A 144,179-nucleotide genomic window follows, 5' to 3' on the forward strand; every position below is an offset into this window, starting at 1 on the left:
TGTCAGAGATGATAAGTATTGTCACTTAAGAAAGCAGTACCTATGGGTCTTGATTTCTCAGAGACAAGAGGACAATGTGATTAATGCTTGGAGTCATAAAAGGAAAAGAATATTAACTAGGGGTTAAGGGATTTGAGGATCTGGGGTGAAGATAGTATTAAATTATTATACAAACTTGGTCAGACACATATCTTAGATCATTCATTTTCAAAATAGACCTACATTGTTCAAATCTTTTGAAATTTATTAGAAAAAGTACCTTCTGTTACAATAGGATAACTCAACATGAATTTGCTTTCTTAATTTGCCACTAAATATTGCAACTACATAAAGCACAAATGAAGCACTTTTATGAGCCTATCATTTTAAGAGGCCATCACGCCAATTCTCCTAATAATCCAAGTTTCCCCTTCAGAAAGATCAATATCTAATATCAATACCAATGACATCATTAGATTTTTCTTCCTTAGTTTTTCAAAATTTTTAGTAATATTATAACTGAACATAGCAACATATTCATAGCATGAAACTGTTGAGATGTTCAAACTTAATGATTTAGTGATCAGCTCAGTATTAGAAACTGCCAATCTTTTTAGGGGTGTTAGAACATCCAAAAGTCAATGAAAAATAATTTTAGGTCAATAAGAGTGAAACAAACACCATTACCTTATGCCTTCAAATGAAGACCAATAGCATATAAAGTTTGATGGTTCAATACGTCAATCACTAAAATGTGAACAGAAGTTCAAAAAAGCTACAAATTATGAATGTACTGAACTGTTATCACACATCCTTTCCTGGAGTGGATACTTTAAAAGAGATCCTAACTTAGTCAACTTCATCTACTAATGTACATGCAGGTATATTTATCCTGTTGACTGCTTCAATCATGTCTCCCTCTTTTTTTTGAAAATAGGTCTCATCTCTCTTCCCCCCTGCAATCCCCCTTTCCCTATATGTCATGAGACTTTCAGGCAACAAGATTACAGAGTTAATTTTACATGTTTCCTCTTCCTTTTGCCTTGATAACAACTTTAGACTTAACTTGAATTTCTCCTTCCCACTTCAAATATTGTCACCTGACAATAGTCACTGTCTTATGGTTGATACAAAGTGGTTTTTCTGAATTTTAACTTTGTCTTAGGGCACTTCAGGTGGAGTGGGTAATGGATCTTCTAAGAGGGCTTACAGAATTTGATAAAACAAATGTCAATCCTGGGCTGTGGACTGAGGGTGGGTTGGGATTGGTCATAAGTGTCAGAAGTCAGATTCAAGATTCATTTCCTAAGACATAGTATAAATATATATGTGTGTGTGTGTGTGTGTGTTTGAAAGAGAAAGAGATATATGATATAAAAAGAAAACTGTCAACATTGGTGTTAAATATAAATACCAGAAAATAAAAGAAGATAAAAATTGTAACATCTTGGGTGGATTATATGCAAGTATAAATTGCTATCATTTGCATGAGCTGCTTTGATACATAACCATAATGTAGCACAATTAAGAATGTTAGATTTATATTTTCACAAATTTAATTTAATTACAAAACAATCTATTCATATTTTATAGACTTCATCTTTTGTTACTTATATGATGACTTAATCACAAATGTGAGATGCTGCCCCTAAGCAATGTGATAAATATAAAGTATACAATTTTACAATCACCTTAGGACTCTTCAACCTTAGGATCTTAGAACAAGTGAACTTGATACCTAAGTTTTACCCTGGGCTTCTCTGGGCATGCTGACATGGAGCTTCTGTACCTGATTTAAAAGGAATGGGGGGGGTAGCTTCCTTTGATTGACTTCTTGGTCTTTAAAACTGGCAAGACTAAGCAATTCACTAGATTTTTCCCCTCTGACTTTTTTCTTAACACCCTCTTTCAGTAGCTCTCCTTATCTGCTATACTCAGCTCTTAATCTGATTCTTCTAGGGTGGATGCCATGAACTGAACTGGTGGAGATATTGTTACTGTTCTGTTTTTTGTCTTCATGTTCAAGTGCTGGGGATGATCCCCTCCAGAATGGGATTCTGAGGCATGGTGACCTTGGAGCCAGAACTACAAGCAGGATGGTGCAACCAACCAGGCTGACATAAATCCCTGAAAAGTCAGTGTGCCTGGTATTCAAGCTTCAAGTTTTGGGCTTGAAATTGGGAACATCCTCTAAGGAATGTAGTTAAGCTGTGAATCTAATCTCCTTTTCCCCAGAGATTAAGATGACATGGCAGATTGAGGGGTGGGAAATTATACCTTCCTTGTGGTGGAAGCAGAGTAAAAGGATATATACATGGTTTTTAATGTATTAAGGGCCAGGGTTGTCAATGTTACATGAGTAGTACTAATGTACTCTCCTGAAAATCATCTTTCTATCTACTAGTATACTTATACTATATATATATATATATATATATATATATATATATATACACACACACACACATATATATTTACTAATAATATTTACTGATAATATATATATTTACTAATGGTGAGTTATCTTAATATAGTGTATACAGAACCAACCACGACTTTAGAGTCAAGTGAGTTCAAATCTGTCCCATACTGACTGTGGGAGAATCATTTTACTAAATGTCTAAGGAGTGCTTTAGCACTGAAAAACAATTACTGATCAATTTTGGTAGAGAGAATTTCCTTTCAGGGTATTGAGTATACTAGAAAAATTACAGTCCAGTGTACTCTGCAATGCATATATGAACTTTCAAAAGTTTATTAATGCTAATAATTTTCAAATAGTCAAATAGAGGTAATTTCAAAGAAGGCATAAATGTTTTTTTTTTTTGTTAAAGGATCAAACTGTTCAAACAGATTTATAAAAGTTTTAAAAACATATTATAAGGGAGGCAGACAGCTAGTGCAAGATTGGAATTTAGTTTGGTTGTCAAAGCCAGAGATACAAACAGAAATACAGATTTTGAAAAATATGCTGCTGTGTGTTTTGGTTAAGCCAGTAGCATGTATTTATTGATCTGTTTGTTTAAATTAAAGACCCTCTTCTCTATTATCTGAGTACTTTTTTTCCTTTTGATAATCTTGCCCACTGCTGTGACTTCTATGATCCCATGTACAATGTCATATCAGAACTCATTCTGGTGACTGCAAAATTTCTTTATTCCTTTTTGATCTCTCCTCCAACCTCTATCCAATACTCTGTTTATATCAATCTGCTCATTGCTCCTCCCTGAATAACACACATTTTCAGAAATATAGTAGTGTGGTACATAAGGAAGAATTTGGCATATCCCTTTCCTTTCCTTCAGGGATCAACTCAGATGTCATTTCTGTTGTTTCTTCCTTGAGCCTCCCTAACTGATCTTTCCCTCATCATAGTTTTATGCCTAGTTCTCTGTTTTGTATTATTGTATTGTATTTTATGTTTTAATATGCAAATGTCTATGATCTCTTTGATGTTGACATTCCTTCCTATGATACAGAATTAAGCCCATTCATTGCCTCCCCAACTTGTATGATTTTTGCCCTTGTCCCAGTAGGTACACTACAAATGGTCCAGCTAATGTGAGGGGATTTCTTATTTCTCTTTTGGCATTGTAAGTATAGAGTGGATATGATGTCAAATCCTATTTCTGGACTGGTTTGCCCCATCAACTTACATTGACAGGTTTGAGTAGTTCTCTACGGGGGCTACTCTCTGGCTACAACTCGTTCAGAGGATCTAAAAATTAATCTTGGTGTGGGGAGAGATATTTGCCTATAATTCACCACTGTCGCTTCTAAACCTCAACCATTGTTTTTCTTTTAAAGAAATAAACCAAGTTAATACCACTAATTCTTGAATATGGCTTTCTTTTAAACAAATCAACCAAGGTGATTCCATTAATTCTAAAACAAGAAATATTCACCAACAAAAGACAATAATAATAATCATAGAGAATCTATGGGGATGAGTGAGCACAAACTTATAGAAACATAGCAGTGAGGTACATGAACAGGAAAGTTCAGGCCCAGGTCAATTCCTAACCCTGGAGTTCAGGCCTTGGTATCTGTAATCTCTTTTGGGAACTGTATCACCTATGAAGTAGGATGATTCCTCTTCTAGGTTTCTCTAGTCTCCTGCTGGATAAAGCTGTTTCTCTATGACTCTTGAGCTATTGAAGTAATGTTAAAGTCTTTTTAGCAAAGGGCAGCATGAAATCTATAGTTTTCTGTTATACTCTTTCTTTCAGTGTTATACTCTCAGTGAAAAGCAATTCCCTTGAGCTTGAGATCTGGCTTCCTCCTCTTATGCTCAGAAGACAACAAATGCAATTTTTTGAGAAGTTTCCTCCTCTCACAGTCTGTAAATAGTTCTAGAGAACAAAACAGTTTCCCCCAGGCAGCTCTTCAGACAGAAAACAATTTTACTTTCTCCATTAAGTCCTCATCTTCAGAGCTTTCCTCCAATCAGATCAGCTCTTCATTTCACTTGCAAAGCCCATATCTTTCTACTCATCTGGTCTCAGATTAAAGTAGCTGATATTATTTTCTTCCCTCTTCACCCTGCTTTTCAGTTTCATTGGTTTCTGTATCCTAAATGCAATTTGTCACTCAGTCTACTCTGATAGTCAATAACTGTCAGGCCTTAATTATTACCTTTTCATTTGTAGGGACCCACTTCTAACTTATTTTGAGAAGCAATAAATCCACAGATCTGTCAGATATGATATCAATAGTCTCCAAGCAGTTTTTTGATTCAGAATTTCTTTCCAAGTTAAAGAAAATCACAACACTATTATATGTAAAGTAGTTACTTGGAAACAATGCAAGGAAGCCATCTTATATCATTATTTTTGCTTCTCAAGAGTTGCTTTTGTCTCAGGTCTTCGCAGAATAAAGTAAAATCAGGGACACAATTTAGACAATGACTATAATACTGTAAAGGAAAACAATTGTGAAAAATCTAAGAACTATAATTAATGCTATGACCAATGACTACAAAAGTCTGCATGTTCTTCACTTGTTGGGAAAAACTGAATATTGGTGTTTAACTTATGGAAAGTCATGGGCAAAAGGCAAACACTGAGATGACTTGGATGGATTGCCATTTGCGTCATTGAACATAACTTCTGAGTCAATGAGATTAGAAATTCATTTAAGAATAAAATAACCTAATAAGTCAATTTTGGTTCAAGATTATCCATTCAATTGCCAGAACTTTTGTCATCTTCAATAATATTTATATCCTTTTTGTACATTTATTAGTGTCATAGTAGCTTTACAGGCACACACAGTCATACATGTTCATGTGAATGGTAGTTCACTTTTTTAAGGACTCAAGTGTGATATGGCAAAACACCAAAAATCAATCTATTAAAAAATAGAAAGGAAGAGCAATTAGCAAATTTATGGAGTTTTTGTTTATATTTGTAGTTTCATTATTAATTATATAAGGCAGACCAAGATTAGAGAATTTAACAAAATGATAATTTTTCCTGTTAAATTGATGAAAGGAAATATAAGCACTATAAGAAAGATAGAAGCAAATAATTCATTTTGGAAATGAAAGTACAAAAAATAACATGATTTTGCTAATCTCTTTTCTTTTATCTTTGACTTAAAATTGATTTTGTTATTATTATAACTCTCTATAAATAGACACATACCACATATCACACACACACACACACACACACACACACACACACAAAGTAAAATAAAGTAATGATCCATTTCTTTGGCAATAAGAATTAGTAGTCCAATATACAGTACCAGAGATAAAAGTGATATTTTCTAGTTTTATTAATTACATATGCAATTTAAGGTTCCAGACTACTCTTTCATTTATGCTTCTTGGGGGTAGATAAGGAGCAAGAAAAAAAGAGAAAAAGGAATCTATAAATATTTACTAGTGATTGAAAGGATTCTTTTAGAAGAAATGCAATCTTTCCCAACTTGTAGGCTGCATAATTTTTTCTTTTATCATTTAAATAAGCAGGTTAAACTTCATGGTTTGACAGATTACTTGGTTACGCCCAAGTGACTTCAAGGACATAAAGTTTCCCTAGTCAAAATGATAACTCTTCCATACATACTAGGATGCCTGAATTTGTAAAACTGTGATGTTATTTCTTTGGATAAAGAAATCTGATAATGACATTCCATACAAGTGAACTTTTAATTGAAACATTTATCTAAATATTGAAATTATAGATGGAAATGTTTCTAAATGTCTTTGTATTGAATATATAGAACATAACAATTCTTGGTCATTCATGGTCAGTCTTAAAAGAATTTAAGTATTTATTATTGCTAGGCACTTGAATACATAGGTAATGTGTACAAGATAATTTTGTATTGAAATTGGTAGGACTATTTATTCTCATATTAAATAACTCCAAATTACTGTGATTGGGGTTCTTTTGTCTAGTTTTATAACTTTCTTCTAGCTATCAGATTGAAATCAATGCTTCTCAGAGTTTTCAGTAGAACTGATAGCTATCGGTTGCCATCAATTCCATTACTTGATTTGCTGCTTCAGTTCTGCTTTACTGGGGAATCAGATAAACTTGCTTAATAGAACTGTATGTAAAATAGAATAAATCAATTGGAGTGAGTCCTTCTAGTCATCTCCTATAGAGTAAATTGAATGAAATTGAATATAAATATATAGTGAAAGCTATGTTTTCTGCTCAGTTATTAACTCTTTTCTAGAGTTCAATTTGCCAGGGCTCTGGGTTATATAATTCTGGAATATGTTAAACCTTATTATTTGTGTTTGAGTTTATGGTATTTCATGAAGAGAGCAAGTTTAGTTGGTTCAGGGTGATAAAACTAGGGACCCCTAATGGAGATTGAAGCTGTCCCCAGAAGGGGAAAAAAGACTGCATAAGTCATGATTTAACTTTGCCTAATTCACAATTTTGAGTAGTGGCAGTCTTTATCCTAAGCTTTTTATGGGAGAAGTTTGTAAAATAATCTTTAGTACTTTGGAGAATCTTATTAAACAAATATGTCAATGTGAATGTATTGTGTTGTGAGTCTAAAGATTTTTTTGAGTCCTAGGACCTGGGTTCAAATTCTACCTTTGAGGTTTCCTACTTATGTGAGTTGGGATGCATGTCTTCTTTTTCTACTTTAATTTCTACATCTGTATGATGATGGAATTGGATTAAAAGACCTTTGAGTTCCCTAGTCTCATATATATATATATATATATATATATATATATATATATACACACACACATAGATGTAGATGTAGATGTAGATATAGATAGATAGATATAGATATAGATATAGATATATAGATATAGATAGTGAAACATTCAAAGATTTTCTTCCTTTCTCTGTCCTATTAGAAGATAACCTGAAATGCTAAGACTCCCAGAAAAAAGAAATATAAGATACCTTCTTGAACAGGAGATCTTCCCTGGATGCTGCCTTTTAAAAATTATTTATTTCATTTTTTAATTTATGAAATAAAGCAAATATTTCCATAAGTTAGTAGGATTAAAAATGATTGCACATGTAACTGCAAATCTAGTATGTATTTTAAATATAAAATAAAGGCATTATATAACTTATTTTCTCTTTTTTTCTTATTCTTCCATTCAAGAGATGGCTAACTGTTAGACACAAATATGCATACATAAGTAAATCATTCTATACATACTTTAATTTTTCAGTTCTTTTTCTGCAGGAAAGATAGCATCTTCCTGCATAAGAAATCTATTTGTTACATATTGTTTTGATTGATTTTGTCAACACTCTTCTTTTGGACTAATAGGGTCTTTCTAGAATTAATTATACAACTTTTTAGCTATCATATGTAAGATTATAGTGTTCAAGAGGTATCCTGGTAGAAATGTCTATAACAAAATGAAAAAAAATTAAGCAATCTTTAGCTAGCAAGCTTGCATATTCATTTAGGGAGCAGTGGTGGGATTCAGTCAGTTTATCCCAGTTTGGCAGAACCAATACTTAATTTTATGTTGAATTCGGCAAACCAGTTGTTAAAATGGCACATGTAATCTGGGTTCTCTCTAAGGTGGGCACCTGGGCAGCCACCCAATATGGAAATTACAAATTTACATACTTACTCTTTTTGAACATTCATCTGTGTAACAGCATTTTTTAAGCACCTGAAGTAATATTCATTCCATCCAAAGGTGAAAAAAATAGACAAAACTATGCTTGTAATATTTATTTATTCACTTCTCAAAACTCATTATACCTTTGATGAAATACTACATTTTACTTCCCTAATTTTTGTTACTTCAGTAAACAAACATATAACATAAAGAAAAAAGTGCCAAATAACCAGGGGGGATGACATGCTGTCATATGTTTTAATTTGTGTTATGCCCCAAATTCCCCTGAGATATTATGTGTGCTCTAGTGTTCCCTGAACAGTGAAAATAGGAAGCTGGGACCCAATGAAACATTAGTAATGCAGATTTCAAGGGTTATCTCTTATCATCCATTTCCAAAGTGGAAGAAGAAAAGAGTTAGAATACATAAAATAAATTTTAGTTCTGTATATTTTCCAACATTACCTGGTCATGTGGCTGATTTCACTCCATAAGTATACATTTGCTTACTGTGAATAAAATAATATAATCTAGTTTTGTGTACCTGTTTTATTGTTCTTATTTGAGTATTAAATGCAAGAAAATTAAACAACTCTTGATATATTTTTTATATGTAAAATAGTCATTAGGACAGAGAATTGATTGTTAATTTATTTGAATTCCATCTCTGCTAGGTAAATTATGAAATCTGTCTTTAGTCTGTGCCTGTTTTCAGGTCTTTAGGTAATTGCTAAATAGAATACAGTACCTGCTGTTAGAACTAATAATGTTAAAAGACTTTGTTCTCCAAAGAACACATTTCACTTGCTGAATTAATGTTGATGGCAATTGAATTTTTAAATAGAATTACAGAAACCGGCTTTTTAAATGGAATCAGAGTTAAGCAGCAATAGAGAGTTAAGTTGAGTCAGTTCTTTTGCCTGGGGTTGAAAAAATATACCAAATGCTTAGAACAATAAAACATATGAAGCTTAGACTTCAAATAAGTAAAATGACATTTAAAAATATACACGTCAATATTAAGTAGGATTATTTTTTTCAAATCACAAGAGCTACCATTTCAGCTATTACCTTCTTGTCTTGCTTTCTCATCTTGCTTCCCCACTGAAACACATACTATCAGTTTTAAGTTCTGTTCAAATACTAGTCCTCTTAATTCAGGATTTCAGGATGAAATGAAACATAGCACATGCAAACCAATGAACACTTAAAGTAGCCTACTTTACTACAACATAGCAATGACAAACTTAAACATTTAGCATCTCTAGACTTTTATTGCCCTTCACCCCAACTAGAAGTGTATCTGGTCAATAGAACATCAGGGTATATAACCTTGACTTGTGTTTATGAGGTAGAGGCATAGATATTGATCTTTTGCTTAGAAGAATAGCTCCTATGAAATGACTCCAATTAGGGAACAAAACTCTCTAACAATGGGCTGGGACTTGAGTTCCCAGTACTCATTCTCTTGGATGGTTCCCATTGTGAATTCATATTGTTAAAAAAAGGTACACCTAACACTCTATACTCAAATAAGATCAAAATGGATATAGGATTTAGACATAAAAAACAATATTATAAGCAAACTAGGAGATCAAGGAATAGTTTACTTGTCAGATCTATGGAAAGGGAAGCAGTTTATCACCAAGGAAGAGATGGAGAACATCATTAAAAACAAAGTAGATGATTTCAATGACATTAAATTAAAAAGCTTTTGCACAGACAAAACCACTGTAACCAAGATCAAAATAAATGTAGTACACTGGGAAACAATTTTTACAACTAGTATTTCTGACAAAGGATTCATTTCTAAAATATACAGAGAACTGAGTCAAATTTTCAAAAAAAACCAAGCCATTCCCCAATTGACAAATGGTCAAAGGATATGCAAAGGCAATATACAGATGAGGAAATAAAAAATGATCAGTCATATGAAAAATTGCTCTAAATCATTACTTATCAGGGAAATGCAAATTAAAGCATCTCTGAGGTACCACTTCACACCTCAGACTGGCCAATATGACCAGAAGGGAAAATGATCAATTTTGGAAGGAATGTGGGAAATCTGGTACACTAATACATTGTTGGTGGAGCTGTGACCTCATCCAACCTTTCTGGAGAGCAATTTGGACCAAAGGGCAACAAAAATGTGCATACACTTTGATCCAGCAATACCACTACTGGGTCTACACCCTGAAGAGATGATGAAAATGGATAAAACATTACTTATGCAAAAATATTCATAGCAGCCCTATTTGTGGTAGCAAAGAATTAGAAATTGAGTGAATGTCCATCAGTTAGGGAATGGCTTAATAAACTGTGGTATATGTATGTGATGAAACATTATTGTTCTGTTAGAAACCAGGAGGGACAGGAATTCAGGGAAGCCTGGAAGGTTTTGCATGAACTGATGCTTAGTGAGATGAGCAGAACCATAAATACTCCTACCAGCAACATGGGGGTGATGATCAACCTTAATGGACTTTCTCATTCCATCAGTACAACAATCAGGCACAATTTTAGGGTATCTGCGATGGAGAATACCATCTATATCCAGAGAAAGAATTGTGGAGTTTGAACAAAGACCAAAGACTATTACCTTTAATATAAAAAAAAAACCTGTTATGTAATTTTTCTCTCTCTTATACTTTATGTTTCTTCCTTCAGGATATGATTTCTCTCTCATCACATTCAACTTAGATCAATGTATATCATGGAAACAATGCAACGACTAATAGACTGCCTTCTGTGGGGGGTCGGTGGGGAAAAATTGTAAAATTCAAAATAAATAATTTTTTTTAAAAAAAGGTCCACCTAGCAACATAATGACAAAGTTGATGCTTAAAGAATATTAAGTATGACTAATGTGTTCTTTAACAGACTAAATTTTAAGAAAATATAAACAGAAGTAGGTCTGGGGCAGAATAGGTTAGTGGGCCCGTTCAAGTGTCTTGCTCCTGGGCAAGTAAGTAGGGGAGAGGAAACACAATCACACCCACTCTTAGTTTATCCATTCAGATGGAGATTATCTCTCATGGTTTTACAGAAAGGAACTACAGACATTGGCTGCTATTCCAATCTTTTGCTGCTGCACTGGGTTGATTGTTACCTCTCCCCTTTTCTTCAAGGGTCCTCTAAACTCTTGCTGTCACTATGGATGGGAAAACCCCCAAAAACCTCTGTCGCTCTCTTCCCTCCCTTCTGAGGGTTCATCTCTCATTAGTTTCTTCTCTTCTCAGACTGAAAACTCTAAATTCCAAAGAGTTTTGTTGCCAGCCAGTTCTTTGTCAGATTTTGTATTAAGCATTTGGTGGCTCATGGTCCAAGGCATCCTCCAATTCTGAGGGACAGATTATACATAGCTTGGATATTTTATGCCCTCTAAGATGACCAGGAAACTGTGTTAGTGATGCTGCAATCAATTAGGCTCTTGTGAAGAGTTTTCTTCTTTCAGGTAAAACCTCCCTCTATTATGTGTAGGAGGAAAGAAGTCACATCAGTGTAACACTGGTCCTATCACACCTTTCATGCTATTATAGTGTCCATTCATTTCAGCACTTCCCTCCTACTCAATTCTTCTATAACCTGCACCAGATGGGCAGACTGAATCCAAGTGTGGAAAAGATAAAACAATTTTCACTCCTCACCAATGATTTATTCTTCTTTCAATAGAAAAAGAAAATATGTCATTTATCATTACTTAATAGACTTTATTTTCTAAGTCCAGCCCAACAGAGGCAAATTATTTTCTTTTAGACACCTGCCTGAAGATTCAGGAAGCTGCTATCAGGTGAATGGTCTTAACTATTAATGAATACATTAACAAAGGGAGAGAAACAAGGGCACCTGATTGAGTCATGGGTGATTCTTTAATTTAAAAAAAAATTCCTTAAACAATAGTATAAACATCAAATTATACCATTGTAGTTGCTAAATATAAATGAGGAGGTATATGGAGGAAGAACTTAAATAATAGTATAAACATCAAATTATACCACTGTAGTTATTAAATATAAATGAGGAGGTATGTGGAGGAAGAACTTTGTTTCTTGTAATTAGGAGTTTCTTTGGTCATATTCTTTTACACTACTGTTTTTCAGTCAATTTACTATATTCTGTGTGCAGCAAAGCATTTTGACTTCATAAGTGACTTGAAAAAAAAAACAGAAGCTCTGTTCTCCCCCTTCCCCAACATCTTCAAGTTCAACTGGATCAGAAGTTTTTAAATGAAGTTATATAGTAATTTCCTCAATGGCTACTTGAATAAGGCAGACTTCCCCTGTAGTCTTCTCCCAAATGCTCCATATGGTTTGTCAATCAGTTTTCCTCTAAACGTTTTCATTTGGCTTATCATCTATTGTAGGCAAATAACCATGATGGACATATTTGAAAAAAAATTGTATGTTTAAAGCCAAATTTTAAGATATATTAACTGGTTTATCTGCTCAGGATATCATCCCTTCTGTTTAATTGTGTTTATTTGGGAAGTAAACCAAAAATATAATTTCATCTATTCCTTTAAAACTAACTTATTTCATGATATTATTATATTTTATTATATATATATGTCTTTTATTTTAAAAAGTGTTTCATAAAACTTTGAAAACATTTTTGATTCAATATTTTTATTTAATTTGAAAGAATTTCATTTGACATTGTTGTCATTGACCATCTAAACTGATATCCTTCCCCAACCTTGATTCTCAATTATTAATCTAATTTTTATTTAACCTCTGGGAATACCATCTACCTTGCATATGTGTTTTACTAGACCTTTTGGCCTCCCCTGTTTAAGGTATTTTGTAGTTCTTCATGTATGTAGAACCAGACCTTAGGAGCTTTCACTCACATGTTTATTGTTCAGAGGCATAGAATTGAACAAAATATCATAGTTAAGACAAATACTAGGAAAAATGTTTCCCATAAAATAAGGGTACATGCTCACAAATACATACTTTATTTACTATCAGTTACTCCACTTGGTTTCAACTTCATAAACATGATGCCCCTGGTCTGTTGCCTTCTGACAGCCTCTCTCTGTCCTTTTAGCCTCCTTTTCTGTATAGCCTTCTGTCATTAGATTGCAAACTTTTTTAGGGCAGGAATTTTCTTATCTTTTTTCCCTTTACTTATTTATTTGTATCTTTAGTGCTTAGTATAGAGCCTGAAGCATAGCAAAATCTTGATAAATGTTTATTGATTACTGGTAACATCAGTGGGAAAAAGCAGGATATGGAGGTGAACCTGATCTATGGGCATGAACATTTCTCTTAACATGGAAATACATTAGCAGTGCCTTTTGAACATTCCCAATTTTCCTAACATGGAGTCCCTTACTACACAGATGGGGGTGATAAGGAGATAGCCTCTTTTGATGGGCTACTGCATTTTTAAAACTGGAGAAACACAACCATTCACTCTCTTTTTTCCAGCATATTCTTTCTGCTGAACTCCTTTCAGCAAATTTTATCTGCTTTATTCAGAGGATGAAGATTGCAGTTCATTCACAGTATGAACATTATGAACTGAACTATTGAGAGGGGAAAGATTTTCATTCTCTTGGCTTGTTCTCTTTTACTCTAGCTCTAAGAAGTGGGAGGGCTGGAAGCATTTATTATGTTATGTCCTCAATTTCAGGTGCTATGAGTTGTGCTGACTTGGGACCACAATTGCAGGTGGAAAAGGCACCCTGAAAAGTTAGGGTTCAAAAGTCAGATTCAAGCTAATGGAGGGTTTTGAACTTGGAAGTGGGACTGTTCTCTCTAGGAATCAATTCAATCCCCTTCTCCTCCCCAGAGAGTAAGGTGTTGGAGCTGATTTGATCTGGGGAGGAGGATTATGTGCTTTCCCAGTTAAGGGAATACATTTGCATATTTGTGATTATATCTTTTAAACTAAATGCTTCTGTGTAAAACTTAATCTGATTGAAATAATGACTAACTTGGAGCTGCTAGGTGGTGCTGTGGATAAAGCACTGGCCTTGGAGTCAGGAGTACCTGGGTTCAAATCAGGTTGCAGACAATAATTATCTAGCTGTGTGGCCTTGGGCAAGCCACTTAACCCCATTTGCCTTGCAAAAACCTAAAAAAAAATAATGGCTAACTGGTACTGGTGTGCAGAGGACCATTCTCTGCAATTGAAGGAATTGCTGAAAAGTTGTTTTTGTCCTTCATTCTTGAAGACCACTATGACATCAGGAAGGTGATGCCATGACTTACAGATAAATTGAATTTAAGTGAGGTAGGGCTGTGCAAAGTCACAAACCTCACTCTCTTCTCAGGAGCCATCTTGAGTCAATGGGAAGATATAGATCAAATGGATTGGAGATGGGTGGAGATATTTGCCAAGAGCCTAGAGACCCCTCCCACATCTCCTAAGGGGAGAATCTTGAAGGAAGAGTGAAATTTAAGATTCCTAGACTTCTAGGCTGCCTGTGTGTTACAGAAGGTACATATAGGGAGAAGCACCCAGATAGGAAGCATATAGGGTACCGGCAAACACATCAAACCAGTGATGTTGCAGAAATGCTGATGCTTTCTAATGATGTTATTATGTTGTTCCTCCTGAGCCTATCTTTAGCTGCTGTTGTGAGGCATACTCTTTCTGGTGGCTATTTTTTTTCTTGCTAGTCTCATGTTACCATTGTTTGACAGAGATGTATTAGTACCATCATCAATACCGTTGCCTGGTATGTCACCATTGGACATAAGTTTGTGAATATTCTTTGGCTTTCAAATTCTAGATTCAATTGGTGTTCTCAGTTGAGATCCTACTTCTCCCCCATAATGAAAGTGTTTTTTTTTTTCCATTTATCTTTTTGCCTAAAGCCCAGAAGTTTTTTGCTCTGTCTCTTTTAGAAAGGCAAAGCTTTCACCCACCTGGCCACTGGATACTGGAAAAAAAAACAATTATTGACTTTTTCTTCCACAAAGACAGTCTCTTTCATATGTATTAGTTGAAGTAGGTGTTTTCCTCTGTAAAAGAATGAATTCCAGGATTCAAACTTTTTGGAACTCTGAACAGTTCCACCTAGCTATTATTTAGGAGTTATACTTAAACCCATTTTTTATCTTAGATTCTTTTTCAACCATAACAGGATCTTTGTCAGATTTCTCCATCTGAATTAACTTCAGGACTTTCTTTTAGCTCCTGCTTATTTCTTCTTGGGGATAATATATACAGAGCCTCAGAAGTGCATGGGTCTTAATTCGTATGGTGATCTGAGGATCCTCTGGGTCCTTCAAAAAAAAGGACCCAAAGCTTACTATCTTCAATTTTCATTCAAAAAAATCTGTCTAGCATAAAGTTCATTATCTTCATTTAGTCTAATTACATTTCTGATTTTAACATGTACAAATGTTTAATCTATGTCAAATGTATTATCTAGAATTGAAGCTAAGCAGATGGAGTATTTGCTTCAATAATTTGATTGGAATACATGCTTGAAGACTACCTGGACTTAGAGCAATATGATTGTCATTGTCTACATGAATCCTATCTATAAGTATGCTGTGAACAGTATTTTTTGGCAATGACTGTACAAAGATAACAAAGTACTGCCATAAAGCTATGAAATCCAAGCATTACAACTGTAATGACATGTTTAATATTGCTCATATGGAATTAATTACTTCTTTCAATACTCTATTTTCATTGGACCAATTAATGGCTATTAATTGTAAAAATTGTAAAAAATTAATTTGCTATCTTGTTTCACTATTATCTTGGTCACTAAGTCTTAGCTGCTAGCTATTTTTTTTATACAGCTACTGAGGGGAACATTAGTAATGATGATGATAGTGATGATGATGAGGATGATGATAGCAAATATTTATATAGCCCTTTTAGACTTGCAAAGTACAGTAGTACAAATAAGTTTTCATTTGATCCTTACAACAACTCTAGAAGCTAGGTGTTATTGTCATCCTCATTTTGTAGAGGAAGAAACTGAGAATCATATGGGTTAAGTGACATACCCAGGGTTGCACTGTCAGGTGGTGCAATAGTTGGAGAGCTGAACTTGAAGCAAAAAGATGAGTTCAAATCTGATCTCAGATACTAACTTTTGTGACTTTGGATTAGTCACTTGAGCTTTGCTTCAACTTCCTCAATCATAAAATGGAAGTAATACTAGATGCCAGGATATTATAAGAATCAAATTAATTTTTGTACAGTTTTCAGCACATAAGTGACATATAAATGCTAGTTATTATTCTGATGATGTAAATATATATATGAGATAGGATTTGAACTCAGCCTTTCTGAGTCCAAGTCCAACACACTACACGAGGTACTGATTGTTCAGGTTGATTCAGGCATTGTTACAGCAAGGTTTCCCAGTACAATCTTGAGTAAAGGAGTATAGTCCTGCTAACAGGGTTAAATCAAATCAGAGTATTGTGTTCCAGTTAGGCTATCACTTTTTTTCAATTTTAATATTTTTATTTATTTCTTTTTTCCAACAATATTCAATGGTAGTTTTCTTTTTTTTGTGAAATTTTGTATTTCTCATTTTCTCCCTCCCACCCTTCTTTTCCCTCTCCCCTTGACAAAAAGCAATCTAATATAGGATCCATATGTGTAATTTTGTTAAACATAGATTCAAATTAATCATGCTGTGAAAGAAGACTCAAATCCAACTGGTAGAAAAAAATTAGAGAGAAAAAATGATATAATACATAAGACAACTTTTAAAAATTGAAGATAGTAAGCTTTGGTCTGCACATAAACTCCACATATCCTCTCTGGATATGGATAGTATTACTCATCACAAGTACTTTAGAATTATCTTTGATTATTGAACTGATGAAATGAATACATCCATCATAGTTGATCATCATCACCCCTTTTTTCAATTAGCATGTGCAATTTTCTGGTTTTACTCATTTCACTCAGCATCAATTCATACAAATTTTTACAGGTTTTGCTGAAGTTCTGTCCCTCAAGATTTTTTATAGAACAATAGTATTCTATTACAGTCATAGGTCAAAATTTGTTCATCTATTCACCAACTGATGGACATCTCCTCAATTTCCAATTCTTTGCCACCACAAAAAGAACTGCTATGAATATGTACACGTGAGTCTTTTATGATTTTTCATAATCTCTTTGGGATACAGACCTAGTAATGGTCTTGTTGGATCAAAGGATATACACCATTTTATGGCCTTTTGGGGGAGTAATTCCAAATAGGGCATCAAATTTTAGGAAGGATGTTGAATAAAGTGGAAGAGGTTCTTTTGAAGGGTAAGGAGGAACTGGAAATCATTCCAGAAAGGATCAGTGGAAGGAATTGCCAATTTGAAGAGATTTCCAGTGGGAAGGGATTTGACTTGTTCTTCCTGGTCCCAGAAAGCACAATGAGGAACAAAAGTTCAAATGTCCAGGGCTTTATGTAATTTAAAAAAAACACCTTTAAACCATGAGAATTGTCTCAAGAGGAATTAGCTGCCTCAGAAAGCATGGGATGGATTGCCTATGAATGGAGGTCTTTAGGTGGTGGTGGCTGGATGATCCCTTGTTGGGGTGTTGCAGAGAAAGTCTCTATGAGGCCCTTCCAGATCTGAACAAATAACAAATCTGTAATTGGAGAGAGCCATAGAAGATTTTCTCCACCAGGGCATTGTTTTCCTATTCTGGTAAACTGCATTTTTAACAATGATTGCTGGAGTCACTCATTGACCTTACTTGCTTAATGCCAAGGAATAACATTGATATCATGAGTTTGTGGATGGATTGGGGGGTGAAAGGAGAAAGTAAGAGATATGGGTTGGGAGTTGGGGAATGTGTGGAATTGACCTAGGTCTTAGAGTAAGCATTTTCTAAGACTAATATAATGTTTAATAATCCAATACCCTCCACTCCCTGTGTTGTTTGCCTACAGGGAGATATAATGGATGATAAAGTAAGGCCTGATGGGAACTTGAACAGGTGTGGACAACAGATAGTAGTCAGGAAGCTTTTATATGGGAAACTCCCCTCAGTGCTGTGGAATATGTCGTTTTGAAACAGATGTTTTGAGCAATTTTGTCCCCCCTAGGGTAAGAAACAATGCCTAAATTAAGAAACTAAAGTGTGTGTGTGTGTGTGTGTGTGTGTGTGTGTGTGTGTGTATGTGTGTGTGTACACAATGTGTGTATAATGTGCATATATATATATATAATATATGGGATATATAGTTACTTCTATACAATTATAGTAATTGATTTATAGCATTTTTCATATAAATATACAAGGATTTTTTAAAGTTGCAAGGAAAACTTTCTTGATATTTACAAGACGTAGACATTAGAATATTAAACCAAATAAAAATGAACCTGCAACTATTCTTATTTTTCTTGTGATTATAAAGTTCATATAGCTTGAGTTTATTAACCCTCTCTGTATATTAAATAATATCTCTGTGTCTTATAGGAAGATCAATCAATGTTAATCTTTTTTGCTTTTTGTTTTGTTTATTTGTTTGGGTTTTTTTAGGAATTGTACTCCTAACAAGAGATTTATTGTGAAATATCTATTGTGTCAAAACAATTCTAAGAATAACTTTTTAAAAAAGTCATATAATCAATAATCAAATCCACTTTCTGGCAAAGGGAATCCAGTTTTTTTTTTGGATAAAAGAGATAGAATTTAGGGCACTTACTTCTCTGGGGATTTGGCCTATTTCAGTTAATGAGAAGTTTTACTTAACTGATGGAGATGTAGAGTTAGTTTCTCCTCTCAACTTGAGTCTATATACTGTATCACCATAGTTCTTCCTCTCAATGCTTAGTGTCTTATGCTCTCATGAGATATTTTGTAGCAAACTGGATAGAAGACCAGATTTGGAGTTAAGAAGACCTGTATTCATTATTCCCTTTCATACCATTTCCATTCTTATTTTATAGTTCTTCACACCCAATATGTCATCTCCTATCTCTGTGACTGTACAAATTTTTACCCATACCTAGGGTGTGCTCTCACCTCATTCCTTTTAAAATCCTTGAATTCCATCATATATATATCTGTAATACCCAAGTACTTATGTTATATGTGTATATGCTCATATATTTGCATGTATCCATGTGTAAACATGTTACCCTCCATATACAAATGTATTAATATATATTATAAATATATATATATATATATATTGGGTATAGTTATATACCATCTATATAAACTATATAAATATAGTTGTTAATATACATATCTAGATATGCTTTTGGGACAGTCTCATATGTATATACATACATATATATGTCTATATGTATGTACAGGTATATATATGTATGTGTGTATGTGCTCTATGTGTATTGTGTAAATATGTACACATGTATATATTAAATAAATATGATGTAATTTGGTAGTGGATATAGTAGATAGCAGATATATATGCATGTGTTATGTGAATACATGTACAGATGCATAATGCAATATAGCAATAGGTGGTGGAGTGAGGACAACTCATCTTCCTGAATTCAAAGCTGGCATCAGATATTTCTGAGCTGTGTGACCTTGGGGAAGTCACTTAGTCCTTTTTACCTCAGTTTCCTTATCTGTAAAATAATCTGGAGAAGAAAATAGCAAATCACTCCAATTTGTTTGCCAAGAAAACCTTAGAGTCACAAAAGAGTTGGACATGGTGAACTAAATTGTTTTATTTTATTTTATTTTTAATGAAACGTCTGTATCTCTTTCTGCTTGTTCTCCTTCCTTTGACCCTACATCCCTTTCCCTTTGGAATTTTATTAGTTCCTTTCTCTTTCCTGTTTTTTTCTAATTGTTTAATTCTTCCTCTCTTTTTCCCCTCTCAGGTAAAAAGATTCTTCCTTTTTCTTCCCCTTCAAATATTCTTGTTCATTAGTTTTTCAATTATATTTTTTTTCTCCCTTTACTAAAAAGGATTTCTCTCCCTTCTCTCCATTATCCAGATTCTCTTTCTACCTACTCTAGAATCTCATTCTCTGGTTCATAGCATCTATGCTTAACTAGTCCCTCTCTATTCTCTTTTACTCTCATTTGAATTCTCCATTACTCAAGGAACCAAAATTTCTGAGATAACTATTCCAGACTCTCCTCTCTAAGCAATTTCTGCTAATCCTTGAAGAATTTGCTCCACGGATCCCACTTATCCAGTGTGCTTTCCTCACTCCAAGATTCCAGCCTCTATAGGTGACAGAGAGGACACTACCCTCAGGCAAGACTAGCTCTATATTAAGGTTTCCTCCTCCATTTTTCCTGATTATTCACAACCATCACTAGTCTATAATCTCCCCAGGTCATTTTCCTTCTCCATTTGACTAAATATTCTCTTCCTGAGTCTGTGCCCCTTTATCTTAATTTTCCCTTTCAAATGAAGGATGAGCAGTTTTTTCAAGAAGAAGAAAAGAAAATGAAGAAATGTTTTTATTACTTATATTTTTAATAAAGCATCTACTATGCTAGGGAAACTGAGTTAAGTGCCTTCCCCAGGGTCACACAGCTAGTGTCTGGGCTGGATTTGAACTCAGGACTTTCCAACTCTAGGTCCAGAGCTCTATCCTCTGTTATCACCAGATAACCAATGTTTTTAAGCACCAGATTCCTACAGATTACACATAAGATGAGATATTCATCTCCCTTCACAGAGTATCTCCTTTCTGCTACAGGAGGATTCATCAGTAAAAACCTTTATTTATCACACAAGATCTTTCTTTTTTTCCCTCTCCCTTCTTTTATCTTTCCTATTAATTCCCCACCCACTCTCCTGTAGACTCTTCTTTTTCTGAGACCAGAGATCACTTCCCCTCACTGCTAGCCATTGTATTTGATACCTGTACATCATACATTCCTCTCTAACCCTCCCATGTTGTAAATATATTATCAGAAAAAACTCAACAATCCTAGTTCACTTGTGAACAGGGTATCTACAGGTTCTGTTTATAACATTCCCTCTGTTCCTCTCTTCACTATTACTTCTATCAGATTTCCACTTTTGTCCCTGTGTCCCTGTGTCCCTGTGTACATGTAAAAAGAAGTCTCTTGCTGTCTACTGTTACTCCTTTGCTGTTCTTGGCTGCTGCAATTGTTCAACTATTCTGAATTTCTGTTTGGGATTTTCTAGAAACAATAATCTCTTCAGGACTGTTTTTCTTTCTAAGAATGCTTTAAAACACCTCTTTATTATTGTATATCTATTTTCATTTATGGTTAAACTCAGATTTTCAGTATAGGTTACCATGGGTTGCATTCTTAATTCTGTTCTCTCTTCAGAACACATTATTCCATTTCCTCCTACATTTTCTGGTGGGTGCAGAATTGTCTTGTAATATTCAAATTTCCTTTCTTAAAAGTATCTGAAAGCCTTTTTTATGATCTCATGAAGGATTTGTTTTGGAATTGAATTATTAAACCTTGATCACTATGTGTCTTGGAATTTGCATGTTTTGATGTGTTTTTTCCCCCCTCTGGAAATAATCTATAGATTCTTGAAATTTGTATTTAATTTTTATGTTCAGAAGTCTGGACAGTTTTTTAAGTTAGTAAGGGATGTTGTTGCTGTTATTATCCTTTAGATAAAATCTGACTGAAATCTACATGTCCTATTCAAATAAGAAATTAAATTATTTTTCTTGGATTTTGCAGCTTTGCAATTTTTCTTATTTTATTATCATTTATTATAAATTTTTTAAGCTTTAATTGAGAGAAAAATCATTGGTTTGGAGAAGATCTTACCTTCAAAAAACTTATCATAAAAAAGCTATTGGGGTAGAATTACTAAAGTGGTACAACTAAAATTTCAGTAAAATGTTGCCCATTAAATAACCACCTTTTTGGTTAAGATTATTTTGTTATAGAATCAGTGATAATTCTTACTTATGAACAATGTACTTAAAAATAGCTTTTATATATAAGTGACCACCCTAGTGGAGGATTCATTTCCTGATCTGGAATGTTTGAACAAACTTCCCTTTCTTTTCTCCCACTGACATTGCTTCTGGTCATTTTCGTTTGTCTTATTTCCTCCTACCCTCAATGCCACAGATTCCCCTGTCAAATCTCTGTGGCCAATAATAACCTGATCCTGCCATTAAAGATGATTCTGTTAGCAGAAAGCAAGGCACTGGTATCACAAAGTGAGGGGGATGGAAACTCCCCTGGTATTTCTGTTATGCTTGAACTCTACTCACCTACTTAAATCACAGAGGCAATTAATATAACTAATATTTAATCCCTTTGATGTGTAAGCTTGTAGCATAAATCTACCAGTATTGTAGAATGAGCAATTATTTGAAATGAGTTTCTGGTCTAGAGAGATGTAGATGGGATGTTAAAGGGATTTCCCAGAGCTTTTCCGTATGTGTCTATAGTGTGACCTGTTGGCACATCTCTTTTTTGGGAAAGTCCATGGACTTTGAGACACTTTAAGATACCATGGAGGTGTCTCAGATATATTCACTTTGGTCAAATTGTATATGTCTGCACTGCACTGATAAAGCAAGTTAGAGTTTGAGTCATGCAGAATCACCTAAGGATTTTTGGCTGAGAGGTGTCCAAATAGTCAAGTAAGTGAGAGTTGCAACCTATGCATCTTTTGGGTCATTTCCTTTGCCTTTAGGAACATTTGTGTTAGAGATCAGAGTCCCTGAACAACTACAAAAAGCCCTGATTGTTTCTCAGGATTCCCAATTTACCCAAAGATCAGAAAACCTCTGCTCTGTAAAAAGAATTAATAGCAAATATCTAATATGTCAATTATCATGGGACTTGTTCCTCTGGGAACCAGGTGAGTATTGAAGACAGGGCCTCCTGAAAAGTATTGACCTTAGCTGTTCACATAGAGGTTCCCCTATTCTGAAAGCAAGGGGAATTAACTGGGAAGTATATGCACATGTTTTGACCCTTCCACAAATCCATTAGTGATTCATAAAAGTAAGATCTATTAGGGCAAGTTCAGGGACACATTTCCATAGTAGGAAGAAGGTGAGGGAGAGACAAGTTTTATGCACACAAAATGTGTTATATTATATTGAACTGAGTAAAATAGAGATTAGACATTTTTAACCTTATCTGAATTTTGTACATTCTTAATTTATTAGAAAACTGTTCCATTAATAAGATTTAACATTTATATAGTGCATTAAGGTTTGCAAACTACTCTACAAATATTATCTCATTATTCATTTAACAAACTCCAAACATTCTAATATGAACTAATAAATTAAATTTTAACAAATTAATATTAAGAACTTATTCATTACTTCCTTAGTATAACCTTATTCTTTGTTTATTAATATTTATGTATTTATTAATTGTAATATTGGGGCAGCTATATGATGCAGGGCAGAGAACCCACCCTGAAGTCAGGAGGACCTGAGTTCAAATCTAGTCTCAGATACTTATTGGGAAATCATTTAATCTAGATTGCTGGTGATTTAGCACAGCAACACCTCATTCAATCCAATTCATGTTCATGTCATGGCATCACTTCCCTGATCTCATGGTTTTCTTTGAAAATGAAGGACAAACATCAATTATTAATATAGTAACAATAATTGTACATTTCTATTTGTTTTCTTCATATTGCATTATTTTATATGTCTTATATTTATTTGTATTCCTCTAACTACATTTATGTAGATGAATCAATAAACATTTATTAGCAGCATTGGGAATTTAAAAAAGGGGTCAAAAATATGAACCTTCTCTCAAAAAGCTCGCAATCTAATGGGGGAGACTATGCAAACAACTACTTACAGAAAAGGTAAATAGTGACTAAATTGAAGCAAACAGGGAAGCACTAATATTAAGGCGACCTGAAAAGACTTCTTACAGAAGGTGAGGCTTGAAGGAAATCACAATTTGTTCAGTATTCCTTTGAAATCACTTTTAGTTTCTGGTATCAATTTCTGCATTAGAACAGCAGACACAGATTTTTAAGCATTATTTTCCTCCAATTTGAAGACTGTGAGGTGACAACTCAAAATTATTTAAAAATATATTTATTTGAGTATTAGTAAAGATGAGAGATATTAAGTATTTATCAAGCACTTAAGTTGTATCAGGCAGCATGCTAAGTACTTTTTTTTTTAAAAAACCTCATTTGATCCTTACAAAAATCCTTGTGAATTAGACGTTATTGTCATGCCTATTTTACAGTTTGTGGAGATAAACAGAGGTTGTCACTTGGCCAGGGTCCTACAGCTAATAAGAGTCAAAGGGGTAATGTGACTGGTCAAAAGGTAAAGTTCAAAGGATGAATTAATCCAGAAGTGAAGTGAGCATGGACTCCCTCCTCAAAGAGTAAACTGAGTAAAGAGAAACATCAATTGGGAGAGTGGGACCTGAGTGGATGAGACCTCCATAGAGTGACACAGAATTTGGCAAGCATATGGAGAAGGTTGAGACTTTCTGATAATTACTTAAAATATTTCCTTCTAAAAGTAATTTATTTGTTTTTGTAAATTATCTGAGTATGAGGACTAACCAGTGGGGTCTCAGTCCCCAAGAACTTATTCCTTTGAAAAAAGGAAAATTGTGCTCTTGTCTGCTGCCAGCCTATATAAACCTATGCCAACTTGATAAACCTGCTTCTAAGAGTATGCAATACAGTGCAGTATAGAGGTCTTACCCTCAATTCTTAGCATGAGCAGGTAATCTGCGACTTTCCTATATACTTACTGAGTAAAAAGACAAACCTACTAATTGGTTGTTGAGATGAAATAGAATGTGAGATGCATTAACAGAGAAGTTGGGTCTTCCTCCATTTGACTTTCTGTCATTGTTTGTTTCTGTTTCTCAGTCTCTCTCTCTCTCTCTCTCTCTCTCTCTCTGTCTGTCTGTCTCTCTAATTCTGTCTGTCTCTTTCTGAGTGTGTGCCTCTCTCAGTCTTTTTGTCTGTCTGTCTGTTTCTCTGCTTTTGTCTCTATAGCTTTCTCATTTTCTCTTTCTGTTCTCTTCTTTCAGAATAGGAAGAACTGTTATAAGCCTCAGGGAAGGGGGAGGGATGGCCAGTGCAGTTACTATTGTTTTTTGACTCAGACTAGCATGTGGCTGTGAAAACATGCCATTTTTGTTTCATTGCCTGTTTTTGATACTCCTCTTCCTTGAATGAGTATCACAATAAAATGAACCAGGCTGTGACCTTGAGAACCATCAGTGGTCTAGAAAATGGGTCCAGGAAAGAGATAATTCCACAAAGCAACCTATTTGACACAGTTCAGAAATAGATGTGCCTAAATGCTGATATTCCAAGTCTTTCAAGCAAGGGAGTGATATTAATAAGGAAAGTTGTTGGTAAGAAGAATGTTTGTAGCCAAATCTCTAAGTGAATCTTATATGTCTATAGTGTGACCTGTTGGGACATCTCTTTTTCGGGAAAGTCCATGGACTTGACCAAGTACTAACATGCATAGGGTGAGCATGCCTTGGTTCATGAAGATATTTTTGTACTTTGGTTATTTTTTTTTTAGCAAATATTGATTTTTTTTTAAGTGTCTGAGACCACTTTTGGACTAGGTCTTCCTGACTCCAGGGCCCATGCTTCTAGCTTCCCCAAGTATTGCTTTTGTAAAACTTAATTGGTATTAATTGTTCAATTGATACAGAAGAAAAATAAATCCATTACATTGATAATGAAGCCCTAATCACTAGTTTCAATAGCATCAGGACAATCTGTACCACTGGACAATCGATTTAGGACATAACACACACACTCTGCATGAAACTATTACTCAGCAATATTAAAAGACTCTACTGCCTCTCAGAAGTAACTCTAGAAACTTCAAAGTAAGTAGTAGCCATCCCTCTAGATACACAACCTGCCAGTCAGTACAAGTTGGGTAAGTCCTAATGATTTATTATAACCTTTAGTCATTTATTTATTGAGGATTGAATTTTGCATATATATATATATATATATATATATATATATATATATATATATATATATATATCAGCTCCTTGTATTTTGGTTTAATATGATAATTTTAACCCAGAGGCTTTACTGAATTTCTTGTTTCCTTTCTTATTTTACTTAGCTAGACACTGTTAGGTGGCACAGTGCACTGAAACCTGAATTCAAATTCAGCTTCAGACAAGACACTTACTAGCTGTGTGTCTTTGGGCAAATCACTTAACTCTGTTAGTCTCATATCCAGGGCCATCTCCAGTTGGCTGTATTCATATCTGGGCCTTGGGTCCAGATGAATCTGGAGGAGAAAGTGAGGCTGGTGACTTAGCACAGCATCCCCTCAACTCAAATCCAGTTCACATGCTTGTCTCCCTGATGAGAAGGAAGGTCATCCATCCGTTATGTTTTTCTAGATTTAAGAAACTCTCTAAAAACATAAATAACAGATGATTTACAGAGCTTTGTGAGTGGAAGGATTTTTTCTCACATTGTGAATTTACTCATTCTAATGAACTTAAAATTAGGAATAAAAATTTTGCTTTATAAAAGTTAAAAATTCACACAATCAAAATTTTCTTTATCACTATAGCTCTTTCAGTTTATTGAATAATTAATGATATTGAGGTGAAAAGTATTTGATTTTTGTTTTATTTATTTTTGGTTTCATGTTCAATTTATTGATTCCTCCTGGAATTTAATTGTGATATATAGTGAGAGGTATGGGCCTATTTTTTTTGCCATATAGATACATAGTACTCTTGTAATATTTATCAAATGAGAAATTCTTTCCTATTTCCTTACATTAACCTTTTAGAGACATTCTGCTTCATTTTGGGGATTTTTATTTTGTTCCATTGACCTTTGTTCTCTCAAGTTTCAATTTTGCTTCTTTTTATAGAAACTGAAAGTTTTGTATTTACTTATAAAAAACTTTTGATGTGTATATATGCCTGTCTATGAACTACAATTACATGCAGTGGTTACCTATTTATTTTGACTAATGCTGAGTATATAGGTATAAGGGAAATTTTTATTACAAAAGGGCCAAAACAATTATAAAATTTCATAGCTATTTAAAAGTAACATTGCACTCATGTTTCTACTCTAATTATCTTTTGTTTTTGTATATGTAAAATAATACTAGCTGTCAGATCCTCCAATTAGTCTTTCTAGCTTACTGAAGCATCTTCCCTTCTGACAGATTTTTCTAAACTTCTGAAACAAAAGATGATGTTTATACTCACAGAAAAACCAATACACATTGACATTCAGTTCAATAGAAAACATATAGTCTGATAGTCAGAAAAAACGTTGTTTTTGTGTGAACAATTGCCTCACAAATCTATGTGGGTGGAGATCATTATTACCCTTCAATTGACATTTTCATATGCAAAAGAAGGGGGAAACTGCATTCATTTATCTTTGAATTTGAACATATATCCATGAACATGACTATGAAACAACATGTTCTTCAGCCTGCATTGATTGGGTACACATATGATGAAATAATATTTAAGCAGTTACTATATTAAAATGTGAAGAATAGTGTTAAAAATTGTGGAGAGTAAAATTTAAATTCTATGGTAAAACAAGCACAAATGAAATAACAAACTTCATCTGAGGAAAAATAAATAACGAAACCAACCTGGGGTTTGGCACTTGGAGTCAGGTTAATTCATTTTGAGGCAAGGTTTGGAAAATCAGTTAGGGTAACTAGATTGTACAGTGGATAGAACACTGGACCCAGAATGAGGAAGACCTGATTTCAAATCTAGTCTCAAACACTAGCTGTATCACTCTGGACAAGTCACTTAATTCTGTTGTTTTATAGTTCTTTCATCTGTAAAATGAACTGGAGAAGGAATTAGCAAACCACTTCAGTATCTTTGCCAAGAATACCTCAAATGTGATTATGAAAAGTTGGACACAACTAAAATAACTGGACAACAATAAATTGGAAAACTAATTCAGAGAAGAAGAGGCACTACAAAACTCAAAGGGTTTATAGTTAATGCTTATAGGCTCACACCAAAGGGTTACTTTTATATTGCATACAAGTCACAAAGTGGTTTTTTCAGTTACTGTGTGTAACACTCCTCAGGAAGGATGAGAGAAGGATGTTCCTTGATAAATATTTAGATTTTTTTTCTATATATAGAACCTAAATCTGCATAACACATATAGATACTTCATTACTTTCCTAAATCTGTACTTTCATTAGCACAGGTCTTCTTTTCAATGTAGTTACCAATTCCTTTTTTGCTTTATATACCCAAATCTACCCCATGGTCCTTTTCTGGTGATAAACTTTTCTACACTTAACTAGGTTCGTTTTAATATGAGAGTTTTGATAGATCTGTAATTCAAGTCTTTCTAGCTTGGTATAACCAAACAAGGCTTCTATGCCATTGCCATGGACTTCAAGAATCCAGGTTTGCCCTTTTGCTGAAATGTACATTGAAGCAAAACTGTAGAGAATAAGAAGTAGAAACATTCATTATATAGATGTATATGTATACACATATACATAAATGCTTGTATATAAATATATATATATATATTCACATGAATATATATATTTCAAGATTATAAATCTTATGTCTTTATATGTATATCTAAATATCTATCTATCTATATATTGCTCTCTCTATATATATATGCAACTATAGACACACACACACAAACTCTAGTGTGAAAGGAACTGGATTCAAAGCTTCTGATGCTTTCTATCAGTATGAATTTGTGCAAGTGACTTGATTCTTTTGAACCACATCTATCAAAATGTGATGCTGGACTAAACAGTCTCTAAAGATCCTTCTTGTTTCTATTCTCTGATCCTAAGATCTATAAAAATATATGCAGACACATATGTATATATTCTATAGTGATAATCAAATTAAATGTTTTCATTAAAAACAACCACAACAACATTGTTTTAGTTAAAAGAAAGTACATTACTCATTATGGGTCTTTAAAATATTTCTCAGAAAATAGAGAACACAAAAAAATAAACACACACTAAGCAAAAAGTCATTTATATAATTGATATAGTAAAACATAATAGCCTTTGATGTTTTTAAAGTGCCTCTAATCTGAAGATTCCATATGGCTTTGCCAACATAATCTAAGATCAGATAATGCAGTAGCTTTTACGTGGACCTGAAAGGCTAAAATATCCAGAGTCAATATCAAAGGATGAAAGGCAATGCTACCTAAACACATGATTGAATAATAGAGAAACCTCTGTAGCAACGAGAATGTAATGTGGTATATAAAAAGAAAACTTTATAAAAGGAATCAGATGTAAACACAACAGTGACTGGTCTAATTAGTCCTCAACTACTGTAATATTGTAGCAAATGAGGAAGTAACAAGCTATTTTCAGTAGGCTGCTGAGAAACTGGGATATCTGAGAACATGGAATGTATCTGAGCAGTTCTTTTGTTCCCCAATGTATAAGGAAAGAATTATTATTCCATCACAAAATATTTCCATAACACATAAACATTATGTAGTGAAGTTAGGAAAATTACCTATGAACCTAGACTTTGAAAGGATTAAAGCCTGGCCCTGAGACATTACTTAGGTACTAGCTCTCACTGGATCTTCCTATCTTATCCACTCTTAGTGGAGTTTAGTATGGGCTTTCAGCAACACTGTGAAGGAGGCTATTGGAGATCTTTCTCCACTTCCCATTTACCATATATATATATCCTATATATTAATAATTGTTGCCATATTACCACCCTCAATAGATTGTGAGCTCTATGAGGACAAAGACTGTATTTTCACTTTTCTTTGTGTATCCAGGGCTTACCAAAGGACCAGATACATAGTAAATATTAATAAATGATTTTTGACTGAGTGACTTTCCCTTTAAACAATCTTCCAATCCTTTTTGGCACCCTTGCCAAGCATATTTATTTCTCATATAAGGAGTCTTCATACTGTTTATACTGTTCTTTGGCCAGCTTGATGGCTGTTGAAACAAATTGTTGTCATCTATCCATTCAAACAGTAGTTCACATGCATGAGGTAGACATCCCTCTAATTCATCAATGGTTTTAAGGCTTGTTGGTGACTCTCAACTGGGTTTACCCCATCTGTTGAAATAGTTTTCCTGGGTTATGGCTACTGTGCATGATAATTTCTTGGAACATGAGAATTGAGTGGCTGGTGGATACCAAAGTTAAGCAATCCTGAAAAGGGATCAGGAAGCCCTAGCAACAGAATTCTTAGTCCTCCTTGACTTTTAACACTGAATAAATATATTGATTTAGATAGTATTGACATTTTTATTATACTCATGTGCAAATAACATTTCTCCAATTGCTTTTATCTGTTATTTCTATAAATAGTGTTTTGTAGTCGTATTCACATTTAGCTCCTATGTATTTCTTGGTAAGTAGGTTCCCATGTTCTATAGCTGGTTGGTGGAGTGGATAGAGTATTAGACCTAGAGTCAGGGAAATCTGAATTGAAATCTGGCCTCAGGTACTTACTAGCTGTGTGATACTGAACGAGTCACTTGACCATGTTTGCCTTGGTCTCCTCTTCTATGGAATGTGCTGGAGAAGGAAAATAGCAAATCACATCAGTATCTTAGCCAAAGTAACCCCAAATGAAACATGACTGAAGTAAGTTTTTTTGTTTTTGTTTTTGTTTCTGTTTCTGGTTTTTTTTTTTTTGGTAAATGGAACTTCTCTATCTCTTTCTGCAGGGTTTTACTGGTAATATATAGAATATTTATTATTTATCTGCATTTTTAAAAATCTCTTGCTGGAATTATTGTTTTAAAGTATTTTTAGAATACAATTATCTAAGTAATAATTTTATTACATGATGCTCTAGGGCTCTCATATCAACTATAAGAATAATCATTTTGTTTTTTCTTTGCCTCTTATTTCTTTAATTTCTTTTTCTTGTATTATTGTTCTAGTTAGAACTTTTAGCACTAAATCAAAATATAGTGCTGATAATGAACATCCTTTTTTTAATGTCTGGTCTCACTGGAAAGGATTTTAATTTGTCCCCAAAATATAATGATTTCTCTTAGTGGGAAATATAAACTATTAATATATTAAGGAAAGGTCCATTTGTTCCTATGTTTTCTATTTTTTTTAAATAACAAATTGTTATAATTTGTCAATAGCTTTGCATCAGCCTCTATTGCTATAATTATGATTTTTGTTGTTATGTTAAAGTGATCACTTATGCTTCTATTTTCTTAATATTGAACCAATTCTGAATTCTTGATATAAATATGACTTGGTTATAGTGCATAATCTTTGTGATATATTACTGTGCCTTCTTTGCTAAAATTTTGTTTGGAATTTTTGCAAAAATAATCATTAGGATTATTCTCTCTGGTTTAACTATGAAGAATGTATTTGCATCATAGGAAGAATTTTATGGGATCCCTTCTTTTCTACTTTTGTAAATATTTTGTAAAATATGAAAATCAATAGTTCTGGAATACTTGCTCATATTTCACTTTCTCTTTGGAAATTCATTTTTGATATAGCTTGCTCAATTTCCTTTTCTGTGGCTGGGTTGTTTAAATGTTTAAAAATCTATTCTGCTAATCTGTGTATTTTATTTCATTTCATTTAAATTGTTTATTTTATTGGTATATTGGTTGAACAATAGTTTCTAATAATATCCTTTATTTCTCCTTCATTTGCTGTGATTTATCTTCTTTCATTTTTGATACTGGTTATTTAGTTTTCCCTTTAAATTCAAATTAATTAATGTTTCATATGTTTAATTGTGTTATTTAAAACAATTTGTTTTATTTATTAACTTTTAATTTCAATTTTATAATTCTTGATTTTCAGTATTTCTATTTCGAAAGTGAATTGGAATTTTAAAAATATGTTTTATGTTCTAGTGAATTTATTGTGGTTGTATATGCAATTCAGTAATCTATCTGTTTTTGGGTTTTTTTTAAGGTTTTTTTTTTTGCAAGGCAAATGGGGTCAAGTGGCTTGCCCAAGGCCACACAGCTAGGTAATTATTAAATGTCTGAGACCGCATTTGAACCCAGGTACTCCTGACTCCAAGGCTGGTGCTTTATCCACTATGATACCTAGCTGCCCCAATCTCTCTGTTTTTTGATATTTGTTGATTAAAGGGATTAGAAATAGAAATATACCCTTAAGGAGTGCTTTGCTTGTATCTCAAAATTTTTTGGTATGTTTTTTAATTATTGTCTTCATATTTAATGAAGTTATCTATTATTCTATGATTTTCCTTTGATTTATCAATTCTTAAGTTTAATGTTATTTAGTTTCTAGTTAACTTTTGTTTCCTCAGTGCCCTTTTATTGAATATAATTTTCATTGTATTATTATCAATAAAGAATATATTTAATAATTACTGCTTTTCTATATTTGTTAAGTTTTTAAGTCAAAATAAGTGGTAATTATCTATAAAGATGTCATAACAGAAATATATATATATAATATATTCTCAATTTCAATTCAGTAATCATTAAAGATCTATCATATTTAAATTTAAATTTTCTAAAATTCTATTGATTCAATTTCTCTTGTTTACTATTAGAATTAGAAATTAATTTATTATCTTTATTTTTCAAAATTTGAGTTTATCTGAAACTTAATCAAATTTACTTGTATTAATCCATTCTATTAATCCACATTACTCTTCCTTTTAATTTTTTGAGTGAGTTCTTTTCATTCATATTTATAGTTATGATCATAATTGTAAATGTTTCTCTATCACATTCTCTTATACATTTTCTTCTTGTTGCTTCCTGAGCCTTCTTCAAAAAGGAGACAAGATTCATGGAACAGCACTGATGTTGTAACCTTGATGTAATTAATTTCTGCTCTCTAGAAGTTTTTTCTATAAGTAGACACATCATATGTTTTTACCATTTCTTTTACTTTTAAACCCCTCTTCATGAGGTCCATTCTGAGTTTAGGATTTGTTTTGCCCATGACTAATCCCTTCTTGAATCTATGGTACTCTTTACTCCTCCCTTTCCTCTTTCCTTGTTCTCTACCTATTTTATCCCCCTCCTCCCATATCTCCTTTTTGAGTTGAATGCATCACTTTACCAAACTCTTTATGTTTAAGTTTTATCCTTACTTGAAAAATTTAGATGAAAGTTAAGTGCTTCCCCTGTCCCTTTTTCATCTTTATCTTTTTACATGAATATTTCAATTATGTGAAATAATGTCTATCATCCTTGCTCCCTATTTCTTCCCTATTACATTCTTTTCTTTTGTCCTTTCTTCTTTTATGATTTTTTTTCTATGAAATACTATGGATTTTTCATTTTGGCATATCTTAAAAGGAAGTGACTGGTAGATTCTTTGTAATTTTATTTTGCCCTTGTATTTGAGCATATGTGGCAGTTTTCTTTCATGATTTCTTAAAATATGACATCTAAGCCTCTTATTTGATTTTGGCTACCAGGTAGCCTAATGTTTCTGGAATCATTTTCTCCTTGTTCTGTTTTCCAGGTCAGTTGTTCATGTTATAAATTACCTTACCTTATAGTGTAGCTTTTCAATCTTTTGATTTTGTTTGAATGTTTCTGACTTCAGAAAATCATTAACTTTTCTTTGATATTCTACTTATCAAGGAATCTATTACTTGAGAAAGGTTTTATACCTCTTTACCAAACTGTTAGTTCTATTTCCAAGTGTTTCTTTTATGGCTCTTGTTTCATTCTGAATTCTCTGCTCTAGTCCTCTCATTTCATCTGCAATAGCATTTTAAAAACTTTTTTTAACTCTTTGATTCTTTTGTTTTAGAAAACCTAATTGATTTTGTGGTCATGCTTTACTTTTCTTTTAAGATAACCTTGGAGGCAATTTAAATGATTTTCTTCTGGGTTTGTATCTTGGTATCTGGTGTTTGGTATCATGATAGTTTGTTATTTTTTTAAATTTATCTATTTTTTAATATTTCATAGATTGGGAATTTGTGTTAATGGTTAGTTTTGTAAACTGCTGGCAGAATTGTGATTTTTATATAGTCCTGGTCTGTCTTATTTGTTGCAATACTACTACTTTCTCTGGATATTAACTGCTGCGTTCTTCTAGGATCTCAGAGACAGTTTGACTTCAGGCATAGCAAATTTTCAGCAGATTCCCATGTGTTCTAATCAAGGACTCAGCCTGAATAGAACTTTCCAGTCTCTAGAAACTAGTTTCCTTCTATGCGATACAGCTATAGACTTACCTCCAAGTAGAGTTCAGTAGATACTTGCTGGTCTTAGCTTGTGTTAGCTATTTAAAAGGTTTTGCAGGTTCACAGAAATAGAATGCCTGCAAATCTCTATCCCTTGCCAAGGGGCAGAATCTCCTTTTTTAAGTCAGAGGGACAGTGTTGCAAGCCTTTGCACCAATAGCTGCCTGTTATTTCTTCTCTTGGTTGGATGGGCAGTACTGAAACTTTGTTCTTGTTCCCACATTGAGTCTATGATCATTTCTTTGATATCAGTTCAATAATGCTGTGGCTTGGCACAAGTCTATAATTTCTTCTTTTGGACAGCAAGATAGCACCCCAGACCCTGTTCTGTACCTAGGTCTGAACCCATGATCCCTTCTCTTGGTTAGAAGAGGCAGTTCTTGTTCTAAGGCCAGGGTTGAGTCTACTAGTCCCTCTCTGGGATCAGAGATAGTATTATAGTTCAATTAGGCCTGGATGGTCTGATTTGATGATGCCTGTGCTACATTCAGCTCTGGTCACTTATATCTTAATAAAATTTGTAATCTTGCACTGGAAGTTTCTCCTTAAATTCTCCACTGTAGTTTCTCCTTAAATTTCCAGATCCCTACTTGATCTGACATTCTTACATCTCTGTTGCAGTACTTGTGGGAGATGGGGAAATTGGACTATACTACTTTCTCTTACTCTACCACCTTGATTGACATATCTTATGTGGCTTTATTTTTAGGGTTACAACTCATATCTTCAAATTACAGAAATGACTTTTGATGTATTTGAATGATTGTGCTGAGTTAGAAATTTCTTTGAGAGTTTATGCTTTTGCATTACTTATTAAATCCCTGTATCTTGATCAAGGATACCTCTTTTTATTGATTGGGTTCAGTTAAGCCAGTGACCTATCAGTCATTTTCTTGGAAGTGATAAGAATATCTTACTGGTAAAGTCTTCCTCAGACTGGTTCCAACAACCATCCTTACTACCTCACAAATATAACAGCTTCATTTCTCAGGATGCCTTATGCTAATAAACTGCAATGATTTATTCAGACCAGCTTTGCTTATTCCATCTCCTTCAGCTGGAATCCAACCACTTAAACCCAAAATATGAATTCTTTGAGAGAGGTAGCACTGGTTAGCTTATGGGGATAATGCTCAGACTCAGAAATACTTGACTCAGGTTTCATCTTTGTCTCAGACTTGCCAGGTAAGATCGAAAAATCACCTAACTTCAGAGTGCCCTGGGCAATTCTTTCAGAATATAAATTGTAGTGATTAATGATCTTTTCATTTCCATGACACAAATTCTTTAAATCCCTCCTCTTTTTGAAATGTTGTTTTATGTATGATCTTCTTTAAATAGAAACTAAGTTCCTTAAAGGCAGGGACTGTCTTTCTCTTTGCCTATTTTTGTATCTCCAACATTTAGCTCAGTGTCTGGCACAAAGCAAACCTTAATAAGTGCTTCTTGACATGACTTCAACAAATTATACTATTAGCTAGCATTTATACAGTGTAAAATATATTGCTAGTTATGTGCACCAACAACAACCCTGCAAGGTAGATGCTATTATTATCTCCACTTCATAGATGAAGGAACTGAGGCAAACAGTGGTTAAGTGACTTGTTCAAAGTCAGAGAGCTACTTGATATGGATATGTGAAGTCAAGTTTGAACTCTGCTTCCTGACTGTAGGCCCAGACCTCTACGGGCTAGGTGTCACTTAGGTGTCTATAGAGAGAGTTACTTGCTAGTCAGTCAGGCAATGAGTAATTGATGCCTTTAATACTAAGCATTTCCAGTGGAATCTCAGGTATGACACAAAAAGAAACAGATTCTTAACTTTCCAAACCAGACTCAAGATTTTCTTGCTCCAGAAGTCATTCTCAGATGAAATCCTACTGATTCTGATTATTCTTCCATTTAGTCTCACTTCATGTACTTACTTTGTAATCTATTAATTTGCATCTAAGGTTCCATTTGGGCCAGTTAATCTGACAAGGAGAACAACTGTTCCATGATCTGACACTTTACTTATAAACACCCTACCACCTGTTTTGTAAATGCTTGTCATTGATGAATAAAGGGATTGCTGAAAGATTGAGTAGGTCTCAAAGTGATCTCATTATTACTATAAAGAATAACTCAACAAGCATGACAACATAGTTTTGTTTATTGCAAAGAATATCCAAACCAAAAGTCAGGAGATTATATTTTTTTGAAACATGGATATTTAACTAGCTAGCAAGTCACTTGAATTCTGTTTGTCCTAGATATTAATTGGAGATGATAATTGTATTTCTCCTTTAAAAGGGTTATTTCGGGGGGCAGCTAGGTGGTGCAGTGGATAGGGCACCAGCCCTGGAGTCAGGAGTACCTGAGTTCAAATTCAGCCTAAGACACTTAATAATTACCTAGCTGTGTGGCCTTGGGTAAGCCATTTAACCCCATTTGCTTTGCAAAATCCTGAAAAAAAGGGTTATTTTGAGGAAAGGCCAGGACATTGTTAATGATAAATCATTGAAGAAATAATTTTTATTGGTGAAGATATTCTATACATATTTTGAGATCATATTACTTAACTTGCATTTGGATGTTGTATATAGCAATACAGTGTTCAATTCTTCCTTTGCAGTTTCTGCTCCTTGTGTTCTTCTTCCAGTATCTTAGTAGCCCCTTCCCCTCTAAGAATAACATCAGATATAATTCTATAGGACCAAGCTAGGAAGCCCCCTGGAAAAGACTATTAGGATAGAAATACTAAATAAATAAAAAAGAAAGGGCCATTGTATGAGATTTAAGGGGATCAGGTGAAGCAGGAAGGTAGATTTTATCTCTTGGAGGAAAAGTAAGATAAAGTCCACAGAGCCAAGGGCCTGTATTGTGGTCTGAGATCTAGATAGCCAATAGAAGGAAGAATTATGATTTAATTGAGCAATAGATTTATTGTTTGGTCTTGTCTGACTCTTCATGACCCCATTTTAGGGTTTTCTTGGCAAAGATACAGGAATAGTTTGCCATTTCCTTTTCCAGCTCATTTTCCAGCTGAAGAACTGAGGCAGACAAGTTTAAATGACTTGTCCAAAGTCTCACAGCTTTGAACACATGAAGATAAGTCTTTCAGATTCCAAACCCAGTGCTCTGCCACCTAACTGCTCCTTAAGTGACAGAAGCAGGAGCTAAAAGAAAGTCTGAATATGCAGGTCTCTAGTCTAAAAAAGAATGGTAACTGGTTTACCTGCATGGAGATCAGGGAAAAAAAAATTCAAGGACATTTATGCCACCAGATTTCCTGGCCGTAACTTTAGACATTTGACTGACACCAGAGGGTAATGGGATTGGGTAAAAGAAGAGGAATGAACTCTTCTCTACCCTCATTTTTTAATATCCATCTTCATAAGCTTCAGGCTCATTAGTATTTGGGGATGAGAGGACCCAATATCATCAGACTTCTCTTTTCCTTCTTTATTAGAAGACTTACTTTTCCCTAATTAGAAATAACTTGGAGTTGGAAAGACTTGGAAGTGCCTTTCCTCTGGTCTATTCTCTTAGAAGGATTATAGAACTAGATGCTATTGACAAAGTGCAAATACCATAGTTACCTTTGGGAAAAAAAACCTTAGGCTCCAAATATATAATTCTTTATATATGATGAATATATAAAATTTAATTCATCATATGTGATAAATTAATTTTTAAATGCATGAATGAACAAATGAATGGATGAAGCAATGTGATAATTACATAAAAAGATTTTGGGAATGTCATGGTAAAACAGTGAGAATACATATGAAAGAATGTTCTATCTTATAAAAAGTTTGAAAAAATCAGAACATCCCAGACAAACCAGGATATCTAATCACCTTTGGCATAAGTAATATATATTATTATTTTTTAACATACAATTAAATCTACAGCACAGTTAGGTGATGCAGTTAGGAAGATTCATCTTACTGAGTTCAAATTTGGCCTTAAACACTTATTACCTGTGGGACTCTGGGCAAGTTATTTAACACAGTTTACTTTAGTTTCCTATCTATAAAATGAGCTGGAGAAGGAAATGGGAAACCACCCCAATGTCTTTGCAAGAAAACCTCAAATGGGGTCATGAAGAGTCAGACATGACTGAAATGACTGAACTACAACAAATTGGAAAAACACTTCTAGGAGAAAGCAAAACTACAAAACCAAAAAGTTTATAGTTCATTTCTGCAGTCTACATACTGGACACAAAATAGTTTGCTCAATCACTGTTCTACCATAAACATGGAGAATCTCTCCATCAAAAAAAAAATCACCCCTCCCTCCCCCCAAACAAATGATAAAAATGAATGAAATTACAGCCAATATGTCAGTTCAGGACTATTACTTGGTAATTGGGTGAAGGGGATCCTCCCTTTGTTGTAGATGATATGTGGGACTTACGATAAGGAATGGTAGTTCTCTGGTACTCCTTAAGTAATTTCCTTTTTCTTTTTTTATCCCTAAATTGTTTTCAAGATGACCGAGCCAGGAATGAAAAGTTCACAAAATGGCTGTCCTTATTTATTGAGTCCTGCCTGTATCCTTTGAATGGTATTCATAAATACTGAATCTATTCCACCAAAGTACAGGAAATATATTGTCAACAACATGCATGACAACTATAGCAATAGAAACTTAGCAAAGGAATTAGCTCCTTTACAATCCCCTTAAAGATTTACACAGGATTTCTTTACATAAACCTTATTCTAAAGAGAATGCAAGTGCTATTATCTTATCTCCATTTTATAGATGAGAAAATTGGATCTCAGAGAGGTTTTCCTCTTTCACAAGGTCATATTGAATCACAGCAGATAAATCCAAGTATTTGATTTAAAGAGATTTAATTGAAATTGCTTTAATTATTAGTAATGTCTTCTTTTTAAAATCCTTTCTTTTAATTTGATACTGATTTTGACTCTTTCTATAACCAGTGTGATGACTGTACATAGACAAATATTTTCTGAAATGACTTCCCCATCAGTAAATACTCCATACTATGCATAATTCTATTTATCATTTCTTCCTCTGGAGGTAGAAAACATTTTCTTTCTTAGGTCCTTTGTAATTGATTTGAATATTTACTCAGAATAGTTCAGTTGTTCATATTTATTCTTCAAGCAATATTGCTATTATTGCATATAATGTTTTCTTAGTTATACTCATTTTACTCTTCTTTGAAAGTTTATATTTGATTTTCTAAAATCAACCTGCTTATCATTTCTGACAGCATAGTAGCATGCATCACAATCATACACATTTAACTCCCTCCATTGATGGCCATCTCCTCTATTTCAGGACTTTGATACCACAAAGAAAGCTGCTATAAATATTTTATTAATAGTAGTAGTAAAAGAGAACCACACCAACCAAATGACTTGCATCAATTGCACAATTATGTTTATTATAGTGAGGAATATGCAATGCAAGGCATCCTTTTCACTTTCCTTTACCAGAATCGTTCCACCCCATGAACTGATTGATAGGAAAAGGACTATTGGAGATGGTCTGGCTTCTGCAGGAGTAACTAGGCCTTGAATTGGTTTTACTTCTTCTCATATTAGCAAGGCATCACCAGGGCCTGGCAAGCACTAGCATGTGATATCTGTTGATAGAAAGAGACAACCCAATATATCCAAACAGACTTTGAAGGGCTCCTTGTGAACAATAGCTGAACACGGATCAGTGAGTTCAGAGAAATAGAGAGCACTTTTCCAAAGAGACAAGCAATGGTTTCTCTTGCTCTCAGTTGATAGAAAGGGAGTCAGTCTGGTGAAGATCCTTGAATCTGGAGTGGTGAGTATGTGCACCTGGAGGCATTCAGTGTGGGAAGGCAATTGATCCCAGAGAAACCAGAACCCTGGGGAGAGTTCTCATTTCTTTGTGAAGGGCAGGACCATCTTGGAAAGCTTGCCCCAAGAGAGGAATCCAGGTCTTGGAAATCATTGTGGTTCCAGAGATATCTATTAAGATCAAGATCTAGAGTGTACAAAGAAAGCAGTATAGGCCTCTGAATGGCAAGCTGATATTGTCTTGAAGTTAAAGATATTGCCAATTGTATCATACTGATGAACAACTGAAAATTCAAAGACAGAAGCTTTGAGAGGAAAGACCTTATTGATGATTAGTCCTACAAAAGACAAATATTTCAGAATATTTTTATTTTCTCTGATTATCTTGGTATGCTGGGTCAAAGAATATATTAGTTTTATAATTCTTTGAGTATAATTCCAGATTACTCTCCAAAATGGTTCACTTACTTCACAGTTCCATGAACTGTGTATTAATGGTCCAATTTTTCCACATTTCCTATAACATCTGTCATTTTCCCTTTTTATCATTTTAGTCAATCTGATAGGTATGATATGCTTTCTCAGTTGTTTTAATTTGCATTTCTCAAATGATAACAGAACATTTTTTCACATGACTATATATGATTTTGATTTCTTCATCCATAAACTGCCTCTTCATATCCTTTGTCAATTTATATACTTACCAATTTGTCAAAAGTTCTCTTTGTATTTAATATATATGAGTCCTTTATCTGAGAAATTATCTATAAAATCGCCCCCCTCCATTTTCTGATTTATTTTTTTAAGACTGTTTGCAAGGCAATGGGGTTAAGTGGCTTGCCCAAGGCCACACAGCTAGGTAATTATTGAGTGTCTGAGGTCGGATTTGAAGTCAGGTACTCCTGATTCTAGGACCAGTGCTCCATCCACTGCACCACCTAGCTGCCCCTTCTGATTTATTTCTAATCTTGGCTACATTTTTTTATTTGTACAAAATCTTTTCAATTTAATATAATAAAATTGTCCACTTACATATCACACATTTCAAATACATAAATCTTTGGTAATCATTGTTGGGAAAACATATAACATCATTTACCAAGATAAGAAAATAATTAACATAATGATCTAGATATAAGGAGAAATATCATAGGTTAATTAGAAGAACATTGTACATATTAACTATATGTTCAATTATTAGCCATGATAATTAAGGACAGGAGAAGAATATATATATTTCTGCTTTTCTGCATTTAACTACAAAATTTTTGTGCTCTAATATACAGTTAATTTTTGTAAAGGCACCATGTATCATAGAGAAGAAGGTATATTCCTTTCTATTTCCATTTGTTTCCGGATAGCCATCTTTTCTAACTTATCTAAGATTATGTCCATCTCTTTGATTTTATTATTATTTGTTTTTTGTTATATTTATCTAGTTCTGAGATGGAAAGATAAAATCCCCCACTATTATAGTTTTGTTATCTATTTCCACCTGTAATACATTTAGCATTTTCTTTAAATATTTGCCATTTGGCAAATATAGGTTGAGTATTGATATTACTTCATTATCTATGGCCAATTTTAACATAATGTCACTTCCCTGATAGATCTCTTTTAATTAAATTAATTTGGGCTTTAACTTTGAGAGCATCATTGCTACCTCGCTTTTTGGGGGACATCACCTGGAATTTTATTCCAGCTCTTTATTTTTATTCTATGTGTATCTCTATCACTTTCAAAAGTTTTTCTTGTAAATGACATTTTGCTGGTTTCTTGTTTTAAATACATTCTGCTATTCATGTCTATTTTGTGAGTGACTCTATCCCATTCACATTCAAAGTTATAACTGCTATTTTTCCTCGCTGCTTATTTTTCTCCCTCTTTCCCCCTTATTCCTCCTCAGATGTCTAATATACTTTTGACTACTGCCTCCCTAATCTAGAGCCATTCCAAACCCCTTCCCTTTTCATATCCCCTTGCCTTCCTATTCCTTAATCTAAATACCCTTTTAAGAATTCCTCTTATCTTCTCCCTTTGCCCTCCGATTCCTCTGAAAGTCAAGAAAATATTTATCCCCCTTTAAATATAGTTGCTATTTCCTCTTTAACTTAGTTGAGAATAAGGTTCTAGCATTACAAGCCTTCCACTTTGTTCTGTCCTCCACTGTAACAATTCTTCCATTCATGCTTCATTTGTGTGACATCATTGCTCCTACCTCTCTCTCACATCTTATCATATTCAACTCAATTCTAAGCCTTCAATATAAGTATGCTCTTTCAAACTATTTTAGCAATGATAACATTCTTAAGAGTTACAGATAATGTTTTCCCATGTAAGAAATAAACAGTTTGATCTTATGAAATTCCTTATAATTAGTCTTAAATTATTACCTTCTTATGTTTCTCCTGATTCTTGTAAATTGGATTTTCTGTTCAGTTCAGGTCTTCTTCTTAAAATATCTGAATCTTTTTTATTCATTAAATATCCATTTTTTTCCTTACAGGATTACAAAGCTTTTCTGGATAAATTATTCTTGGTTTCGAACTCATTTCCTTTGCTCTTCAGAATATCATGTCCACGATCTTTGGTCTTTTTAATGTAAAGGTTGTTAAATCTTGCGTTATCTTCACTAAAGCTCCACAATATTTAAATTATTTCTCTCTAGCTGCTTGTAGTATTTTCTTCTTGTCTTGTGAGTTTTGAAATTTAGCTATAATGTTCCTATGAAGTTTTACCTTGAAATGTCTTTCAGGTGGTATTTGGTGGATTTTTTCAATATCATTTTTGCCCTCTAATTCTAAAACTTCAGGTCAATTTTCTTCGATAATTTCTTAAATTAATATTATTAATACTCTGTTTTTATCGTAGCTTTCAGGTAGCATAACAATTCTTATATTGTCTCTTCTCAATCTGTTTTCTAGATCCTTTCCCAAAATTGTTTTTGTAATAAGATATTTCACATTCTCTCTTATTTTTTCAGTCTTTCTTTTGATTTTGCTTTATTATTTCTAGTTGTCTTATGGAGTCAGAAGCTTACCTTTGTGCAATTCTAATTATTATGGAGTTATTATCTTCTTTAAGTTTTTGGTTCTCTTTTTTCCAATTGGGTTGACTTCCTTTTGTTTTTTCTTTTGTTTTTCTTGCATTACTTTTGTTTTTTCTTAATTTTTCTTGTCTCTTATTATTTATTTTGAATTTTACAATTTTCCCCCAATCTTGCTTCCCTCCCCCACCTCACAGAACTGCCTCTCTTATTATGAAAAAAAAATAAGTTCTTCCAAGAACTCCTTTTAGGTTTATGACCATTTTATATTTTTCTTTGAAGCTTTAGAAGTAGCTATTTTTGACTCCACCATTTTCTTTTAAGCTTGAACTTTGATCTCTATCACCATAGTAACTTTCTATTATCAGATTATTTCTCATTTGCTTACTCTCTCTTTTTTTAATTTTTTGCAAGGCAAATGGGATTAAGTAGCTTGCCCAAGGCCACACAGCTAGGTAATTATTAAGTGTCTGAGACAGGATTTGAACCCAGGTACTCCTGACTCCAAGGCCGGTGCTTTATTCACTATGCCACCTAGCTGCCCTTACTCTTTTTTTTTTAAAGCAACTTATTTCTTGGTTATTAATTTTATGATGCAGTTGAACTTTATGAGATTTGGGGAGTAATGTTTTAGGTTTCAGGTTTTTTGTGCTGTTATTTTCTCAGCTCTATCTGGGAGCATGATCTCAGGTACTTTTCTCTTCCCCTGAACCTTCTCAGGAATTCTAGCAATGCTGTCATTACAAACACTCTTTCTTCTTGTGGTCCCTCCCATGACTGGAAGCTTCAGCTCACCATATTGCCTTTGCCCCAAAATTAGGGACTCCACTTTTGTGCAAATGCCCACAGGCAGCAGGGTCTCTTCTCTCTGCTATCACACTCACCAGAGTGTGCTCACTCCTCCTCACACACAGCTATGCCTGGTCACCATATCTGGGCCCTGCAATCTTCCCCTAATTAGACATATGACTCCTTACTGTTGGTAGGGAGAAAGTTTCTGAAGGTGAGACTGCTTCTATCACAGCTGCCTTCAGGGTTTGTCATTTGTTGATTCAGTGGTTTCTGCCCTGAGGTGTCTGAACTTCAATCATTCCAGTCCATCACCCTGGGACGATCTTTCCTAAAGTCCTCTAAAGGTATTTTAGACTAGAAAATTGATTTACCCTAACTTAAAATTATTTCTGCTTTGACTTGCATGAACTGATGCTGAATGAAGTGAGCAGAACCAGGAGAACACTGTACACATTATTAGCAACTTTGTGAGATTATCAACTATGATGGATTTAACTCTTCTTAGTAGTTCAGTGATTAAGGATAATTCTAAAAGTCTTGTGATGGAAAATGCCATCTACATCCAGAGGAAAAAACCATGGAGTTTGAATGTAGAACAAAGCAAATTATGTTCACTTTTTTTTATAGAAAGGTTTTATTTATTTTGAATTTAATATTCCCCCCCCCAATCTTGCTTCCCTCCCCCCACCCCTATAGAAAGCAGCTTTTTAGTCTTTACATTGTTTACATGGTATGCATTGATCTAAGTTGAATGTGATGAGAGAGAAATCACATCCTTAAGGAAGAAACATAAAATATGAGATATAGAAGAATTACATAATAAGATAACATTTTTTAAAATTAAAGATAATAGTCTTTTGGTCTGAACTGATGCTGAATGAGATGAGCAGAACCAGAAGAATACCCTACCAGCAACATGGGAGTGATGATCAACTTTAATGGACTTGCTCATACCAACAGGGCAACAATCAGGCACCATTTTGGTATATCTGTGATGGAGAATGCCATCTGTATCCTGAGAAAGAATTGTAGAGTTTGAACAAAGACCAAATTATGTTCACTTTAAAAAATTACTTTGTTTTTTCTTTCTTTTTCATGTCTTTTTACCTTTGGTTCTAATTCTTCTTCTACAACATGACTATATGAAAATTTGTTAAACATAATTGTACATGTTAAATGATTTCTGCCAGTCTAAAGCTTACTTTATTTTAAGTTATTTTATATTATTTTAAATTATTTGTGGGAGATATTTGGGAGAGTCAAGTTTTTTGGTCATCTCTCTCAGAATACCCTTCACACTAATTTGGAGGTTTATTGCTATCCTAGAATCCTTCTCTGGTTGCCCCTGGCTCCTTGTCTGTACTCTCACCCAAGAGTGCCTCAAATTAAGGACCACTGCCTTTTCTATGTGTTAGTTAAAATGAGTCAAAAAAAAGATCTATTATTTTGATCATTGAATGAGTGGTCTAGTTCTCCTTTGAAGTCCCCCTGTAAATTCCAGGACTACTGAATGGTCTAGAACAGATTCCTATACAAAATCTAAATGGAAGAATTCCCTAATGATGGCAGGGTTCTCCCTGGGCTCCTATTCACAGATGATATTACTCTAATTGGATAAAGCCCAAGAACACTACAAATTCTCCTCTGTGAAATCTGGTTATTCAAATGAGATTTATTTAAAAATTATCATCCTTAGGGATAAAAAAAAATTATAGCATGTAATTTGATAGACTATCCAATTGACTAAATTTGAATGTAAAACCAATAGACAATGAGTAGGTCATGGAATTGAATAAGAGAAAGATATTAGGGAAATCACATTTGTAAAATTAACCACAATTCTCTCATTGAATTTAAGCCACTCATTCTTATAAAACATTGCACTTAAAAATTATATTTAAGTAATGCTCTCTATATATTGTTAATAGCACTTTTTAAAACAACATTGTAGGTAACCCAAAGGGAACAGTGTGTTTACCAATGATGACTTGCATATGAGAAGTGATATAAAAGATTGGTCAAGGACAGATATCTTTGAAAAATGAGGAAGGCCAGTCATAATGCAGGAATGAGAGATAGTGGTCAGACACCCAGAGTGCTGCATTGTTTTCTACAGAATGTTAAAGGAGCAGAGGAAATTCTCAAGGGTTTTGAGTGGATCATGTAGGGAGACATGCCCCTAGATTACACAGAATCAGAATATATTCAGTCAATGCATTCTAGTTCAGTGAAGACTACGCTGACACCAAATGATTTCAAGAATCTAGTTAAACCCAAGAACTGACAAGACTTGGTAATCAAAGGACTAAAGAGATAATGCAGAGGTAATGATAATATCAAGGGGGGTTGGTTTTTTTTTTTTTTAGACAACCCCTGTTTTACAGTTGAGGAAACTATAGTTTAATGAGATTAACTCAGGTTATACAGTTATATAGTTAATTATCAAAGGTAGGATTCTAATTCAAACTTTCCTGAATCAAGTCTAGCACTCAATCTACTTTTCCATATTATTCTCCAAAAAACCCAAACATTGAAGTAAGATAATTAGAATTGGTGACCTATTGGTTGGTTATTGGTGAGCTCTGAGAGAGTCATTTTGATAAAGTAATTGGGGCAGATTTCAAGGAATTATGAAGAAGGTGAATACAGAAGATTTTTAAAGGTTTAAGATATGATAAATTATGTTGGTACTAGCAGTGACAAATGAGTAGACTGAATGACCTGAGACAAAATTAACATGGTGACCTCCTTCTTGCTCTTCTGTCCCTCCACGAATTTCCTTTTACTTTCAAGGCATTTCTTTAGTCCCTAATCTTGCTTCTGATTCTATACATAGATTCAGTTCTTTTCCCTGCTGTCCCCACTTTATGGAATCTTCCTTTAGCCACCACTTTCTCTTCTAACAATTAAAATTTTCTTGTTTTATCTTTTCCTATGATGCCTTCTCTCTCTTTTTAAATATGACAGATAAATGAATTTCTAATAGCAGGATTTCAAGTGCTGAGGAAGGCCCTGTAGTAAGAACAGTTTTGCTTTAGGAATAACCTTTCTCACAGACATCAAAGTAGTCATCTAAAAAGTTATAACTTCACTTCCTGATGAGATGCATTCTTTCAGCTCCTTGAATATATATCACATTAAAGAGACTATGCAGTCAAATGACTAACTTTACACATTAGAAAAGATGGCTTGTGAGTTCCTTCCAGCTACAGGATACTATGAGTCCATTATTATATCGCTTGATGACCTCTTGGATCCTTTCTGGTTCCAACTGTATCATCTATGATATATGTAAGTGTTGCCTATATATATATATATATATATATATATATATATATATATATATATATGTATATATAAATATATAATGTATATACATACATACATGCATACACCCCTTATTGTCAGTCTTGGTTAGCTGTTTTGCTAGAGCAAAGTATGTTAATATATTTTGCAGTATATACATTTATATATATATATATATGGATATATGGATATATAATATATATAAAATATGTATTATATATACACATATATATGTATATATATATACATACATACATATATATATATATATATATATATATATATATTATATATATATAATAGACTGTCCTTCTAGGGCATTTGGCACTGCCAATTTCCCTAAAAAGACATTAATCCAGTAAGTCTAGTCCAAGAGGTATAATGGAACAAAGTCCCAAAATTCTACCAGTCTCAGAACTGAAAAGGAGTTCAAGAGCCATCTAGAACAATCTATATATTAACAAGAATTCCCTTTATAACAGTCTTAATAAGTAGTCTTCCAGTCTTTGCTTGGAGACCTTTGCTTCTGCACAGCACATTCCTTTTGGAAACAATGCTAATTGTGGGAAAGACTTTGATTTACCCTAACTTAAAATTATTTCTGCTTTGACTTGCATGATCTGATGCTGAATGAAGTGAGCAGAACCAGGAGAACACTGTACACATTATTAGCAACTTTGTGAGATTATCAACTATGATGGATTTAACTCTTCTTAGTAGTTCAGTGATCAAGGATAATTCTAAAAGTCTTGTGATGGAAAATGCCATCTACATCCAGAGAAAAAACCATGGAGTTTGAATGTAGAACAAAGCAAATTATGTTCAATGTATGTTTAATGTTTATGTTTAATGTAAATATGTCTCTCTGCAATTTATATCACTGTAAATTTCTAAGGCAAAGTTATTTCTCTCTCTCACTTCAGTCCCCATGAATTTTTCTATGGAGTTTTCCCCACCTTTACTGCTGGGATTGGCTCATGTGCTAACTTAGGAGAAAGTAGGCAACAGTATGTTCCAAGAAGAGATATGCTATGCTATGCTGTTCAAAGACAGGAAAGAAATTACAATAAGGCTAAATTGTCCCCAATGTATGGCAATACTTGTGATTCTTTTTAGTGTAGGATGCCTAGATTTACTGTAGAGTTTCAGATCAAAATTATTTACAATAAATTTAAAAATTAAACAAATCAAAGCAATTATTATGTACCTGCAATGTGCCAACTAGGGGGTACAGGTGATTGTGCACCAGGCCTAGTGTCATTGAGAATTGAGTTCAAATTTAGTGTGGGCAACTGAAAAAAATTACTTTAATCATGTTTGCCTCAATTTTCTCACCTGTAAAATGAGCTGGATAAGGAAATGGAAAACTATCCCAGTATCTTTTCCAACAAAACCCTAAATGGCATCATGAGAAGTCAAGAGCAACTGAACCATAACAACTACAACAACACAAAAACAATATGCTAGGCACATAAAACTGAGTTGTTCAAGGTGATGATGTAGACATTACATTATTTTTAAGACCAGGAAATGTAATGCCATGTATAAGGAATAATAAGACTAGTTTGGCTGGACTGTACATTGCATGGAAGGAGATTTTTTGCATAAGATTGGAAAGATGTGTTGGGCCTGAGATAGGAAGGAATTTAAATGCCAGTAAAAGTTTATATTTTACCTTAAAAGCAAAAGGAAATTAAGAGATTGACATGGTTAGTCCTGTGCTTTAGGAAAATTCATTTAGAAGTACTTTGATTGATGCTTCATTCTTTTTGACCCTACTTATAAAAATGTCCTTTATATTTTGAATCACCACCTGCTGAGGATATACGAATTTGTAGAAGTTCTGAGTTATGACATTGAGAGATCTTTGCCCTAGCCTCCTGTTTCATTTTAATTCTAAAGTCTAAAATCTGTCTGACATTGACTTGTAACAAGATTCACTAACACTTTATAAAAATTGGCAATGAGACTAACAATATAAAAGATGAAAATTCTCCTTGAATTCAGTAATTTTATCATACTGCAGGTCAAAGCAACAAAAATGCAATTGGGGCAATGCTCTTGTTTTTACAGGTGACAGTACTGAGGCCTATATTGACCCACACAAAACAGTTTCTGGAGCAGTCAGGATTCAAAAACTTGATTCTTTTGCATTGTTTAACTCTACTTTACCTCACCTACAATTGTAAAAGAATTGTCAAGGTGTACACTGCACTTATCTTGCTTTAAGTTTTCTCTTGTATAAAATAGGAGGCTTGGACTATAAAGTGTCTTACATCAGTCAAGGTTAGGTGTAGACTCACCTATGAAGACCAAAGGTAAACCAACCTAACTTTTCTGTCTTCAAGCTTTTTCTTTTATAAAACTGGTAGTCTGATTACAAGGTTTCTTAGTTCTCAGTCAATTCTAAATCTTTGTGCTCAAATCTCTCTGTTATTAGTTACCACCTGGGTTTTCTCCAGGTCTATAGCCTATGCCTATCATAGAGTCTATGTCTGTGTACACCTGCAGGGTCTTACCCTGCATAATTAATTTCTGCCGTAAACTAAACATGGCGCTGTTTCTCCCACAGTTGTTTCTATAGTGGCTCACACACGCCTCAACAAATTGTAAATTAATGTTTTTGTTATAATCAGTGATAATTATGCAACTCACCCACCATCACAATACAATATGGGGATGCAGTGGTAATTATAGGCATACTTTTTCAAGATACCTCAACCTCCCTCGTGCTGCATCCTGAGGTTTTTTATCGGTGTCTTTTATTCTTCATATATTCATTAAGCTTCAGGTTAGCTGGCTTGGGAATGTTCCTCCTTTCAGGGCCCCCAGGGAACATGAAATCATCAACTCAAGAGGGGAGAACGGCTATCATCCCTCACTCTGTTGCTACTTTTAAGTTGTTTTGTTTTCCTTTTCTGAATGTTATTATTTCCCTGAATTGTGACATATAAGCTGTTTATGACAGTCAATTTCTCTGAGCACCTGAAACCTATTATGCAGCATCATTCATACTTGAAAAACAGTGACAGTTGTGAGCAAATTGCATTGGCAGACCCTCAGTGAAGAAAATTACTCAACAGGAGACATACTGAATCAATTAATCAAAGCATAACTCAGCTGTAATTGGGTGATTCTCTGATAGGAGAAAAAAAGCAACCACTTTCACTTCCTGTAATATATTTTTGCTTAGTTCTGTTTAAAACAAGTGACCTTATTTAGGGCATAGTGGGGGTTCACAGGAATTGGAACTTGGCCCACTTATGAGAAACTAAAGTTTTCCAGAGGTAGCTTTCTTCTGTACTTTATTCTGAGACCTCTGCCTTGATGCTTGGGCACTGTGGAGATACTGAATTTTCTGTTTTTTTCCTCTTATGGTATATCTGTAATTGGACAAGCACAGAACACAATATGAAAAATCCCAAGTCAGCTTCTGCTGTGGTTGTGATTTTGGAAAATGAGAAAAACCTTTACAGGCAAGTTACAAAATTTCCCTGAACAGGCAAAAATGTGCCTCAAAAAGAGTAAGAAAAAGCATAGAGAAGCAAAGCAAATTTTCATTGACAAATGGCAGTCTTTTTAGGTTCTTGGATTCTCTGGTGCTCTGTTTTTTTAATATACTTCCTAGACCATATACATTTTCTTATTGTTAGCTTCTCATTCATTGACAATATAATGGAAAGAATATTGTTGTCAAAGGACCTAAGCTCAAATATCACTTCTCATGTTTACTATCTTAGTTTCCTTATCCTTCCTCAGACCTCTTCAGTTTCCTTATGTGTAAGAAGAGGGAGTTTGATAAGTACCTTTAAGTTGAAGATTTATTTATAGTTTTAAAAATAATGCAATATCTATATCATATTGTAGCAAGTCAGAGATGAATAAATGTTTACTATAAAGACCAAGGACCTAAGAAGAAGGGATAGGGATTTATAAAAGGAAAAATAATAGGATTGTTGAATTGGAAAGGACCTTAAAAATCAGCTCCTGGGCTCCTATCTCATATTTAAGTTCCCCTTATAATATTTCTGATAGATGGTCATATAGCCAGCCTCAAACTACTTGTGGTGACAGGAAGCTCACTGCTGTACATGTTTGGCCCTTTAATACTTTAACTTATTGGGTTTTTTTAAGGTTTTTGTTAGCCAAACGGGGTTAAGTGGCTTGCCCAAGGCCACACAGCTAGGTAATTAGTAAGTGTCTGAGACCGGATTTGAACCCAGGTACTCCTGACTCCAGGGCCGGTGCTTTATCCACTGTGCCACCTAGCCACCCAATACTTTAACTTATATCGTTCAAAAGTTCTTGTAACTTATACTGGTCTGGCCTTAGTTTTCCTTTGTATATCTATGGAAAATAAATCCTTTCTCTCTTTTATATTATTTTGCTATTGTTATACAGCTGAGTTTGACTCTTGATAACCCCCATTTGGTGTTTTCTTAGCAAAGACACTGGACTAGGTTGCCATTTCCTTCTCTATCTCATTTTGTAGATAGGGAAATTGAGGCAAAAAAAATTGTTTTACTCAGGGTCACATGATTATTAAGGTTTTTAAGGGCTATATTTGAAGTTGCATCTTCCTAACTCCAGGCCTGGCACTTTATCCACCATGCAAACAACATGGTAGTCCTTTATACATTTGAAAACAGTTATCATGCTCCCTGATTTCTTCAATGTCTTCTTATCCTCTGGGATATTAATACCCAATTCTTCCCTCTTCTTGTAAGACATAGTTTTGAATCTTCCTATCATTTTGGGTTCCTTACAATTGATGCACTCTGGCTTTTGAGTATCCTTTAAGATTATATATATAGCATGTTAGAGAAATTCAACATCCTCATTCTATACAAAGAGAACATTTAGGAACATATGAATATTTGTCTTATCCAAGGTCTCAATTAATTAGAAAAATAGTCTGTAGAAAAGAGTCCAGGTCTCCTCACTCCCCAAACTATTAGACTTCATTATTTCTACAAAACAAAAACAGAATTCAATATATGGTCCTCCCATCATGGAGTATATACCAGGTTTATTATATTCCTGTGGTCTGGACACTATCCTCGTATTAAGGTAACCTGAGATATAATTAGTTTTTGTTGTCAGACCCAGAAAGAATTGAGTCACATTGAACTTGTAGGTCAGTGAAACAATGAAATCTTTTTCACATGTTCTGCTATCTACCCCATACCTTTCTCACTTGTGTATTGGATTTTTATGACCTAAGTATACCTTAATCTTATTAGTTTCAGTTCCTCATTTTAACCTGATGAGATCAATATTACTCAGTATATTAACCATCCCTCTTAACTTTGGGTCATAAAAGTTGAGGAGTTTGCAACCTATGTCTTCATCCAAATCATTTATAGACATTTTGAACAGCAAAGGGTTGAGGATAAAGTCTTACTGGAGACCTCTGTTTAGGTTAACATTAATGAATTAATAAGAGTTAATTTTTCTTTTAAACCATTTTTGTTACATCATTTTCAGACTAAGCACTATTATAATTGATAGAGAAAATACAAAGAAAAATGAATTGAGTGGATTGGCATTTTCTTAATCATTTATTTCTATTACAGCATATACCTGAAATAGTAGAGCTGTCATTTCCTAGTGGTTTTACTTGCTCCAAATGTCTATATTTTGTATTTTCTCTTTCCTACCTTTTGGACAAGTCCTCTAAAATTCTGAGTTCATCAAAGAGCTTCTCTTTTGACCACATCTGCCCCTTTTGATATAATTTCTTTTCTTATCAAGATTATATGCAATTACATTGTCAGAATTTCATTTTTTCCTTTTCCTCTTCAATACTCTTCATTTTTAATGATTCTCATTAATAGATCTATTATCTGTATCATTGTTTAATTAAAAAAATTATTCTAAAGTTGAGGACATCTATCTGATCATTGAATTCCACACTTATTAAGTGATTATGGAAAAGAGTACTGTACTAGATTAAAGCTTCTGTGAATTCACACTGTTGGTCACTCCACATACTTATCATTTGCATGTCATCAGATCTCCTGCATTTGTCAAACTTAAGACAAAGTAATTGCTTTCTCAATCTTTGGAAAGATAAAATCATGGGGAAAATAAGAAAAAAATGATCAGATGCTCTATTTATAAAGGAAGAAAAATTCTAACTTAATAAGCATTTAAGTGTTTTTTTCTTTTGTTTTTTACAAACCAAGCACTGTGATAAGTGTTAGTAATTTAAAGAAATGCAAAAGAAAGTACCTGCCATCAAGAAGGGAAGACAGCATATAATTATGTACAAATAAGTCTTATTACTACAAACACATGCATGTTATATACAAATACATTTACATATACATACAAATTATTAAATGGTCTTTACATACTTATTTATATTTAAATTTCATTTTGAATTATTCATAGGATAATTATTATAATTATTATTATCTTTTGGAAATTATCTATTATTATTCTTTGGAGTGCATAAATAGAATGCCATAAATATTCTCCCCATCCCTCTTCCTAATTGTTTTCATCTATAGATTATTGGGAACCTCCTTCTCCATGACTTTTATTTCATTGCTGTATCTGACATTCTCTAGAGTTTGATAATTAGATAATTAAAAAATAACAGCTAGCTCATACATAATACTTTAAGGTTTACAAAATGATTTACAAATATCTCATATTAACTTCATGTACAACCTCAGGAGTTAGGTGCTTTTATGATCCTAATTTTACATATGAGGAAACTGAGATACACATATCCTACATCAGGTGTCTGAGGCCAGATTTGCACTCAGATGTTCCTGACTCTTGATTCAGACCTCTATCTACTGTGCCACTGATTGTTTTCTCCTTCACATTTATTTTTTAAGTAAAATCTTTCTTGATCAGAGCAGTAAACACTTTCTTTGAATGAAATCCTGATTTGCTAATATCGATGGCAATAACATTAAAAACTAATATTTATAAAACACTTTAATTTTTGCAGTTTTTTACATAAGTATTCTCATTTGATTTTCATATTTAAACCTGTGGAAGGGATACCATTACTATTTATGTTTTACAAATGAGTTATCTGTGACTAAGAGAAATAAAATGACTTGTTCAGGATTACACAACAAAGATTGAAGCTCCAACCCTCTAAACAGGGGCAGGATTGAAACTCAGATCTTCCTGACTCTAAGTCATAATCGCATTAACTAATTACCTTTTCATTTGTTTGTTTATGAGAAATGTGAAATATAACACATATGTCTTGACCTACATCCTTTTGATGCAGGTGGAAAACCAATGAGAGGAATAAGGATAACAAAATATTTTTATGATGAAAAACATGTAAATTCAACAGTGAACAGATGCAAAGTAAAGATGAAACTGTTTAGAATTTTGCAAGACTAATATTACTACCAACAGCTAGTTAAAATGGAATGGGCACTTCAACAGGAGCCAAGAAACCTGGATCCTAGTCTCAACTCTCTATTTCTCTGCCTTTGTTAACTAGGCAAGTTGTTATTTAATTTCTCCCTGAATTTTGGTTTAACAACTTTATAACAAGGGATCAGACTTTAAAAATAACTCAAGATTTCATCTATCTTGAATACCAGAAAATATAAATAGTCATTTCTATATATATTTTGAAAAACAAATTGTTCATTTACTGGTTTGAAGTATTTATTATTGCAAAGGAAAAAGATGGTTTATGGAAAACAAATCCTCCTCTTTCCTCCCTCTATGAACTCTCATTTTGCCATTAGACAATTAAAAACAGTATATTTTCTGGTACATTTGGAATGAATCACATTTCTTTTTTAAAAAAAGTATCTTACTCTAGTGCAGTGGGAGGGGAGTTGATTAGAGAATTTTATAACTGAGTCCCTGAATTGATTTGGTGAAATTACAGAGCACAAACCTATGTCAGAAATAAACATTACCTATGGAGTTGGACATGTGCTCTGACTCAGAACCAGAGGACAGGTTCTTTGGCATGATAGAGCAATTGACTGGTCCTCATGTTTCCTCAAGAATAGAGGGTTAAAGGGGCGGCTAGGTGACATAGTGGATAAAGCACAAAAGCACTGACCCTGGAGTCAAGAGTACCTGGGTTCAAATCCGGTCTCAGACACTTCATAATTACCTAGCCGTGTGGCCTTGGGCAAGCCACTTAACCCTGTTTGCTTTGCAAAAAAAAAAACCAACTTAAAAAAAACCAAAACAAAACAAAACAAAAGAATAGAGGGTTATGCCAAAGATGATTTACAACCAAGTCAGTAGAACCCTATCCCTTGGTTTTCTATAAGAGTTGGAAATAACTCCTTACTCTTTTTTTTTGGACCATCCTCTTTGGGGATGCAACCAAGCTTTCTCTACCTTGGAAATCCAACGGGGTAAGTAGGGGAGTTTTCCCTTCTCTTTCCTCTATGTGGCAATGTCAACTACAAGTACATGCCAACAAAACCATGTGCTTCGTTAGTGGAGCTTGAATCCTTGGTCACATTCTGTTTTCTATTTCCTTCCAGAAGAACAGGTTGACAAATATTTATCTTGAGAAAAGAATGTAGCCAGCCCTGGTATCATCTTTGTGATTTTTAGAATTTAGAAGCCATGGGGTTGGGTACCAGATGTCCAACAGAAGGGAATTACAGAAACACGACTACTTCTTGGAAGAAAAGAATACCACTTCCAGGAGGATTCTATGGTGGAAGGACTAAAGCAAGCACAAATTATATACAGGCTGGTCATGAGATATGAACCTTGTGAGTTGCTCAGGCAGTGTATGTCTGAGATGAATGTGAAATATTTGTTCAGCAGTCTCACAAAGATTCCTTTACCTGAATGTTGTGGGTTATTATTTTATACTATTCTTCTCATTTGTGTTTTTATCATTTTCTGTGGTAGAAGAAATAAATTGCTGTCCTATACTTGGTACGTATTTTGTATACTGAGTACTTGTTTTAGTGGGAAGTAACCCAGTGTTGTTTTTCAGTGTTGTTGAAAGGGCTCCATTCCTATTGTCTGTGGGTTTCTAGAAAACTTTTTTTTTTGCAATATTGTTCAAAAAAGCGTTTGTTATAGGTTCTCATTGGATATCTTGATCTTTATCAAGTCTGGTGAAAATATTTTGTGGGTATGTAGTTGTCTGCCTTCCATGTTGGCAGCCATCTTGATAGGAAGTCCATTTAGGTTAGCAATAAAGAAATCACTGTTGACCTGGGAAAAAACTGTTTTAGTCAAGTGGTGCAGTGAACCCAAGTGATTGGGTCAGAAGCTAAACAGCAAGATTTTAAGAGTCAAGTGGGAATTGGGAAAGTGAGGCAATAAGTATAAGCAACATTTTCTAAGAGTGACTACGAAAGAGGAAAATATAAATCGAAAGTTTTAGGATGTAGTTGAGACAAGTGGAGATTTTTTTAAAGCAAAATTTTATTGTCATTATTTTGTAATGAACCCCGCCTCCTTTCCCATTTCAGAGAACTATCCTTCTAATTAAGAATAAAAAATAAAGGAATAAAAATCAGCAAAACTAGGCAACATATAACTATCAAAAAGATTCACATTCCACATTGAAAAAAGACAACATTCTATAGGGAAGATATTGCTTCATCTCTCTTCTTCAGGGTCAAGCTTAGTCATTATAATTTTCAAACAATTCAGATTTGATTATTTTATTGTTGTTATTTACATTTATATTGTTACTTTGTATCACTTCATGACTTCCTATGCTTTATTCATCATTTTCATTATTTCCTACATCAGTCATATTCCATTGCATTCATTGAATTTTATTTAAAGATATGTAATAGGAATTATTCCCAATCACTCACTTCTATTCTTCATTGCATTAATTTTGTTAATATAGAAGCTTTTCAATTTTTCATAATCAAAATTATCTCTTCATCTTTAATTATTACCTTTATCTTAATCTCTTAGATTAAGAATTTGCCCTATAGCTAAAGTTATAAAAAGTACCTGCTTTGGTTCTCTTCCATTTTTTTATGGTATAATCTATACCATACAGATTAGATGTCTGGTTTTAGTTTACTGTGGTATATAGTGGAAGATGATTATCTAAGCCTAATTTGTGCCAGATTGCTTTCTATTTTTCCCAGAAATTTTTATTAGATAGGGAGTTCTTTCCTAGGTCATTTATACTTTGGAATTTATCCAACATTGTGTTACTGAGTTCAATTATTTATTACTCTTTCTCCTCTAATCTATTCAAAGAATCATAGATTTAAATCTGGAAGGCCCATTAGAAATAATCAAATCCAACCCCTTAATTTAAAAAATATTTATTATTTATTTTTAATTTATGAAATAAACCAAGCATTTCTATAACATAGTTGATTAAAAAGATGATTGCACATGAAACTGCAAATCTATTATGTACAACTTGCTATTCCTTTTAAATATTTAATAAAGTTATCATGTAACATTTATTTTTCTGTAACATTTATTTTTCCTTCCTTCTCTCCTGCTTGCCCTCCCACCCTCACCCCAAGATGTCTACCATTATATATATATATATATATATATATATATGAAATGACAAACCATTCCATTTATTAATCTGTTCTATTAATCTTCTATTCATTATTCTATTAATTCTGTTCTATTAATCGGTTCTTTCTCTGGATCCAGAGGAAACTTAAGCTGGAATAAGTTATGTGACTTGCCCCCAGGATCACATATGCAGACACATTTGTATCTGAGTTAGAATGCAAGCTTAGATCTTTATCATTCTAGGCTTAATGCTCTATCTACTGTAATAATGTTTGTTCTTGATTCTCAATGAAGACCATGACATCAGGGGGGGTGATGCCTTGACAAGCACATGAATTGGATTCGAGTGAGGGGCTGCTGTGCTAAGTCACCATCCTCACTTTCTTCTCCAGAGCCATTTGGGGGGGGGGGTTCAGTAGCCAGATGTGGATTAGGAGATGGCCCTGAATATGAGGCATTCAGGCTTAAGTGACTTGCCCAGGGTCACATAGTCACGTGTCCGAGGCTGCATTCAAACTCTAGTCCTTCTGACTCCAAAACCAGTACTCTATTCACTGCATCCCAATTCTATACTGATCCATTTAAAAAAATTTTTTTAACTGTCAAATAATTGTGATGATTAATACATCATAATAGTTCAAGATCTGTAAGTACTATTTCCCCTCCATTGCTACATTTTTTCCATTATTCCCCTTTAAATTCTAGAGGGTTTTTTTCCCCCTACAAATGAATTTTGCTATTTTATTGCATTGTAAAGTATCACTTTGGTAGTTTTATTGGCATAGCATTTAATCTGTGATTCATTCAAATAATATTGTTATTCTTATATTAGCAAGGCTTAGCTAGGAGCACAGGAAATACTTTCAGTTGTATTTTATTTCTTTAAGTAATATTTCACAATTGTATTGCACATATTGAATTTGCCTTGGTAGATTGGTTCATATATTTTATGAGTTTTTAAAGGTATTATAAATATAACTTCCTTTTCTATTATTATTCCCTGTTGAAATTTATTATTGTAATATAGAAAGACTTTGATTGCTATAATTTTACTTTTTAAACTTCTACTTTGCTAAATCTATTATCTCAATTTGTTTCTTTGCTGATATTCCTAGGAATTTCAAAATAAGGGGGCAGCTATGTGGCCTAATGGATAGAGCCACATCCTGGAGTCAGGAAGACCTGAGTTCAAATGTGGCCTCAGACATTTAATAATCACCTAACTATGTGACCTTGGGTACACACACACACACACACACACACACACACACACACACACATATACATACATACACATATAAATTTTTTCCACCCAAATCCCTGGCATCAGTCATAAATCAATCATCAATTACACCTGGCTCTAATAAGTACTTTTTGACTGCTGTTTATTTATTAAAAATAATATTCCTTTTTAAAAAGTAGCTTTGGGTAATGGATACAAGACTGTCTTCAGAGTCAGGAAGACCTGGGTTGAAGTTCTACCCCAACACATACTAGCTGTGTGACTAGGGATAATTAACCAAGAGTATTAGCTGCAGAACAGATGTTGATGTGCATTGGCAGGGGACGTTTCCTCACCAGGAGTTCACCAAATCAGTGAAATTAGATTTTTTTTCTTTTTTTTATTAAAGATTTTATATGAGTTTTACAATTTTTCTCCCAATCTTACTAACCTCCCCCCCCCCAGAAAGCAATCTGTCAGTCTTTATTTTGTTCCATGTTGTACATAGATCCAAATTGAATGTGATGAGAGAGAAACCACATCATTAAGGAAGAAACAAAAAGATAAGAGATAACAAGATCAGACAATAAGATGTCTGATTTAGAGCAATTTTTCTTATGTCCTTTACTCATTTCTAAAAATATACAGAGAACTGAGTCATATTGTTAAGACAAAAATCCATTCCCCAATTGACAAATGGTAAAAGGATATGCAAAGGCAATTTACAGATGAGGAGATCAAAGCAATCCATAGCCATATGAAAAAAATGCTCTAAATCATTAATTATTAGAGAAATGCAAATTAAAGCTTCTCTGAGGTATCAACTCACACCTCTCAGATTGGCCAATATGACAAGAAAGGATCATGATCATTGTTAGAAGGGTTATGGGAAATCTGGGACACTATTACACTGTTGGTGGAGCTGTGAACTCATCCAACCCTTCTGGAGAGCTATTTAGAACTATGCCCAAAAGGCAACAAAAATGAGCATACCCTTTGATCCAGCAATACCACTACTGGGTATATATATCCTGATGAGATGATGAAAAAGGGTAAAAACATCACTTGTACAACAATATTTATAGTAGCCCTGTTTGTGGTGGCAAAGAATTGGAAATCAAGTAAATGTCCTTCAATTGGGGAAATGGCTTAGCAAACTACAGTATATGTATGTCATGGAACTCTATTGTTCTATTAGAAACCAGGAAGGATGGGAATTCAGGGAAGCCTGGAGGGATTTGCATGAACTGATGCTGAGTGAGATGAACAGAACCAGAAAAACATTGTATACCCTAACAACAACATGGCAGTGATGATCAACTTTGAAGGACTCCCTCATTCCATCAGTGCAACAATCGGGAACAATTTTGGGCTGTCTGCAAAGGAAAGTGTCATCTGTATCCAGATAAGAAGATGTGGAGTTTGAACAAAGTTCAAGGACTATTTCCTTTAATTTAGAAAAAAACAGATATCTTATTGTCTGATCTTGTTACCTCTTAGACTTCTTGTCTCTTCTTTAAGGATATGATTTCTGTCTCATCACACCCAATTTGGATCAAGGTACAACATGGAAACAAAGTAAAGACTGACAGATTGCTTTCCATGGGGGTGGGGTGGGGGAAGGGAATTAAGATTGGGGGGAAAATTATAAAACTCAAATAATACCTTTAATAACAATAAATTGAAAAAAAAAAAGAAATGAGTCCTTTGCCAGAATCATTAGTTGTAAAGATTGTTTCCCAATTTAGTACATTTCTTTTGATCTTGGTTACAGTGGTTTTATCTGTGAAAAAGCTTTTTATTTTAATATAATCAAAATTATCTAGTTTGTTTTTAATGATGTTCTCCATCTCTTCCTTAGTCATAAATTGCTCCCCTTTCCATAGATTTGACAGGTAAACTAGTCCTTGATCTTCTAAATTGCTTATAGTATTGTTTTTTTTTATGTCTAAATCCTGTAACCATTTTGATCTTATCTTGGTAAAGAGTGTGAGGTGTTGGTCTAATCTAAATTTCTTCTATACTAACTTCCAATTTTTTCCAACAGTTTTTATCAAAGAGAGAATTTTTATCCCAATAGCTGGAGTCTTTGGGTTTATAAAACAGCAGATTACTATAATTATTTTCTGCTGTTGCTCCTAGTATATTCCACTGGTCTGCTACTCTATTTCTTAGCCAATACCAAACAATTTTGATGACTGATGCTTTATAATATAATTTTAGATCAGGTAGGACTAAGCCTCCTTCATTTGTACTTTTTTCATTAAATTACTGGAAATTCTTGACTTTTTATTTCTCCATATGAATTTACTTACAACTTTTTCTAACTCATTAAAGTAATGTTTTGGAATTTTGACTGGTAGGGCACTAAACAGGTAGTTTAGCTTTGGTAGACTTGTAATTTTTATTATATTAGCTCTACCTATCCATGAGCAGTTGATATTTGCCCAGTTATTTAAATCTGATTTAATTTGTATGAGAAATGTTTTATAATTGTTTTCAAAATGTTTCTGAGTCTGTCTTGGCAAATAGACTCCCAGGTATTTTATATTATCTGAGGTTACTTTGAATGAGATTTCTCTTTCTAACTCTTCCTGCTGTATCTTGCTAGACATATATAGAAAAGTTGAGGATTTATGAAGGTTTATTTTATAATCTGCAACTTTACTAAAATTGCTAATTGTTTCCAGTAGTTTTTTGGATGATTTCTTGGGATTCTCTAGGTAGACCATTTGTTATCTGCAAAGAGTGAAAGTTTTTGTCTCTTCCTTCCCAATTCTAATTCCTTCAATTTCTTTTTCTTCTCTAATTGCTAAAACTAACATTTCTAATATGATATTGAATAGTAGTTGTGATAATGGGCACCCTTGTTTTACCCCAATCTTATTGGGAATGCCTCTAGCCTCTCCCCATTGCATATAATGCTTGTTGATGGTTTCAGATAGATACTTCTAATTATTCTAAGGAACAGTCCATTTATTCCTATACTCTCTAGTGTTTTAGTAGGAATGGGTGCTGTATTTTGTCAAAAGCTTTTTTAGCATCTATTGATATGATCATATAATTTCTGATAGGGTTGTTGTTGATATAATTGAGTATACTAACAGTTTTCCTAATATTGGGTCAACCCTGCATTCCTGAGATAAATCCTACTTGATCATAATGTATTATCCCAGTGATAACTTGTTGTAATCATTTTGCTAAGATTTTGTTTAAGATTTTTGCATCATATTCATTAGGGAGATAGGTCTATAATTTTCTTTCTCTGTTTTAACTCTTCCTGCTTTAGGTATCAGCACCATATTGGTTTCATAGAAAGAGTCAGGCAGAGTTCCATCTTTCACCATTTTTCTGAAGAGTTTATATATGGAATCAACTGTTCCTTAAATGTTTGGTAGAATTCACTTGTGAATCCATCAGGCCCTGGAGATATTTTCTTAGGGAGTTCAATGATGGCATGTTGAATTTCTTTTTCTGAGATAGGGTTGTTTAGGTGTTTAATCTCCTCTTTGTTTAACCTGGACAACTTATATTTTTGTAAATATTTATCCATTTTACTTAAATTATCAAATTTATTGGCATAGAGTTGGGCAAAATAATTTTGAATTATTAATTTAATTTCCTCCTCTTTGATGATGAGTTCACCTTTTTCATTTATGATACTAGCAATTTGGTTTTCTTCTTTCTTTTTTTTAATCTAATTGACCAGAGGTTTATCAATTTTATTGTTTTTTTTAAATAAAACCAACATTTTGTTTTATTTATTAATTCAATAGTTTTTTTTGCTTTTGATTTTATTTTCTCCTTTAATTTTTAGAATTTCTAATTTGGTATTTAATTGGGGATTTTTAATTTTTTTCTCTAATTTTTTTTAGTTGCATGTTTAGTTCATTGATTTCCTCTTTCTCTAATTTATTCATGTAAGCATTTAAAGATATAATATATCCCCTGAGAGCCACTTCGAGTGAATCCCATAGGTTTTGGTATGTTGTTTCATTATTGTCATTATCTAGGATAAAATGATTAAGTCTTTCTATAACTTATTTTTTGGTTTACTCATTCTTTAAAATGAGGTTATTCAGTTTCCAGTTGGTTCTGGTTCTATATCTCCTTGGCTCAATACTGCATATGACTTCTATTGCATTGTGATCTGAGAAAGATGAATTCACCATTTCTGCCTTTCTGCAGTTGATCATTAGGTTTTTATGTCCTAGCACATGGTAAATTTTTGTATAAGTTCCATGTACTGCAGAGATAAAGGTATATTCCTTTCTATCCCCATTCAATTTCCTCCATAATTCTATCATATCTAGTTTTTCTAACAATCTATTTACCTCTTTAACTTCTTTCTTGTTTATTTTATGATTCAATTTATCTATATCTGAGATCAGGAGGTTGAGGTCTCCCACTAGTAGAGTTTTGCAGTCTTGTTTTCCTGTAGTTCTTTCAGTTTCTCCTCTAAGAATTTGGATGCTATTCCATTGGGTGCACATATATTCAGTATTGAAATAACTTTTTTGTCTATGGTACCTTTTAGGAGGATAAAGTTTCCTTCCTTATCTGTTTTAATGCTATCTATTTTTGCAGCTGCTTTGTCTGAGATAAGTGAAATTACATTTCTAACCCACAAAAGTAATTCCTGTATAACTTGGCCTGATTCTCTTAAATTATAGTCAAAAATTCTTCTTGGTTCATAGAAGACAGTGGTATAAAGAAGAGATAAGGAGACAGTTTCTGACTAGAAGGTGAGCAGAGAAAGGACAAAAGAAAAGAAAATAAACAGTTGAAATTTAACATTTCTTTAGAACACCTTTGAGGATATACCAGTTGTTCATAGTTGACTGTTTCCATTATGGTATTGGCAGGAATCTGCTAACTGCTCATCATAAACACCTGGGCAAGCAACCTCACATAGCAAAGGCAGGAAATCCTGCTTTAAAAGCTTACTTAAGAGTCTTGGCAAAAAAATGCCCATAGAAAAATGAACAGGTGCAGCAAATGATCAGTTTTCTATGGTAGTTCATAATGAATGTTTGTAGTAAGAGCTGCAGTGAACTGAAGATTAACATTTGAGCAGTCATGGTGGGGGAAGGGAATGCTGTGAAGGTCCTCAGAAACTTAGTGATTAATTTAACAACTACAAATTTAGAAAACTACATCATTTTTTCCCTGTCACAGGAAAGGGGATATTTAATTTCCAACTTATTAGGGAAAATGAAGTTCTTTAGAGAAAACAAAGAAAAATAGTAGCTTGAGGAGTAAGAGGAATCCTCATTTGTATCATCACAATCTAACAGAGAAGGAAGGGAAAAACCATGGAATCTTTTAAGCTAAGCAATAGATTCCAGAATTTCTAGCCAGTTATCCCTTCTATGTTTCAGTTTTCTCCATCATGGGTTTGATATATCATGGGTAGGCTGAAGAAATTCAACTGGAATTTTTGGGGAATTTTGTGTAAGCCACAGATAACACACAAAGGTTAGCAGAAAACACAGTCTCTGACCAAACACTTAATCCAAATTTTACAATAAAGTACTACAAACACCCCATGAAAGAACAGAAATTCAAACTTTTTCCTGGTTTAAAGGGAGGATCAAATTTTTTTCACAGATTTTCCAGATTATGAAGATAGAGCACTCCTAACCCTGATATGTGGAAGAGATAACTGTGGTATGTAGAACTGGATTTTCCTGAAAGAAGGGAGCTTCCTGCCTTCTGTACAATGCTGATGAAGATCCACATCATTTAACAATAGCCATATGAAAAAGATAAAAGTCCTAGTAGTGGATTACTTCATGCTGAGGTGCCTATATGTCAACTAGAAATTATCAGTTAGGAGATAAACAGAAAAACATCCCTTGATTTGTCAAGTTTGATAGCCACTGGTTCTGGTGATTCATGAAGGAATAAATAATAACAGAAAGGATATTATACAGAGTATTTCTAGACTTTATGAAATCTAGATTGGGAAACAAAAGAGGATTTGGGTCATGGGTGATATTTTCATCACTGCTCCTGGTTAAAAATAAGGACTTTAAAAGATAAAGAATGTGGAGAGTGTAAAAGAAGATGGGAGAGAAAATGGGATTTGAATTTTTAGATTAGGGCTTAGGAAAGAAATAATAGATTTGAGAGCAGGCAATGATAGTGCACTTAATAAGAATATTTTTGTCTAGTGAATTTAGAACTGAACAAAAGGGGTATAAAATGAAAATGGAGTGGAAAGCCAAGAACTATATAGATTTTTAAGAAATAATATTCTACAGAAGATAACAGTTGTGACATAGGAGGAAGACCAGTGTTGCAGATACCCAATGTTTTACATAAGATAATATTCAGTCAGAGAAGCACTGAGGAAATGAGATGTTTATAAACAAACAGCAGGGTATGGGTAACATATAGAGCAAGCTACATATCCTATTGAAAAAGATTATTTGATCTCTTGGATATCATTAAGGAGGCAAGTGAGTGACATTAGAGTGCACAGAATACCAGGTGGAAGACTCATCTTCCTGAGTTCAAATCTAGTCTCAGACACATATTAACTGTGTGATACTGGGCTAGTCACTTAGACCCTATTTGCGCCAATTTTGTCATCTGTAAACTTGAGATGAAGAAGGAAATCGTAAACCACTCCAATATCTTTGCCAAGGAAACTCCAAATGGAGTTATGAAGGGTCAGACATAACTGAAAAAGAATGACTGAATATCATTGAAATAGTAAAAATAAGTCTCATAATAATAATCACTGACATATTTAGAATTTTAGTGATTTATATTGATTAGTTCCTTTTTAGTTTCACATATCCTTATACGTTTCATGATGATTAGAGGTATTACTAACTCAATTTCATGATGAGGAAATTGAAGCTCAAAGATATTATTCTTTGGTGCAGTTAGGAAGGGTCAGAGGCAGGATATGAGCCTATGTCTGAATGACTCCAAGTCCAATACTTTGCCAATCCACAGTGTCACTTCATGCTTGGAATATGGCAATAGAAGACTGACTTTTTTTCTTTTTTCAAAAGGAAAAGATTAGTTAAATGTAGAGGTAGAATAATAATCTCTTTCCTCTGTCTCTGTCTTCTTTGACTTTGTCTCTATATGTATTTTTCTATCGATCTATCATCTATCTATCTATCTATCTATCTATCTATCTATCTATCTATCTATCTATCTTTCTACCTGGAGATTCATAAAAGTAACCTACCAAAAACATTTGAATGGTATCTGTTTAGAAAAACAGAAGTGATACCACAATGGTAGCATGCTCTTAGCCTGGAAGACATAGAAAATGAGTTTCAGAAGCAGGTTACAAAGCTAATAAAAAGGCTAAATATCACAGTGATGGAAAATATCAAATACCTGAACTTGTGGTTGAATCTAGTGTATGCTAAATAAAGAGACAGAAAACTATCACATAATCTGTTGATAATTTAGTTCTTCATTAGGTGAGTAGTAATGTTACATTGGACCAAAGTCTAATAAAGAAGAAACAAAAGGTCAAAAATAGAAATTAAAGGTTCCTTCAAAGACTTGGTCATTTCTAATGTTGATTGATGCATAGGAATGCTATGTATAGTCCATTGTGTAGCTTAGTCTCTGAGCCCACATTTTCATGAGTTAATTTTTTTAAAAAAGATAAATATATTCTCATGGATTAAGATTCTTGAAGGGAGAACAGAAACAGTGAATAGCCAAAAAATAGGTACAGTAGTTCCAGAGCAGAGCATTTAGGATTTGTTGTTACCTTTTCCCTCATATTCTAAACCTTACAAATCCTTGAAATTATTCATCATTCTTTGACAAAAAGACCACATCTATTTACACAGTAAATCTATCTTCTTGTACCCTTGACTACCTCCTCCCCTATCATTTTCAACATTGCTACCTCAATATTTTCCTCTCCCAAATATTCAGTCTCTCCCCATCTGTGAGTTTCTTTATCTGTTGTCCATTAATTATGTGGACCATTACATGAACTATTTGTGCCTGACCTGTGGTAGAGTCTTTTGAGCTCATACAGGTCTGATCAGTCATAGTCAAATATACTGTACTTTGACCCCCAAGACAGTGATATCATTTTGGTTCCCTTCAGGAATGAAGGACAATAATCATAAAAACGTTCATGTTCTTAAAACTTAAAAACAAATTCACCTTTGTTTGATTCTGTTATGCCTTATTCCTTACTTTTACATCTAAATACCTAGAGAATGCTAACTATGCTTGCTTTCCTCTACCCCTGCCCACCTCTAAACTCTCTCCAGAGTTAGCAGTGGTCTCTTAATTGCTAAGTAGTCTGACCTATTTTTTGTTTTCATACTTTTTATTTTTCTGTACCATTGTACTCTGCTAATCACTGACTCCTTCTGAAAAGTCTTTCCTCCCTGGACTTCGTGATACTCTACTCTCTCCTCATTGTTTTCCCATTAGTTTGTTGATCCCTTCTTAGTGTCCTTAAATTGATAAATCTGTATGACTATCAACAAGTACTCATTTAACACTTACTCTTGCAGATATTGTGCTACATTCTGGAAAAATAAAAAAAAATTAAACAATCTATGCTATCAAGAAGTTTATATTCTATTGGAGAACAACATTTATATTCATTAAATATGTGTAGAATAAATATAAAACAACCTATGTGGTTCAATATAAAGTAGTTGGAGAAGAAGAGCAGTAATAGTTGGAAGGGGTAACCAGAAATATCATGTGGAAGATGGCAATTAAATTGTGGCTTGAAGAAAGTGAGAGGCTTTGTAAAGCAGAGGTTAAGGGGCCCATTCCAGTCTTTGAAGATGAATAATGCAAAGACACAGAGTTCGGAAATGGAAGGTCATGTGTGAAGAATAGAACAAATGATAGTTTGGATGAAATGTAGAGCACAGAGATGATATAAAATGATATTGGAAAGATAGATTGAATTCCACCTCTGAAGAGCATTTATATTTTATTCTCTATACAATGAGAGACCACTGGAATTTAATCAACTGGGGACATAACATGATCAGATCTGCATGTAAGAAAAATTTACTTTTGTGGTTGCATGGTAGATGAATTGGGAGTGACTTGAGGTAGAAGAGACAAAATAGTAGATTATTGCAATAGAACTTTCAAGATCTGAATTAAGATGCTGCCTGTGAGAATCAAAAGATCAGATGTGAGGAATAGGCAGAATTAGCAGGTTTTTTCAACTCGTTGGATGTGTAGGATGTGGGAAAGTGAGTTGCTGAGGACAATTCTAAGGGGAATTGTTTTAATTTAGCAGTTGACTAGCTAGTAATCATTGAGAATACTTCCAATTCTAAAATTCCATGATTCTGTCAATCTAGGAGACTGGAAAAATGCTGAATCATCATCCATCTTGCCATCTAGCTCCCAAAGCTCTGCCCCCCCCACTTTTTTTCAGTGTTCCCATTAATCCCCTTGGAATCAATTGCCATTTAAATTGGCAATATATTTAGCCTTCAACAATCCTGAGCTAAGATTAGACAGTATACACCATCAATGACACATTAGATACTTCCAACTCTATGGCTTGAGGGCATATCAAATTCAATCTGCCCTAACAGAACTCACCTTTCTTCATCATTCATTCCTTTCAGATTTCTTTATTTCTATTGAAGATACCTAGAAGTCACCCTCTTCCTTCCCTTAGCCCTAATATCTCATCTATGGTCATCTCATGAATTCTCCCTCCTCATCTCTCTCCTTCCTTCTTTTTTCTTCACTCACATGTTCACCCCCCCCCCTTCATTCAGACTTCTATCACCATTTCTCAAATATTGAGGCAACTAGACTTCTGACTTCTAGCTCTCCTCTTCACAATCCTTTAACATCTTTCTGTATCTCAGTTTTGACCACATAACTCCTCTAAATAAGGATCTTCAGTGACTTCCTATTGCTTTAGTGCTAAAATATATTCCTCAGCTTTTAACTACTTCAAAGTAGACTTCAGACTCCCATCAGGATGATTTCTTGTTCTCTATGGTTCAACCACACTTGTTTTCTTTTCATTCTCCAAATATGGATTCCCTCTTACCTGAAATAAATTTCCTCCTCTCCTCTACCTCATAGAATACTTGCTTCCTTCAGGGCTCATGTCATGGTGCCATCTCCTAAAGAAAGTCTTATCTGATTCTCTTCAAGCTTAGTGATATCTTCTTCCTCCTCAATTTATCATGTATTTGAACTGACTCTATTTACATATTGTATACTTCAATAGACTATAAAATTATCAAAAGCTAGAATTAATATGTTTGTTTTGCTTTTGTGTACCCTGTCTTTAGCACAGCGCTTTGCATATAGTAGTCATAAAAATTGTCTATAAGATTGGGATAGAATAAGGATTTCAGATATAATAGATTTTCAGTTAACTTTAAAACTTACTAATGTAATAAATATGGAGGAAAGGAACCATTACATTTTTAGAATCTATGATTGAAAAAATAAAAAGTCAGATATAGTCAGATATGCACCTAAGATATTGGGAAAACAGATTTTAAAGGATTTCATAAAGGTATAGATGGCCTAAAGCCATACATTTAAAACATATATGCTTTAATGATACCATATGTTTTTTACACAATAGTTATTTCTTATAATACTACCTCCAAATACTCATTTATAACAAAGACAGTTAATCAGAATCTAACCAGTACAGTAACTATAGATTACAATGTATATAATTTTTTTACTGTTTTCTTTTTTTTTTATCTGTTTAAAGCAATGGGGTTAAGTGACTTGCTCAAAGTCACACAGCTAGGCAATTAAGTGTCTGAGTCTGGATTTGAACTCAGGTCCTCTATCCACTGAGCCACCTAGTTGCCCCTAATTCTTTTTACTGATAAGAGAGAAATATATTTCAAGATCTGTTCTCTGGGTTTAAATTTGACCTTTGAAATTGATTTTATTTCAGCTGAATTTTACTGTCATTTTTGCTTATATTGTTATAATTGTTTAGTATGTGTAGTTTGTATAACTATATATAGATGTATACAGATATGTATAAATATCTTTATGTCTCTATATAGCTATGACTACATATATCTAGAAATATATGTATGTATGTATGTACAGTGAAACCTTAAATCGAGTAAGTTAGGGGCATAGTGCCCCCTGATTTAGAAAATAAATAAATATATATATATATATATATATGTATATATATATATATATATATATATATATATATATATATATACACATATATAAATGTTTTGACCCACTGTTTGTACCAGAGAAGTCTGAGTTTTCTCTTTTTCTTTTGTTGGATGCTTATAGCAACTTATTGTAAAATTTGGGCTAAGTATTTGGTCAAAGGGATATTGCACAATGCTATATATATATATATATATATATATATATATATATATATGTATATATATATGTGTGTGTGTGTACTTTATACATTTCTGAGTTTCTAAACCTTTTCTGTGTCATCTGCAACTTCCACAAAACTCTCTCAAGATTCTCATTTACTTTCTTATGCCAACCCATGATATATCACAACTGCAATAGAGCCAGTTGCAATGTGGAAGAGATAATTGTATATGTAGTCAAATTAATCATATATATTAATTTATATGGAGCAAAATGAGAAAAATATATGTATATGTTTAATCCATCAATCAATACTTATAATTGATATTTTTCTAAATTTTTAAATTTGTCATTTCTAGAAATAAAATAACAATACTTTTATTGAAAATAATTTGTTCAGCCATTCCCCAATTGACAAATGGTCGAAGGATATGCAAAGGCAATTTAGAGATGAGGAAATCAAAGCAATCCATAGTCATATGAAAAATTGTTCTAAATCATTACTTATTAGATTAATGCAAATTAAAGCATCTCTGAGGTACCACATCACACCTCTCAGATCAGCCAATATGACTACAAAGGACAATGATCAATGATGGAAGGGATGTGGGAAATCTGGGACACTAATACATTGTTGGTGGAGCTATGAACTCATCCAACCTTTCTGGACAGCAATTTGGAATTAAGCCCAAAGGGCAATAAAAATGTACATACCCTTTGATCCAGCAATACCACTACTGTGTCTATACCCTGAAGAGATGATGAAAAAGGGTAAAAGTATCACTTGTACAAAAATATTCATAGCAGCCCTGTTTGTGGTGGCAAAGAACTGGAAATCAAGTGAATGTCCATCAATTGGGGAATGGCTGAACAAATTGTGGTATATGTATGTTATGGAACACTATTGTTCTATTAGAAACCAGGAAGGATGGGAATTCAGAGAAGTCTGGAGGAATTTATATGAACTGATGCTGAGCAAGATAAGCAGAACCAGAAAAATATTGTACACCCTAACAGCAACATGGGGGTGATGTTCAACCTTGATGGACTTGCTCAATCCTTCAGTGCAACAATCAGGAACAATTTTGCACTATCTGCAATGGAGAATACCATCTGCATCCAGAGAAATAATTGTGGAGTTTGAACAAAGACTAAAGACTATTACCTTTAAGTTTTAAAAAGTTATTATTATTAAGTAATTTTGCTATGGCCTATCCTTTTTTCCCTTATGGATATGATTTCTCTCTCATCACATTCAACTTAGGTCAATGTACAACATGGAAACAATAAAAAGACTAACAGTCTACCTTCTATAGGGGTGGGGAGAGAAGTGAGATGGGGGGGGAATTTTAAAATTCTAAATAAATAATAAAAAAAGAAAATAATTTGTTCAATCACTGTCTAGTTGATGAACACTCATTACATTTTAGTTTTGGTTATCATTAATAGTGATTCTATTAATATTTTGCTGTAAAAGGACTTTTCTGTACATTAATTACTTCTTTGGACTATAGCTCATTATTAGAAATGCTGAGTCAAAATATACATAGAGTTTAGTGATTTTCGCATAAGATTAAAATTGCTTCCTCTATCCCAAAGTAGAACAATTGGGTCAATTCACAGCTCCACCAGTAATATATTAATTTGTCAAGGTCTAAGATTCTATAGGGGAAATTGGCTGACTAAGGAAGGGAAGATATCAGGAGTGAAATTCTGTAAAATTGTAATCACAAACATTTATTATATAGTATAACAAGACAGTTTAAAAGATTAATGTTAATACACATGGAATTTACTCATCACATTTTTTCACCTGTCAAGTTTAATTTCATCTATTAGATTTTAAAATGTGAAGAAATAGGCCAAATTGAGAGTGTTATGATACTGTAAGTAGGTAGTGCCAGGGGTACTAAAGTTCAGAATTAACTGAGATTGGCAATGGATCTTAGGGTCAACAGAAAGGCTTTTGTGTTTGGGGTAAAGGGGATAATAATGTTGTATGATATGGATGGAAAGATAAAAGTTGAAGATGGAACACTATTTTCAGACCTTGGAGGACAGAATTAAAATGCTAAATAGAGAATGACAACCCAAGGTAAGTGAAATAATAGGAAAAGAATACTTTTATATCCTCATAATGTTTAAGTAGTTAGTCCCAGGCAATCCAGATCTCAAAATACAGAAAATCTGAACAGGTGGATAAAATTACTGAACTGCTATCTGTATCTTGGAAAAATCATGAAGAGCTATATTAGAAAAAACATAGTTAATTGCATAGAAAAGAAAAACAAATGAGGAAATAGTGAAATTACCTAGGTAACTTTTATGATTTAGATAACAGCCATTTACATAGAAAATATTTTGCATAGTTCATCTGATTTGATCCTCATAGTAATTCTGTTAGGGAGGCATTGCCAGTATCATCATCCCCATTTTACAGCTAAAGAAGCAGAGACTTGATAAAATGAAGTTGTTTGTTTATAGTGAATTCAAACCCAGTCCTTTTAATTCTAAACCCAAGACTTTTTCCATTTATCATTCCACATTTGCCTCATCACCAATCCCAAATGAACTGTAATACAGTATATTTAATGTGATTTCAGATGTTGTTGAGGCACTACTGGTGATCTCTGAAAAATAATCACAATATTCAGAGATACTTCAGGACTGTAGATATGCCAACACTGTGTAGATTTCAAAAATGGAGAAATTTGTGCAAATTTTAGCCAGATGCACTTGAATTCTCAGCAATATTCTAAAATGCTTGATTTATTTAAAGAAATTATGCTCAGAAATACTGAACATTTAGAAGGGGAAGCAATGATCTTTAAGAATCAGTATTGGACTCAAACATAGTAGATCATGTTGGAATAAATTCATTCCCCTTTTTGATAAGGTACAGACTGATACATCAGGGGAATGTCATATTTCAATTCTTTTTTGGATCACCACAAGGCATGTGGCAGTGTTTCAGATTGATCTTTTGGACAAGATGGAAAGATATGGACTGAGAGATAACACTTAGAACTAATTGAATGATCAGGCCCACAAGCAGTGAGTAATGGAGTGATGTCTATGGATGAATGTCTCTTGAACAGGGGCTATATGAACATGAATGAAAGAAAAAAAACTACATAATTGTTTTCACTAATGTACAACTGAAATTTAAATTTTTCTTCAATTATGAATGTAAGAAACAAATTATTTTAGTATTAGAAATATCTATGCTTGTCACTAAAAGAAATCATAGATATTTTTCTATCATTGCAGTTGCTAGAGATATCTCAAAATATTGTTTATGTCAAATGAAACTTTAAAATTGTTGTAATTATATTCCTATGAATAGGTCTCACGTGATTGTGGTCTTCCTCTATATTTCGATAAAAATGATTTCCTTTTAATTTTACTTATTTAATTTTTTGCATGTAAAAACATTATTCTGAAAAGGGGTTCATAGGTATCACCAGATGGCCAAAGGGGTCCATGAAACACAAAAAGTAGGAATCCCTGCTCTAGAATCTTGGGGGCTTGATCTTATTAATTTTGGATATTTTTATCAATAACTTGAATGAAAACTTAGAAGATAGCATTACTAGGTTTACAAATGTCATGAAGATGGTAGTGATATTCACTACATAAGATGGAATCTGGATCCCAAAAGGCTTTGGCAAGGAAGAATATTGGACTGTATTTAATAAGATAAAGTTTTATAAATGCAAAGTTTTACATTTAGTTTCAAAAGCTCAACTATATTTTGGGGGGATGGACAAAACATAACAAATGAAAAGTTCATAACTGCAATTTCAATATAACTTTAATTGTCTGATATGATGATCAAGAAAGCTAATATCTTATCCTGGCTAACAGACTCGGAGTTGAAAGGAACTTTAAAGGTCATTTAGTTTAACCTCCTCATTTTTCAGATGATAGAACCAAGGTCACACAGTTGATTCAGTGGCAGACACAAAATTGGAACAAGGTTCTACAACTCCAAAATTTGGTGCTGCCTCCAATTTAGTCTTTATTATTGCCCACTACTTTTTTTTAGGTTTTTTTTTTTTTTTTTTCCTTTACAAGGCAATGGGGTTAAGTGGCTTGCCCAAGGCTACACAGCTAGGTAATTATTAAACTGTCTGAAGTCAGACTCGAACTCAGGTACTCCTGACTCCAGGGCCAGTGCTCTTATCCACTATGCCACCTCGCCGCCCCTTTAAGAAATGTTCTTGAAGTTTTAATCTTTCCTCCCAGAATGTCTCTCGGATGTCCTTCCTCCTTTGTTGTAATCAAGGTTAAATGACTTGTTCAGGGTCACATAGTTAATGTATGCCAAGTGTCTGAGGTCAAATTTGAACTCAAGTTCTCCAAGGTCAGTGCTCTATCTCCTGTGCCACCAAGCTATACCATCTTGAATTCTTTTCAGTATAGTACAAAATCCTGGGAGGGGGGAATAATTAACAGTAGAAATTTTGGACACCATGGCAGGTCAGCAGGGAAGAGATTTTTGGGGAAGAGATTTTTTTTTTTATCTTTTTCAAACAATGTCTCCTAGTTCTGGAACTAAACTCCTATTCATGTAACTATTAGAGTCCCCTGAACCTTATTACTTCCTTCTTAATGTTGACCCAGTGAATCAGAGGAGGTAGCACTTTTTTGACTCACTGAAATTCCCTTCCATGAATTTACCTTCATGGACTGATACAAAGGTGATCAGAAATTCAGATGGGCAAACCACTTTGTGAAGCACCAGTAATCAGTCTATAGATCAGTGAAATATTACTAAGGTTATTTGATTTCAAAAATTCATAATTTTGTTATATTCCCAAGCCCCAAAGATCAAATAAAACTCAAAAGGCTGTTGTGAACATCCCTATTTAACTAATTCACTTTACTTCATGAAGTGAAAAATTTATTAGTATTCTACTATTGTAATAATTTGTATTGTGTCCTTGGGCTTCACGTAGTATATGTTGTTGTTGTTCCATCATGTCAACCAATACTGTCCATGGGTTTTCTTGCTAAGGGTAAGAGGGTGAACCAAGAGAACAATGTACACATTAGCAACAACATTATGAGTTGATTAACTTTGACGGAAGTGGCTCCTCTCAGCAGTTCCGAGAGCTAGGACAACTATAAGAGACCGGCCATGGACAATGCTATCCTCATCTAGAGGAAGAAAAAACAAAACAAAACAAACAAAAAACCAATCCTTCAGAATCTGATGAATACTTTATAAAAATTATCTCTTATGTATGTCTTTCCCCCTTAATCCTAATTCCTCATACTAAAACGTGATTTATCTGTAAACATGTTTATCAAAATTATGTATGTACAATACTAACCTGACTGTCACTGAGGGGGTGGGGGTGTGGGTGGGAAGGGAGGAAGGAAAGAAAGTTTGTAACTTAAAAATATGCAAGTGCATATGGATGAAAAATTAATTAATTAATTAAAATATAAAGATTACTGGAGTGGTTTGCCATTTCTTTTTCCAATAGATTTAAGGCATATAAAGATTGTCACTCACCTAGAATCACATAGCTAGTAAATGTTTGATGTTGGATTTGAACTCAGGTCTTCCTGACCCCAGGCTCAGAGTTTTATTCATTAAATAATCTAGGTGACTGCATTTAATTGATTGATGTATAAGGAAATTTTCTTTCCCTTCTCCCCCCATATTTCTCATGATTCTAACTACCAAGAAACAACAAATGGGAATGTTTGATGAGGAAGACCCCAAAGCAGAATCCAAGCATACCTCTTCCTCCCTGTCAGAATTTTCTTGCTTTCATGTCTACAAGTTTGTTTGCTAAATAGCTTCTTTCACTACCTCCCACTTTCTCTCTGAAGCTAATCCCTTCTATGGGGATTGAAGGTGTGTATTGAGTTCCCTACTTAGTGAACTTTCCTCATTTTAGAGAGCAAGGCTTAATTATGGGTTGAGGATTTTCCGAGAAAACTGTTTAGCCTGGGAGGAATCAACCACATTAGAAAAATGTTTGTAACTTAAAAATGAGTGTCCCCTTGCCCTTTTGCTTGAGCAAAAGAGGAAACAAGTAGAGAATTACTAATATAGTAAGTACTTGATTATGCATATTTTTAAAAGTCTTATTTTGATTCAACTAAAAAGCAGAATACTTGGTGGGATGGATCCATATTCAGTCAAATGATATGGTACTGTCTTTTGGGATTATAGGTTTGCAACAGAGAGCTTTTGAAATGAATTTGTGTTCTGAGTAATCTGGCTGAGGCACACACCATTAAGTTGACTCTGAAATATTTTGTACACTGCATTAAGATTTAATTATGTTCCAACTTGCAATTTTCTTTCTCTTCAGCTTTTCTCCACCGTTTGCTTTGCCTTACAGTTCTCCTTGGCTCCTATTATTAGCGGATAAACTTGCACTGTTGTAAATCTGTTCAGGCAGGAAAAGTGGGGGTGAGGGAATATTATGATTGTGCTGGTCTTTTGCCAGACCAGGGGCCAAGGAAGTCACTTCTCTAATAAAGTCAGTCTACAAACTCCAGGAAGCGAGATATCACCTGGAGTGACCCATTTATTGGGAAACACACTAATACAAAATGGAAGGAAGCAGAACTAACAGCAGTTTTATATATTTCAATGTCTCATTTTTCCATTCTGGAACAATGAAGTTAAAACCAATAAATCTCATTTTCTTGTTCACATCACTAGCTTTATGTTGCTGATCAGAGTACAGTATCCTTCAATGAGGTCTCCTGGCAGTCCTTTAACTTTGTACCATACCCATAGAGCTAATCTCATTAATATCTAGACCCTATATAAAAGACATTGCAGAAGACCCCTTTCTACACAGTTAGGAAATATGGATTTATTTATAGTGTGTATCATGTAGGCCTTTTGCAACTGCAGGGGATATGGACCCAAGAAAATTAAATTCACTGGCAGCTGAGCATAAAAATGAGGCAAGATAGCATGATGCTAACAATTGCTCAAATTTCTGTAGTACTTTAAGGTTTTGAAAATGTTTCCTTCACGGCAATCCCATGGGGGTAGGTAGCAAATATATTATTATTCCCACTGTATAGATGAAAAAACCTGAAGGTCAAAGAAGTTCATTGTCCAACTTAATAATCATATAATTAGGAAGTGTCTAAATCAGAACCAAATCTCCTTTTTCCAAGTTCATCACCCTTTTTATTCTTATGCAAACACACAAATATTTGTGTATATGTGTGTATATATTTTTGTTTTTGTTGTCCAGTCCTATCTAACTCTTTGTGACCCATTTGAGATTTTCTTGGCACAGATTTCTTGCTATTTCCTTCTCCAGCCCATTGTATTGATAAGGAAACTGAGGCAAATAGAATTAACTTGCCCAGGGTCATACACCTAGTAAGTATTTATTCAAATTTGAATTCATGATGATGAGTCCTCCTGACTCCAGGCTCAGCACTTAATCCAATGAATCATCTAAATGCTTATCTACATTTATATGGAAATACAATAAATATATATATGCATGTATATATGCATGTATACTTTATGTTTAATATATGCTTTGTATACATATACATGCATGCATACATATGAATGTATTTGCTTCCTAACCCTCATCTCTCTTCCTTACCATTCTCCCCAGCCCTCCAAAAAAAGGAAAGGAATTGGGCAAGGAGTAAACAACTGCAAATTTTTTCCCCCCAAAATGTGAATTTTCTTAACCTGGAAATTTTTATCAAAGAAAACAATCTGTAGCAATTTAGTCCAAAACTTAATTCTATTTCAAAAACTATTTTATTGACACCTTTAGAGAAGCAGCTATGTGGTATAATTGACAGAGGAATAGATATTAGAATTGTGAACACCTGAGTTCAAATTTTGCCACTGTCACTTACTAGTTATTTAACCACAGGGCAGTCATTCATTTTCTCTGAACCTCAGTTTCTTCATTTGTTAAACAAAGAATTTGAATCATTCTGGAGAGCTGCTTGAATCCATGCTCAATGGGCAATAAAATTGTACTTACCCTGTGATGCAGCGATACCAGTAATATGTCTAAATAACAAAAATATCCAGAAACAAAGGGAAAGGACAAAAATAATTATAGCATCCCCCTTTTTGGTGACTAATAATTAGAAATCAAAATAATCAATGAAATAGTTGTGCTATAAAAAAATGAGAAGCAGAATGACTTCAGAAAAACTGGAAAGATTTACATGAACTATTGCAAAATGAGGTGAAGAGAACCAGAAGAACATTATAAACAATAACAGCAATCTTGTTTGATGAAGAACTTTGAAAGACTTAACTACTCTCAACAATACAATGATCCAATTCAAACCTCCAGTGGAAGAACTGATATTGACTGAATATAAACTGAAGCATGATCTCTCTCTCTCTCTCTCTCTCTCTCTCTCTCTCTCTCTCTCTCTCTCTCTCTCTGTCTCTCTGTCTCTCTCTGTCTCTGTCTCTCTCTCTCTCTGTCTGTCTCTGTCTCTGTCTCTCTCTCTCTCTCTCTCTCTCTCTCTCTCTCTCTCTCTCTCTCTCTCTCTCTCTCTCTCTCTTCCTTCCGTCATTTTTTCTTGTACAAAATGACCAATATGGAATTTCCAAAAAAAAAGCAACAACAAAAAAACAAGAGGTTTGATTCAATGATTTCTAAGTTCCCTCCTACCTCTAAAGCTAAGATCCTGAGACCCTTTGTTATTAGACATTCATATGATAATCCAGAATCACAATTCTGGATCTAGAAGAGACATCAGAGACCACAGAATCAAAATCCTCATTACAAAATTGGGGAAACCGAGGAATTGAGGTCCAAGAAGGTTAAACAATTTTCCCAAGCTACATAGGTAACATAGAAGGAAGGTATGTACCAAATTTCTCTGCCTTCAAAGTCAGAATTTATATTTCAGCCATTCCTGAATATAACCCTTTCTCACCAATATGCACTATAACCCTCTGGAATTGAAACCTATTTTATTAGAAAATAAAATTTAACCACAAACAACCCATACAATTAGAGTCTCTAAGCATGTATACCATTATCTGTCCCCATAGTATTCACATTTCTGCTGAGAGAAAGGAGGAATGTTTCATTGTCTGTTTTCAGGGATCAAGATAAGCAACTAGATTCATCAGTTTAACTTTTTTAAAGTTCTTTTCATTATATTACTGTAGTCATCCATACTGTGCATCCACTTTTTTTAGTTCTACTCATTTCACCTTGTAATTTTATATGAATCTTCCCACTTTACTCCTAATTCCTCGTATTCATCATTTTACTGACCCATTAATGATATACTATCACCTTTTCATGTTTATTCAGATGTTCCTCATTTGATGTCCCCTGCCCACTTCATTTCCAATTGCTACCGCAGTAACCTACTAACCATTTCCCAGAGCAAGGGATGAGATATTTAAAAGGTTATATATTCATAAAAGATATGTTATATGTATAGGTCATGATTATTCCAGGAGAAAACTGGTTTCAAGACTATATTCCTTTTGCTCACATTAAATTAAACTCATTACCATTTTTATCTTGATCCACTGTTATTAAATATTAAAGAGCGACTTCCTGAGTGAGCCAGAGAGGAGATTTCTCTTGCTTTTCATGTAAGTAAATAGATTACCAAAGGCATTGAATTCAGCATATGTTCCGCTTCCTCAGATGTGGCTTCAAGAATCAACTCCAGAATTTGGGTTGCCAAGAGATAGATATAAAACAAACTTCTTCAGATAAAACCACAACCCAATGCTTGAGCAGAAGAAATGAGGTGTGCCCACAAAACAAATGATTAGGAAGTAAGAAGACCTGCATAACATAGGTAATAATATTTACCTGGAAAGAGATTCACATCTTCATTCTATAACTCTATTGGGATTCCTAATAATTATTCCCCAACACTTTAGCAGTTCCTAGGGTCATTATTCCATTTCCAGGTGATCTTGACTATTCCAGATGCCAGGGAGCAAAAAGGACTTTGACTAGGCTGTCATTTTTCATGCTGCTAGCTTCCACATAATAGAAGGAATTATGATTTATTTTTTGATGCTGAGGTTGGGAATTAAGATTTTTGTTTTGGTTATCTAATTAAACATTTAACACATTCAAAAACCCTATAATTATAGAGAATTAAAGAATGAAAATAGAATTTTTGCATTACTGGACATGCCTTTCTAAGGTATTTCTTTCTTATCAAATTAAATTGTACTAAAAACTCTAAATAGTTAAAATATTTGAGTAAAAAGATTTGGAACATTACCCAACTCTCACCTGTTTTCTTTATTCCTCAAATATGATTTTTTTTCCTTCTGAGTAGCAAATTGAGATTTTTTTTTTAAGTCAAATCTTCTAATCACTCAGGCCAAGACCTATAGAATAGGATAATTTGTTCAGTGACTTCTATTACCAAAGGTCTGGGATATATACCATTTCTTGTTATAGCCTTAAGTACTGGCAAACTGGGCAGGCGAGTAACATCAGATATATGATGAGTTTAACAAATTCCCACAATCCATTGAGGTGCTGAGGTGCTGCAAGTGTGGAAGCCTCTCCCCAGTATACACAATTTTCTGTATTAAGCTTTATCAACTGAGGTTATTTTCATGTTATCTCTATTTCTCAGAAGTGTACACTAATGTTATATTTCTCATTCAGCCAGTGGTTAGGGCTATTAAGATCAGCAGAGGTGTTGTTTGTTGGTCTATTGTTGGTTATTGTCTCCACATAGCCAATCACTCTCAATAATACTAAGGTTATGCAGTGTACAGACAATGAGTCTGGACTTTTCTTGCCTTATGACTATCTAAGATTACTTGCTCTAGTTTTAACCTAGGGTGTTCTGGGTATAAATTGTTAAATTGTCATCGTGAGCAACTGTACCTCAGAAATTGGCAAATAATGCAAATCAGAGCTTGGTTTATTATTTTGTTGATTGCTTAGGCTTGTTGTTCATCCTTTATTTTCTTTTTTTAGGTTTTTGCAAGGCAATGGGGTTAAGTGGCTTGCCCAAGGCCATAAAGTTAGGTAATTATTAAGTGTTTGAATTCAGATTTGAACTCAGGTACTCCTGACTCCAGGGCCAGTACTCTATCTACTGGGCCACCTAGCCGCCCCTCATCTTTCATTTTTGAAGAGGATCAATGATGTCACAGAATGATGTCTTGAATCATACATGAAGTGAGGCAAAGTTGTTCAAAGTTTTCAGCCTCACTCTCTCTTCCAGAGTCATCAAAGTTCAGTGACAAGACAAAAGTCAATGACATCCAGGATGTAGTGAATGACTTTGGCATCTTTCATGTCTGACCAGCTCTAATTAATCCAAAGAGCCTTCTTCAGCTTATGGCTATTGGAATAAAGTGTTCTCATTTGCTCATTCTGCCAGGGGACGTCTTCACATACTTGGAGTAGACATCTCTTTAATTCACCAATATATTTAAGGTCTCTCTAAATTACCCTTAATCTGGTTTAGCCCATATAACAAGAAGGTTATACCAGGGTATAGCTGCTATGTATGCTACAGATTCTTGGAGCTAGAGATGAGAGTTGAGTGCCATATGAACATCAAAGATGAGTAACCCTTGGCAAGCCCTCATACCAAGGTGCTAATTCTCCAACAATACCCCATAAATCCCAATTTAAGAAACTATTAACAATGCAGATTAAACTTAAAAATGTGAAATGTTTGTGGTCAAAATGGGAAGTTAAGGGCTTGATGACAGTATTATTTTGAAACTATTTGAATGAGCCAGTCTTCTCTGACTCCCTGGCCCAGTCAAGTCCAGCTTGACTGTTCCTTTGTCTGTCTTTATTTGCCTACTATTTTCTTATATGTTTTAACTTCTTTAAAATATTTTTGTTTTATCCCCCCCAAAAAAAGATTCATTCAAAATAATAGTCATTAAAGAATTGTTACCATTTTGGAGTTGAATTGAATCTAAAAGTGGAGTGCACAGGGATTCTTAATTGATTCTTTCTTATTCAACATTTTTAGCAATCAATTGGGTAGTTTAGATGACAGATGTATTCAATCTGCTGATTATACAAAGTTGAGAGAGACAGTTAACATGTTGGATGACAGACTGTCCAATCTGACAAGCATTTAGTAAGTGCCTCTGCTATGTGAAAACCACCACTCTAGGTGCCTAGGATACAAAAATAGGACAAAACCAAAACAAGAGTAAAGCCAAAACAAATAAGGCAAAAAAACCCTCTCTGAGTTCAAGGAACTTAAATTCTACTGGGAGAGACAGTAATACAACATTCAAATAATCAGTTCATCTACATGCCAATTTGGAGAGAGAGAAGAGAGTGTATGGAAGGGCAAGCTTCCCTTAGGAGCCAGTGTAGGAGCTGAGGCTTGAAGCAAGTTAGGGATTCCAAATGGTGAAGAGAGAGTTAAAGCCAGGCAGGCATGGGAGAAAGCCTGTGCAATGAAAGTGGAGCTGGAGCTGAAATTCTAAGTCTGAGGAAGAGTCAATTCACCATTTTGGAAATGAAGAAGGTGTAAAAGAGAATAATGTGCTTAAATAACCCAAGAAGGATAGGACTGGAGTTAGATTAGACAACTCTTTAAATGTCTGCTAGATATGTTTCTCTTTTATTTTACAGGCAATAGGGAGGCAATGAAGACCTTGTTTAGGGGAAATGACATGGTTAGACTTGTGTTATTTGATTTTTTTGTTGGTAATTGAGTGCAGGATGGAGAGGTGAGATCAAAATGGACTAGAAGACTAGGCCAAATCTAATAAGATGATATTTGATAGAGTGAAATGTAATTTTCTAATTTGAATCCTCATTGTGACATGGAGGTGATCTGAGTTCTTAGTCAAAAGAACATATGTCCTGGCAGGCAGGTTCTACCAGCTGGAAATTCAACAGTCATAGTCTCAGATACTGCTGATTGAGAACCAGCCTAGAAGTATGGAATCACAGAATCAAAATTGGATGCCACCTCAGAGAACTGAATTACAGAATTGAAACGGTCCCTGATGAAGAATCCCTTCTACAGTATACTGAGTGAGTGATTATTCAGGCTTTGCTTGATGACCTCCTCTGAAGGGCCATACTCCTCTTGTGTCACTCCAATTGTTAGCACTTATTTCCATTTCTCAAACCCAAATTTGCCTCTTTGAAGCTTCTCCTTGCTTCTATGACAAACTGAAAAGAATATTAAAGTTAGACTGATTTGACTCTGGCCTCTGACAGTTACTGGGTATGTGATCACAGGTAAGGCAATTACCTCTCTGATCCACAGAGGGACTAATTTGTAACATGGCTTTTTTGTAATGTGTAATAATGCTTGGAATTTCTGCCTTGCTGAATTGTTTGAGGCTTAAATGGAATGAACTAACATATGGAAAACACTTTGCAAATTTTAATTTGCAATATAAGTAAATGTTATTGTTATTATTAAATATATATTAAATATATTTATTAATAGCAAATGTCATTAAATATATTTACATAAATATAATAAATAATTATGTATATTAATAATGTATTGCATAAATAACAATTAATTAAATACATTAATAAAAGTATTAATGTTTTTATTATTTATTATTTTATTATTTATCCTATTTCTTCCCTACTAGGGGAAACAGAATAAGTCTGCTCCCTCATTTGCTGATAATCCTTTGGCTATGGCAAACCAGGAAGCAAAGAGACATTAAGAATAACCTTCAGTTCTGAGCAGGCTCATTTAGCTTCTTCAGAGAGAGGTTGGAGAGAAATTGAAAAAGGAAACAGAGGGTACTATGAATTTCACAGCTTTAGATCACCTCTAAGGTAGATGGCACAGTGAATAGAGTTTTGGACCCTGAGGTTAGGAAGATTTATCACCCTAAAATCAAATCTGGCCTCAGACATTTACTAGCTGTGTGATCCTGAGCAAGTCACTGTTTGCCTCAGTTTCCTCATCTGTAAAATGAATTGGAAAAGGAAATGGCAAACCACTCCAGGATCTCTTCCAAGAAAACCCCAAATTAGATCACAAAGAGTCAGACACAACTGCACAATAATCAATCATCTCTAAATCATTAACTTGATTGTAGATGTCTTAGATGTGAAAATCTTTGTGAGGTCTACCTACTAATATGATTTAATGACTGTTTATGAATTGGAAGCTCTGTCAAGGAGATCTTTTAGAAACAAGAGACTCTGACCTTCATTACTTAACAGAGTTCCATTTCATAATTATATTAAATTGAGAGGTTTTAGTCCTATGTCTATGAAAGAAAACTGTCCCCCTCCCTGTATTTCTTGACTCATTGGGTAACACTTTTGTATTGACAGGAGTTATGTGCTATAGGGCTGTGAAGTTGATCAGTATCTTTCAATGCAAACAGCTGTCTAATGCAGCAGGATTTGGAGTTAGGAAGATCTAACATACTAGCTATATAATCATGGACAAGGCACTTAATCTTTGACTACTATAGAAAATTTGTTAAGATTATAAATTTCAGAGAAAGAGAAGGTGCCAACCTGCACTTAAAGAGAGTTTTCTCATCCAGGAGTTCACTATAGCAATGGCATCACAGGTTTAGATCTTACCCTTTTCTTGTCAGCTGTTTGGTGATAAGGATGGGTTCTTCCAATTACTGCTTCTCCTTCAAAGAACTGGAAAGTAACAGCTACCAATCAGGACACTACCAAGATAAAGAGGGAGTAAAGGCCACCTTGCAACACTTGGTTGATTGATTGATCAAGAAGTTGACCCATCATCTGCACCATGTCTCAAACATAGGAGAAGCTGAGGACACAACTACAAAGTACTGATGGTTAACTATGCTGTTACCCAGGAAAGGAAAAAAAATGGAGACATATGGAGCAGAGAACTTAATTATATTGATTTTGATATTTTTTATGACATGTGAAGTCAGACAACAAAAGCAAAATGCACGTAAAAGGAAGGCTTATAGGTTTTCCTTGGAGAGGCAAATAGGAACCAGTGGAGATAATTTCACTGAGTAGACACTTCCTGGAACACTTGGTCATCTCATTTTTTTCTAGGAATCAGGATGAGTATAAGCAAAAAAATCTTCTTTGAAGTTAATTATAGCTTATGTTATGACATCTGTTTGCAGAAGATGAAAAAAGTAGAGAAATTCTACCAAGAAATTTATTAACTTTACCAAAACAAGCCAATCTTTGCACTTTGTTTTTGGTGGGGATGGGCACAGAAGAGATGGGTTAAAAAGTTTGTTTAAAAAGATGACTCATGTGGGAGAAAGAGGCCAAAAGGCTTATAGATTACTATAAAGCTTCATGCTTAGCTGTCATGAACACTTCCTTCCAAGGAAGAGCCAGAGCACAAGCATGGCAAAAAATGAACTAGCTGTCTCTACCAAACAAGAAAAAACTGGTTGCTGATGTAGGAGTTATATCTTAATTGTTAGTTGACATGAAATTAGACCATCGTCTGTTTAGAACAAAGGTTAAAAGAAACATCAAAATAAGAGAAAAGCTAAAATTTAGGAGACATCAAAAGAAATCACCATGAAGTTAATCTAGCCTATTCAAATGGGTCATCTATGCTGGAAAAAAAAAGAAATTAAAGAGGCAAAAATATTGAGCTTCATGATGACCATTTCCAGAATTATGTTCACATAAGCCCAGATTATGGCAAAGTTGGAATGTACCTCAGAGATCATATCTGGTTCAAACCTGATCTGAAAAGGAATCCCCTCTTTAACTGGTTATCCAGTTTTTACTTAAATTCCTTTTGAGAAGAAATACATTGCCTTTCAAGGCAGTTCATTTCACTTTGAGAGAGTTAAAACTGTTGGGAGTTATATCTTCACATCAGGTCTGAATTTGTCCCTTTGGCACTCCTACAGGAAGAACATGTCTTGAGATCACAGATTTAGAGTTTGAAAGGCACTTAGAAGTAATCTAATTCAACAGGGTGTGCTGGATTCTTCTCTAACTGGCTTGTAAATGTTCGTTATCAAATTTTCAATGTGAACATTTATACGATGGATATTGGAAATTGCTACAAAACAGAGTTGTTTATTGTTTTGCTAGTTTAGATTTAAGAAAGAGAAAATGTTGTTCATTTTAAAGTGTGTTGTATGTATATTCCTCCCCCAGAGTTGATTGTAAATTATTTACTATCATGCCATTGCCCAAACTCCTTATTTTTATTGATGAAGAAACTAAGTGTAATTCTTCTTCCATATGACAATCCTTTAAATACTTGGAGACCATTGAAATAATGCCTCCCACTCCAACATTCTCTTTTCTAGATTAAACATCTCAGAACCTTCAGTTGTCTCTCATAAATGCTGTCAAGATCATCTGGTCCAAGAAATGGTTAAGATCCTTCATCATCCTTCTTGCCCACCTCTAGATACCTTCTTATCATTATCCTTCCTAAAATGTGGCACAAAATCTGACTAGACATAAGACTTTAATTATATATATTTTGACCACTTTACCAGTAACTACCTCAAAGGGCAGAGTGGAAGAGTGTTGGGTGATAATAAATTTATTAGTAGAGGGTTGTGTTAGAGGCAACTAGGTGGCAGAGTGGGTAGAACTCCATATCTGGAATAAGGAAGACATAAGTTCAAATTCAGTCTCAAATACTTATTAGCTGTGTGACCCTGGACAAGTCACTTAACCCTGTTGTCTCAGTTTCCATATCTGTAAAATGAGCTGGAGAAGGAAATGGCAAATAACTCTAGTATCTTTGCCAAGAAAACTCAAATATGATTCAAAAAAATTAGATAAAAGTCGATTAGTGAAATTGAATTTAACAAAAGCTCCACTATTAACTCTTAGAGATTTCTCATCTTCTTACTCTCTAATTTGCTAGCTAAGGTCATTGTTGAGATTGTTGGGGTTCACATTCTCCACTGTTTCACAGTTAACTTGAAAGATTCACATAATACAAGATATTGCTGTATTCATTAAAAAAATATAATTTAACCCAACAGAGAAACACAGAGTTTCAAAGGATCTCTTCCAACAAGAAATCTCTTATATATATATATCTATGAGGAGAAGTGGACAAGAAGGACCACTTCAAAAAAATTAACCTGGGTGGGTAAGACCCTTTAGATCAAGAAGAGTCTCTTTTGCATAATCCAAAAAATCTATCTGGGAGGGGAATTCATAATGTTATTTTGAGGATCAACTGAGATAATATTTGTAAAGCACTTAGCCCAGTGTATGGCAAAGTGTAATAAATACCTATGTCTTCCTTCTCCCTCATAGAACATAGAATCCTTACCTCTCATAGACCATAGAATCATTTCTAGAAACTTCAGCTATTTTCATTCACTCTGAACTGATCAGGGCACAAACAATGCTCAATGGGGCTTAGCCTGATACTCATTGTTGACTAATCAAGGAGAGCCATAGTTTGGGGCCTGTAACCCCAGAGAAATCTTACCAGACATTTGGGCAGAGTACCCACAAGTATAGGAAGAAAGAAAAAAAAGGAAAAGAAAGAAGAAAAGAAGGAGGAAAGAAAGAGAGAGGAAGGGAGGGAGGAGGTAGAGAATGAGGGAAGTGGGGAGGAAAATAGATGGTCCAGTGGTGGGCTGCTCCTATTCCTCATAGAATTTGATGTTTTTCCTTCATTCCAAAACATCAGGGAGGTGATACCATGCCATGCAAGTGAATTGTATTTGAATTAGGAGGTGCTGTGCTAATTCACTAACCTCACTTTCTCCTACAGAGTCATCTGGGTCCCAGAGCTAGATATGCATTAGGATGGCTCATGAAACATGAAGTTATAATTCAGTTGTAAATATATGGGGTGTCTCAAAATTCTTAGCACAGTTTTAAGCTTTGATAACCTGTTATAATGCTTATGAATATTTAGTTACATATATAACAGTTGACTTTCAAGTAGCATTGGAGAGGGCTCATCCTCACAAAGAGCACAAGCTAACTTTGTTGCTTTTAGGTCTAGGGAATGAGTGGGATATTGATTTCACCAGTTCTGCAACTTAAATATATAATTTTATTTTGATTTCCCATGTGTACTTTCCATTAAGAATAGTAAAGTTAGAAGATTTACAGAGGGGAAAAATTACAGATTGTATTCCTTAGCCTATCTCATATAGTGATAAAAATACCTATTATCTGTGAACATGGAGCCTCTATCTATATGCTGAAAAATTGTGGATTTAGTCTTAGGCAGAATCAGACATGGCTGAATGATTTGACCAGTGTGATCTCCTAGAGTTTGTGAACATTGCCTCATGAATGTCAGTGACTCATACTTTTGAATTTCCTGCCCCTATATTCCTTTATGAAATATATTAAGGCAAAATAAAATGGTGCTAAAACAAACCTCTGTCTGCTGTGGTCTTACAACTCTTAACATAGATATGCTCAAGAAAGTAGATGTTGGCATGCAAGTGAAATGGATTTGAGTGAGGGGGTATGCAATTGACTTTTTTTTAGGGCTTTTTTTTTGCAAGGCAATGGGGTTAAGTGGTTTTGACACAGAATCATTTATCTCTGTGTGGGAGGGAGTGAGGATGTGTATGTGTGTGAGAGAGCCAGAGAGAGAGAGAGAGAGAGAGAGAGAGAGAGAGAGAGAGAGAGAGAGAGAGAGAGAGAGAGAGAGAGAGAGAGACCTAAGTAGAGGCTCAATTGAGAAAATATTTGTATTGCACTTAGCCCAGTGATTGGAACAGGGTAGGTATTTAATAAGTACCTATTCTCTTCCATCCCCCTATGGAACATTTATTAAAATCTTACCCTATGCCAGACACTGTGATTATTTAGGAAATCAAATGCAAACGGAAAGAAAAAATAATACTCACTATCCTCACAGAGTTTATGTTCAATTGGGAAAAGAACATATAAACAGAACTGAAAGGCGTAGGGGATGGGAAGTGAAGAGCTATCTACCTAGTAGACCCAAGTGGAGTCATAGAATCCCCAAAGAGCATTCTGAAGAGTCATGGACTAAGTTGGTTTAAAATGAATATAACTGCCCTTAGTACTTTCTCAAAATATGTAAACTCACCAATTTGAGGATGAGGTTGTATATATATAGAGGCATTGCTAGCATAGCTCAGCATACTGCTCTTTCTCAGCAATGTATATGGATCAGATAAATTCAGAGATGCTCTAGAATAACAGTTCCCTTTGGTTTCATTGTTCTTTGAAGAAATCTTACCTGATTCTCTTAATCTCCCTCTTTCCAAAACAACTGATTCTTCACATGATAATTGGTCAGCCTGTCCAGATATTTTGGATCTCTTGCTTTATCTCACAGCTCAATGAGATTATTACTATTATTCTCCTTTGGAGAATAACTGCTGCCTTCTTATCCCAACTTAACTATTCAGCCTCCCTGGTGGTAGTCAAAGATAGATAAAAGGTATTTTGCTGTTGTGCAGTCATTTTCAGTCATGCCTGCCTCTTTGTGGCCCCATTTGGGGTTTTCTTGGCAAAGTTACTAGAGTGGTTTGTCATTTCTTTTTCCAGTTTATTTTACAAATGAGGAAACTGAGACAAACAGGGATAAGTGACTTGCTCAGGGTCACATAGTTACTAATGTCTAAAGTCAGATTTGGACTCAGAAAGATGAGTTCTCCTAACTCCAGGTCCAGTACTCTATCCACCACTGTCCCAAAACTCTCTGAGACCCCATTTAGATTTTTCTAGGCAAAGATACTGGAGTGGTTTGTGACTTCATCTCCATCTCATTTTACAGATGAAGAATTGGGACAAACAGAATTAAGTGACTTGCCCAGGGTCACACAGATGATAAATGTCTGGGGCCATATTTGAACTCAAAAAGATGTCTTCCTGGTTCCTAGCTCAGTACTTTATCCCATGAGAGACCTAAATGCCCCAAGAGTGAATTGAATCTCTTCAATCATTTTGTCATGTATGATTTTGCCACATTCCTGTGGTTGGTTCTTGTCTTTCATTATTGAAGAAGACAAAAATGACATCACTATGTTTGAGATAAATTACACTGTGTTCCATTGTGGTTGATCAGATCATAAGAGCTCAGAACACTTTACCACAGGTAAGGCCCAAATAGTCCATGTGAACACCTGGGGAGTTTACTCTAAAGTTACAAATCTCATGATTCCTTTAAGTTGCTTCAATTCTGCCTTGCTCATAAGGTGCAGCACCATCTCTAATGAAGACATACCATACAGGGCAGTCCTATGCCAGTATCACCCATGCTGTACAAAAAATTCTGAAGTCCCAAAGAGAAACCTTTAGGATGCCCCGGTATAGCTTCTTCTGACCCCCTTGTGAGCTTCGGCCCTCTGTGAATTCTTCATAAAAATAGTCTTTTTGGTAAACATGTCTGGAATTCTAACAATGGGGCCAGTGCATCATAGTTGCACTCTTGGTAGTAATTTTTTGAATGCTTTACAAGTTTAGCTTGAGAAAGGACCTTAATGTCTGGTATCTTCTCTGCCAGGTGATCTTCATAAACTTCCTAAGACAATTTAAATCGAAGCAATTCCTGACATAGTGCTGGTGGACTATCCAGGTTTCACAGGTCAGCACAATGGCTCTAAAGACCTTCAGTTTGGCAGTTAATCTAATACCTTTTCTCTCCAAACTTTCTTTTGGAGCCTCTGAAATACTGAGCTAGCTCTGGCAATGTATGTCAACCTCATTGTCAATGTGTAACTCCCTGGAAAGGATACTTTCAAGGTAAGTGAACTTACCCACATTATTCAAAATTTCTCCATTTGCTGTAATTGATGGTTCTACATGTGAAAGGTTGATGGAGTACCTGTGTTTTCTTGGTATTAATTGTGAGGCCAAAATTAGTACAATCAGCACAATACACTTTATTGTATTTCAGCTTCAGAGACTATATTGACTGCACAATCATATGCAAACAAAAGATTATGCAACACTCCCTCAAACTTTGGTTTGTAACCATTTCAAGTTGAAGAATTTACCATCAGTGTGATAGCTAACCTTGATGCTGTGTTCATCCTTAGTAAAGGCAATTGATTATATGACTGAAAACATCATGCAAAAAAGCATGGGAGCAAGGACACATTCTTGTTTTACTCCACTGGTGATCAGTGAACTATTTACATATGAGATTTACCTTTTTAGTTTTATGCAACAAGAAAAAAACTCTCTTGAGCAATCCTTTCAGAAAGTGCTAAATTTTTTATATTAATGAACTTAGGAAGGTTTTATTGGTACATAATAAGCACTTAATAAATGCTTCTTGATTAAGAATGACTTCCTTAGAACTCCAGAGTTCTAGAATTTGTGCATCTAATAGGAATTTAAAAAATCTATGCCCACTCAGCAAAAACTGCACCCGTCATGTAACTGTTCTCAGTGGATCCAAGTGACAGACACACCAAAGCCAAGAGAGATGAGGAGGCAAGTAGCAAAGAAGGAATATTCATCTTGGTATAGCAATTGAAATAAGCTATTGATTACTGATGTCGTGAGACTCAGCCTCAGTAAGAATTAGCATCAGAGATCATCTGACACTGATGATATGATCAAGATCACAATCCCTTAGATTCAAATGGTTTTGGTTCAAAGCCTACCTTTTATGCTCACTATCACCCCATCTTCTTGGTCCTCAGTGTCCTCATTAGAAAAATGAGGGAGTTGTACTGGACTACCTCTGCGATCCTTTTAAGCTTTAGATCAAGGATCCTGACATAGCTACTTCTTTCAGCCTAGCTGAGACAGACAAGTTACTAAAGAGCAAGAACTTGGATTCTATTTTCAAATGGGATAACATAGAGGATTGTGAACATACAGGATTATGAATCATGGAATTTCTTTCAATCTGGAATCAATTTCCTCAATTTGCCTATAAAATGCATTTGGATATCTGTCCGTGTAGGATATGCATTAGGGGAACATGCTCTGTACTTATATTCACACTTTGGAAGCACCTTCTGCTACTGAAGTCCCTTCCTTTGATTGGTGGCTGCTCCCACAACTTCCATATAAGGATGACATCCAGGTCAGTCATTTCTTCATTTCCCACCACACCATCCTCCTCTGGACTTCATCCTAATCACTAGTTATTGCAACTGGTTCCCAGAAAAAAACCCAACATTGTTTTAGGTTACTTGTAGTCCTCTAAGGAATGCCTACAATTGGATCAACTATAAGTATCATTTAAAACCCTTGAAAGCATCATCCAAGGATGTCTTTTTGTTGATGACTATCTGGAAGCACATACTCAAGAAGACATACAAAGGAACTGGGGAACATTTGTCAGGCACCCTGGCACTACAGACTCATGATGAATTTGAAGATGGTCAAGGTCCTATACAAGAGAGCTATAGAAGATCTTCAACTATAGTTCATAATTTGCATGGAAATACAGAATTCTAAACTATCCATGAGCTCCATTAATGAAGCAGAAAATTGTCTCAGAATGTCCTGAAAGTGAAAAAAATGAATCAAGAAAATCAGCCTTCTTGGAAATTTGTGGATTGAATTCTTTGACAGTGCAGGATACAGAAATAGATGCAATATGAAAGACTAGAGAAGAACAATCCAAGGAAGAACAATTGCAGAAGAAGCAGAAGGACCAGCTGAGGCACAACTTCTAATAATGCATGATAACCATTACAACTGGATAATTTTAGTGGTAGATGGGTCATTCTGGAAAAGGAATCTTCATAGATTGAGGGTTCTTTGTAAACAGTTTATATGCAGTAAATTTTGACATGAAAAGGAAACATTATTAAAAAATCATTTTAAATTGAGTTATCATTACTGTATATCATGTTATCTATAAACACAAAGGTCTCAAGATTGCATCTTTGAGGAGAGACTTAGCAACCAGTTGAAGTCAGGCAGATTAAGAGACAGGTTAGCTAAGGTAAAGATGGCAGGCAATCACGTTATAAAGTTCAGAAAATGAACTTAGTTTGGGAAGAAACAAGTACCATAGATCCAGGAGGATAAGGTTCATAGGAATGACAACTTGTAGATTGAGAAATTAAGGGTCAGGAATTTAGATAAAGAGTTTTGGGGGATACAGGACTCCAAGTAACATTTCTGATTAATAACCATAAGATAAGCATATCAGAAATTGAAATTAGATGAGTATCTAAGACAGAACTCTTAGTCTGAGATTAGACAAAATAAATGCTTTTAAAGAAAAATCAAAACCTAAAATTGTTTATTTAATTGTGGTCCATATGTCATAGTCCAGTTCCTCAATTCCTTTCTCCCCTGTGCTCAAGGAACCTAGATTAATATAAATAGTATTCAATCCAGGGGACTGACAATCAAGAGTTAATTTTTCTCTTTGACTCTTTGTTCTCACTTAGAGTTAATTCAGGAAAATATAATTAAGCGTCATTATATGTATGGGGTTTCACCTTAACAGACGTTTAATATACATTATGGGTTTGGGGCTTGACATATGTTTTATTCCACCCCATAGTAAGAGCACAAGGTACTGCCTCATAGGAAGCCATGAACAAGTACAGAAACACAAAGCACACCAAATGTCATTTGTTTTGATTGTGAATAACCATTTTTGCTTCTGGGGGCAGTAGAGTGACAAATCCTGATCTATCATCCTCTATCACCCACCTATGTTCATTCTTGAAAAAGATACAAAATAAAATGCAAGAAATTGTGCTTGCTTGTAGACCAAGGGCAAGAGCTACTAATTCTCAACCACCCTATCATTAGAGTGACACATTAGGTGTGATAGAGTGACTTATCAGTTGCCTCCAAACAATGGTCTATACCATATAATCTTATCAGGTTGATTGGCAACTCCTCAAGTTCATCAGAATCTCCCCTGATTCTCTTCCTTCCTTTTTTTGGCACTTCCTTCAAAAATTTAACTGACATAAAGCGATTGCCACAATGAAGAGGCCAAAAGAACCCAGAAAACAGTTCAGCTGGCATAGATTTTCACCACCCTGTCAAGTAAAAAGATATAAAACGCAAAGATATCAGTAGTTTATAATATAAACTTATTTGTAAAACATTACAGAGGAGGATGGCAAAAGATTTTAAGCAGCATCACCTCACAAAATAGGGAGCATAGAGGAATAGAAAACAGAATCTCAGAAAACTGGGAATGGGTTCCAATTGAAGTCTACATCATCTCAAAGGCATTCATAGTTGAAAACTGGCAGGAGGATAATAATTAGAAATAAAATTGACCAGATTTTCCAATGTTTCTATAGTGATCTATTTTTATCTTCGGTAACAGAAGGAACCACCACATTTAGAATCTAATTCCACAATTCCCCATATGCCAATTGAAGAACTAAAAATGACAGTGAGAAAGACAAATTAGAGATGACTGAATGGACCAGACTAAGTACACCCCAAAGAAATGCATGCTTGAAGCAATACAATCTTCAAAACATTGTGGAATTATTTCAAGGATAATTTGAGAATAGGAAGAATCCAAAAGAATGGTGGGAAGCAGAGGAGAAATCACTGACTAAATTAATACCCCCCCAAAAGGTAATCTAGAGATCACCAATAAATACCTACTCATTTATTTATTTTCTTAATTTTATGAAAATCATTAAAAGAAGTCTACATGAACTGATGGTATGTTTTGTAAGTGAAATTCTAAATCTGACCATAGTTTTATAGTCATACATTAAGCAAAAGATGAGGAGAGTACAGGACCCTTCTGCATTGTTGTTTGTGGTTACGGGGTTAAAAAGCCTTGTCTCAGTAGAGCAAAATACAGTCTTTAAGGATTTCCTACAATATGAAGCTTCATGTGTATGTTAAAAGCATGTCAGATTTCTTGATACCACTTCAATAAGTCTGTTTAATGACCCCGTGATTATTAACACTGCTTTAAACATCAAAGTCATATACTCTCTGAAGTTGACCATTACCATTATGGAGGATTTCTTGTACAAGATTCAAATGGAAGAAGGATGCCCTATAAATATAATGGTTCTGTGGTTGATCTTGCTTGTGAAGAACACTGTGCTGATGACCCAGAACAAAACATGGATCATTCACTGAAATCCATGACAATTTGAAAGAGGATCAGTCTAGTGACCTATATAGGAGAAGCTAAATGGATAAAACTTGTCTTTTATACATACTATGATTTGCAGTTGTACCGTCGTTTCATTGGTTTAGTATATCCTGATATACTTCCATCTCTATGAAGGTACAGGGACAGTCACAGGTCTCTCTTTCAGTCATTGTTGTTAAGATTCTTGCCAGAGTCCTTCTTAATAGACTGATCCTTCACCTGGAAGAACTTCACCTTCCTGAGATTTAGTATGCTTCAGAAAGGGTCTAGGAACAGTCACTATGGTATTTGCTGCCCAGCAGCTCCAAGAAAAATGCCAGGAGCAAAACACTTTGTATACAATGTCTGTAGCTCTGACCAAGGTCTTTGATACTGTCAATCATGAGGTTTATGGAAAATTATGTCAAAATGTGTTTGCATGGAGAAGTTCATCAGTATTGTTTGTCATTTTCATGGCATCAGGCATACCCAGGTTCTGGATAGTGGATGATGCTCTTGAGATTTTTCCAATTACTAATGGAATAAAGCAAGACTTTGTCCTTCCTCCTGTGCTTTTTAGCATCATGTTTTCAGTCATGTTATCAAACACCTTCACTGATAATAAACAGCATCAAGGTCAACTACAGCACTGCTGGTAAAATTTTCAACTTGAAAAGGCTACAAGTCAAGACGAAAGTGGAGGGAGTGTTGGTGCATGATCTTCTGCTTGTAGATGATTGTGCACCCAGTGCAGCCTCTAAAGCTGAGATACAACAAAGTAGGAATCAATTCTCTGCTACTCGTGTTAATTTTGGCCTAACAATTAACAGCAAGAAATCACAGGTGCTCCATCAGCCAGCACCACACCATCCATCAGTTACAGCAAATGGAGAAGTTTTGGTACTGTAGATAAGTTTTCTTACATTGGCAGTATACTTTTCAGGGTGGTACACATTGCCAATGAAGTTGATACACACATTGCCAGAGCTAACTCAGTATTTGAGAGGTTCCTAAAGAAAGTGTGGGAGAGGGGGCGGCTAGGTGGCATAGTGGATAAAAGCACTGGCCTTGGAGTCAGGAGTACCTGGGTTCAAATCCGGTCTCAGACACTTAATAATTACCTAGCTGTGTGGCCTTGGGCAAGCCACTTAACCCCATTTGCCTTGCAAAAACCTAAAAAAAAAGTGTGGGAGAGAAAAGGTATTAGACTAACTCCTCTACTGAAAGTCTACAGGGTCATTGTGCTGACATCATTTGCTGTATGCCTGTGAAATTTGGAGTCTACCAGTGCCATATCAGGAAACTGTATCACTTCCATTTAAATTGTCTTAGGAAGATTCTGAAGATCACCTGGCAAGAGAATTATACAGACACTGAGGTCTTTTCTCAAGCTAAACTGCCAAGCACTTCAAAATTACTACAGAGTGTAACTATGATGGGCTGGGCACACTTTTAGAATGCCAGAAGCAAGTTTGTCAAAAAGACTATCCATAAAGAACACACACACACACACACACACACACACAGAGCAAGCACTCACAAGGGGATTGGAAGAAGCAATACTGAATACCCTGAAGTTCTCTCTTAAGAATTTTAGAATTGATTGTACAGTATGGGAGATACTGGCACAAGATTGCCCAGCATGTCATGCCTTCATCAGTGAGGGTGCAGAGCCCTATGAGGAAGGCAGAATTGAAGCAGCTAAAAGGAGATTAGACATCTGTAAATTTAGAGTACCCACCCCAGGTGTTCATATGGAATATTTGTGCCTAACCTATTGGTAGAGCATTCCCAGTTTGTATTGGTCTGATACATGATAATTTGATTTCAACATAGTGATGTCATTTTGACTTTCTTCAATAACAAAGAACAGAACAAACCACAACATTCTGATATGCTAGCTAGACAGATCTCTTTTCTTTGATACAAGTTAAACTCCTTGGAGAATAAGGGTCTTGAAATTTTTTTTTTTATTTGTAATCCCAGTGCCTACCACTTATTTTGCCACATAGTAGATGTTTGATAAATGAATGTAGATTGATTAATAGTCATTACAGATGAAACATGAGTTGGACTCAGAATTGAATAAGAGGAAGAGAGTGAGTTGGATTTCATTTGAAATGTTGTTCAGTGCTTCATCTTTTTTGTTTATTCATTTATTTTAATAACACAAGTGCTCTTCTATGAATGTACTTCATACTGTGAATCTTGGAAAAATCTGAAGAATCATAGTTGTGGAAAACCCAAAAGACAATGAAAAGATGTGTGATGGTATAAGTAGACAATAATATATTTCAAGTCTAGTGTGTATATAAGTAGACTATGACATATTCCCCAAACTGACCTCTATTGCCTCAAATAGTATAAGGGATAATACTGTGGAAAAATATAACTAAAGATGGAAGTACGTCATATATTTGACAAGACTGAGGGATGGAGAGTCTACTTGATGCACTGTTACCCACAAAATATAAAAAGACTTGGAAAAGGTCACTTAAGTAGTATATTAGATAAAACACTAGACATGGGGTCAGGTAGACAAGAGTTCAAATCCAGCCTCATATCTTCAGACCAGGCCAAGTTACTTAATCTCTGATTGTTTCAGTTTTCCCATCTGTAAAATGGGGATAATACTAACATTCACTTTACAAGGTTGCTGAGATAATGAGATAATATTGAAAACCTTAAAGAGCTATCTATTTATAGAAATATTTAATTTTTATTAAGAAAGTATGTGTAAATTAAGCACATCTGCTTTGGAGGTTATATGGATAAAAATCAATCAGAGTAAGAAGACACGGATGATTTAGGATCAACACAAATGGAAAAAATGCTCAGACAAGGGGGCGGCTAGGTGGTGCAGTGGATAGAGCACTGGCCTTGGAGTCAGGAGTACCTGGGTTCAAATCCGACCTCAGACACTTAATAATTACCTAGCCTTATGGCCTTGGGCAAGCCACTTAACCCCATTGCCTTGCAAAATCTAAAAAAAAAATACTCAGACAGGAGATAGACACATTGATGAATTGAAATCAACACAATAATGAGTAATAAAAATTTTTGTCTAAAATGAAAAATAAAGACTGAAATCTTACATAAAGTTCTAAAGGTGACATATGTTGGTTGTTGTCCTTTGTTGTGGAGGAGAATCAAGATGTCATCACTGTTGGAGTCAAGTTACAGCTTGTAAATATAAACTTGAATGCTCTATCACAGATTGAGAGATATCTCTAAATTTATGCAGCTCACGTTTCTTTTGAGGTACTGCAAATGTCCTTTGCATGTAGAGTGTAGAACCTTTTTTGAAAGGGACATGACATGCTGGACAGTGCTTTGCCAGTGGTCCCCATGTCACATAATCAGTTCCAAAATTCTTATAGAGCTCTTGATAGTGTCCTTGTATAATAGACCTCCAAATGAGCTCCTACCTAATTTGAATTCTCCATAAAATCATATTTTAGGTAAATGTACATTTGGCATTCAAACAATGTGGCCAGTCCTTTGGAATTGCACTCTTTGCAGTAGAGTTTGAATGCTAGGCAGTTTAGCTTAAGAAAGGACCTTAGTGTCCTACTGGAAGCAATTCAGTTTCCTGGCATGAACCTGGAAGACTATCTAGATTTCACAAGCACAATACAATGAGGTTAGCATAATTAAAACTCTGTAGACCTTCAGTTTGTTAAGAAGTCTAATACCTCTTCTCTTCCAAACTTTCTTTTGGAGTCTAGGCATACATCAAACTCCTTATCTATGTGTACATCCCTGAAAAGTTGGCAACAACATCACAAAAACCCTTCATGTTTTTTAAAGTAATTTTCCTGAGGCAGCAAAGATTGGGTCCCATTGCAGCAGTTTTTACTGGGTGCTGAAAGCATTTTGTTGAATTGAATTTGGTCTGAAGTAAATGGACCACTGACTGGAGGACCAGAAACCTTTTTTATTATTATAGCATTGGGATTGCAAAGGGATTTGACCTATATGAACCTCAAAGATTAAAAAATATAAAAAAACTGAAAAGATGATATTTATGCAGCCATTTATTGTAGAAAGCTGAATTTCATTGTCTATTTTGCTCCACTGGGACCCTCACTTTGGCTTCTAGTCAGCTTGTCTTCCTAGTTTCTCCAATGCTGACTCTGTGCTACAATGTTTAGGTTGCAAAATATTGCAGGGGAATGCTCAAACACAAACAAAATGTCTCACCGATTAAATGTCAAAGTGTGGTCTGCTTCCTGAAACGTCCAGAGAGGAGCCAGGGTCCTGGGCTCTCTGCCCAGCTCTTCTACTGACTTTCAATGTGACCTTGGCTAAGTTATTTAACTGTTTCCCATCCAGTTCTCTGATACTTTTAAGAATTTTTACCAAATCTTCAGCATGTTGTCTACCTCTACTTCCACTTCATCGATTTTTTTTGACAGAAGATTTGGATTTCTCCCATCTCCTATTATTGTATTTATTTAAATATGTGATACTTTCTATGAATATATTTTAATAAGATTTAAGAAGTAACTACTCAAGGGTATATGATAGAGATTGATTTCTCCCAGGAAAAAAAAATGAACTAATTGCTGTTGTTGTTTAGTTATACTTAACTCTTCATGACCCTATTTGGGATTTCCTTCTTCAGCTCATTTTGCAGATGAAGAACCTGAGACAAACATAGTTAAGTGATTTGCCCATAGTGGCACAGATAGTAAATGAGCTAGATTTGAACTCAGGAAGATTCATCTTCCTCATTCCAAGTGCAGTGCTCAATCTAATATGCCACTTAGATTCTCAAAAGAATTCTAGCTACTAATAGTGAAAAAGATCTTTGCAAGAAGGCTGAAAGGAATGAGAAATTTATGCATGTAAAATATACTTATATATATATATATATATATATGCAGGTATATATACACTTAAATATATGCATTATATATATGCTTGTATATACATATATATATACATACATAAAACATATCTATATACACATATTCATAAAACATATATTCACATAAATACAACCTAGTAATATATATATAGCCATACATAGTGTGTCTATATACATGCACAACATATGCATACACACATGTATATACACATATATACACACACACAAATAACTTCCTCTATTTAAAACCCTTCAGAGTCTGACCTTAGCTTATTTATTGCATATTACTTCCCTTTTTATATTCTACATTCCAGACAAACTAACATGTTTGTCTTACCACTCTAACCTTGGAAGGCAGCCATTGAAAATTTTAAAGAAAATATTTTTTTAAATGCTATGAGGACCATTGTTTCTGTTCCTGTGTTTGAGCAATGCCTAAATTGTCCCCATTTTATTCTCACTGTCTCTAATTTAAAAAATGCTGTTGCTCTGGGAAGACCCAACTGAGTCTTTATTGTGAAGACTTAGGAAGGCCAGAGTTCAGTTTCGGCCTCAGACACTTGACACTTATTGGTTGTATGACCCTTGGGCAAGCCTCTTAACCCTGATTGCTTCCCTAATCATCCTGATTAATATCTGGCCACTGGGCCCAGATGGTTTTAGGGGAGAAAGTAAGACTGGTGACTTAGCAAAACACCCTCCCTCACTCACAATCTAATGGGGGACAGGCTAACAAATATATACAAACTATATATAGGATGAATAGAAAATAACTAAGAGGGAAGATACTAACAACTGTACATGGTTTTTAACATTTTTTTTACAGTGGGGAGAAAGTAGTAAGGAGGGAAAATAAATGTTGATTGAAAATTAAATTAAAGAACAAGCCAACAGAAAAAAGGATCTGAGAATTAGTAGTACTCTGGATCACTACAAAAAAGGATACCTAATGTATTATATACTTTGGTTTATACAATGGTTTATATACCTAATATATTATATACTTTATATACTAATAATATATATAATTATATTATTTATATACATTATATGCATAATAATGTCAAGGAAGCCTTAGAAGAGGAGAAAAGTGATTAATGAATGTGAGCAGAATATTAACATCTATATTCTTTCATATAACAGTTTGGTCTAACATGGAAAACAAATGGTGACCCAGAAGGTACAGGAGATCTTGAATTCACAACATGATATACAGATTTACCTTGGTTCTTTAATTCAGGCTCCAGTGGTTTAGATACATCAAGAACTTCCCAGTCTTCTTCTGTGCTCCCTCTAAAGGTCAGTTCCACTAGGACTAGGATGGTGCCGTTGACTCAAATTTCCTACATATAGCTCCTTAAATTCTTCATTAAAAAAAAAGACAAAAACATTCTCTGTCTAGGAGATCAAGAGTTATTTTTAAATACATTCCCTGTCTGTGCTGGGATCTTTTTGCTTCTCAGATTCTATAAGGTCATTAAAGTGGAGTTACTTCTGGATCAGTGTCCGCCATCTTTCTGAAGTCTCCAGAACAGGAGACAAAAATTGTCAGGGTATTCAAGTTCTGAGCCCCAGCTCTATGCATGAAATGCTCTAATATATTTGAAGTAAGCTAGATTGATCCCAGTCAATATTGAAGCCCCAGAGATACTTCCTTAGTCTGAAAATATTAATCCACAGCATCTACTTTCTTGTTGACACCTACAATTCTTCTTAAACCATTGAATTTCCTCCAATTATAACATAATCCAATTAAGGATAGTTATTTTCACTTAACCCACATAGGCCTAACCTCTCTCATAGGGTGCAAGTGTTCTTAATAAAACTGTTAAAAATATTGTCCTTTGGAACCAACTGTATAGTCCATTGAAGTAGATGACCCTCCATCCTCACCATCTCATCATCTGGATACTTACATAGGATCCAATGAATACAGGTGGAGGAATCAAGGTTTCCAAAGTTGATTGGACCTGGAGTTACAAGATTTGAGGAAGTAAGGGAAGTAAATCTCTAATTTAAAATGATGGCTTACTGGCATTCAACTTCTGACAAATAAGTTCCAAATTTTTATTATAATATTGTCCACAATTCTTCCAGTCATCCAAATTTATGTTCTCCATATGTTTTATTTATATTTGACTCATCAATCTATCACCCTACCCAATCATTCATTGCTAAATCTTGTCATATCCACACTCTATCTCTATATTATCTTTTTTAGGGTTTTTTGGAAGGCAAGTGGTATTAAGTAGCTTGCTCAAGGTCACACAGCTAGGTAATTATTAAGTGTCTGAGGCCAGCTTTGAACCCAGGTACTCCTGACTCCAAGGCTGGTGCAGTGCACCACCTAGCTGCCCCTCTATAATATCTTTTGCATCCTTCTACTTTCTTCCACTCTCATTGCTGCCTCCTTATTTCAGGTATTTATTCCCTCTCACCTGAACTGTCAAAAAAAAAAAACCTCATCATTGATCTCCTTGTCATAAAATTCTTCTCTTCTCCCATTCATTTCTCCCTACAGTTGCCAAATTGATATTCCCAAAAGGAAAATATGATTATGTCATTCCTCTACTTAATAAATGTCATTGATCTCCCCTTACCTCCAGGATCAAATGTAAATGTCTTTGTTTGGAAATTAATTAACTTCATAAACTAGCTCTACCATATCTTTCTAACATTAGTACATGAACATTCCCTTCATGCACTCTATGGGGTAGTCAAACTGACCTTGCTGCTTCTTATACATGACATGCCATCTCCTATCACCATACTTTTATACTATTTTTCCCTATGTACTATCTTTTCCCCTAGAATGCACTCTCTACTCTCTTATCTCTCAGAATTTTTGGTTTCTTCAAAGGCTTGTCTTAAGTGCTACTTTTTAGGAAATCTTTCTCAACTCTCGCAGATAACATTGCTTTCTTTAATTTTTAATTAGTTTGTATATGTTTAGAGGCAACAAAGCAGTATCATGGATTGAATGCAAGATATGGAATAAAGGAGATGTGAGTTCAAATCTAACCTCAGATACTTACTAGTTATATGTCCCTGTGGGCAAGTCATTTATCCATTGTCTACCTCAGTTTCTTCAAAATAAAACCCTGTCTCCCAAGGTTGTTGTGAGGATAAATAAGATAATATTTGTAAAATGCTTAGGACAGCATCTTGTTAGGTATTTAAAAATGCTTCTTTCTTTCTTCTATACATAATATATTATATACTATATATTTTTTTTCTTGGTGAGGCAACTGGGATTAAGTGGCTTACTTAGGTTCACACAGCTAGTAACTGTCGATTTGAACTTGGGTCTTCCTGACTCCAGGGTCAGTGGTCTACCACCTAGTGTACTATATAGGTTTGCAAAGTCAAAACTAAGCCATCTTTTGATTCAATTTCTACCTAGCCTTTAATCATTGAATTGATGTTGCCTCAGACAAATTGAGACCTAAGAACCTAGCTTAAAAATATCAAGGACTGCATCCATTTTCATTGCCAGTCTTCCTGACCAATGTCTTTCCATGGGACTCTGATGCATCTGGAGGAGAGAGTGAGGCTGATGACTCATTCCACCTTACATCACTTAAATCCAAATCAGTTGCTAGTCAACACATTACCCTCCTGATATCACAGGTCCTCTTCAAGAACCAAAGACAGACAACAATTTGTAAGTACTAAGTAGCTGCCCTCCCCCCCACCCCCACCCCGACTCAACTGACCAGTTCCTGTTGAGCAATGCTGCTATTTTTTCCCTTCTTTTCCTCCTCCTCCTCCTTTTCCTTTTCTCCCTCTGATGCTATGAGGAGTCATACAATTACACATGGGTATTCTGTCCAAAGAAATATAAATTGTTATCATTTGTATTTTCCAAAATATCTTTAAGTTTAGGGGGCTAGATTTTTTTCTTCCATTTTTATTTAATCATCAAAAAAACCTCAGAAAATCAGTTCTTTTGTTTCATGTAGTTTTCATTTATGATTTTTTAAAACATACCTCTGGTAAATCAGGAATAGAAAAACTTTAACTATGGGGAATGCCATCTGTTGCCTGAGAAAGAATTGTGGAGTTTGAACAAAGACCAAAGACTATTACCTTTAATTTAAAAAAATATATGATCTTATTATGTAATTCTGCTATATCTCATACTATGTGTTTCTTCCTTAAGGATATGATTTCTCTCTCATCACATTCAACTTAGTTCAGTGCATACTTATGGGAATGATGTATAGACTAGCAAACTGCCTTCTGTGGGGAGTATGGAGAGGGAAGCAAGATAGGGGGAAAAAATTGTAAAACTCAAAATAAATAAAACCTTTCTAAATTAAAAAAAAGAAAAGCCAAGGTCTTCCACTGCATTCCTGGTTATCTTTAGCCTTTCTGATCCATATCTTGCCACTGGATCCAGATGACAATGCAGACTAGAGTGAGAGGCTGATGACTTTGCATAGCCCTGCCTCACTTACAATAAATTATTTCATGACATCACCCACCTGATGTCATTGGCTCTCTTTGAGAATGAAGGTTGAAACACACACACACACACACACACACACACACACACACACACACACACACATATCTTCATGTTGTCTTACTCGAGTTTTACTAGAAGCTCATTTAAGGCACTGTTTTCAGTGCTTTGTGGTCTCTGTATCACTAAAGCCTAACATAGTAACTGACATATAGTAAGCATTTAATAAATAGTTATTGATTAATTGAATTCTTGAAGAAAACATGTGTTGATCTGGACTATAATTAGAGTAGAAGACCCTTTAACCTCTTTTCATTATTTTTGTAGTTTCTAAAGCAAAAACTCTGCATCCAAGCATCTTTTTTTTTTCTTAGAGAGGGGTGGCTTTGCTTACTGCTTTATTTTCCAGCTGACATGGCTGAATCTTCTTCAGGGAGGGCTATTCTAATTAAAGTAGCTTTTCCATCTTTAGTGGTCTATGCCTGGAGTCACAGAGGGTTGTTTTTTGTTTCACTTCTGTCTGCTCTCACTTTGTTCATTACTTTTGCCTCTATTATCCTGATCAATGTATTAACTCTAATTATAAGGGACTGACCTTGCTGTTCACTCAATGATAATTGTTACCATAAAATACTAACTTTCATTCTGAAGATAACTGGTGACTATTTCTGCTAGTCTAAAATCATCCATCTTCTTGATAAGGTCCCACTCTTTTCATTTCTTCCTCCCAGGAGTAACCTTTTCAAAAGAAATGCAAAATTGGAAACAAAGTCAATAATTTTTTCATCTCCTGTTGGAGAGTATCAAGAAACATGATATAGACATCCTGTGTGCTTTCTTAGCAACTTTATTGAGTCCCCAGCATCACAGTGATCAAGGATTGGGTGCCCAATAAACACTGGGTACTCCAAGACAGCACCAAATTTTTAGGGTTTGAACAAGGTCAGATCTGGTTTCCTTAAGCTTCTACATTATCTTCCTTAACTTTTACAAAGCAGTCCATTCCTTTTGTAGCATTCCCCAGCTAGGACAAAAAAGATTCCTTTCCTGGTCAAAGGTTTGTCTTTCTTTAAAAAAGACCATAGTTTACCATATTGAGTCCTTTAGAATAGTACTAGTAATAGACTGTAACCCCCACCCCCATATGACTAATTCTTGCTTCTATTGCCACTGGATCTTTGATCACTGAAAAATTTCTGGCTACTTATTCATTGGTTAATAAGAATGATGTTCTTTTTAGCAGGCCTTTGATACTCCATTCTTCTTTTCCCATAAAGATTCTAAAAACATTTCCTAATTCTTGGTTAGCAATAAAAGAATTAATACTTGGTTTATTTACAGTTAGCTATTTGGAGCTCTTAAAAATATTCTTGAGCTTCTGACATTTCCTCAAAATGTTGAAAGCATAATGTAAAATCCTTATAATATCATTATCATCATACTCAATAGATACTTCCCAAACCAATAGTCCTTGATTAGAATTACGTTCCACCACATTGACACAGTTTTCCAATAGCTAAATAATAATGATTATTTATGTCAATACTCAAGATGCCATAATAAAAGTTCTGCAATATAATTACACATGCAAGGATACAGTATACTTCCATGCAGTTATACTCTATGTGATTAAAATTCCTTCAGTCTAGGATCACTTCAGTTAGTCAATAAACATTTATTAAGGACTTATTATTTACCAAGAACTGTTCTAAACATTGGAGATTGAAAGAAGGGCACAAGACATTCTCTGCCCTCAAGGAGCTCAAATTCTAATGAGAGTAAGACAATACATAAAAAAGAGATAAAAGAGAGGAGAGGTTACCCTTTGGGGGCTGGGAATGGATTAACAAATCCAGAGAAATGCATCCAGGTAGTAAATGAAGAGATAGCTAACCTAGATGTTCTCTTTAAATTGAGAGACCTGGAGGAGTTCTTAGTTCTCTATTCTCTAATTCTCCAAGTACATGGAGGGAGAAACCTCAGGGATAGAGGATACTGAAGAGGTGAGTTCTCAGTTTTCTACTCTCTACCCCCCCCCCCCCCCAAGTACATGGAAGGAGTGACCTCAGGGACAGAAGATACTGAAGAGATGTGAACTGCAACCATGTTCTCAGATAGAAGACATGCTAATTTAAGCTTCTCATTTCTCCTATTGAGACTATTATAATAGCTTTCTAATTTCTCTCTCCCTTCAGTCTCTCTCCCTTTCCCAAACTATCCTCAATAGAGATTTCATAATCATTTTCCTAAAGCTCAGGTCTTACTGGGATAATCCCCTGCTCAAAAAACTTTCAATGACTCCCTTTTCTTTCTAAAATAAAATACTACCTCCTTTATATAGCTATTGAAAAACTCTTCACAACTCAGGTGAAGCATAGAGAAGGTGGACTAAAAGGGAAAATTATGAGAGATTTAATGATATTGAGTTGTTTGTATTTCTGCATGGGAAGATGATATTGATAACTCATATAAATCTTTTCATTTATTAGGGCAGTTAGAGGGAGCACAAGAGGGAGCTGAATATGAATGTATAATATATTATAAAGATGGAGTTAATCTGGAGTTAAGAAATTTACTGGGAGAAAGGAAAAGGAAAGGTAGATAGGGCTGTTATTTTATATAAGAGAAGCAAGAAAACGTTTTTGCAGTAAAGTGGAAGGAGAAGGTGAGGGGGAATGAGTGAGCCTTCATTCTCATCAGAAGTGACTCAGAGATGTGGAGTTTGAACAAAGTTCAAGGACTATTCCCTTTAATTTAGAAAAAAACAGATATCTTATTGTCTGATCTTGTTGCCTCTTAGACTTCTTGTATCTTCTTTAAGGATATGATTTCTCTCCCATCACACCCAATTTGGATCAAGGTACAACATGGAAACAAAGTAAAGACTGACAGATTGCTTTCCATGGGGAGGTGGGGGAGGGAAGTAAGATTTGAGGGAAAATTGTAAAACTCAAATAACATCTTTAATAAAAATAAATTAAAAAAAGAAGTGACTCAGAGAGGAAATAACATACATACTCAATTGGGCATAGAAATCTTTCTTACCCTAGAGGGAAAAAGGAAAGGAAAGGGTGGGAGAAAAGGGATAGAGGGAAGGGAGGAAGGGTATAGGTGATAGAAGAGAGGAAGAATCTTGGAAGAGGGTAATCAAATACAACATACTTTTGAGGAAGCACAGGGTGAAAGGAAAGAAAGAATAGAATAAATGAGGGTGGAGAGGAATAGGATGGACGGAAATGCAGCTAGCAACTGTGAGAAAAAACATTGAAGCGATTTCTGTGACGGACTTATGATAAAGAATGTCATCCATCCCAAAGACAGTTGATGGTATGGGGGGATTATGTTTACTTTTATAAAAAGCTATTTGTAGCAATGTGAAAAAATAAATATACAGAAATGTAAAAAATAAATAAACATAAATAAAATATACAGCAGGGAGGAAAGAAAGATCAAAGGGAAATACAAAAAAGTAGTACAGCTTCGAAAGTAATATGTTGAAGTGTGGGACATTTTAAAGCAAGCTACATTTAATGGAGATTTATAATTTCATATGTAATCTTCTTTTTCTGTTCAACTTGTATATGGAAATGTTCTCTGTCTCTTTTGGGGGCGGTTATACATGTAAAACTTAGAATTAAAAAAAATTTGAAACAAACAAAAGACTGCTCACCACAAATCTAGCTCCTTCACCCTTTCTACTCTTATTTTATATTAATCACCTTCATGTTTTCTCTGTTCTAGTCAAATTGCCAATTAGTTATTCTTGCAACTTCCATTTCTACCCTCTGCCCACTTTTCCAAATGATATTCTATATCTGAAATACAATCTTTCTTTCTCTCAGTCACTGTGCATCCTTGTCTTCTTCATGGCACAGATTTGGTGCTATCCTTTGAAATTGTCTTTGCTATTTCTGGCTGTTTCTTATTTTTCTTGCATTTTCATGTTGTATTCCCCTAATAGAATGTGTACTCCAATAATGGTGCTTTGCAGACCCTTAGACACATGATATATTTGAAACATTTATTGAATCAATGGACTAGGACTTGTGGAAAAATTTATCTAAAGTCTTTAATTGAATTTTTCAAATCAATACTGGAGATGAGAATCTACCTTCTTTTTAATAATAATTAGTATTTATGTAGCATTTTAAGGTTTTCTGAGTACTTTGAAAATATTGTCTCATTTGATCCTCAGAAGAAGCCTAAGAGATAAGCGCTATTTCTAATTCCCAATTTGAAGTTGGGAAAATTGAGACATACAAAGGTTAAATGATTTTCCCAAGGTGACAAAGGCACTTACATTTGTGTAACTACCTGAGGGTGGATGTGAACTCAGATAATCCTGATTCTGGGCCTAGAACTTTGTACATTGTACTACCTAGTTCTTCAAGTGAAAAAGATTTAGTAACCTATTCCAAATGATTGATAAACTTCATTATTAGCAGTTTCTTTCTCATACTAAATTTATAATCATGCTATTCTTTTGTTTTTGTTTTTTAATTGAGATGATATAGAGGAAAAACTGATCAATTTATTCTATATCATGACCAATCATAAACTTAAAGACTATCATTATGTCTTTTTTTTTGATATCCATTAATCATGAATTTGAGAGTATTTACACTTCCTTTTGGACAGTTGTCTAGATTTATTGTTGGGAAATTATGGTTCTAAAAATATGTGTAAGTCTATATGGCATGGTATAACTACTTTTCCAAATGAATAAAGCCATAGGGAAATCTCTCATTATATTGAATTGTATCCTTCATTGCATGTGTCCCTAGACTTAAGAGGATCTGTCTATAGATGGCAAAGATTAGAAGTGGGTTTAATAGATACTCATTAATGTACAAAAATTTTGGTTCTCTCCCCCACCTTAAGACAAAAGTAGCCTCCTTCTACTTCTAATACTGTTAGGAAGATAGGAATGGATTGAAAATTAATAACTAATTAGTGAAAATCATTTTGAAAAGGAGTTCAAAAGCAGCATTCATAAAAGTGAGGCCATGTGTTCCCAGTAGACTGGAGAAAATTGATGTTGTGTAATATTTATTTCTAAGTTAAGGAATTCCCTTGTGATGAGTCAGGAATACTAGTAATAGATATGTTTTTTAAAAAGATACTACAAAGATACATTTCAACGTATCATCTGAGTTTACATTTCCTAGTTTCTTTTCTTTATTAGAGGCCAAGAATGATGTTTGGTTCCCTTACAAGCTATCTTGGAGTTTATAGGTTAGGTTTGTTTCTTGAAGACAATCTCTTAAAGCCAAATCATTCTGACTCTCATTGATTGGTCAATAATAGCTCACGGTCCAAGTCCATGGTGGTCATTGTTTGGACCTTGATTATTCAGAGTGAGTGTAAATACCAATTGTTTGTTTTGGCAAGAGATTCTAAGAGTCTTCCCCTCTCAGATTTATGCACACACACACATACATACATACAAACACAGATATACAGACACACACACACACACAGAGGGTTGCACAAGGAGAGATATATTTTTTGGAGTAGGTAAAAGAAGCTATTCTTTGCCTCCTTTTTAACATAGTCTTAATCACTGAATGGGCATTGCCTAATGCAAACTGAGGTTGAAAAAGGCTTTAGCTTAAAAACAGGCTATGATTTCCCACTACACTTAGGGATCACCAGTCATCCAGATCAATAGTTTGCCACTGAACCCAGATGACTCTGGAGGAGAGAGTCAGACTGGTGATTTTGCATGGTTCTCCCTCACCTAAATCCAAATCTTTCACTTAAATCTAAAGATATCATCTTCCTAATGTTATGGTCTTTTTCAAGAATGAAGGACAAACAAAAGTAATATTCCATGCTATTTAATTGCTGAGAAATATATCCCAGGTTCTTTACTCTCAGTTTTATGTTCTATGCTTTTTACTTGAGTGTTCATAGACTATTCATGTTGGAAGGACCTTAGGGGTCACCTAGTCCAATTCACTCCTGAATCAAAAATCCTGTATAGTAATTATACATGTGAAAATTAGAAACTGATGCTACTTTGGTTCCTAGTTAAAGATCAGCTAATGTGTATGTATATATACATATATACATATATACATACATCTTTCTAATGAGAGTAATAACTCTTTACTAGGCAGAGTTAAATATAAAATGTGAGGGGAGGCTAGGTGGCGCAGTGGATAGAGCACCGGCCCTGGAGTCAGGAGTACCTGAGTTCAAATTTGACCTCAGACACTTAATAATTACCTAGCTGTATGGCCTTGGGCAAGTCACTTAATCCCATTGCCTTGCAAAAAACATTAAATAAATAAATACAAAATGTGGTTGAAACACACAACTTAGATTCATAGTAAGAATTGGATATACAACATTTTCCTGTAAAAAAATGATTATGGAAAATATGTCACAAGTCTGTTAAAACAATTTCCATTTTTCACAAAGGAGTCTTTGAAGTTTTGAAATGAAGCACAAACATCTTGGTTTCTGGAAAGGAGTAAAGAAGCTTTTTGCAAATACATAGTGAACCCAAGGGACTGTCAGGTAGTAATATGGAACACAGTAGAATGAAATCTAGTGTGTGCCATGAGAAACACATTTGCCAAGCAGATTATTAATCTTGACCCTTTGTTACTAACAGTGCAAACATGATAATTAATTTCTCTGTGCAAGCTTTTATACTACATACAGTTCAAACATGGTTAAAAACATATTCTTCTTTTGAAAATAGAATGACTTTGTAAAGATGACTCAGTTGGCAGGATACTCTACTTGGCATACCTTAAAATCTATCTTTTGCTGAGTGGCTGTCTTACAAAAAGAGAGACATTGAATCTTGGAATATATTAAACAATTTATGCTGCACATTTCTGTTTAGATAAATTTACTTAATAAGCTAATCTTTCAACCTAAAAATAATCTTATGAAGATTTTTGGAAAGGTAAATGAAAGAATTATAAAATTGTGCAAACAGAAAATTTTCCAAAATGCCCTGGATTTTTTGGCAATGAAATATTTAATTGTTCTGAATTGACTATAAAAGGACTTTTCATCCATTGGGGGAAAAAAGAAAAGCTATTTTAGCTAATCTCTCCTCCTTTGGTTTGGGGGGAATAGAAGATAAAAGCCTGTTTTGGGACTGAAGGTTTAGCTCAAGGACAATGTTTATACTGCAAAAATTCCACTATATCCCCCAAACTAATACATTGCACTCGCCCTTTTAGGCTATCAGGACCTCTTGTTTCTATGTGTTTGTGATACTGTTTGATCTGGATGCCAGAGGGAGGAATGTTATAAGATGAACTTTGAACTTCTTGAGGGCATATACCTTCAGGGTCTGTCTGCCTGCATATGTAAATGCAGAGGAAACAACTGTGATGTTTTTTTTAAAGCTCTCTCTTCTTATGAATGTCTTTGGGAGTTTTGAGAGCTTTTATCTTGCTGGGGCCAAAAAACCCCCCCACAAAGACAAGTGTGTGTCTGCAGAGAGTATTTTGCCTGGAGGTTGTTTGTATCTTGAGAAATGATGTTTGAGATGGGAGATTGGAAACTACTTCTCCTTGGAAATTTATATCAAGCCCTACTATGGCAAAGTTCAAGAGAAAAGGTGTAACTTTTTTCTCTTGCTCAGAGTTTTCTATAATTTTGAGGCTAAACAATGATAGATATTGCACCTTCTCCTCATTCCACTTTCCCTTCTGACCTGTTTCCAAAAATGACTTTATTTCTCTTCATAATGATGATGATCGTGAAACTAAAAGCTCATCTTGAGATAGCAGTCTACAAAGTCTGTTTTAATGATGACATCTTTGTGCAAGAGGCAATTCAAGTATGATCCCACCCTTTTCAGAGGAGGAAACTGAGGTTCAGAGAGCAAATTACTAGTCAGTGAAATGGCCTGTGATGTCTCTTTTAACTCTGACATTCTAAGTATACTTGAGTATACCTCCCTACACTGTTTGGTGAAAAGTTCTATATAAAACTCTAAACAAAGACTTGGTAATCATGACTGTTTCAATTATAGGATCATATAATTTAGAGCAGGGAATTTAGGGGACACCTAATCCAACCCCTTCATTTTACAGATGAGGAAAGTGAGATCCAGAGAGGTTAGATGACTTGTCCCAGATTATACAAATTGTAAGTGGTAGAATTGGTTTTCAAACTAAAGTCTTCCAAAACTAAATCCAATATTCTTTTGACCATAACATACTGTGACCCCTCTCCTGCCCATATCTCTTATATTGCAGAGGAACGTTCTAAACATTGACCTAAAATAATATTTCTTAAGACAGAGTAAATTTTCTTTTTTATTATGCATTTTAGCAGTTAATACAATACTTTTTTTTGAAGAATTTCTAATATAAAAATGTGAGGTTTCTGATTACTTGATAAACCCTTGGCTTTTTTCTTTCATATTTTAAGCCTACAACATGGTTTGCTAAATAATTTTAATCATTTTCACTAATACCTGCTTCTACATTGAAACTGTCAATTATCAAGGTATTACTGGGTGTGATTTTGAAATGGGATCCTCAAAGAAGATTAGATAGATAGATAGATGACTAGATAGATAGATAGCTGGATGGATGGATGGATAATGAATGATGGATGGATGGATAAGGATAGATGGTTGAATGATGGATGGATAGAAGAGAGATGGAGAGATAGAGAAAGAGAATGATAGATGAGAGAGATTGATTTAGAGAGAGAATAGCAACTGAAATTGTGAGGCTCTGAGGTGATAGAGAGCAGAACCAGGAAATTTGAATTCAAATTTTAAACTCACACACCTATTAGTTGATTAACACTGGGTAAATCATGTATCTCAGTTTCTTCATATGTAAAATAAAAATAATGATAATAAAATGAGATGATATTTTAAAAATGCTTAAGATACACTATTAATCATAGTCAATAGCTATCATCATCATCATCATCATCATCATCCTAAATGGATTCTGATTGTTTGCTTATGTTAACTGAGAGGACTTGGAGACAAAAATGATCAAGTAAATGCTATTTCTTTTTCCCATGATGAAACCAACTCTGCCAGCTTCTTCATTTTTTCAAGAGTGTAGAAACTGTTCTTTGGTTGTTAGTGCAACATGCAAAGTAGCCTAGTTAACCCTTGGGGGCAAAAAGGAAATGGGTGCACCTCCCTCATGGGGACATACTGCAGTAATTTCAGTCCTAGGGGAAAGGGCAACTGCCATTGACTAGACAATGAGCATCAATGACAGCTGATGTTTGACCTATACTCAAACCATAATTCTGGTATTCATAGTGACTGAGTGTCAAAAAAAGAGTGAGGGAACAGTGAGGACTTTTATTGTAGAGCAACTGTTCCTCAGATGTTTTCCCTTTCATGTTTGTTAGTGGATTTTTTTGGTAGATTACTAATTCCGGGAAGTCATCTGTCAGGGTGAATTTTACCTGAGTTCTGCAAGGGATACTTCTATTTGTATCCATTTTGACAAACTGCCCTTGAGTTCAGACTCATAAAGCTCTATGATAATTTCATGCCTTGAGTTCAACCAATGTTATGGACCTGATAATATCTTCTTAGATATACTTTTCCCGTAAGCACTTGCTTTTCCTCAGGGTATTTTCTACAGGACCTTATCATCTATTTAGACAGTGACTTCTGGATTCTGGTTACATATATATAAGAAGAATGTTGATATAATTATGGTTCATTTCTTCCAACTGTGTCAATTTGCTAGTCATTAGACCAAGACCACCCATTGAGAGTTCAACAGTTAAACTTATATTAATTGACTGCCTCAAAAATGCAGTCATTTGGAAATGTGTTGGGTCTGTACAGTAGGTCATCCCTAGGTCAGAGCAAAGGTCAAAGTAAGCATTGAGTCTTCAGAAAGTATAATGAAGGGAGACACATAATTAAGGTAATTCTTACCTGACCCAAGTTGTGACAAAGGAAAATGTGAAATGGATAAAGGGAATGATATTATTTCTGACTAGTACCATTTTCTAGAGTTCAACCAATATAAAACTACTACAACAAAGGAACTGAAAAAACCTTTCCTTTTCTTTCATAATCTCAATTTTCCTTCAAGACTCAGTTCATCTCCTACCACATGAAGTCTTCCCTAATCACACTACCTCCTGCTTACTCTATATTTTTATTATATCTATCTCTATACATGACTTCCCTATCTTCCTATCTCCTTTAGGAACTTGACTCTTTAATCATATTCTCCCTTCCTTGATTTTTTTCCCTGGCTCTTTCCCTATTATGTATAATTTATAGGATGATAACATCATACTTGCTCCTAAAATTCTTGAGATTTCATGACATAATTCTATCCTGATTTAAGATTAAGACTCCTATGTATTTGGACAGTTTTTTTCTTCATTATCCTTTATAGGACCATCATTGATTTCCCACTTCTCTTCCCTATCTACATTTTCTATCTTAGTGATTTCACTGGCAACTGAGAATTCAAGTCTTAGGTTTGTTCCTGACAAATACCTCTCTCAGAAAACCAATAGCTTATTTGACATTTCAAATGAGATTCAAATGACATTTCAAATGAGATCCCTACTTCATAGGGATCTCATACTCAGTTGTACAAAATAAATTTTGTCTCCCCCCCAAAAAAATTCCTTATCTTTCCATAATTATTCAAGATTCTTATACTACTTTTGTTGATATCATGTTTTATATCATAGTTATTCAAATACAGCTCCATCCTCATTTCTAGCAATTTATTACATTGTGACAAAGATTTCAGAGAGACCAAAAAAAAAACCAAACAAGCCCAACTGCCTCTTAGTCAATGTTTGACACTATTCCACATCTGCAGTTCTCTACATTTACAGTGAATGGGGAAGATGCATTTTTTAAACTCTTCATTAGGGCAGCTTGGTCATTAGAATAATACAGTGTTCAATTTTGTTTCCATTTATAGTATATGGTTATTGAGTGTACTGTTTTCCTCACTGTACTTATTTTATTCTGTATCAGTTTGTGTAATTCTTCTTTAAATGTTGTATTCATTGTTTCTGAAAACTCCCCACTCTAATATCTTCCACACAGATACAAATGTATTTGTCCTAAAAAGTAAGTCTGACCATGTGAATACCTATCCAATGAACTCCAATGGTTTCCTCTTACTTTTAGGATAAAAATAACTCCTCTACTTGACATTTAAAGATCTTCACAACCATCCTTTTCCCTGTCTTTTTAGTCTTTTTTAAACATTACTCCCCATCATGAACTTTATGGTCTAACTACATTGGTCTACTAGCTGCTCCCCATATATCTCTATCTCCTGTCTTCACAGCCTTCCACAGTCTGTCCCACATGTCTGGAATTATGTTTCTTCTTTCCTCTGACTCTTAGAATCCTTGTCTTCCTTTATGATTTAAATCAAGTACTACCTACTACTAGAGACCTTTCTTGGTTCCTAAGTATATCAGTACCTTTCCTTTTAAGGGCACCTTTCATCTACTACTCTTTATTTATTTTATACATACTGATTTATGATTCATGGGACAGCCAAGAGGTGCAGTGAAGAGAACACTAGGACAGGAGTAAGGAAGACCTCAGTTCAAATTCAACCTCAGACACTAGCTATGTGCCCCAGGCAAGCCTTTACCCAGTTTGCCTTAGTTTCCTCATATCTCAAATGAACTGGAGATGGAAATGGCAAACCACTCCAGTATTTATGCAAAAAAAAAATCCAAAGAGAATTCAAAGAGTCAAACATGACTGAAAATTTCTAAACAAACTGATTTACTTATTTGTCTCCCCCAATTAGAATGAGAGCTCCTTAAGAGCAGGAGCTGATTTTGCTTGTTATTTATATCCCCAATGTTTAGTACAGTGCCTATTACAAAGTAAATATTTAATAAATTCTTTTTGATTAATCAGTTGAAAGAAAGGATTTGGTAGAATTGCTTTCATCAGTCATCCAAAGGCATTATCATTTCATAGGATATTTAGTCATTTCTACTTGTATTCTTCATGAGGACCCTAAGCAAAAATACTAACATTAAAAGAATTGTAACTTTTAGGTTAATATCTGTTATAGAGGATGAGGAAGTCAAGAAATTCTGCAAATAACTTAATAAAATCCTCCAAACTCAATCAGTATCTACCTGATGGTTACTTCAAAATATGATGAGGTTAAGGGAAGAAGGCAAAAAATAAGGAAAATATGCTTTAGGATTAATTACAGATGTCAAAAATTTCTAGAAATACTGAAGTCACACATATGTACATCATGAATGCAAAGATCAAAAAGAAAATCAGAAACCACTAGGCATGATAAATACTCAAGAGCATATTCCATGAGACTTTGGGGTTGAGTTAAGATGGTGGTGTAAAGCTAACATGCTCCTAGAGCTTTCCCAATGCAATATTAAATGAAATATCTATGCAAATTGAAGCTACAGATCAGATAAAAAAAGATTGAAACAAGTTTTCAATTGTAGACAATGTGGAGGATCTTCAGTGAAGGTCTATCTCTTTGATAGAAAGGGAAAATAAAGCCCAACTATGATCCTATGTTCTTGTATTACCTACCCAGTTCCAGGACCACTTAATATTACCAAATTAACCACACCAAATTCCATTAAGAAGTGCAACCCATAACCAAATACACAGTAGTCTGTATGACCCCCACATATTGCACAGGATTAAGCTCTCTAATAATCTTCCTGGCATACCAAGGCTGTTGCTTTGCAGCTTCATCAGTGAGACTTAAAAAATGTCTTCTGAAATACTAGATAAAAGAAGCTACAGAAGTGCAAATTATTATCATTAAATGGAGACAAAAAGAGGAGAACAAGTGCAGTTGGAGAGAAATTATAACTAAGAACAAAGGAAAGGAAATTAAATGCATAGCCATTTCTTATAAGATAGGCTTAAGATTTTGATCTTGAAAAAAATCTTTGAGGAAATGCCTTTTCTAACTCTGACCACTTGCTATCCCTTTGTAAACCCTTTCATCTATTCTCTGTCTTTGCTTCAGGACAGGACATTGCATTGGGAAGTAAAAGCTTGTTTAGATAAAATGATGGCAGCTGTACAAACATGTCACCACTATGGAGGTCACAACTGACAAACAGGAACAAATATGACTCCTAGAATTCTAATAAAACACTAGCAACAATCTCATTTTTTTTGACATCACATTTGAACTATTCTCTCCTTATATGTAGGCCATGTTTTTTGCTAGGTAGGAATGATAAACTGTGTGGTTACTGGAGTGAAGTCAGAAATGAGATTTGGTTCATTAAAATAGATGAAGCCAAGCAGCTCTCTTCCTTTTTCTCTTCAGTTTCCTCCTACTGGTTTATGGATTAGAAGGCTGTTGTTCAGATGAAATATGTGTATAATATACCAGGTAGACTAGAAGACCTATTTAGATATTTGAAGGGTTTATAAGGTTATTATATTCCTTCTTCATCACCTTTTCCCCTTCACATCCTTTGCCATTAAAACTTTCTTGGCCTTAATTATGAAAACTGAGACCCCTTTCTTACAAAAAAAAGAAAAAAGGAGAAAAAAAGAACACTTTCCTATAGCAAATACATTATTATATAAATCTAAACACTGTGCCTTAGAAATATAGTTTTTTTCCTGGGGACTGAAAAAAATGTGTTACTTTAGACAAGTTTCTCAACTATAAAATGGATGAAATTCCACTTTTTATTGTTATATCATGAGTTTATTGAAAAGATCAAAGGAAATTAAAGGAGGTAGACTCTACAAAGCCAATAGCATTACAAATGTATGAACATGGACAAGTCATTTAATCTTTTTCAACCTGTTTTCTCATATATGCAAAGAGCCTCTGAATCTGTTTCTATGATCCTATATAGGGTAATATCATTGTGTTGCCATGTCTTTATCTCAAAGAGATTTTTCCAAAAAAAAAATTGGAAAAGAACTTACTTGTACTAAAATATTTGTAGCAATTCTTTTTGTGCTGACAAAAAATTGGAACTGAGGGAATATTCATCAATTGGGGAATGAGTGAGCAAGTCATTCCTAGTAATACGTTAATCCAAAACAATTCCAAAGATGTCATGAAAAATTGCTATTCATATCCAGAGGAAGAACAAATGGAGTCTGAATGCAGATTGAAACATTTCAATTTCTTTTCTTTTGATCTGCTTCTTCTTTCACAACATGACGGTATATAGCCTATATCAAAATGCTTACTATATTAGGAAGGGAAGAGATGAAGGAAAGAGGAAGAAAGAAAATTTAAAATTCAAAACTGCCAAATTAATGTTAAAATGTGTCTTCACATGTACCTAGGAAAAATACTATTTAAAAAGAAAAGAAAAGAAAATGTCCATAACTCATTGACCCAGAGATTCTACTGCCAGACATAGAACCGAAAGAGATCACTGAAAAATATCTCAGCTCTTTTATTTTTATGAAGTCTTAGGCAAATTTGAGAATCACAAAACTTGGAAATTGTAAGAGACTCAAGTGACCAACAAGTCCAACCCATGCACCTAAAGGGACCTTCATCATAATGTACCTAATGAGTGGTTAGCCTACTTCTGCTTGAAGACTTCCAATGATTAGGAACCCATCACTATTTTTTTGTACTAAGCCAACCCATTCCACTTTTGGATAGCTCTAATAGCTAAATTTGTCCAACCTAACATCAAAACTACCCCCCCCCCCCAACATTAAAGACATTGCCTCATTGCAATCTCTACCCATAATTCCTAAATTCTGCCTTTTGGGGACTATCAGAACAAATTTAATCTCACTGTCACACAACAGCCCATAGCTTCTCTTTGGGCCTTAATTTCCTTATCTCTAAAATGGGGTGATTGACTTTACTAGAGAACATGGAAAGCCCCTCTATCTAGAGCCCACATATAAGGACACACACACACACACAGCAAACCCCAAAAGGGTCCTCAAAGAAAGTTGGCATACAAAAGATCAGGTCACTTCTGGCATTAAAAATGATTGTTAAAATGCTTTCTCCAAATGTTTAGACTAACTTTTTGTGTAAGGTCCAAATCATGATTCTCTTGCAAAATTAATCTGCAGGCAAAAGTTTATTGCCCATAAGATTTCCAGTGAAAATATTTCTTTCTACCTGATTGATCTTGCACCTGTAAATTTAGCAGTAATCTGATGCATAGGGTTCAAACAAATCACAGATATGCACTCTTTCTTATCTTGGGGACACAGTAAATGATGAGGATTTGAGCAGAAAGATAACCAATTATTTTTTTTAGGTTTTTGCAAGGCAAATGGGGTTAAGTGGCTTGCCCAAGGCCACAAAGCTAGGTAATTATTAAGTGTCTGAGACTGGATTTGAACCCAGGTACTCCTGACTCCAAGGCCGGTGCTTTATCCACTATGCCACCTAGCCGCCCCCAGAGATAACCAATTATTAAGTATGCTATGGTGGTGATTCATTTTGGGTTATACTAGAATGCTGCTAAAATGCATTTCAGCTCACCATTTTTATAGCCCAGAATGCACTAGATGTTTAAAAGATATTGACTCTATGAAAGTCCATTTTTTCTATCAGTTTAACAAGATTTAACCAAGTAAAGGATTAAAGAAAAAAGTGCTTCTAGATTTGTTGAGAATTAATGAGTGAGTAAAGTTCTTCTGTAAAGATCATTTAAAAATCCAGTCTCCAAAAGCCACATCAAAATGTTAGCTCCTTCATTCAGTGGTACTGAAAATGCCACAGGAAAACTAGAGATCCAGTTAGATTGAGATAATTCCTCTACCTGAATGATTTTTCCTTTTTTAAAACCTCAATTCACTTTCCTTAGAATTTGAATGTCATCAGTGTAAAAGAAATGCATTCATCATTATACTGAGACACCCCTCTACCAAGTTTGCAACATCTTTAGTTGAGGTGGGGCCTGGCCAAAACCCTTATTTGAAAAGATTGCCTGCCCAATGTCAGATATCACTGATTCAGACAATTCTGAGTTTGTCTTGGCCTACTCTTGCCTTGTGGTGATCAATGTTGATTGGTTGATTGGTTTGCTGATTAATTGATTGATTTAAATAATGGTGTCCTTTAAAAAGTCACAGCTTTAAGGTTTTTTTTTTCTTTTAAATAATTCCTATTATTCTTAAAGGAAACTGACGTGCATTAGTTTGTTTTGTGAGAATGTCATAGGTTTATGGCAGCAGATATTTATTAAATACTTTGAAGGGAAGGATTCAAGGAAAATTTAAATGAATCAATTGAGTTGATCTGTAACAAATAAGGAAGAGTCTTCTAAACCAGTGGTGTCAAACTCAAATAGAAATAGGGGACACTAAATCAAACAATATAAGGATTCCTTTGGACCATATGTCTTTTTTATGATTTCATCAATACATTAAAAGCAGATGGGAGCTATATTTTAATCTGCTTTGGGCCACACTCAGGACTGCTGAGGGCCACACAGTAACTACATGTTTAACACTTCTGTTCTAACCCACTCTCACTGATGGGTTCTAAAGTCTTATTCTAAGTGGATTCAAGCTAAATACTCTTTTATTTCCTTCTCTTAATTGATTGATCTTTTAAAGGCTGATACTAGCTAATACTAGTTTTCCCAATAATGGAATCCATAATTTGAAGCTGATTTACATATAGAATAATATGATTCTAAACATAGTTCCTTAAGCACAGGAAAGTGTCAGAAAGAAGTGGTTTATTGGGGACTCTTAGGAATGTTCTGTATTGTAATTAGCACCTTCTCCCCACCCCATTTAGGATGAGATATTTTCTAGGGCCAGGTTATCCACCTGTTGGTTCTTTTAGGACAAAGAATGCTTGCAACAATTGGGTTCCTGAAATAAAGAACTTAAGCGGGAATTTCATAACATTAAGTTCTACCAATGACATCTTTCTCAATGAACCTTACTCTTCAAGTCCTTCAGGTGAGCAATTCTTCATGCTCTCTCATAAAAAAATAGCAGATGTATATTTGAGAGATCTTATATTTCACCCCTCAGTCCCTTTACATAGGAATCTATGTGACTCTTCTTTTAATAGATTCATCTAATGCTTTGAAGGGAGCTGCCATATTGAAGTAAAACATGGGAATAGAAGAAACAAAGATAATTGCTCCCATTTTCAAACTCACTGAAATCAAATCTGTTAAATACTAGGACTAATGTATTACATTAAAAATCCTTTCAAAGTCCTTTTGCAATTCTTCCAAATCAGTCCATTGAGCAACAAATAGTTATTAATTGATGTCTTTGTACCAGACATTGCTAGGCACCACAGATACAAGTAAAAATAAATGAACATTCCCTACTTGCAAGACTTTCCAATGATTTCCCTCTTGGTTTTCACATCAACATGAAAATTTGTACCTAGTCTTCAAATGCGTCTAAATCAAATAAAATCTATAAGCATTTATCAAGACTTACCATGGGTCAGACACTGATAATTACAGGGAATATAAAGAAAGGCAAAACAAACAAAAATATACTGCCCCTTCTGTCAAGGAGCTCATAGTCCAATAGGGGAGGTAACAAGTAGATAACTAAGTACAAATAAGATGTATGAAGCATAAATTAGAAATAATCACTTAAGGAAAGCCCTTAGTATTAAGAGGTTTTGAAAAAGACTCCTTGTAGAAGGAGTGATCATTAGCGGGGAAATGAAAGAAGTCAGGGAAGCCAAGAGAAAACTTTCACCAGTCATCTATAGCATACCTGCCTTACTTCACTTCTGTGACTTAACTATTCACTCTCTTGATCCCAAATTTAGTGTTTCTACTCACTCTAATTTTTGTTGCTATTTAACCCATTTCAGCACCTTTACCTCATTACCCCCCATTCCTGAGTTAACATTTTTCCTATCATTCAAACCATAAATCAAAGATCTCATCCTTCATCATCTACTGGGGAAACAGAAAGATATGTTCAATTAAATTGGCAAAGATAGTTGAAAATGAAAACATTCATATAGGGAAATAAATATACCTTTTATTGTACTACTGAAGTGGGTTAATAGGTTCAATATTTTGGAAGGCAATGTGGTAATATACCCAAAATTATAAAACTGATTATGCCCTTTGTTCCATTAATTCCAATACAAGTATTACAAACTAGGAATTAAAAAATGATTTTTAGATCAACAATATTTAAAGTAATCTTATTTCTAATAACAAAAGAACTATAGATGTAACATTTTTTAAAGTTATTGCAGAATGCAGGAAAAATTATGATATCACTATAGTGGAAAATTATTGGTCAATAAAAATTATAATAATATAAACATACAAAGAAATATGAAAAGTAAGCCAAACTGGGGCAGCTAGGTGGCGCAGTGGATAGAGCACTGGCCCTGTACTGAGGATTACCTGAATTCAAATCCAACCTCAGACATTTAATAATTACCTGCCTGTGTGGCCTTGGGCAAGTCAATTAACCCCATTGCCTTGCAAAAACAAAAACAAAAACAAAAAAGCAAACAAAAAAGTAAGTCAGATTGAAGAAAGCAAAATCAGAACAATATGCATGTCAATTTTGACTGTTTAAAATTAAATAAGAGAAAGCAAATTCAGATAAAAAATATAAAGTCTATGAAAATGAAAAAATAAGACCTCTGGGCTTGATAGACATCTGAGGACTTGTCACTACTAGAGGCATTCTTGCTTCCTTATCTGTTGCCCTGATCCCTGACTTTCAGAGAACTTTTCAGGTTGTCTGGGAGAAGAGGATAAGCAGCCAAATAAGGCACAGTACCATCTTGTCTTTCCTTTTGACTCTTCTCACCCCTAACCCATCTGACTTTCTTGACTGCTCATATAAGGTGAATGTGACAATCACCAACCCTTCCTATTTATGAGATACAAGGCCACCAGGTCTTGCCAAATCAGTATCTTTACCCTGCAGACCCTCAGTTTTGCCATTTGAACTATTTTCACAGTCCAGTCTGGCCTTTGCAGGGATTCCCAAATCTATATCATTGGGACTTCCAGTCCTTTCCAATTACCCTGCAGCTGAATTTTCTTTTATGTGTTGTCTCCCACAATTAAAGTTTGAGGTCCTTGGAAGCAGGTATTTAATTTTTTCTTTGTATCATTAAGGGCTCAGCATATTGTAAATTATTTTAATTATTTATTTATTCATTCTAACTCAATATGAATTTGTTTTTGGCAAGGCAATGAGGTTACGTGGCTTGCCCAAGGCCACACAGCTAGGTAATTATTAAGTGTCTGAGGTCAGATTTGAACTCAGGTACTCCTGACTCCAGGGCTGGTGCTCTATCCACTGTGCCACTAGGCCACTCCTATATGAATTTTTTTTAAAAAAAGCAGATACTAATCACTTTGGAGATAATTTTTTTGATATTTTTCTGTATAATACCATTTCTTTTATTATTTTATTTGCATTGTTTAAAAGGTAGTTACTTTGGAGGGTGTTTTGGTCTAGATTTGTGATTTCATCTGAAGAGGGAATTATTAATGTAGAATGGTCAGCTCCATAGATGAGGTAATTACCTACAATTTATATACTTAGAAAATGACTAAGGGCACTGAGAAATTGAAATGACTTGTCCACTGTGATAGAACTACTGTATGTCAGAAATGGGATTTAAACTTTAATCTTTGTAATTTCATTCCTGTTCTCTATTAGCTTCTCAGTTGGTTACTATGTTTAGTGAGAAAAAGATTTTGAGAGATGGGAAATATTTGACTTATAACCTAAGAGCATATCCTAGGAGTCCTGATTATTTACAATTTACAAATAGACTCACGGAGCCCAATTCAAAGCTGAGGAAACAACCACAGTCATTCAAAACCATTAAGTGACTTAATCTCCTCTGAGATAAGCAGGGAAAACAAATCCCTTCCTAAGTAGAAACTCTTTTGGTGTTACCTTTTGGGTCTTTCCAAGTCTTTGGTGAAAAATTCTTGCTGCATATTTAAGAAGTCATTCAAAAGAAACTGAAGTATTGATTCATTTTACAAAAGCACTATTAAATTATCTTTAATATTTCCCCATATCAGGGATCATAAAAGTAAAATAAATAAACCAATTCACAGATTATATATATCCCTTTTCAAAGTGTGTTAACTTTGAACTGCCCTGTATACTTCTTCACATTTAATCTGGATGGTCTTGCATTAAATTTTCTACATTGGTTCAAGTTTATATGGCAGATTTATCGGCATTACTCCCCCCGGGAAAATAGTTATGAAATAGTTTATGTCTAATTCACCAGTTACAGAAGCATAACCGTGAAAAGGCTTATTTCCAGACCCTCAAAACAAAACAAAACAACTGGGGTGGGTATGGAGTTCTTGGTCTTGAATTTGGAAAGGTCCCCTTCTCCTGTGTGCCTACCATTGTTAACTCATTCTGTAAACAAAGGGACATCCAGCAACATAAGGACCAGGTTGAATACAGTCGTTTACATGAAATAATATTAAGTTTGGCAACATATATTGGCAGAAAAAAATTAGGCAGAAGGAAGGCAGGAGTGGGGTAGGGACCAACATTTCTTGGATGGTTTGTTTCTTCAGTTCTTTTGCTACTGGAGGGATTGATGTTTGTCCTTTTTTCTAGAAGACCATGACATCAGGGAGATGATGCCATGACAAGCAAATGAATTGGATTTGAGTGAGGGGATACTGTGTTAATTCACCAGCCTCACTTTCTCCTCTGGAACCTTCTAGGTCTAGTGGCCAGATATGAATCAGAACAACTAGAAATGGCGTTCAAGGAACTAGAAACGGGTTCAAGGAAATCAGGATTAAGTGACTTGCCCAAGTTCCAGTTAATAAGTGTCAAATGTCTGAGACCAAATTTGAACTCTTAACTCCAAGACCAGTGCTTTATCCACTGCTCCATTTACATGGAAATACAGAGTCACACATCTCCCAGCATGTTTACTTAGGAATCATCTCTCATGATCTGGAAGATGGAAACTCTAGATGTGTCAGACACCTGTCTGCTATTGCCACAGTATAATTGCTACTTCTTCCTTTCCTTATTCCAGAGAGTCTTAAAACACTCCCTTTAGCTTTTTATTGTGAAAAAATTTAGGCACTTTCTTCCTCAGGCCTCTTCTTGAGGGTTAATCTAAGCTGCTGTCTTCTCAAACTGGAAGGACCTACAAATCACAGGAGAATAAATGCATAATCAACCCCTTGCCAGAAATTTCTACTGATTTCTATATGTTTTCTACAGTCTTTCTCAAAATGTAATCTCTGAGGGCAAGAACAATCCTGTTTATTTGGTTGTTTTTTCCTTTGTATTTTCAATGACCATCACAGTATTTTTTTACTTAGAAGCTACTGAATATAGATTTGGTAAATAGAACTGAATTGAATCTGAGTATCTGAAGTTTTGGTAGAAAGCAGGTGCTAATCTAGTAGGAGCCAGGAACTGCGCTAAATACATTTTCGGAATCATATGGTACTATATACTTGAATAGATTTTTTATGTATGCTGTGTTCAGTTGCTATATATATGCATCTATTTAATCTTAAGAACTTCACCATATTGTCTCAATCTCAGAACACTTGTCTGGTTGTTGTTGGACTGTTTCAATAGTATCTGATTCTTTGTGACCCCCATTTGGGGTTTTCCTGGCAAAGATACAGGAGTGTTTTGCCATTTCCTCCTCTAACTTATTTTAGAGATGAAGAAACTGATATAAATAGGATTAAGTGATTTGCCCAGGATCATGAATCATAGGCATGCCTAATAAATATTAATTAATGATGTTGAAATTCTTTCTTTTGGTAGATCTCCTTTGGTAGATCTTCTTTGGAAGATCTGGATGATAGGCCCAGAATTCTTCAGTTTGTAGATGTGAAACTGAAACCCCAGGAAGATTAATGACTTGCCTGTCACACAGCAAAGCAACATCTAGAGTTAGTATTCTCTTCAGTGCACTACACTGCCTTTAACACTACCTCATTGTTAACTCTTCAAAGGATAAGGATATAAACTACATCTGTGGTTTCACTAATATATGGAACTCTAGGTTCCTAGGAAATTTCCTCTCTCCATGAAGATTGACAATTTCTCTGCAGCTTATGGTAGTAGAATTGCTTAGAATATTGGGAAATTAAGAGACTTACTGAACTGTACAGTTGGGTCAGAGTGCTGGACTTGGATGTCCAGAAGACCTGAGATACATATGAACTGTGTGACTCTTGAGAGTCACTTAACCTCTGTTTCCCTCAGTTTCATTATTGATAAAATTGGGATTACTAATAGTACCTGATTTACAGGGTTATTATGAGGTTCAAGTGAGATTATATTTGTAAATGTGAGTACAGCAGCAGTAATAATAGCGGAAGTCGCAATAGCAGCAAAAGGAGGAGGAGCAGGAATTGAGGTGGAAGTAGCAACAATAACAGCAACATAGCAGTAGTAACTAACACAAGCAGTGATAACTGCAGGAATTATGACAAAAACAGCAGCCGCAGTATTAGTAACAATAACAGCAGTAGCGGTTGTAGTAACAGTAGCAGCAGCAGGAGTAGGAGTGGTGGTGATGGTAGTAATAATTACAGTAGCAGTAGTAATAACAAGAGCAGCAACAACAGTAGTAATAATAGCAGCAGCAGCAGAAGCAGCAGCAACAACCCCAGCAATAATAGTAGTAACAGTAGAAAACACAAGAATTACATATATAGTTTGAATCTTGGTTCTGAGGCTAGCTTTCTAATCACTCTGCCATGGTTGTTTCTGTACAGAGTCAATTCTATTTTTTTCTCCTTCATGCTAAGAAGACTCTTAATTTCTTAGGATGAGAATTATGTTTTCTATTTATATGTTTCAGGGTCTTAAAGACACAATAATTTCTGTCAACCCTGATTTTCAGTTGCTCATGTCTTAAAGGTTATTGATATGTGCTTTAAAAGTTAAAAATTTCCATTTTAACAGAGAAAGACAATTTGACATTAGAACATAATGCATAGAGTCCATGGAAACTGGTACTTTCTTACTCTTGGGGGTGGGACAGTAGGAGGTGGGGGGCAGGAAGTGAGTAATTTTCAGGTAATCCCCTAGTTAATTATGGTAGTTAGCCTTTCAGCTTTCTCCAAGCCATGCAGTCTGAATACTTTGGCCAACAACATCCTCTCTCTCTTTAGATGTCAACTGAAAAAAATCATTTGAAACTGATAACCAGTTTTTGGGTGGATTTCAAGAACTATGGTGATTATTTTCAGACAGAAGTCTCAGTGTTGCTTTATTTTCTATTAATTTGCAGTTAGGTAAATGGGAGCCCAGAGCAGAATTTCAAGATGGAATCACACATAGCCTGTAGTTAGTTTCACTTAATGAATTATAAAGAGCAATGAGTGCCAGTTTAGACTGTGCCTTTGTGATGTTACCAGCTGTGAATGCTTTGAAAATAATTGACATTGAAAAGTATGGCTATGGTGGCCCAGAATCCAGCTCCACCATGTTGTTTTCATCGAAACACAAAGTTAAATGGACTCCTCTTTATAATCAGTGTGCAAAGGGGATTGAGTATTAGTTCCCTAGAGAGAGCAGATATGGGGCATTTTGTTTCTTTGTAATTAAGTGCTGTGCAATCCAAATAAGGTTGTACAATGCCACTTGGGTTGAATTATTGTTAGCAATTCTGAGTCAACTGGTATAAGAATATTTTAGGGCTAGAAAATCCATCTGTGGTTTCCTGGATATAGAAAATTCCTAGAGAAGGACACTTTCTTTACCAATCAAGGTTGGCATCTACTTTACAATATTTAACCTTAGAGAACTGTCCTGAACTTGGAAAGGTTGAGTGACTTCCCTAAAACCAATCAATATGAGTCAGAGGCAGGATCTGAACCCAGGTTTTTCCATTTCTGAAAGTAGCTCTCTCTCAACTATGAGGCCCATGGTGTGTGATAGGATTAGCTTTTCCCTGAAAGGAGGCAAAACTGACCTCTCAACTGATGCAGCTACCTGGTGGTTTCTATCAGTGTTTCTGTGACTTCCTGGTCACAAATGGGCATGAAAAAACTTGATGGTTATCCTAAGTCTGTGCCAGCTGCCACATCCTGCCCTGCTGACCAGACTTACAAAGGCAGGGGATCTCATGTCTACTTGAGCTAAATATTATTGTATGCTTATTGAACATTCTTTAAATACAATGACTAAATAACATTTTGTTGTTTCAAAAAATCTGTGAATGTCTCCTCTTGTCCAGTGTCAAACCTGAACTAAAAGGGTACCAACTTGAATCAGTTTCCTTGCTCCATCCCACTTATCACAAGTCTTAAAAAAAGGAAAGAGAGTGTTTGTTACAATTCTTCCATAATTCCATTATATAAGAGAAAATTCAATCTTGTAACCCTGAGTTGTAAAATTGTTCAAATCATAATGGTATAAATGAGTCAGGAAGAGATTCATGGATTAAAGTATCTGCAAAGAGCAGATGATGATGATGATGATGATGATGATGATGATGATGATGATGAAGATTGTTAGTTTTTCATTCTTGAAGACCATGATATCAGGGAGGTGATGGTTTCCATGGCTTGTATATTGTTCTCTAATGTCAAATTGTCTTTCCCTGTTAAAATGGGAATGTTTAAAGCTCATGTCAATAACCTTTAGGACAAGAGTAACTGAAAGAATTGACAGATTGCTGTGCTAAGTCACCAGTCTCACTTTCTCCTCCAGAGTCATCTGGGTTTAATGGCCAAGCTATTATTCAGAACAACTGGAGATAGCCCTGTATATAAGATAGGATTAAGTAAGTGACTTGCTTAGGGTCACACAATAATTTTTAAGTGTCTGAGGTCAGATTTAGACACAGATTCACCTGTCTCCAAGGCTGGTACTGTATTCACTACTCTACCTAAAGTCATCATAAAAGGCCAAAGTTTGGGAGAGTCAGGTTGAATCATGCAAATAGTCAATTCTCTGACATAAACTGTATCTTGCCTCCTGGGTCAGGTCTCCTCTCCTTCAATTATTTCCTCCTCTCTGATCCATCTTAAATCCTTGGGTTTAAGGGAGAACTCCAAAATCTTTTATTGATCAATCTTCCCCATGTCTTTTGGATACTCATTCAAAGTCTACCATTATTTCTTGGGAAGAGATTATCCTTATACTTGGTATTTGGCAGGCTTCTCCTAAATAAGATATGATTCTAATGTCTGACACCCTAAAGAGATTGCTGACAGTTGATGAGGGCTGAACTGCAGGTCTTACAACAAGCTTCCCAGAAGGGGAATCCAGTTGTCTCAGAGTTATAACTACAGTTAAGGCAAATTCAGAAGTAGTGGATGTTGTTCTGTGATAAGGAAACATCTGGTTCAGGCAGCATCTGGAGTCACTTGATAGAATTGACTGTCCTCTAATCTCATTGGCTGAATGAGAAGAGGACTTGTCACAGTTTCTGGTTGAGGACAAGCTGTTTGAGCACATATTATCCCAGGAATTCACCACATTTAGTTAAAGACAGCTTTTAGAATGTTTCATTTAGCAGGTAATGACCAGTCTCTCATGAAATAACCCTATATTGAACAATATAGAGGAAAGACAGGGAAACTTTGGAAAACACTTTTATAGCTGATATTTCTAATCAATACATTTGCTAACTTCATCCCGGGCAAGGGCCCATGGCAGAATAGTCTAATTACTGTTAGACCCCCAAACTCTCCAAGTCTAACTGCTAAAAGCAGTTCTTTGGAAGTATAATGTCTGTTCCCCATCCTATTCCATCTTTATTCTTTGGGCACGGAGTTCCACCTGGAGATCTATCTTTCTGTTACATGGGAAAGAACTAAGATTCTTCTTTCTTCACTCATCCTATACTGACATTCCACCATCCTCCTAATCCATGCCCTTTGGGGTATTTGCATGGACCGTGTGTGATTTCATCATCATCAAGAATTTCTAGTGTGGAAACTTCCTTCAGTAATGTAAATTAGCAATTTACCAGTAATTTGGAGCAGGGGTAGGGAAACTTTGTTCTGCCAAAGGTCATTTGGATAGTTATAACATCTCGGGTCATAACATTTCATTAATTCACTCCTAAAAAGCTTCTAGATTTATTGAATTTTGAGTCCTGCCTGTTTGCCTTGGCAGGGCCAGACCAAAGGATCTCATGGGCCTTATACAGTCTATTGGTTCCCAGCTCCTTACTTAGGAAAATAAGAGGGAAGTTCACCTGGTGCTATGGACATTAGCTAGTATGGTCAGAGACAGAATGTGAATCTGGTTCTTCCTGACTTTGGGGTCCAATTTTTTATCTATTATGACAAGCTGCTTCTTGTGCCACCTTATAACTCATCTAATTTTGACTATTATGCCACGAATGAATGAATGAGAAAGGCCTCATTAAATATTTACTATGCACCAGGCATTGTGATAAGTTCTAGGCACACAAATGCAAACAACAAAGACAGTCCCATTCATCAAAGGGTTCTGATTAAAGAAAGCTATGATAGACTCCATTTTGTGGACACAGTAAATGACTTCAAGGAATTGTGTTTCTCAGAGACCCTGTGATTCTCCAAAACCAGTTAAGGACAATCCTTATTAAGTGCATTTTGGGTAGCAGGCACCAGGGCCATCTCCATGTAGAAATACACATAAATAAATGGGACTTTATATTCTATTGGTAAGAATAAAACATAGCCACAGAGAAGTAAATATAAGATATAAGTAAAAAAATTCAAAGCTATAAGGTAATCGTAAAATTCCTTTTCAGTCAACCAGTTAACATTTGTTAAGTACCATTTATTAAGTGTGCTAAGAGTGAAGGGCTTCCAGCCAAGATGGTGGAGAGAAGTCAGGCACTGTGCTAACGTCTCCTGGCTTTCCCTCAGAACTAATATGAAATGAGCCTCTTAACAGAATTCAAATCTACAAAATCCAGAGAGGAACAAGGGAGAACATCTACCAACAAGGTCTGTCTTAGGAGAACATGGGTAGTTGGGCATAGATAGCAGAGAGCCATCACAGGGGTGGTGGGTGAGATCTGGAACAACCTCAGCACAGCTGTGGAAGCTTTTGGCTTTGTAATCAGGCAGGAGTGCTCCAATGAGGTTGAAGGGAGAGTTCCAGCATAGGGGAGTGGGAGCACTAGCATGGCTAGACATCAATTTGTTTAGCTCTGCGGGCCTGAAGACCAGCACAGACCTGTATTTTCAGCAGAGTCCCCATGATTCCAGTTGAGCTCCCCCCGCCCCAATCCCTGTGAGAGAAAGAAACTCTTCCCAGAGTCCCTTTGGGAAGTTTGTTCTTCCCAGAACAAGCAGAGCAATAACCTTCCCCACTCCCCAGACTCAGGTGCAGGCAGCAAAAAATCAAGAATATTCAGGGATTTAATGAAAAAAGTGCAGAAGAAAGTGGCTGAGCCTTACCAGATCTAAAATTATACTATAAAGCATCAGTCATCAAAACTGTCTGATATTGGCTAATAAATATTGTAGTGGGTCATTTAGAATAGATTAGGTACAAAAGAGACAGCAGGAAATGATTATAGTAATCTAATGTTTGACAAACCCAAAGAATCCAACTTCTGGGATAAGGACTCTCTCCAATAAAAGCTGTTGGGAAAATTGGAAGTAAGTGTGGCAGAAATTTGGATTAGATCAACATCTCACACCCTATACCAAGATAAGATCAAAATGGGTACAGGATTTAGACATAAAAAACAGTAATATAAGCAAACTAGAAGATCAAAGGATAGTTTACTTGTCAGATCTATGGAAAGGGAAGCAGTTTATGACCAAGGAAGAGATGGAGAACATCATTAAAAACAAATTTGATACTTTTGATTACATTAAATTAAAAACTTTTGCATAAATGAAACCACTGTAATAAAGATCAAAAGAAATGTAGTAAATTGGGAAACAATTTTTACAACTGGTATTTCTAATAAAGGACACATTTCTGAAATATATAGAGAACTGAGTCAAATTTATAAAAAAAAAGCCCAAGTCATTCTCCAATTGAGAAATGGTCAAAGGATATGCAAAGGCAAGTTACAGATGAGGAAATCAAAGCTATCCATACAAAAACAATAAATAAAACAATAAATAAATAAATCAATAAAAAAGTGCTCTAAATCATTACTAATTAGAGAAATGCAAATTAAAGCAGCTCTGAAGTACCATCTCACACCTATCAGATTGGCCAATATGACCAGAAAGGACAATGATCAATGTTGGAAGGGATGTGGGAAATCTGGGATACTAATACATTGTTGGTAGAGCTGCAAACTCATCCAACCTTTCTGGAGAGCAATCTGGAACACAATAAAAATGTGCATACCCTTTGATCCAGCAATACCACTACTGGGTCTATACCCTGAAGAGATCATGCAAAAGTATAAAAACATCACTTGTACAAAAATATTTATGGCAGCCCTGTTTGTGGTAGCAAAGAATTGGAAATCAAGTGAATGTCTATCAATTGGGGAATGGCTGAACAAATTGTGGAATATGTATGTTATGGAACAATATTGTTCTATTAGAAACCAAGAGGGATGGGAATTAAGAGAAGCCTAGAAAGACATGCATGAATTGATGCTGAGTGAGATGAGCAGAACCAAAAGAACATTGTATACCCTGACAGCAACTTGAGGGTGATGATCAATCTTATTGGACTTTCTCATTCCATCAATGCAATAATCAGGGACAATTTTAGAGCACGTATGACAGAGAATACTATCTGTACCCAGAGAAAGAACTGTGCAGTTTAAACAAAGACAAAAGTCCATCATATTCAATTTTTTAAATAAAAAAGTATCTTATGTACTACAGAATTTTGCTATCTCTAATATTTTATTTTATCCTCAGGGATATGATCTCTCTCAACATATTCAATTTCAATAAATGTGTAGCATGGAAACAATGTAAAGATTACCAGCCTCCTGCAGGGGGATGGGGGAGGGAAGGAAGGATGGAGGAAAGATTGCAAAATTCAAAAACTTTGCAGAAAATGATGGGTAGAAACTACTATTGTATATAATTGGAAACCAAATGAAATATTAATTTTAAAAAACTTCTAAGTACTTTAAAAAAAAGTGCGCTAAGCCTTGGTAATACAAAGAAAGGACAAAAAAGACCCCTAGTCAAGGAGTTCAAGATCTAATTGAGGGGACAATATACAAACCACTATGTGTAGACAAACTAATAGAACAGGTGACCCTAGAGTTGAGCCTTGCAGGGATTTCAAGAGGTTTTTAAGGAGGGAGAGAATTCCAGGCAAATTTTGCAAAAGGAAAGAAGTGGAAAATACGTCATGTATGAAGAACAATATTCTCTCACACCCTAAGTCTTCATGCAGAAGGAGCAAGGGAGTTTCAAACAAAGGGTTTGATGTTTCACCCCAATGTACCAAACATTTTAGCAATGTCAGCATACAGCTATTCAAAATTTCAAAGCCAAGTTGGAGAAGTTCTAATAGTCTATTCTCCCTTTAAATAATTATATTATTTAAAATATAATAATCTAATTATCATCTTATTTCTTCAAGAACTTAAATGTTTGACCCTTGGGGGGAGAGAGAGAGAGAGAGAGAGAGAGAGAGAGAGAGAGAGAGAGAGAGAGAGAGAGAGACAGAGAGACAGAGAGAGAGAGAGAGAGAGAGAGAGACAGAGAGAGACAGAGAGAGAGACAGAGAGATACACAAAGTTATTTGTAGCTGCTAGTTCTGAGATTAACTAGTCTCTTTCCCCACTTAATGAATACTTAATGAAAGAAGAATTCTCAATAGAACTTTGGATTTTTCGTCAGGTGTACTCTAGTTTTAATATAATTTGCAGGAATCCAGGATTCATTCTGGTGCTGAATACAATTATTAATGACATCATAGCATCTGAGTCTCATTTAAAACACACCTAGGATTTTGCTGAAGGTTTATGCACAAATTCCTTTTATTTTCACATAGTGGTAAGTCAGAGATGGTTGAAGAATCAAAGTAACATCACTCAATGTGACTGCTCACATTAGTTGATTTGTTAGAGGCTGATTATCGAGACCAACTCAAATGGATAAATTAGAGGTCTGAAACTCAGGAATCTCGAGTTCTATGGCCATATCAAATTGTTCTGTGACAGGGGCAGCTAGGTGGTGCAGTAGATAGAGCACCAGCTCTGGAGTCAGGAGTACCTGGGTTCAAATCCGGCCTCAGACCTTTAATAATTACCTAGCTGTGTGGCCTTGGGCAAGCCACTTAACCCTGTTTGCCTTGCAAAAAAAAATGTTCTGTGATATTGGACAAATCTCTTAAGGTCTTTGTAACTGAGGCTTAGTATGTTGCTGATAAGGGCATCTAAGTGACATCATGAATAGAGTGTTGGATCTGGAGTCAGGAAGACTCATCTAGTTATATGACCCTGAGGAAATCACTTAATCCTGATTGTCTCAGTTTCCTCATCTGTAAAATGAGTTAGAGAAGGAAATGGCAAACTACTCCAATATCTTTGCCAAGAAAACCTTAAATGGGGACACAAAGAGTCAGACATGATGAAAAATGACTGCAAAACAAAAACAACATGATGTTGATAAACTTTTATTTCTGCTGAAGTTGCTCTAAGATTACTTTATGCCAACTACATAACTTTCCTTTTCAATACTCAAAGTGTTGAGTAAATGAACAATAAAAACATTTCTCTGATTTTCAGATGGTCAAAAATTGAGATGGACTTAGATACACAAGATAGTTTGACCCAACTAATTTTCAAAAATTTATTATAGAAAGCAACTTTGTTGATCTAATTTCCCCCCAAATGCACTATAGATAACACACTCACACTAGTTGCTAAGCTAATTTTTCATTGGAATTAGATGATCACAAGTCAGGGATGTCAAAAAGGTATCATGCCTTGTTAAGCAATGAGCTCAATCAAGGATGTCTCATGTTTCTTCCAATTCTTAGTTTCTATAATTTCTAAATATAATTAAAATGAGTTCAGTCAAAATTGGACTCCCTATGCTTTTCTATTTGAAAAATAGGAAGTTGTTGCTTTTTCTATTTTCTATTTATTTGTTCCTTTTGAAAGCCAGTTTATATTTCTAAAGCAAAATGAAACAGTACCTGTTGGGAAGAGATAAAATGACTGATCACCCATAGACCAAATTAACTTTAAAAATATCCTCCCCCCTCCAAAAAAAGTTATTTGTACTTTTGCACCTTCTGTTGATTTATGGTTTTGATTTCTTATACTTTGGCGATGTGGTATTCAGCAAATGACACTTAATGCTGTGTCACATGTTTCATTTTCCCCCTGTTGACCTTCAGTTAACCCTTCACCTTTAACTCTACAGTTAATTAAATCCAGCAACAGTTCTTTGAGACATTCTTTGCTGAAATGTTTAGTGAGGGATCAAAATTCCTTCTCTGCTTCTACCCTTTCTCTCAGTGCATGTGCTCCAGTATCACAATATTTTGACATAAAACTACATTACTCCCATATGAGCACCATATCTTTCCCTCTTTTGACTTTTTAGGGTTTTTTTTTTTCTTTTTATGAGCCAATTTTTTTTAATTGCCTATCATCTTATGCAGTTTATTGAGAATCTAAGTGTGGGAGTCAAACTTTTTCTTTTTCCTAGTCTAACTCTAAAACTACCGTTTTTTTTCTTTTTCTGAGAGGTAATTTTAAAATTAATTATTAAAAAACAGAATTCATGTTAGTGATCTTTATTTGCCTTTCTTACTCCTTTTCAGGATCTGATTCTCAAAAAATTTAATACATCAAGAATGCTTAGTAGAAATGAGGAATTCTTTTCTTCTTCTCTGACTTATTCTGGCATAGTATGCAATTGCTTTCTCTAGGGTTATTTTTGAAACCCACAAGCATTCTATATTTTAGAAAATATATAAGAACTCATGACATGAGTTTAAGGATTAGAGTGAATGATGAATTCCAGCTATCTGTTGTCTATTTCACTGAAACTCATTTAGGTATCCTGAATATTATGAGAAGTGAAGGGAAGTTCTCTTGAGGTGTCCCACAAACATTTGAAGGCAAGTTTAAATAAAGTATTTGTGTATCTGTCATGCCCCTTGTTGACCATTTAGAGATGACTTTTTCTATTTGGATGAGTCACTCAGTTTAAATCATATTCATACCAAGATTTGAGATTATATTATATAATTATATATATATATAAAATAAGATTATATTCTTAATGGTGTGTATGCAGCATAAAGATACCCAGAAACTACAAACTTATGATATGTCAAATTAAATCAAGTTAAGAAGGGGGCAAGAAGGGACATGATCAACTTTGATCTCTTGATTTTTACTAGATCTTTTGAAAGACAAATTATACTTGAAATGTTAGATATCTTTAGGCCAAATTTTTTTTAGTGATAATTGAAGTTTATTTTCTACTACTTTCTTTTTAAAAATTTAAAAAATATTTTATTTATTTTTTTACCCAAATGCATGCGACAGTAGTTTTTAACCAATCATTTTTGCATGTTTTACAATTTTACATTTTTTGCAAAATTCACATTTTTTGAGTTTTACAATTTTGCTGCCTCCCTCCCTTATCTCTCCCCTTCCACTGACAGAAAGCAAACTAATATAGATGCCACATTCATAACTATATTTAACATAGATCAATATTGAGCATGTTGCTAGAAAAGAAACAGAGCCAAACAGTAGAAAGAAAGCATTAGAGAGAAAAAAATGACATAATACATAAGAAAACTTTAAAAATTGAAAATAATAAACATTTAATCTCCAAGTTCCTTCTCTGGATATAAATGGTATTTTACATCACAAGTCTTTTAAAATTATCTTTGATTATTATATTGCTAAAATGAACAATTCTATCATAGTCAATCATCACCCCATTATGTTGTTAGTGCATATAAAGTTCTTCTGATTTTGCTCATTTCACTGAGCATCAATTCATGCTAGTCTTTCTAGGCTTTTCAGAAATCCTATCATGATTTCTTATAAAACAATAGTGTTCCATCATACACATATACCACATTTTGTTCAGTTATTCCCTGAGTGATGGGCATCTCCTCAATTTCCAATTCTATGAATATTTTTGTATTTCTGAGATTTTTATCTTTTTTCATAATCTTTTCAGGATACAGACCTAGTCGTAGTATTGCTGGGTCAAAGGGTATGCATGTTTTATTGCCTTTTGGGTATAATTCCAAATTGCTCTCCAGAAAGGTTGGATCAGTTCATAACTCCACCAATAATGCATTAGTGTCACAGTTTCCCCCCCCCCACACACACACACATTGATTGTTTTCTTTTCTAGTCATATTGACCAATGTCAATTGGTATGAGGTATGAGGTAAGGAACAAAATATTTCTAACTTAATTGAAGTCATGATTACTACCCTGAAACTATATTTCCTTACAAAATAAGAGTATTGAATCTGAAGCTGATAAAGATTCTTTCACGTTCAATATTTTTCTAGAAGAAAACCAGTCTCAGGATGGATACAGAATGTTATTTTATTAAATAGCTTCTTGGTCAAAGGACTAAAAAGAACCAGGATGTTACTCAATGTACAAAATGGAAGAAATGATTCCCAAATAATAAATTTTCCCCATCATCTGGACAGATACTTTCCACAGGAGGGAATTTCCAAGAGTGAATCTGTACCACACCTTATGGAGTGGACCTAAATATTAAGTTCCTGTTGACATCCAAGGTGGAGGGTAATGATAATGGGGAATTCCAAATGGAGATAAGCTCTATGGAAACAGCTACATGACACCAATCTGAATGGTGAGAAAGGGACTGGGCTTCCATGACCAATTTAGGTAATTCAGCAATTTTTAGTTGAACTGTTTATATCCAATGACTATCAATTTATTACTTCCCTCTTGATCTCAGATTTTCACTATTAAATTATATATTTCCTGAGATAAAAATCTGCAACAAATTTATAGAGAAATAAATTAATATGAACTAAATTCAATTCAATTTGGAAATTCTTAACAGAATTGAATTAATTAAAGGTTTGAATCTTAAATGTGCATCTTTTCTGCACCCTTCCTCCAAAAGAATCATGAAACCAAGAAATAATCTTTTTTTTAAAAATCTACATTGAATTTATTGGTTATCAATCACATCTCATAGGTAAACATTATCTCTCAGTAAACACCAATAAATTCTAATGATACATTCCAAATTTTTATGACACATTAGATAATTAGGCTCACTGACTCCAATCAACAAAAAAATAGAAAAACATGGACATGAAGACAAGCTATATGTGCTTGTCCATGAAGTATGGAATTGTGCACAGTCAAACAGAGATAGAGAAGGACTCTAAAATTCTAACGTGTTTTCCCATTAAAACTCTCAAGGAATCTGATAAATTTATCTTTTTTTTTCCACTTCAAAATGGTTTGTTCTTTTAACAACAACCTTTTAAGCAGTATGGTAGAGAACTGAGTGTCAGACTTGGAATCAAAAACTTTCAGTTTGTCTATTAACACTTTACCTCTCTGACCTTTAGTTTCTACTTCTATAAATATGGGACCTTAATACATGTACTCTGCACATCAAAGAACTATTGTTAAGGAAATTGGTTTGTAAACAAAGAAGGCTATATAAATGGGATGAATTATTATTGCATGTAAATACCACCACAATAACTTAGCACAGTGGTGGTGGCAGCAGTGGTATCCTTGGAATTGCCATGCTATTTTTGCTATTTGGAAGCAATAAAAATTTAGAATAGAAAAGCTCTAAAATTCACAACCAATTTAAAATATTCTACATACTATTTAATACTTATTTAATGAATTTAATCTCAGTCTCTCACAAAATTCCCCCAGGATATAAAAACTTTGGGGCTTTGGAAGTAACAGACTGTCTATAAGGTTTATAAATGTATTTCTTCCTTTGTGATCTGACAGAACTCAAAAAAGGTTGTTTGTGGCTTTCAGCAGTCAGTTGACATCAGAAAGTTGGAGATGCCTGGTAAAGCAATGGAGGAAGGGGAATAGAGAGGTCTTAAGGAACCAAAGGAAAAAAATATGTACATATCTACTTTAAATTAATGCCCACAATGATATTAATTCATCATTTTTATCAAAGCTTAAAGTATTTTATATTGAATCTATGTCTTTTCAATAACGAACACAAATTGGCACAGAGATACTCCTTTGAATCTGGGATACCATCAATGTGGGTACTCCTTCTAATGGTACAAATCACAATCCATCCACTCCCAGGCCTATGTAACTTTTATTCACAGAAAATTTAATTGTCTTTCAAATCCTCCAAACGAGGTTAACCTAACATTCTGGAAGTCTTCTTAAATATTTCTTGATAAAGCCTGAAAATCAAAGGAGCCTGTGGGCTGTCAATTAGCCTTCATTCTTGCTATATGATTCTTCCTTCCCAATCAAACATCTCTTTGAGATCTTATTTATACTTTCAACTCTTCACTTTCCCCTTAACTGCTTTATTTCCTCACTTAAGCAATTAGATGCCAAGTCTTTTTCATTATATCTCTCTGTGATATTTCTCACACCCTTTCCTTTCTCCTCCCTATAGTTCAGGATCTTTTTAAAAACATTTTTCTTATAATAACTTTTTGTTCTTTTCTTTTCTTTTTTGAATGTTATTTTTTTTGTTTTTTAAATTATATGCAAAGACAATTTTCAAATTCATCTTTTCATAACTTTTTGAGTTTCATATTTCTCTACCATTTCCTTCCCACCCCTCTCTCCATGACCAAAGTAATCCATTATGGGTTATACATGTACAATCAAGTTTAAGATATTTCCATATTGGGGTGGCTAGGTGGCACAGTAGAAAAAGCACCAACCCTGGAGTCAGGAGTACCTGGGTTCAAATCCAGTCTCAGACACTTAATAATTACCTAGCTGTGTGGCCTTGGGCAAGCCACTTAACCCCATTTGCCTTGCAAAAAAACCCTAAAAAAAAGATATTTCCATATCAGTCATGTTGTGAAAGAAAAATTAGAACTAAAGGGGAAAACAAACATCAGAAAAAGAAAAAACATGAAACTAGCTTTAAAAAAGTAAAAAATAGTATGTAATAGACTATATTCAGATTGCACAGTTTTTTTTCTTCTGAATGTGGATAGCATTTTCCATTACCACAATTTTAGAATTGTCTTTGGTCACTGAACTACTGAGAAGAGCTAAGTCCATCACACTTGATCATCTCACAATGTTGTTGCTAATGTGTACAATAATCTCTTGGTTCTCCTCACTTCACTAAGCATGAGTTCATACAAGCTGCTCATGATTTCTTACAGACTTCATCATATCCATATATCATAATTTGTTCAGCCATTCACTAACTGATGACCATTCCTTCAATTTCCAATTCTTTACCACTATGAAAAGAGATCCTATGAATATCTTTGTCCATGTGGTCCTTTTCACTTTTTTAATAATCTCTTTTGGGATACAGACCTAGTAGTAGTATTGTTGAATCAAAGGGTATAATTGCCCTTTGAGCATAGTTCCAAGTTGCTTTCCAGAATGGTAGGATCACTTCATAACTCCACCAACAATGTCTTAATGTGCCAATTTTCCCACATCCACTACAACACTGATCATTTTTCTTTTTTTGTTATACTGGTCAATCTGATAGGTGTGAGATGGTTCTTCAGAGTTGTTCTAATTTGCATTTCTACAATCAATAATTATTTAGAGTATTTTTTCATATGATTATAGTTAGATTTATTTTCTTTATCTGAAAACTCACCATATCCTTTGACCATTTACAAACTTGTATTCTTCTATATTTGACTCAATTCTTTTTACATTTTAGAAATGAGTACTTGATCATGAACACTTGCCATGAAAAATTGTTTCCTAGCTTTTGTTAATCCTTCTAATCTTGGTTGCTTTGATTTTATTTTGCAAAAACTTTTTTAATTTAATGCAATCAAAATTATCCATTTTGTTTTTTAAAAAATTCTCTTTCTCTTGTTTGGTCATAAATTCCTCTCCTTGACAAAGATCCAACAGATAAACTATTCATTGTTCTCCTAATTGGTTTATGGTATCATCCTTTATATCTAAATTTTGTACCCATTTCGACCTTATCTTACTATAAGGTGTGAGACCTTAGATATAAAATCTATGCTTAGTTTTTGCCTATTACTTTCCACTTTTCCCAGCAGTTTTTTTTCAAATAGTGAGTTTTTATCCTAGAAGCTGTAGTCTTTGGATTTTTCAAACAGTCATTTCTTACTACTACTACTATTACTACCACCATCATCATTATCACTAATAATAAGAACAATAAAAATAATAGGTTTTTTTGTATTCAAAGAGGGCCATGCCAACCAAGTTAATGGTGTAATGACTTGTAAATTGTGTTTATTATAAATTATATATGTTTATAATATATATGTAATTATATTATGTATTGATAATATTATATATTAGTTATTATATATAATATTGTTCTTATGTTGGACAAAGACGTCATTCTTACTTGTTTTTTACAGAACCATTTCACCCTTTGGTCTGATTTGATAGGAAGCTTCAGGTTGTGGACTAGCTCCATGAGTCCTTGGCATTTAAATATGATTTCCCCTTCTGTATCTGTGAGGCACCTTGGTGCTTGAGCAAAGGCCCGGCAAAGTACCAATATGTAATATCTGGAGATAAAGTGGCAGCATACAGTATATCCAGGCCTGTCTCTTGATGATCCAATCATAAGCATAGGTTTTCCTCTCAAACCAACAAGGTACTGCTTTTGGGAAATCAAAGTCTTTGAGTTCTGGGGGAGTCATTTACTGCTGTTTCTTTTGTGCCTAATCTATTTCACTGAACCACTGCTCTATTTCTTAGCCAGTACTAGACAATTTATAGTAAAGTTTTACATCTGGTATGACTTTTTTGCATTTTTAAAATTAATTCCCTTGATATTCTTGACCTTTGTTCCTCCAGATGAATGTAGTTACTATTTTTCTAGCTCTATAGAATAATTTTTGGTAGTCTGATTGATATGGTTCTGAATAAGTACCTTAATTTAGGAAGAATTTTCATTTTTATTATATTAGCTGGATCTACCCAAAAGCAGTTGACATCTTTTAAATTGTTTAAATATGGTGTTATTTGTATGGAAAGTGACTTGTAATTGTGTTGGGATAATATCTGGGATTGTCTTGGCAGGTAGAATCTCAAGTATTTTATGTTGTCCACAGACATTTTAAATGTAAATATACAGGTACTGTAAATACAAGCTTCTATTTCTTGTTGTTGGGCTTTGTTGGTAACATAAAGAAATACAGATGATTTATGTGGCTTTATTTTATATCCTGCAACTTTACTAAAGTTGTTAGTTGTTTCATGTAGTTTTTTTTTAATAGTATTCTCTAAGTATACCATCATATCATCTGCCAAGAGTATGACTTTTGTTTCCTTATTGACTATTCTAACTCCTTCCATTTCTTTTTCTTCTCATATTGTTAAATTAACATTTCTAATACAATATGCAATAATAATGGTGATTATTGGCATCCTTGTTTCATGCCTGATCTTATTGGAAATGCTTCTGGTTTCTCTCCATTATATATAAAATGCAGATTGTTTCAGATGAATACTGCATATCATTTTAAGGAAAACTCCATTTCTTCCTATGCTCTCTAGTGTTTTTAACAGGAATGGGTGCTGTATTTTGTCAAAACATTTTCTAACATCTTTTGAGATGATCATATGATTTCTGTTAGTTTTCATATTTATATAATTAATTATGCTAATTGTTTCCTAATATTGAACCATCCCTGATATAAATCCAATTTGCTCATCTTGTGTTACCCTAGTGAAAACTTGCTGTAATCTCTTTGCTAACATTTTATTTAAAATGTTTGTATTGATGGTCATTAGGGAAATTTTCTTTCTCTGTTTTGGCTCTTCTTGGTTTAAGTATCGACGCCAGATATGTGTCATAAAAGGAATTTGGTAGGATTCCTTCTTTGCCTTATTTTTTTGCAATAGTTTCTAATAGTATTGAAATAAATGTTCTTTAAATGTTTGGTAGAATTCACTTGTGAATTTATCTTGCCCTGGAGATTTTTTCTTTGGGATTTAATTGATGGCTTGTTCAGTTTTTTTCCAGAAAAATGAGATTATTTAAGCATTTTTTTCCCTCTTCTGTTAATCTCAGTAATTTATATTTTGTAGATTTTCATCCATATCATTAAGATTGTCAGATTTGTTAGCATACGGTTGAGCAAAATAGCTCTGAATTATTTTATTTTCCTCATGATTGGTGTGAATTTACTTTTTCATTTTGATAATGATATCTTGGTTTTCTTCTTTTTTAAATCAAATTAACCAAAAGTTTATCTATTTTATTGTTTCTTTTCATTAAAACCAACTTAGTTTTATTTATTAATTCAGGCTTTTTCTTAAAATTTTGTTGACCTTTTTGATTTTCAGCATTTTTAATTTGGTATTTAATCGATGATTTTTAATTTGCTCTTTTTCTAGTTTTTTTGATTGTATGCCCAATTCCTTGATCTCCTCTTCCTCTATTTTATCTAAGTAAGCATTTAGAGATATAAAATTTTCCCTAGTGACTGTAGTAGCTGTCTCCCATAAGTTTTGATATATTGAATCATTACTGTCATTGTCTTGGATGAAATTATTATTTTTATGATTTGTTGTTTGATCCACTCATTCTTTAAAATTAAGGTGTTTAGTTTTCAATTAATTTTTAGTCTACCTTTACATTGTCCTTTGTTAAACATAATTTTCTTATGTATCATGAGGTGAAAAGGATGCATTTAATATTTCTGTAATCTGAGTATTTTTAGTCTTCTCATCTATGCTTTAGTGGGGGGATTTCATGAACATATGCATGTGTGTATATGTTTATATGTGTATGTGTTTATATGTGTATGTGACATACATGA

Source organism: Macrotis lagotis, chromosome X, assembly GCF_037893015.1.
Source record: "Macrotis lagotis isolate mMagLag1 chromosome X, bilby.v1.9.chrom.fasta, whole genome shotgun sequence".
Taxonomy (NCBI): domain Eukaryota; kingdom Metazoa; phylum Chordata; class Mammalia; order Peramelemorphia; family Peramelidae; genus Macrotis; species Macrotis lagotis.